This window comes from Parus major, chromosome 5, assembly GCF_001522545.3.
Source record: "Parus major isolate Abel chromosome 5, Parus_major1.1, whole genome shotgun sequence".
Taxonomy (NCBI): Eukaryota; Metazoa; Chordata; class Aves; order Passeriformes; family Paridae; genus Parus; species Parus major.
In genome coordinates, this window is record NC_031774.1 from 44,424,062 (window position 1) to 44,568,240 (window position 144,179).

The 144,179-nt window shown below is 38.0% G+C and overlaps 4 protein-coding genes across 13 annotated transcripts in view; 2 read left to right on the forward strand and 2 right to left on the reverse strand.

Annotated features, from left to right (window-relative positions):
* The first annotated feature begins 14,073 nt into the window (after window positions 1–14,073).
* On the forward strand, window positions 14,074–49,630 carry SPATA7 (spermatogenesis associated 7). Of its 2 annotated transcripts, XM_015631999.2 has the most exons (12): window positions 14,074–14,234; window positions 24,471–24,551; window positions 25,228–25,320; window positions 26,193–26,240; window positions 34,518–34,651; window positions 40,934–41,406; window positions 42,420–42,486; window positions 42,940–43,010; window positions 43,827–43,880; window positions 45,167–45,244; window positions 46,630–46,687; window positions 47,042–49,630. In XM_015631999.2, exons 1-12 carry the CDS (start codon window positions 14,195–14,197, stop codon window positions 47,534–47,536), a joined length of 1,692 nt encoding a protein of 563 aa, XP_015487485.1. In that variant the 5' UTR covers window positions 14,074–14,194; the 3' UTR covers window positions 47,537–49,630. The 2 variants fall into 2 exon arrangements, with proteins under 2 accessions (XP_015487485.1, XP_015487483.1); XM_015631997.3 differs by lacking the exons at window positions 14,074–14,234; window positions 24,471–24,551; window positions 25,228–25,320 and adding an exon at window positions 32,089–32,128 and having other exon boundaries at window positions 26,219–26,240.
* Window positions 49,631–54,758: 5,128 nt separating this feature from the next.
* PTPN21 (protein tyrosine phosphatase non-receptor type 21) lies at window positions 54,759–99,731 on the reverse strand. 3 transcript variants are annotated; one of them, XM_015631639.3, is made up of 20 exons: window positions 99,291–99,731; window positions 95,521–95,891; window positions 85,208–85,377; window positions 82,651–82,748; window positions 80,938–81,005; window positions 80,430–80,500; window positions 79,035–79,122; window positions 78,759–78,847; window positions 76,276–76,363; window positions 75,492–75,571; window positions 74,278–74,379; window positions 73,751–73,811; window positions 73,053–73,137; window positions 69,444–70,909; window positions 67,036–67,173; window positions 64,539–64,760; window positions 63,238–63,366; window positions 62,689–62,923; window positions 61,988–62,148; window positions 54,759–61,274 (listed from the first exon to the last, which is right to left on the reverse strand). In XM_015631639.3, the coding sequence occupies exons 2-20, from the start codon at window positions 95,698–95,700 to the stop codon at window positions 61,146–61,148; spliced, it is 3,660 nt and encodes a 1,219-aa protein (XP_015487125.1). In that variant the 5' UTR covers window positions 95,701–95,891; window positions 99,291–99,731; the 3' UTR covers window positions 54,759–61,145. The 3 variants fall into 3 exon arrangements, with proteins under 3 accessions (XP_015487125.1, XP_015487126.1, XP_015487127.1); XM_015631640.3 differs by lacking the exon at window positions 99,291–99,731 and adding an exon at window positions 96,734–96,831; XM_015631641.1 differs by lacking the exon at window positions 74,278–74,379 and having other exon boundaries at window positions 99,291–99,730.
* Window positions 99,732–103,805: 4,074 nt separating this feature from the next.
* Window positions 103,806–128,313, forward strand: ZC3H14 (zinc finger CCCH-type containing 14). 5 transcript variants are annotated; one of them, XM_033514893.1, is made up of 17 exons: window positions 103,811–103,912; window positions 105,529–105,571; window positions 108,798–108,912; window positions 111,818–111,858; window positions 112,206–112,401; window positions 112,740–113,160; window positions 114,581–114,741; window positions 115,842–115,942; window positions 118,068–118,223; window positions 119,670–119,744; window positions 120,211–120,367; window positions 121,913–122,136; window positions 124,146–124,266; window positions 125,194–125,330; window positions 126,359–126,453; window positions 127,314–127,420; window positions 128,029–128,310. In XM_033514893.1, the coding sequence occupies exons 1-17, from the start codon at window positions 103,844–103,846 to the stop codon at window positions 128,033–128,035; spliced, it is 2,226 nt and encodes a 741-aa protein (XP_033370784.1). In that variant the 5' UTR covers window positions 103,811–103,843; the 3' UTR covers window positions 128,036–128,310. The 5 variants fall into 5 exon arrangements, 4 of the variants coding, with proteins under 4 accessions (XP_033370784.1, XP_015487382.1, XP_015487383.1 ...); XM_015631897.2 differs by lacking the exon at window positions 103,811–103,912 and adding an exon at window positions 104,641–104,768 and having other exon boundaries at window positions 128,029–128,308; XR_004497738.1 differs by lacking the exon at window positions 125,194–125,330 and having other exon boundaries at window positions 103,806–103,912; window positions 128,029–128,313.
* A 578-nt stretch (window positions 128,314–128,891) lies between these two features.
* Window positions 128,892–144,179, reverse strand: part of EML5 (EMAP like 5) — a 102,463-nt gene continuing 87,175 nt past the window's right edge. For 2 of the 3 annotated variants that reach the window (XM_015631713.1, XM_015631710.1), the window contains 8 exons: window positions 143,723–143,837; window positions 143,059–143,247; window positions 142,687–142,859; window positions 141,362–141,524; window positions 140,362–140,465; window positions 138,561–138,714; window positions 137,630–137,730; window positions 128,892–137,314 (listed from right to left, as the gene is read on the reverse strand). In XM_015631713.1, coding sequence (XP_015487199.1) covers window positions 137,278–137,314; window positions 137,630–137,730; window positions 138,561–138,714; window positions 140,362–140,465; window positions 141,362–141,524; window positions 142,687–142,859; window positions 143,059–143,247; window positions 143,723–143,837 — 1,036 coding nt within the window. In that variant the 3' untranslated portion in view covers window positions 128,892–137,277. The remainder of the gene's footprint in view (window positions 137,315–137,629; window positions 137,731–138,560; window positions 138,715–140,361; window positions 140,466–141,361; window positions 141,525–142,686; window positions 142,860–143,058; window positions 143,248–143,722; window positions 143,838–144,179) is intronic. The other variant, XM_015631711.1, reaches the window with a different exon arrangement.

Genomic DNA, 144,179 nt, shown 5'->3' on the forward strand with positions numbered 1-144,179 from the left:
GTTATAGCCTGTGGTGCCATGTTTTCCTTATTTCATGGATTAATCCATTAAATAGAAAATTTACTGATTGGCAGAAATGGTTTCAGTGAATCTGCCTGAGGCAAGTACACATCAGCAAAAAACTATGCTGGGATAGTACCACAGCCTATCTGCAGTTCCTTCGGCCAGTGACACTAAACAAAATACACTCTGATCCCGCCTCTCACATCCTAACACATCAGTCATCTAAGTGCCAGAAGAGGAAAGGGGATACCTGGCTCACAATCTGTAATCATCTTCACCATTCTTGGCTCTTCTCCGGTATCCATTCCTCATTAGCCAGACTCCAGCTTTCAGATACCTTTTGTATGAGCCCCTTTGTATGGCCAGCAGGGACTCTAGTGTAGTTCCCTCACTTTTTTTGTTCTATTAGCAAAAGCACATGCACATTATTAGTGTATTAGTAGGTTGTATTTTTTTTTTGCCATGTAAGAAAATATTAAGTAAAGCTGCAGAATGCTGAGCCTGTCTGAACCCACTTACATCTGTTTCACATTAGTTTAATTTGACTTCAGTTCAATTACTCCTGCATCATACTCATGAGAGAATTACAATCTGGCTCTCAGTTTTTCCATGATGTCCCTGAAGAATGCTCATAAGATCAAAGGCTGATATCTGACAAAAACAGCAAGCTTGATTAATAAAAACAAGACACCAAGTTCATTTTAAGCAGTACTATTCTCTTCCCTCATGTCATTTTTCTAAGATTTCTTACTTGATAGATACATGAAACTGTATCTTAGCCAGTTTATAACTTTATTCCATATTAAACAGGAAATTTGGAAGTCAGCTTTCGAAGATACCTCCGTTTCTTTGCCATTACCACCAGTAGCAGAGCCAGTAAAGGAAGGGCGGCGGCAGGTGCCAGCCCAGGCAGCGTTCAGGACCCTGGACAGGGACATCCTCTGTCACCCCGGCCGTCTGTTACCCGCGGGTCCCGCGGCAGCGGGGCTGGGACAGCTCGGGGCTGCCTGGGGAGGGGAAAGGGCTGTGAGCCCCGCCGGGCAGGAGCGTCCGTGCCCCGTGTGAGAGTCCCGCCCGACAAGGCAATGCTGTGCCACTGCAGTGACACTGTGTGAAAGAACACAGCAGCAGGCACGGAGGAAGAGTAGCACACAAAATACCCAGAAAGGGAATATGAGAGGCAGCAGATGAAGGGCGATCAGTATCAGGAGCATAGGACAACCATGTCAGTGATGAGGTCAGAAGGGAACAGGAAAACCCCAACTCTTGAAATATAAACAAAAGATTGGATAGGTGGCTTTGACATGAGAAGGGTAAGGATAAAAAGGTGAAACAGACTCCCTAGCTCACATTACAGGATGAGGGATAAATGAGTGGAAGGGATAAATGAGTGGAAGAAATATATTGAACCACACATGCAAGGTACAAAATTGCACTGCTTGAGTAGAAATGAAAGGAAAATAGGGCCAAACTCCCTACAGTTTTATGTATATCCTTGTTGCACTAATGTTCCCTTGTTTAAATCCTCCAGATATAAAAAAATAACCTACAAAACTTTGCACTTAGAAGACATAGAGATCTCGGGCAAGAGTTCAGATTATTTTCTGTGTTGCTGCCTAGCCTGCATATTTCCTTGTTACTCAGCAGGACCAGTAGAACTAATGCAGCTACGTGGAAGAATGCTCATCCTGCACTCTGACCTTACCTCCCACAGACATGTCAGTGGCCTCATCAGCCAGTGGGGCAGCATCAGGGGCCACAGACACCAAATACATTAATGCTGGTTTCAGAAGCATTGTCTTACCACCCATTTTGACTGAGAACTTCCACATTTCTTAGAATCAATTATTCCACTAACAGCAGCTGTTCATTTCAGTGTTTTGCAATGCAGAATATTGTATCAGCAGCCTATTAAATGTGGGGATTAATGCAGCTATAGAACAGTTAAAGTAGGGAGGAACAGTCTGCACAACCATTCATTGTGACCAGTTCTCCTAGAGCTTTCAGCCATCCCTATTTCTTTTCTACTCTGAACAGCAAAGGAAGAAAGAAGCTATACTGAGCATTTGAAGGGCTGACTACAACTCTTGCATTAATCATCATCACTTTTACAGTACTCAGAAGAGCTTTACTACTTTCTAAATTCAGTAACGTATTTCTCACACGGCTTCAGTAGTAAGAAGCTGTTCCCAAAATGTGAAAGCAATGGAATTTAGGAATCGAGTGAAAGGAATGGAATTGAGGTTGGAGCTGTGGAATAAGGAATGAAATAAAGCTTTCTCTTGAGTTTCACTCCCAGCACTGTCCCACATTTTCCTGAACCTTGTAGTCCAGGACATGCATTTTTTTCAGCCAGATGTAGAATTTCTGCAATCACCAGTTTAGCCATTATTTGGAAGGTTAACACTGGGAATTTCCTGTGTCCCTTTAACTGCACACCATTGCCACCTTCAGTGCAGGAGCTCTCAGGGGAAAATTCCTTTGAAACAGGATGATATTTCAAGCAAAATCAAATCAATAAATTATTATTCCATTGTAGGAAGAACGAGGGCTCTGTTCTGAGTGTAAGTTAAAAATCATCAATATTAATAGTAGGAACAGTGTGTCAGGCAGTATAACAATCATGAAAACAGCTCATGACTGTCTTAATATACTCACAAGGAAAAAGCTATTTCTGCAATTCTGAAGACGTGTAGCCTAACAGTAGGTGCATCCCAGTTTAAGTTTCTACACAAATTGTGCATACATATGCATCTAGGGTCACAAAAAGGCCCCAAAACCAGCAAAACAAAAACCCCCCAATATAAACCCATGAGGGGAATCTAGTGAATTTGGCAAAACGAGAACACTTAAAAGATGTTATGTGATTAGATTCATACTAATGCATAATATCACCTTATAGAACAACTACCATTCTCCACTTCATTAACTGCTTCATAGTATTTTGTGGGAGAGGATGTAGTGGAATTGCAACAGTTTAGATGCAACATGGCAAGAGAATGCAGTGTTATTCACACATGGCATATTCTCAGCAAAGTGAGAACCTCACTGTGAATCAACCCATCGGCAGTGACTTCTCCCAGTTAGCAGATCTTCTACAGCCTACAGACCAAGAGGTGACATGCATTTCATTCAGCTACCTATCAAAAGAAATATGGCACAGTATGTAATTATAATAAGGTTCTGGGCCATTTGAATTCTGGTAATATAAAGTTAAAAAAGAGTTTACATGATTTGGGAACTATAATATATCTTTGAAGATAACATATTTTCATGCCGAAGAATGGAAAAATGTAATGTATATTAATTTCCTAAGCTAACATTTGCAGGTTGTCTTCAGGTAGCCTTCTTTATGCATTTACATTTTGAATGAACACTTCCTTTAAGCCTCTTATGGAGTAATTCAGGAATGCACCCCTACAGTTCTAAACCAGCTGCAGTTACATAGAAAAGCCTTGAGATCTGTTTAAAAGGAGCAATATAAACCACTATGTATTTTTACATCTTTACATTGTATTTGTCTTTATAGATCCCATTTAGTAATTCTAATCTTCCTTTTCACTATATAAAATAATGTGATGTAGGCAATATCTAGATCCCAGAGACGAAATGTTATTGAACATTTGGATCAAAATTGCTTGTATTACAAAAGGCATGTACAACTCAGATAAGCAGTCTGAAAGCACTCTGGATATTTTCTTTTTCCTTCTTCTAGCGTTATCTCAAATTAAAAAAATCACAAGTTCCCAAAGGTATTTAGGCAAGCAGCTCTGAGTCAATTTTAGGCAGGCATCTAAAAATCATGCAGATCTCTTAAGCACACATCACCTAATGTATCAGTACTGTAACCATGCTAATGGAAGTAAAGAAGGAAAGAATTTAGCACAGCTCTATTGACCAGCATTTTGAGTAAAGAAAGGTGATGGAATGAAGGCTCCGCCACCATCATAATTCTCTATCTGCACAAAGTTGGAATGGTGGACTCCTCCGTCAAGGAGTTCAGAAGTAGTGCACAGGTGTACACTTATGGCACAAGATTTTTTTTAATGCTGAGTTGGAACTCACAGCAGCTGTGGTTATAAAACTGTTTGCATAAATTGGACTCAACTAACATTAGATGCTGCTAAATACATAAAGAGCCATGGAAGTTTGCTATTACAGGTCTTTGCTAGATAGATCAATAATTTCCCATTGCCAGTGCCTGTACATGATATTTCAAGGAGAAAAATAATACAACTAATTTTATTTTCTTTAGCATCATCCAGCTCAGTATCTGAAAACAGTCCATTAGTTAAAGTGAATCATGAAAACCCTTTAGAATAAGTATTATTATAGCCATTAAAAGATTATTTAATTGCTATATGGAATGGTCTAGCACCTCATCTAATTTCATGAGAATTCTCAATACAGTGAAAAGTGAAAATTTATTTTTACAAAACCCAACCACTTAATCAGAAGAAAAAAGGGTAATTTTATGACCTAAGAACCTAGACCGGTATACTGAAAAACCACTCTTGTTAAAGAAATTGTGTAAGAATCGAGACATACACATAATTGTAACTACCATTTTGCTTGATAATGTTATACCTATTATTCCAGCAGTTTAATTCAATACTAAATCTTTGCATAAAACCACCCTCTCCCTCAATTACCACAAACCTCTATAAATTATACATGCTGGCAATTACATATCACTTTCTGGCAGTATAGCATCAACTTTTAATTATAATAAATATCTCATTCTTGATTTTTTAACAGTCGAAAAAGAATAAATCACAAAGGCTCTTTAATTTTTCAGTTTATGTAAGAACAGAAATTTATACCTGTCAATTTAACCTCATGCCTCAACATCCTTTTTCTGACTCCCATAATGCTCTTTGTCTTTTTGATTTTGATTCCACTGTCTTGAGAATCAGTGGTCAAAACTGAATTAAACACAGGTGTGTTCATTAAAGACCTATTTCAACTTTATCTGTGAACTTTTTTTAGATTATGATCAGTGATTTAAATATCAAAATGCTCTTTGCTTCCTTCATAACTGGGTAAAGGCATTCACTCAAGGTAAACTACAGAATGCTGGGAACCTACTGTTTGCCCATTTCTTGTAGGAATTTGTCGGAAACACTGAAAAGAGTAATCACTTAAGTTGTGACAAGCTCTAAAACAAATGAGGTGATATTTAGTATTTATCTTTTAAACATATTATTTTCTTCTTCAGAGTTTTAGCATATTCATGGCACATAGGACCTCATTTTGCTTCATGACTTGGGATGGATATTTAAACAAGTGAAATTTATGCAATTGTTTATGCAATGAACACAAACTAACAGATTTTGAAGTACAGGGACTAGGACTTTGTGCATGAATATTCTCTAAGATTGTTGCTCTTTCTCATGAATTTTTCCAAAATGAGTAATATTTCAGTTTTGGTTTTAAGGATGATGTCATTAAAACAAACACATAGTGGTAGGAGGAAATCCAGCTTTTGCAACCATTGGATACATAACAGTCTGCCAGCTGATACCATCTTTAGAGCTGGAGAGGCTGCCATGGGAACTGTAAACCAATATAGCTATACATTTTATTATATGACAAATGAGTTTTCAAATCAGTAGCACTGCAGCAGTCATAACAGAAAATGTGAGTTAGTTACCAGTAATGTATTCCTCAAAATCTTTTGGAATTCAACAGTAATGGCCAGTGAAATCTTCCAATGAAAATTACCAGTACTGCCCACTCCCAACCCCCCCCCCCAAAAAAAAAAGCAATCTTATTTTATTTTAGCTTTAGTTTAATTGAAAATTAAATATTTTTATAGGCTCTAAAGTCTTACAAGGAGTCTTGCATCCACTTCCACTTTATTTTAATCATGAGTGCTTTGTTTTATATGTTATCTTCCTTCTCAGACACTTTATTCCACCTCCAAAAATTTCCAGTTTCACTAAGACCATGAACAACTAGGGCTAATTAAAACTTGCATTAAGTTTTAATCCCTCAAGCAACTTTTGTTTTAAATTGCTATCTCTTAATCCCCTTTACATATGAGACGTGATTAGAACACATTGTTAAGAATGAAATTACTACACCTTCAGTAAAGTGAACAGAGATTCTTTCCCCATAACTTTCACTGAGGTGGAAAGAACTTCCTAATATTTTCTAATCCATGGTGTTGGTGTATAATTCATCAGGTACATACTGAAGAGTGTGTTGCCATATGGTTGTCAGGTGTTTTAGGCCTTCACAGATTGTTGGAGTCTGAGATATAGAGTGTGTGCCCTTGTTTCTGATACTTAGTTCTAAGATCCAGAAAAACACTGAATTTCATATAATATGAAATTCATGAGCATGTTTTCATGGTGATACATGAGAGCAACTGTTGAAGTTAGGCAGAAAAAGCTAAAAGTGTAAGTGTGTAGATTAGAGGGTTTTCTTAAGTCACTGGGTGAAAAAGTTAGTTTAGAGAACAGGAGACAAGATGGAGGATTTAGGGTGTTGTCTCTTGTCCTTCTTTCTTCTTCACGTTCTTCTCCTAGATGTATTTGGGTAATAGTAAGTGATTGGTTAGAAAATGCCACAGTGCAGCACACAGGTTATGGGTCATTGGGTCATTAAGAAAAATAATATACGTGTCTATTGTTAATTGGGTAAGAATAAGTATAAAGATAAAAGAACGACGTAGTTCGGAGCCATTTTGTATTTTCAAGCACAAAGTGAGACACAAGGCCTTGTACCATCAGAAGAAAGAAATGTACCAGATTGCAAAGAATTAACCTTGTGCAGCTAGTCTGGAGAGACCTGCCAAGTTTTGTAATGACCTTCTAATAAACATGAGAAACAAGATTCTAATGAAATGAGCTTGGGAGTTTTCTTCAAACCTAAAGAACTGAGATAAGGAGGGCTCCCCACAAGGGAGGATCCCAAAAGAATTCAGCCCAAAGGAGACTGAGAAATCCAGGAAGAGAAAGAAAATTACAGAAGAGGTGCACCAGAATAAGAGAAAGAGAAAAAGAATTTTTTAGAGAAGAGTTACACAGATGAAGGTCCTTATCTATCAGGCATAGCAAAATTATGAAGTTTCATAACACATTGAAGATTCTCCAGAAATCCTTCCTTAGTTCTGAGCAAACTGATAAAAGAAAAGATGGGAGAGAAACATGGCTTGCCCAAACGAAGCAACCAACTTCAAGGGGACACTAAATAGCTGGAAAACTGAACACAGAATGGTTTAGAAAGGAGAAAACTTACCCAGGTAGCAAGAGGCCTGTTGGTTTGACCTCAGCACTCTTCAAGGATATGTTCTAAAGAAAGCAAAAACAAAGGACTTGCAGAAGTAATCAGTAAATGCAATAAAACCCAATAGGTTTATTAATCAAATAGAACCTGAGGGGGTTTTAGATGCACTTAGCTAAAAGGGAGACAAAATATCTTTTCTAGATAGGTAAACTACAAGGATTGAAGCTATTAGTGATGATCCTGGAAAACCAATATTGAAAACTTTTGATACCATCATTGTACTTTCTGTAAAACAGCTAGTTGTGCAAATGTATGGAGTGAGAATGACAGAAACTGAAAGGTATTGCCAGTATATATTATAATTTGAAGAGTATTTACTAATACTGCAGATTTGTGTGGTACAGATTAGAAAACAATTGGTATTAGCAGCACCAAGTGCAGAGGCATGCCTTGGAAGAGAAAGAAGAATTGTCGCTATGAAAAGCAGATGACATAGGAAGAATGAGACATAGGAATATTGAACGTGCATGGAAATTCTTAGAAAATAAAATTAATATTAACCATGTTGAATTTTCTAGCACAGATCTTACCAGAACATATGAAGGAAATTATCAACTAGGGGGAAGGGGAATGCTAACTTCCAAAAAGTGAACAGAAGAGCATGAGACTAATTCCACCTGAGACTAATACACAACATTAATTGCATGTAAACTGATCATGAATGTAATGGCTTTGTATTCCTCTATGGAACTGATTTTTCGAGCAAACTTTTAAAGAGGGCTGCAAGAAGAAATACATGTAACTTTTATGACAGAGATTAAACAGCTTATGAAAGACATTTATACGATGATACTGTCTTTTATTAAATAAACCACTGTAACACATAAGACTTTCCATCCTAATCATATTTTTCTTTCTTTCTACATTGTATTGCCGATTTGCTTACTCAGAGCAAATTCAGCTTCTAGTCTTGTGTGGAATTGCTAGATTCCATTACAGATATTCATGTTTAATATTTAAATTCACAGGCCCTACTGGCTTCCGTGACATTATCTTAGGGATAAATATTATTCTACATTTAGGTCTCATCCATATAATGTAATCTGCAGTTCTGATATTTATTGTTCAAAGGATAGATGTAATTTCTGTTCCTATTCATCATAAGCACAGTGTAAAAACACGCATCTCAAAAATGCAGAAGAATTCACTGACTCTAAATGCCTCCATTTTTACTACCATCTATGAATTAAGGTGATTCAGACTGCAGCCTACCGAGACACCCAAATTGCTGTACACAAGATCACACGTGTCACTGACAAAGCTATAAATAGAAGCTGAGCATCCTGGCCCTTGGGCCTGTGAAACATCCATCAAACTGAAGCTCCTTTCTTTTCTGATACATTTAAATGTAATGGATGGGCGGGGGGGAAGGCTGTATGTCACATTTTAAACCAGTAAATTTCAAGTTCTGTCTAAATCAGAACATTGGATATTCCTGAAATTTTATGATGTCAGTAAAAACATGGAAGTTTAGTGTGTAGTAGATGTTTTCCTTGGAACTCCATTTTGATTCTGGCCATTTTCTTGGCTATTGCTTTCTTTCACACATACTTAAAAGTGGTTAATGTGACTGAAATTGCTATTACTTATGAAATCTTGCATGCCAGCTATTGTCTTTGTCTGTTTCCTTCATCTTCCAGTTTGTATAAACACACAGGCTTTTATGAAGTTAATGTATAAACATTACAGTACATTTCTAAAGATAAATAATACCCCCACACTCTCCTAAACAGGAATTTAAGCCCATTTCTAGTAAAACCATTTCTCACATTCATGCAGATACTGAAAGTATAACAAACTGGTTTGGAAAATCATAGTATATCTGTGTCTCCTTTTGTAGGCAATTCTAAAGACACCCTTGAGAATTTCTCTTTTTGACCTTGACAGAGCTGGAAGAACTCTCTTTAGCATTTATTCAAGCATGTGTATGGATTAATTCATTGCCAGGTAAGGCTGAGCATGCTTAGTAACTGAGCATGAGTAGCTGCATAGGAAGTGGATGGGCCAAACAAAATGCCTCAATAACATTCTTCTGTCTGCCTGACATGGGCTAGGTAGGCATAGATGATCCATCCAGCCTAAGCAGGAATAGCTTCACTGAATTTACTAGAGTTGTATCATTTACATATGTCTCACCTGTGTCATAAGTTTCTGATCTTCATTGAAATATTAAAAAAAAATCATCCTTTTGATTTTCATCTGTTTCTCATTAATTAGTATGAGTAAGCATTTCTATGTTTCACAGCAGATAAATCAGTTAGAAAATGAAGAATTTCTTATGGTCTAGACAACTAAGTTATGACATTTACATAGGCTTTTTTCCCTTTAAAATTCCAATATATTTCATTAGTTATTCCAGTCTACATTCTTTAATACCTAATAGCTCAGTTAAAGTAATGAGAAAAGAACAGCCCTCAGCAGTCAGCCCTACTAAAGGAGAGCTTTTCACCTACAAGCCTTCTGTCTGCAAACTTGCATGGGAACAGTAGATTAACAGAAAATGACTTGATATAAGGAGAAATATAAGCAGATCTTGAGTCACTCCAGCTACGAAATATTACATTAAGTCTGAGAATAACATCTCATACAATTTATACAGCTTTCTTCCTTGACACATATAAAAATAGTCTTTTATCACAGTATAGATGCATTATAAAACTCTGTATAGATCTAAAGAGAAAAAATAGTTGTATAGAGTAAGCCACAACAGTGTAGATCTGCACAGCAGCTTCCTAAAGGGGTTTTTGTAGCAGTTATTCTATATATGCTGCAGGGGAGACTTTTTATTCTAAGCTGATAAATTTTATGGAATTTTAATATTACGTATATAGAAACTTTATATCATTATATATTGCTATAGTTGCCCTCATCTTCCTTATCATATTCCCTCCTTTAGGTTAGCTCCCTTATTGCATTCTAAATTACAAGGTATTAAAAACCACAGTTTTTAAGATATTAATCACCTCCTCTGGAGTTTTTTTGTATCATCTTTCCCACTGGAGCCCTAGCTTTACAACAATCTGTGACTACTGCTGCCACACAGACAATAACAGAACGACTAAATGCATTGCCACGAAGAAAGCGAAGGAGACTGCAGCCCTGCCAAAACACATAACTCTCCATCATTTAGAAAGCTGCAATGATATTTGAAGACTGCTCATGATTTTAAGTAACTTGAAGAACCATATGACCAAAGAACATGCAGCAAACACAAGGCAGAAAAAAAACCTACCATCCCTCCTGGAAAAGTAATCCTTTAAAAAAATCCAAAATTAACCAAAACAAGCAAATACTGTATTTCAGTAGCTATTAAAGCTTTTTTTTTCCCCTCACACCCACTATCTGAAACCTACTTCAGTTGTTTCAACAAAAGAATTTCCTAACTAGGTAGCAAAAGAAAACTGCTTGGCCAGTCTTTAAATGCATTTAGAAGTTACCATGTCCTCAAACCTTTCAGGTAAATGTTTTTAGTTCCACATAGTTGTAGGGGAACAGACTGCAAGGTGGATGGTCTGAACGTGCCAGGTGGGAATTGCTGCAACTCAATGAAAGTCCTCTGAGAGCTGCAACGAGGGATTTGGAACACTGACACACAGACCACAGGCAGGTGACAATCTGCAGAGATAGGGCACTTATGCCAAATAAATACTCAAGAAAACCCATGAGATTTATTTCCATGATCAAGTACCTATTGTGATGAATTTAAGACTTTTCTTAGAATACTCTGTGAATAGAGTGTGAAGATCTGGTTGTTGGTCTATCTCCTGCCTGCATCTGTATACTCACTTGACTGCTGTAAGGAAAAGCAAGCATGAATGAAAATCAGTGGCTTAAAAGAGAAGACTCTCCAAAGAACTGCAGATTTTAATTTTCCAGGGTACACACAAACTATTTCTCCAAGAAAGCCAAATCTACAAAAGCAAATTTCTGATGTTATGAACAGATCTCTGTCCCAAGTGAGCAGGTAACTGAGGTCCTGCCAGACAGCTTTTTCAGAGGATTTGAAACTTGTCTGGGCTAAGCACACGAAAGAAAGTGGACATCTTATGGGATATTTTGGGGGTTTTGGGCATATTTCTCTCTGTGTTGGTTTGTCGCTGAATACTATGAACTGTGTATTTTCACAACAGTTAGGTGTCTACATTGGATGATACAGAGGGCAAAAGTAATAGACAAGAAGGCAATTGTTCCCTAAGTCCATGCCAGGGTGGGGACAGATGCCCACCTACACTTGCAAATGTGACTCTCATATTCCTGCTGCTTTCCTTCCCTCCCAGTGAAAGCACATTTTAAAACCATGTTCTACTGTAGTGCATTCTAATAGGAAAATGCCTGCTGAAATGGACAGACAGCAACAGTGATTGCAGTTTCTTCTTTTCAGATTGGGAAAGGACGTATCTTACAGTTTTTGACATGTTTTTGCTTCTTCTGCAACGGTAAGATCCCTGCAGTGATCTGTGGAACTTATTTCTGTACTTCTTTGAGTGGATCAAAATCCAGAACTGATTCAATTTTTGTTAAGGCTTTTTTTTTCTTTTTTTTCTTTTTTTTTTTTTTATGCATGTTATAGGACCTAATGTGCACATCGTTATGAAACTGCATTACTTCTTAATTACACTCAAAATATATATACTGTCACAGAACAAAGGGGGCCAAAAGCCACCAAAGACCTAAGGCCCATTAATGAAATAGTATTAGAAATATATAAATCTTTGGTATGTGTTGCCAAAATTTCAGACACAGGACATCTCTATGATGCTGTGACTGCTGACTGAGAGGGAACAAATGGAAATCACTACACTCCCTCAGCGTTGCCTAGAAACTAGGGGAATATTTCTAAAAATGCTTACTTACATTTATGTGGTTTTAATTATCAACATGGTGGAAAAAAACATAGGGACAATAAGGAAGAGACTATGAGAAATCCGTCATATGGGTTTGTATAGAACAGCCTAACACCATATGTTTCGTACTACAAACTGAGTTTTTGGGAACCTGATATTCAGAATTCAGAAAAAGAGACAAATAGAAAAAAAGTCTTTTAAAAATAAAAAAAAGTAACTATGAGCAGCATTTTTTTTAAAAAGAAAGCAAACAGAGACAAGTGTTTTCTGTGATATGATCTCTGTCGTAGAGAGTATTATAGCCAACCGTATAGAATCCTGTATACTTATTTTCATTCTCTCCAGTGTCTTCAGGTATCTGAAATGAAAACTGTTTAAAGACTATCTCTACCTTTAAAATCCACAGATTTAATGATCTGAATTGTATCAAAGCATAAACCAGAGACCCTGAAACACAAGAACAATGATAACTAATTTCCTGAAGCCCTTCCCACTAATCTCTAATTTCACCCACAATCTGCTTCAAAGAAAAATACAACAAAAACAAATAAAATAAAACAAAAACATTAAAATAAAAAAAGAACGAAAACAAACAAACAAAACCCACACACCAACTCATGGATTGTGTTTTTTCAGTTTTGTAGATTTTTCCTGGCAGATATTTTCTAAGACATTCATTGACCTCAAATCCAAGAGATATAAAGGAAAATGACAAAATGCTATCAAATTATTTTGATTTGACAAGACGGTAAGGTGTTTGTGACCTTATGGTTGACAGAAGCTGAAATGCCACGACAACTGATGGTTTTATATAAAAAGCAGTCAGAATGACAGAGGACCACCAGAAGATGGAGGACTGATGAGTTTCCAAGGCATATATTCCCTCCCATGACCTCTCCCAGACAAATTTGACACCAACTACATTTAAGGATGATTTTACAGAAAACAGACTGCTAAAATGATCACTACAACATGAAGCACAGAAATTGAGGCCACATGGAAGGAGTACTTCATATAGTTAATTGGTATGTCTAAAATTAAAAGGGACATCACACATTACATTCAGATTATGACTGAAAAGCATTTGAACTATTTAGTAGAGTCTACACAAAGTACTGGGGTAGATAAACTACTGGTTTCATCCAGCATGTATATTTGTGTAACCAAGTGGGAGCATTGATTGAGACAGAAGTAAGGAAAAAAAGTTGTTTTCAAGCAACTTCCCCTTGATTTTGCTTTGATTTTGAACTACATTCAAATTCATTTTTCTAGTATGTAAGAAAGTGTAGCAAATCACACAAAACGCTGTATTTAGCTTGTAATTAATACTCATTTCTAGATAGTGAAGGGGAATGTCCCTCCATCTGGGACATGTGCCTTTTTTTGACGTGTCAGGCTGTGGAGGGGACTGCAGTACCCCCGGCCGGTCAGTGTGAAAAATCTGTACACAAGAAGTACAAAAGCCCTCAGAGACTTCACATTAGGTAAAACAGCAACCTGTCAAACTGTAAATACCACCCTGTTGCTTCTTCAGAAAGTTCAAATCCAGCACATCGGCATGCACCCATTAATCAGTGATGGGATTAAAGGCTCCTTTCCCAAAGGTTATTTTGTGGTTCATTTTTAAGGTGCTGTTCGTTTACAAAGACATTGAGATTAATTTATTCAGCGTAATGCGAACGCTCTAGGCTCTCGTTTTGTCACTCGTTCCCTGAAATATCAGCAATTTGCCGCAAAATTTCTCCCGGCCATTCATTATTCTTCAACTTCCCGTCAAATCACAAGAAAAAAGGCCTAGGTAATGAGAGCCCGTTCACCGACGGCGACAAAACCTTTCCTGGGCTGCACCGCCCCGCTGCAGGGGGTTTGGGGCCCGAGGCCCCGCGGCCCCTCCCCTCCGCCGGGCGAGGCAGGGACGGTGAGGGCCCCGCGCTCCCGTCGCGCTCCCACCGCCATGGCAACGCCGAGGCGGGGCCCGGCGGGCGCGGGACGAACCGCCGCAGCCGCTGAGCCCAGCCCTGGCCGGCGCCGCCCCTTCGCGCCCCGCCGGGAGCATGGGACTGAGGAAGGAGGGCGGCTGCAGGCGGTGCCAAGGTGCGGGGGGCTCGGTGGCGGCTGCGGGAGGAGCGGGGAGCGCGGGCCGCGGCAGGGCGGGGGCTGCAGCCCGGAGGACGCGTTGCCTTCCGGTCTCCCCCGTCCCTGCAGGCCGTGGGGGTGCGGGGCGCAGCTCGTCTCGCCTGGGGCTGGTGGCAGGCGGCGCCTCCGCCTTCCCCGCTGGCTTGTGGGGGCGGGCACGGAGCCCGCACGGAGCCCGCGGGGCGGGGGGCCGCCCGAGCCGCCGTGGCTCCTGCAGCGGGGCTCGGGGTCGCGCCTCGCTCCTGTTCACGAGGCCGTCCCGAGCTGGGCCGGCCCGTCCGTCCCGCGTGAGGAGCGGGTGGGACGGTAGCACGGCGGGGGAAAAAGCCGAATGCCGCGGCTCTGGAAGGGGAGACACGTACAGCCCGTGACGGGCTGTAATCCTCCGAGAGTCTGGGCCTGGAACTGTGCGCCCTACAGCCGTCATCGCACGGCGCCTCCTTAGTACCGGCATCGAGTGCTGCTGTGGGCTGCGCTTCAGGCTGCCGGCATCGGCCGCGTTTGCGAGGCCGATTTCTGTGCCCACTTCTTTTATTAGTCAACTTTCGTCTTCTCCAAAGTTGTTATTTATGGGTTGTTATAATACATTGTGCCCTGTGTGTATAACGTCCCACGGCGTTTGGCTGTAGATCCAAATGTTTTGGTTTGGCGGGATTCTGATGCAAGTGTAGTTGAAGAATAAAAGACTCAAAAGTCTTAAAGATTTTATAAAGTAATTCCTTACCCGCATTTAACCATCCGTGGGCTGCCCTGGTGCCCTGTTCCTATGAATAATCCTAGGGACCCTTGTCATCCATGATAAAAAAAGGCACAAACATGCAAAAATACTTGAGTGAGCCAACTCTGGCTCTTGGAAAATGCCTAAAATATTTTTAGATAAGAACTGGATTACATGCATAATGTAAAACAATGGTAGGAATTATTCAGTGCTGCACTGTAATGTCAAGATCTTGCATCACTGCATAAAATCAGAGCCTTTTGAGATAACGTTAGGCTGTTGTGTTGCAACTCAGTGTCAGTTCCAATCTTTGGAGACAGTGACAGATGCCACTTCAGAGGATGTCTGATACCGAAGTATAGTTTGAAAATAAATTCTAATACTATATGGGAATATGAAATTCACAGCAAAAACTAGGATCTTGTGCACCCAATTTTTATGCTCTCTTATGTAGTGTGAAGGCAGTTCTAAGACAAATACATCCTTTTTCTGACTATTCTTAAGTTTGTCATAATACTTTTATAGACAATTAGAAAGCTTGCGGATTGTCTGTTGACCATAAAAAGGGAATAAATAAGATACAGTATCTAAATTTCATTCAGGTTGCAGCAAGCTTTGCTTGAATGACTTCTGTTTAACAAAGTTCAAAAGTAGGGAAGAATTACTGTGTGTCTGTTAAATTTGGAATCCATTGCTTGTCTGCATAGGAGGTTACAATGGAGGCAGAAATGTGTGACGGAACAGTCCAGTGTGGGGGTTCTCAGGCACAGAGGAAGGATCCTTACAGATAGCAAGGATTAGTACAGGCAGAGAGACTAATGCACTGAGCTGAGCTGGAAATCTGTGTGCCTGAGCAAACTTGGCAGAACAGCCACTGGGTTGCTTGCAGTTCATGAAGCGGGGAGAACACATCATTTTTATGGTCTCTCAAAAGAGTTGTATCTGAAACGTTAACACAGAAAAGGTGGGGTACACTATTCCATGTCCTGGTTGTATGCCATGCAAAGTCTCTTGTTCAGACTTAACCTCATCATTTTAAAGAAAGAACAAAAATTTTACACTATAAGGCCTTGTTTTGTCTAGTAAGAATACTGAAAAAAAATTATTTTTTTTAATATATGGGAGTATATAGGATTTGTGTGTAGGTCTTGTCAAAGTTCAAATAAGGTTGAGATTTTTTTTAACCTCCTAGAAATGTAAAAAAATTAATCCTCTATGTTTTTCCCTAATTCCAGATATAAATCTTGAAGTCATTTGCTGTAGTAATTTCAGCAGTCAGTTAATATACTCACAGATTTATAGTATGACCTCAAATAATCTGAATACTGTACTTTTAAACCAGCTTTAAGTCCGGTCTTCCACACTGCCAGTGGGAGCACATACTTGAAGAGCAATACCTAACAGCATCGTGCACTTACTGTTAATCAATGACACACATTTGTGCCACTTCTATCTTACAGTAGTGGGGAACTCACTGTTACTGCTGCATGGAGGCTGCTATTAAGTTAAGGCAATTTGCATAGGCTTCCAGGGTTTTAAGACAGAATTTAAATGCTTCACATGTTTATAGACAGCACCATATTATTCTGCACTGTAGGAAGACATCCTTGCATTAATGTTACTAGACCAGAAAGGGTGTTAACACAGAGACTTGTGAACTTTTTTTTTATTATTATTCCTTCATTTGACACTTGAACAAACAGCTTATTAAACTTAGTAAATTATTCGTTTGATAGCACTAGTTTTTAGAAGCTGGAGTTTTCTTTGACCAACAAGAAAGATCAAAAATAATCTAGTTATGTCTTCAAAGAAGGAAGGACATTTAGAAGTTTTATTTGAGTCATAATAATTTTAACTAAAATTGGGAAATGTTAATCACTGTTCTTAACTTTTTACCAAATTAAAGTCATTACTCAGTAAATTTCTTGAAATCTATCTTTACTTTAACCATTAGTCAAATAATCTATTAAGTGAGTTTAGGCACTTAATCTGCTTAAAATCCTTACTTAATTCAGCAAATGACTTAAATTTTTATAATTACTTGAATGCCTAATTGGCCCAATTTTATTGAGGATTTCTTTCATACTTCAGGTGAAATACCTGTTAAAGTGAACAGTGTTCAAGCCATTAACCCTAGTAGATTCTTTGCTCCAGATGATATCCTGAAGCTTTCTCTGAAGCACAGTGGATCAGGGTTTCTCTGCTCTCCATTCTGGGTGAGGCTGGCTGTGCATTAGAGTTTTGGTAATGTATTTTCAGGTAGAAATCGGCACTCGTGGATGAGGGAAGGAGCATCCTTGTACATGCAGATTATACTAGCAAAATTTATTATTTTCCTCATTGTAGAAGAATCTGTATATAGTGTGTCTATACATTTAGGTATTAAATATGTTTTCTCTATTGGCCTGTTTCACAGTAGACATTGAAACAAATTCAAACTTCATGGGATGACATAATGTAGAGTTTCATGTAGCAGTAGAAGCCAGCACACACTTTGGTTGTGTAGGGTGTGCTCATGAGCCAGTGTTCTACCACCCTTGATTAACAGCACCATTCCCACCCAGGAGTTGTTACAGCCCCTGGCTGCTCCTGGATTACCATGATTGTCTTGTGCTGGCACAGCTATTCAGGGAACTCAGATTAGTAGCCTTTTAAGACAGAAGTTTCTAAACTGTGGTATGAATATTGACTGTTGTTCACATATTAGTGAGTAGCAGCATACAGTCTCTTCTGGAATACCACCCCTCACACACCCTCCTAGAAAATCAAAAGCTGCTGGTGCCACTGCTGATTCTAGAGGTGCTGCCCAAGTCAGTGATCACAGAATTGTTAAGGCTGGAAAACATCTGTAAGTACATGAAGTCCAGCTGTCAACCTAGCATCACCATGTTCACCATTAAAGCATGCCCTCCAGAGCCATACCCACACATTTTTTGAAACCTTCAGCAATGGTGACTCTCCAACTTCCTCAGGCAGTCAGTTCCAGTCTTTTGCAATTCTTTCTGTGAAAAAAAAAAATAAATCCAAATATGTAATCCAAACTTCCCCTGGCAAAACTTGAGGCTATTTCCTCTCATCCTGTCACTTGCTACCTGGAAGAAGAGTCTGATACCCACCTCATCACAGCCTTCTTTCAGGTAGCTGCAGCAAACTGACATAAATTCATTTGCTTTTGCCTGCAGTTCACATCACAAAATGTGCTGCTGACACACACAGCTAGCTGTTTATTTCTGCTTTTGGAGTGTGAATAGAGCAATAGCTTGCACCCAAAACTTCCCTTGCTGAAGCCTATAGCTAGAAAAATTTTAACAAATATTTTTCAAGAGTTATTTAATCAGATGCGACTCAAGGCAATTGTACTATTTCATTAGATTCCTTAATTTTTTCAGAGGAGGGTTTGACTCGTGAAACTGTTTTTTTTTTTTCATTTTGGTTGCATTGTTTTCATTTCTACAGAATACTGTAAGATTATTAATTCTAAAGGTCTGAGAGACCTAACGCTTAGGCATTGAGAGTACGTGTAAAGAAAAGCTTTTGTGTAATCCAGCATAGTAAGTGTATAAATAGCACCCATCTAATTAATGGCTTAGGAGGTTATGTATAGTGTATGGTAGGGGGTGTATCATTTTCACCATATTTTGCTTCTGACACAAGTGATCCCATGCAGAATTCAGATGGAACATATGTGACTTCATTTCAAAATTAGAGTGGTGTGATTTCCTGGGTGGAAATTCATTGAGGTTTGCTTCAGGAAATTTAGATATTTCAGGGAATTTAGATAAATAATGACTATTCTTTCTTCTGCTGAATTCTGCTGTTTATTAACAAATCTTAAATGTGATTCATTTAAACATGGCTTCACATGTGAAACTTTATACTCCCAGGATTGATAAGAGTTTTGTTATCAGTGAAACCAGAAAGGGGGTCCAAGAGGCTTCTGTTTCACATGCATGAGCAGGAGAGAAAATACAGGTGTGATTATGACGTGCTGGTTTTGCCTCACTATAATTTTCAGATAAAATGGAGTAATATCTGCATTCAGTAAGTGGCTAAATCTAAAGCCCTGATTGAAGGTCTCTCATGATTGCAGAAAAGTAGTGGGGACTTGCCGTGTTTACAGTTACGTTCTTAGCCTAAAGAAGGAGTGTGTGGGTGGGTCATCTCTCTGCTGACCTTTTAATGTATCCAGTTCTGCATCTATTTGCCACCGTCACCCATCTGTGAGGAGGAGCTAGGAGAATTAATATTACCTAGTGGCTGGGTAGCAGAAAACCCAACAAATTAATACTCGTTTTTTAGAGAAACTCATTCTGTTCTGTGTTTGTTCCCAGATACATAAGTAGAGGGTAAGAAGTAGGCAGCCAAAGATAAGCAATCAGAGAAGCTTAAACTAGATGAGCAATTGGAGTTCCTATAGCAGCTGGTCAGCCACAGCTGAGCAAGTAGGGGATGTTTGAGGGGAGGAATGACCACAGGTAAGGAACAGGCAGCAAACTGGGGACATTGAGAGGAGTTTAGGGGGGATGGAACAAGGATGTGAGTTGCATGAGTAGGAGAGCTGGCCTCATTAGTTGTACTACTAATAGAATATGGGTTTTTTAAGTATATCATGCTAATGTGAAGGGAAAAGAGTTAAAAATAGTAAAAAATCGTTTCTTATTTACATAAAATTTAAATCCAAAGTGGATTTTTCTAACTAGGTTAATCTTTTAATGTACTCTGAGCTGTCAGTCTTTGCGCTGTGTATTTCTGTGCTGTATTCATATATACAACAATTTTTGTAGCATAAAATTAATGGATACTCTGGTTTGAAAATTCTCCTAGTACCAAAAGGAGAGGAAGATGTATTTCGGGTCTTAATTAATTCCTTTAAGTATGACCTTGTCAGACATATCAGATAAGATGCTTAAAGGAGCATCACTGTTCAAACTCATTTGGGATTTCACAGAGATGGTTTAAACCAGTTTTGTTCTTTCCTCGGCATGTGTACATTTAGTGCTGTACTGTTACTTGTATAGAGTTTGAAGAGTTAATTCATAGCAGGAAGCCCACTGAAAAGATGATAAAACTGGTTGGTAGAATAAGGGTGGTAGTGATAGACATCATGGACTTGTATAAAATTCGCAGCACAAGCCTTCTGCACGTTGTTGCCTGAATTACCCACTTGTACAAAGGCATCTCTTTAACCATTTCTTGTTTAGAGCACTGAGATATTAGGGAAGAAAAAAAGCAAGAAAAAGAATTGGCAGTGAAAGAAGCAATACCAAACCTTTAAAAATCACTGTAGTGGCTAAAGTGTTTGCAAAGCAAAGCATTTGTCAGCTTGCGTCCTTATCAGGCTCAGACGGATTAAAATGCCCAAATCTCATGCAAATTATGCAATTCTAGTCTGTTAGAGGTGCTTTCTGCATTGCCAGCTGGGAGGAGGCCACTAGAGAGTTAGGAGTGTGAGAGTCCTGGAGCCACCAAGAAGCCAAACCGCTGCACAGAAGGGTGAATATTGATGGTGATAAGTATATTCTTCTGGAACAGCTGGGGGGACCTGAGGTCTAAATGCACCTGGGGCTGAGGGTTGTTTGAACCCAGGCTAAGATGTGGGAGCTGCCCTTTGGAAATTACAGTGTTTGCAGGTCTCTATACAGAGTAGGTTTCATGACTTGTAGTGCTAGATTTAGATGCCTACATCCAATATCCCACCTGTATTTTTATGGATTATCTTTTAAGTAGCAAGTCTTGATGGGTAAGGATAGCATGATAGATTGATTTATTTATTTAATTTTTATTTGCTATGACTAAAGTACATGCTTGTTGTAAAAATAGTAAGTCTAATACTTGTGTTTAAAATCTTTTCTGGGAGACTGTGGTAATGAAAGACTGGGCTTCTTTCCAGTACATATTCACGTTCCAAATCTGAAATGGCTTTGTGGAAAAATCATTTCCATAAATTCTGCACATCCACTAACAACCAGGAAACAAAATAAACCACCAATTTCTACAATTTTTAATACTGTAAAACCAGAAATTAAGATAGAATGCATTTTAAATAAAAATAAAAATACAGTTTAAACAAAATGTCTTTCAGTTCTCTTTGGAATAATGTAGTTATTACTTACATTCAATAGCAGCTGGAAAAAAAATTAGAGAAAGCTCTTTTTTTGTCTTCATTGTTGCTTAGTATCGTAGGAGGAACCAAAAGATCAAATAAATTTTAAGACGTATTTAATTTGCTTGCTCTCTGTACTTTAGGAGACTACTCAGTGTGAAAATCCTGATTTTATATTCAGTATGAACAATCCACTTAGATCTATAAGGAAATTTAGATTTAGATCAGATAGTTACATGTGTCATATATCAAAGGTATTTTTGTAGTTTTCCTCCCATTGTTTGGTTTATATCTGATTAACTGTAAATTACCGAAAATGCCATCTTCTCTGTAAAAATTCTCTTCACATATCTAAGCCTTCAGTTTGTTTCTGCTGTTGTGCAAATAACTGTGAAAACATAGCCTGAATTGGAATAAATACCCATTCAAGTCAAAAGACAAACTGAAATTATAGTTGTGAAACTTTTGGCCATTAGCACTTCCTACCTTCAGTAAGGTAGAAGTAGCCTGCACATATCAAATTCTCCAGTTTCTTCTCTGACATTAGCAACCTGCTTCTTCATTGTAAGAGTCATTTTTGTGCTGTCTATATATGTCCATAATCAAAACAGAGGGCACAGGAATATTTTTTATTTCTCTCAACTCATGCTTTTTGACAGCTTTTCTTGCCAGTGAAATACTGATGCCGACTTATTTCTCCCTCCCTTCTCCTTTCCCGCAAGCTGGATACAAATTCATTGTAAAGGGCAAAACCAGCTGATGGTAATTTTTCCAGTAGAATTTCCACTGTGCCATCTTGTGGTGATGCAAAGCAAGAGAACATTGTAAAGTTTGGTCTTCCTGCAGTGCTGAATAGGCGCGTCTCCAGCTGAAGACAGTAAAGGCAACAGGTTTCTGAGGGTCCCTGGTGGTGTTTAACGCAGGACAAAGTCGTTTAGCTAACTTGAAGAGAATCAATTGTAGAGAGAACAATGTATTTTTATTTTTTTTTTAATGATCATGCTTGCCCTTTTAGGATTCTGTCACATAGGGCTGAGTTAGAGGAGGTATTGTAAGCGTTTACCTAACAGTACCACACGTGCTTCCTTCTGGAATTATAGCCTAGCTCTGAAGCACAGAAAACAGTGGAATAATATTTAGGTTATTTGAACAATTATGAATGAAACACTTCTGATTCTCAGTTGTCTGCTGTAATCCAGATTGAAGATATATATACATGCAGGTTTTTATCATTAGAGGAGATTCTATCAACTGAAATTTATGATCTAACATTCTCCCAAAGACTTGCATTCTTCCAACACCTGCATATTGTTAAGTGCTCAAAGTCATGGGTTTCAAGGTGAATCCAGCTAGACTGTGAATACCACTTGTATGTAGTAGTGGAAGGTAGAGAAATAAAATATTTTAGCAGGAAAGAAAGGCCGTATTGGCAAAGGTTTGCAGTCATTGTAGAAATGTTCTGAATCTAACAAATTCTTGCTTTATGTTTAGAATTTTAATATTTGAAAAATAATTTCTCATTTGTCCCAATCTGTGTTTAAATCACAGAGATAAGGAAGAATTGTACCATGAGCGGAATGAGCAATTTGAAATTGATACAGATGAGCGGGAATGTTGTCCTTTGGCTTTGAAAATAACAGTATAAAGTTAAAATAATTACAGGATAGTGTTGAAAAAATCTGCAGTAGCATTTTCTTTTTTGTTGCTTTATCCCTTTTCAACTGTTCATCTGGCAATTCGCAGCAAAAGGAGTGGAAGCACAATTATTGCAGACACCACAGCTAATACTGTCATGTCAATCCACAGAAGCCTGTACAGTATAAAGGCTGGCTTTTCAAAGTATGAAAATAATTCAAGATTGCCCTGGTATTTTTGTGCTTTGTAAGAAAGGAGTTTGAATCTATTGATCCAGATTTAGTGTCATTTCACAACAGGGTAAAATTATTTTAATTTTCTTTTTTTTTTCATAAGCTACTTAAGATACTACTATACTAGTCCTAGTCATTCAAAATTAAGCACAGTATGGCTTTTTTATAAGGCCTATAGAGAAATATTGTTAAAACATTGTTAAATGAGTGATTTTTTTTTGCTGCAATCTCTACGAATTAATATTTAAGACATCATATTAACCATCTTGCACAGCATGCTATTGTGTTGCGGCTGGGTCTGGGGGTCTGTGTGACCTCCTGGACTTCCTCCGCACTGTTGGACTTAAAAACAGCTATATACTACACTAGTTAGATATGTAATTGCAATAGTACTTTAACAGTCATTATATAACAGTGGGAACTGAAAAAGAAGCCCCAGACAGCCAGGTGCTGGGCATGCAGGAGGTAAGCTATGAGAGGCAGGATTAAGAGCTTTTACCATGTGTGGCATGGCTGTCATCAGGGCTTCCTGCATCCCCTGATCAGTTGTAGTGGTGTCAGCCTTTATCACCCCAGCTAAGGTCACTGGGAAGAGATTCCCACTCATACTGGGTTGGTCCAGTGTGCTTCTTCATGATGAAAGGGGGAAAGCCAGGGGTCAACAGGAGCAGTAGAGTTACCCACTTCACCTGCATGGTGGTTGCAGACTCTTGAACTGACAGCTGAGAAGTATGATGGGAATGGGAAGACCATGTGGACCTTGATAGTTAATAGTAATAAATCTGTAGAACTCGTCTGTACAGTTTCAGAATTAATGTTAAGTAAGTGTGGTTGGTATATTTACCTGTTTAAAAAAATCTTGTTTGTTTTGGTTTACATTTTATACACCATAGATGACTTAAAACAGTGCTCTGTATACACTAGTATTTGTAGTCCTAGCATATCTCCTGCTCAAATTTGTTCTAAAAGTGCTGCAGATTCTTAATTAGTTCCTGTGCCAATTTTTAAATCTTAGGTTGCACAACAGCCAATGGTTTTCAAAGAGGAGATGCAGATCTTTTAGTCTACATTTTTCATTCTTCAGAACAACTGGTGGTTTAAGTTTTGTTGGCATCTCCACTTGACTATAGAGTTCCCAGTCTACCAAAGTGCCATGAATGGGACTTTGAAACAAATTGGAGGTTAGCACAGAAACATAATCATGGCCACATATCTGTACAGTTTAATGATCAGTGTAAAGTTCAGACTAAAGTGTTCTGATGGTCTGTTCTGCTGCTTAGCACCTTGAACCACTGAAAGCACTATCGTTGTATCTTGGTGTTTAGATTTAGTTAAACTACTACTGAATTTCTAGTTCAGTGATTGTAAAATGATTGAATGAGATTTTGGAAAAGATCCATTAGAACTATATGTGCATACTTTGGAGAAAGACTTTATCTTGTCTGTGAAAATATGTGTGGGGATTTTTCTCTAACTTTTGGTTTTTCTTTGATGTTTTGTTAAAGCAATTGTAAACTCAGGCGTTGGCATGCCCAGATGTGGTCCAGCAAGTCCATGTAGAGGACACTTAAGTACTAAGAGTAATGGTAAGTGACATGTACTTTCATCAGAAGGTCGACCTGGTTCCTTTTATGTGAATTCATTGATTTTAAGCTTATAATGTTTTTATTAAAACTTTTGCATTGAGCTTATTTGGAGAAGTTTAATTGTACTTACATTTAGTATGCATTACTGAAAATACCTTCAAGGAGTAAGTTTTGCCTTGACTGTACTGCTGGCTGCAAATTGCTAGCAAGATGAACAGATATATAAAGATGTCCCATCTTTATTAGCTGTAATATACATACATACATCTATTTGTCTACTGTATTTAAAAAACCCTGAGGTTAAACATGTTCCTTTAGAGTCAGTATTTTACATGGCTAGTGTATGTTTCTGTGCTGTACTGACACCTCAAATGCTTTTTTTTTTTTTTTCCAAAAGAACAGAGTAAAGAAACAGGAAGTTTCCATGTTAACATTTTCATAGTACAGTTTCGGCCACTTTTGTAGCTATTTATTGAATTAATGGCTCATTGTGGAAAGAAAAAGGAGACAGGATGATTTCATGTGATAGTAACTGGTAATAAAAAATACTGCCTTTGAGCAAAGAAGTTAAACAGTGTTTTGAAGTTTGTGACTTTAAATTGCAGTTAATAACTGTTTAAAATTTCAGTATTTTTTGATTGCCTTTCTAATGTTCAAATGTATTTTAATCTTACAGCTTTGTGCCTTGACTCCTCTCGAAATCTAGGTAGTCAATATCTGATCAGAGATCACATGGTGTTTCATTATAACAGAATTCTTTCAGCCAAAGGTAAAAATGTGCATGTATGAATGAACTGTCTCCCCCTATATTTAGCTCAGTCTCTCAGAATAGGCTCGTACCAAGAAGAAATGAACTGGATTGTAGGAAGTTTACTATTCTTCCTGTTTCTTACACCTGTCAGCAAAGAGATGTGGCTGCTACTTAGTAATACTTTTGTATTATTGAGATGGGAAATTTTGTATGAAAACATTTTCTTTAAGTGTTACCAAAGATCCTGTCTTAATTTTAGAACACTTTGTGCTGTGTTGGCTTCATTCTGCTTTTGATGAAATAATGAATTATGAAATAATATACTGAAGAGAAAGTCATAGTGATAGGCATAACAGCAAATATACAGAAATTATTTTAGGAATGAAGGCAGAACATTTCTAGATAAACTCAGATCACTATGTCTCTATTTTTTTTTAATTCTAAAACTTCGTAATCTTTTTTTCATCTTCCAGTGAATAATAATAGCAGGTTCTAAGGACTGCGAAAATTGCCCTGTGTGTTTGCAAATGAGAAAATCATGTTACTGGCAGAGTCCACACTCACAAATACAGTACTCACAATGTTATCTCTCATGTAACACTCAGTATCCTCAGGTATGCAGGTAAATGCCATCAGAGGAAAATGTCGTCATTTAAGTGATGGTTCTTCCTTTAAATATGTGTTTTACCCAGGCAGCTTTATCTCTCAAATCCTGTGACCATAATAGTATCAACCTAATACTTTAAGTACACAGTAACTAGCATGTTTTAAAATAGACAATAATTAAATTAGTCTTTGTTCTGTGTTGGTTTATTACTACATTTTTCTAGCTTTCACATATACTAAGTAAATACTGAATCACTCACATTTGGTATTTTTCTTATTTTCAGCAGCTGTAGACTCTTCAGCACCCAAAAGTCGGTCGACCAGCATCAAACGTAAGTATTTGTTATATGTTGATTCTGAAAATGGTTCTGTAAAACTAACTCAGCAAAAGAGCCAGCAGAAGAGTAACAATAGCATATAACCCTTAATTGAGTGTTGATGAGTCTGCTTCTTTATTCAGCTTTCACATCCTTCTTCAGCTACCAGTAGATGCATTCAATCTCCATCGAGTGGAATGTTGGATAGATGGATCTGGACTGTTGGTGATTAGTTGTGCTTAGCATGACAATTCATTTGTCAATGGCAAAAGGGTCTCAACTGCAAGTGATAGGATAATCTTAAGTATCTGGTACAAAAATCCTGGACCTTTCTTAATAAAAAAAGCCTTTGAGGATTTCTCTCACTTCTCAATGTGTGCATGTAACTGATACTTTTTTTTCTAACCCTCTTTCCTTTATATGCCCTTTCATCTGACTGAGGTTCCTTTACAAACAGATAAGAAACTGTTGTTTAGGCTGAAAGTTTTGCAGTTATCATAGAGGTAATTTCATGGGAAACACCTGCTTTCAAATTCATCATTATTTGTCTCACTGACTTCAAGGTATTTAAAGTTAAGTTACCCAGGCATATCTTGTTCAGTTTCTGCACTATCCTTACAAATTCTAGTTTTTTAGAATGAAATTTAAAAATTATTTCAATTTCATTTTGGACCTAAAATTAGAGTGTTTTTTTCCTTCAGTTCTATGCATTGTTCATCAAGAAATACAGATTTCTGTACTGTGATAACCATGCAACCAAACGTGACATGTTCAGGTGTTAAGCTCAGTGCAAGGTACCATTTGTGGAGTCTCTGGTAAACCACTGGAGAATCATTTTTCTTTCTCTCTTGTTTTGTGAAACAGATTATGTGCAGATGACAGCCAATAGCTCAGACATTAATAATGTTGAAAATGTGCTGAGGAAGAAAAGTAATGGAAGAGGGATTTTAGAATACTTTCAAAACAATTTCTTCTTTCTTGCTCAAGATGAGACACATGACTTACCCAGGCACAATTTCAACTTCAATATAATTGAATATCAGAGTATCCTTATAGTGTCACTGAGGATGAGGGGTTTGAACCTTTATTCTCACAGTATTTCTCTGCCTGTCATTGCTTCAACTGAAGCATATTATTACTTTTTTCTCTTTGTGTTTGTCTTACTAGTTGTTGCTTTCCAAATAAAGTTTCTGTTTCCCCTCTATTTTGAGATTTGGGCAGGGGGGTAAATTGAGTTTTAAATTATAAGATTTATTAATAGCATAGAGTTACAAAACAGAATTCCTGCAGATAGTGTTAAAAAAGTCTCCTGAAAATGTGCTTCCTGTACTGCTAGAATAGCAGGTGAGTATTTCCCTTTGGGGTTGTTGCCATGAATCAGTCATTAGTGTTTAAGAATTAAACATGATACTGTAGTTGGCTTTCTCTCTGGCCAACTGAATGTGTTCTGTCCTTAAAGTGGATTTAGTTTCCACTGTTCTTTCCTGGTATCTTAGCTGGCAGCAAAGCAGGCAAGGTGCCATGCCCCTGGGGTAGCAGTGAGCATGTTCCTATGTATTAGATCAGGCTTACTGACTTAAAATAGTTGTTAAAATGTGAAACTTCTTGAAATGTGAAACTTCTATGTTCAGAATTAGTCCAAGCATGTTGATTGATACCAGTGGCCATTAGAAGTCTGTGGTTGTGAAACTTGTGCCAGAAAACTTGACAAAGGCTATGCCAAGTAAGACAGCTGCTGCTACACATGCCTGATTTCTAACAGTACTAACTTTTCAACCCGTATGTTTAGAGGTTTTTCCACAAGGCATATTGATAGTACAGCCTGAACCCAGTGATTAGTGTGCTCAGGAATGCAGGTCTCTTTGATACTGGGGCAGGGAGAGAAGAAGGAAAATGAATATTCTGAGAAGTTACCCACCATAGATCTATTTTAGCCTGGTGGAACTTGAATTCTTGGAGTAAGAGATGAGGAGAGGCAGCAATTCAGACTGATAGTAATGTTGGTTTTCTACCCTTTAAAGGGGTTAAGTTCAAGCAAAAATATCAAGAAATACATATTGTTACATCATTCTATGTTTAAATCTTAATTTTTCCTGTGAACACATATATCTATCTACACTTTACATAATGAAAAAGCAGAGATCTATGAAAAACTTACATATTTTGTTGTTGCTGCCATTTTAAAGGAAGTTTTCACAGAATCATCCTAGCCTTTTTTTTCTGTTAAATCTTGTCCTTAAGTATGCATTTCTGAAAATTAAAGTTATAAGCAACTAATATAAGCTCTTTAAATTCAGACACTCAGGTAATTCTTATGCCTGTGTTATGTCTTTGGAAAGGTGTTCTAATATATTTTTCAAGTCCAAAATTTGGTGAGCAGGAAAAGTTATAGGTAAAAAAATCTTCATGAATCTTTACTTTTAAATGTGATGGTCTTACTTCTTTTTTCTCAGAAGTTATTTACTGTAAAGTTTCTTCTATAATAAAAAGTCTTGGGTTTTTTTGAGCGATAATTAATTTTAGATATCCACATCAAAAATACGTTTTTCACAACTTGTAGTTTGAAAAGACTTTAGATCATTTAGTCTGACATCATGAGTTAAGCATACCAAAAGTTCAATCCAGTTGTGCTAATGTGGAACTTAACAGCCATATTGGATGTGGTAAATAAATCACAAAAACAAGAAAAGCCTGTAGTCTTGAGTTGTAAAGGTCAAGAAATAGAGAAAACAAAGTTTCATTTTGTGGTTGTTTCAGTAGTTATTCATCATTATTACTGAAAATGTGTCCCTTATTTTTAATCTAATTTACCCAGCTTTACCATCTGTCTACTTGTTCTTATACAATTGTCCACCATTACTCAGGATTACAAAATAGCAATAGCATACCAGAGAACAAGAATAAAATTATGAATTCCACTTATTTTCAGCATTATCTCAGTACAGTGTGTCTAAATTGGCCTTGAGGGCTGCCCCAGTGGTACCTTAAAAAAAAAATCGCAGTCAAAGGCCACCTAGAAGCCCAATGGTCATCTCTCTAGGGTGCACAAATGGGGTTTTACCTGGGCAGGCTTAGATGTTTCCTTCAGGGCTAGTGCAGCATTCCACAGGTTCTGTGCAGTCACTGCTGGCAGGCTGCTGTGTTCTTCATATGGCTGACTGAAGTATATAAGAGACATCTGCTGGATGAGGACCCCATAGGAGCATCAGGGCTGGATGGATTTGGGATAACCCAGTGCTTCTAGCCTCTTCTGAAATGCCTTTGAAGGATTCATATCTCACTGTTAGGCATTTTAGCAACAACCAAATTTTGCCATTACTTTGTCAAGTAATATCAGATTTTTGAGGTACATACCCTTATATAGTTGTTACTTGGATACAAGCAAGGCTTTACTATCTAGCCCTTAGTAAATACTTTGTCACCCTTTTTTATGGTGATTCCTCCCTTATTTGATGGAACAGTGCCACTGATATCAGATGTGAAGACGGGTTGCAAAATCATCTGTTTGAGTTACGAAAATTAAAATTTCTAGTGTTAATGAGTTTAGATTTAGACTTGTAAGAAACCTGAACTTCATGGCTAATGGCAAAATTAAGTTTGCATTTGATGAGATCTCACCCAGGTGCTTAAATCATGGTGTATTGGAAATTCATGTAAAGCTAGGAAACTGATAGTAAAAGTTCCTTGAGACAGAAGAGCTTACAGAAGTAATACCACTGACTGATATGCTGGACAGTTTAGTTATGGCCACTAGGCATTTCAAGCTCAGCCAAGATGATGTTTGTATGATTTATCTTAAAAATTTTAAAGGGAAATAGTAACTCAAACCATGTTATTGCAAAAATAGCTTATATAAAAACACAGTAGAGAAATTGAGTGTTGGATAATTCCTTTAAGATATATTGTTCTGCAAGCTGAACTAAATTTAAATCCAACATTATATTTCATTGTCTGCCATCGATTATTCACATCAAAAATGAAATAATTTGAAGTTTGTCTGCCAACTGTTTTGTGATGTGACATGATAAATTTAGCAATTGGAAATTCAGAGCAAAGGACAACCACTGGCATTCCAGATCACACTGTCCTTCTATGTGCAGAGCTTTCGAGCTGACCAGGGCTGTGATATATATGATTAGTTTGTTTCTTCCAGATTTATGACATCTGTTTTATAACTAAGTATGTCTTGAAATGCTGCTGCAGTCTAGACTTACAGAAAAAATAATTCAGCCTATAGAGGGAGTATTCTAAAAGGGAAATAAGATGATGTGATCACTGCTTTGAAGTGTGGCGTACTCTGCGAAGAGTATTTGCCTAGGCAAAAGTGACAGATTGATCAGTGTTTTATAGGTTTCTCTTTATGAGGAGTGCTACAGTTTAACATCTGAAATTCATAGTCTTGTGCTTCCTTTCACTGACAACAAAATTAAGAAAATGGATTAATGGAGTTGATTCAATTAGTTATGGAATCAAGGTTCACAGACTGAATTTATCTGATCTACAGAATCACTAAATTGTTTATATTTTAGTACATTTTCTGTACTATGAATCTGTGGGGTTTTGAGCATAGTAATTAATGAGATACAGTTAATCTTTAAAGGTATAATAAAAATTTTAAAGGGACTCATTATTTGCATCTCCAGACTATTATTTTATTCCTAAACATTTTGTTTTCCCCTCTTTAAAAGATGAAAAGTAATCCAGTGGTTTCATTTTATTTTTTTAATTTATTTGTCACAAGATACTTACCATTATGGACTTTCCCCATATTCAACTCTACCTAATTGATGTGTTCCTGGAGCCAATGTTCAAATAAAAGCTACTTGCAGTGAAACTGTTTCAAGTATCTGTTAACAAATGCAGTTTATATTTACTTCCCACTAGTCTATGACAGTTTGCCAGGGGCACTTCTTTCAAATTTAGTTTATGAGCCTCACTGAAAGCTAAAGAAGCTTTGTATTTGTAATGGATTTGAAGCAGAAGAGTGAACAATGTTTTCAATTAAAAGCTAAATCTCCCTTCTGAAATTCATTGTCTCTTGAATGCTGGTCTCTTTCTTTCTGTGTTTAATACATTCACACTGCAACACAAGTGGTTATGTATGACAGCCTTAAGTATCTTCAGCTCCTCTCAGTTGTAATATTGTAATTAGTGCCCCAAAGTTGCAGGCAAGTTTTCTATCTGGCTGAAGTCAAAGCATAAGACTGGATTCTCCATTCCTTGCATGGGTAAAGGACGTGTGAACTAAGGAGAGGTTGGGCAACGTGCCTGTTTCCACGTTTGTCTGCGTTACTTGCTGACTGCCTAGAGCTGTCCTAACTTATCTCCAGCTGTCTGTTTACATCTACATTAACTCTTTTTAAGAAGGATTTCTCTGTCTTTTACTTTGCTGGTTTCAAAATTCCTAGCTTCTACCACAGATCTAGCCTAAAAATTCCTGATTTGGAAATAAGATGTGTATGTTACTGGAATTTTGACATTCTGTTCTGCATTTCTGTGCTGCCTTTCAGTACATAAGTGACTATGGCTTTTGAAGCACACTTAATGGGTTAGCTGAGCGAAGCTCACTCTATGATAGGTGTGAGGCAAAGACTCCACATTTCCAATGCCAGGTGATGGTAGTCCCAGTGGGTTGCTCTGATATCTCAAGATAGCCTTAGCTAGAGTACTTACTGTTCTTTTGTTCTTTATTCTTGGGCATGAGCCATGAATGAATTCGGGTGAAAAGTCATAGCACAAAGTCCTGGAGGAGGTTTTTTTAACAGCTTTGAATGCCAGTAGTAAAGGCATTAATGTATGTCAAATTTCAGAGTTTCTCCTATAAAGAGCAGAATAAGGATAACGTGGGAATTCTGTTTTGCAGTAATATTCACACTGCTTTGCGCTTTGCCCCAGCACTCCAGGTAAGCCATGTGCGCGGGTAGAACATGCAGTGAGGTGTTAAAGCTTGTGTTGTCTTAGACAAACCCACTTTTCACCTAAGCACCTGAGTATGAGGAATTTGCTGTTTCAGACACCTACTCACCCTTACCCATACTTCTGTATGATTTGCATTTTTGCTCTGTAGGGCTCTCATTCACACATTGTTTCTCTAGATATGTGTTCAATCAGCCATCACCATTTTACCTGAGCAGTAGGCAACATGGGAGTTTTTATAGCTTCCATGCATGTGCACACACAGACACGCTGTATTGGCCCAGAATAAGTAATTATTTGTCTCAAACATATAAAATGTCTAACCTGTAGCTAATTTTTGAGTACTTCTCAGTAACTCTCTCTAACAAACACAATTAGAAATAACAGTCATTTAGAACAGATGCAATAACTCAGTGTAGAAAGAAAAACATTCAGTTTTAATTATTTAATGGTATTTTATTGTGTTACGATGTATATTTTTAATTCAGAGTTGTATAATGTAGCATTTGTTAACTTCAGCTAATATTTTTTCAGTAATTTAAGCAGTCTCATATTGGAAGTGCTCTAATAGCATATGATGGATAAATCAGCAGCCATAAAAGAAATGACTCTGTATTTTACATATCAATTATAAGAATTAAAAGATAAAGAGGTATTTTCCTGAGCAATGAGAGCAGAGATTTCACATCTGAAAGATTAAATTCTATCTTAAAAGGGGACTAAAATGTTTAATGCAATGAATACACTTACTTAAGTATTTCCTGGAGATTAACTTGTATGTTGGGTACATGTGCACAGATGAATGCATTTTAAAGGTTGATTAAATGTCCTCAGATTGCTATAGGTCTCAGCTGTGTAGAAGAATGTACCACACCAATCCCTGAAGTTTTTTACATTTCCATGCATTAAATATAGTAGTGCATGTGCTGATTGGGGTCTCCCAGAGTATGATATAAATATATTATGAAACCAGAGAAGAAATCCTCAAAGGCCTTTGTGTATCTCTATCAAATAAATGATTCATACACTTGGATATGTGTTAAGTGAATGAGAATATTTTCATTTGGTATACAGACTGTTTGCTTATTTTTTCCCTATTTGGAAATGAAATTACTGTGTCATCAGCCTCATTTGGATTTTTCAACTTTGTGAACTTTGAGTATTGTGTCCTCTTCTGGGCCCTTACTTCAAGGAAGATTTTGAGGTGCTGGAGTGTATCCAGACAAGGGCAACAAGGCTGGTGAGGGGTCTGGAGCTCAAGTTCTCTGAGGAGTGTCTGGGGGAGCTGGGGTTGTTTAGCCTGGATAAAAGGAGGCTCGGGGGACACCTTATCACTCTCTACAACTGCCTGAAAGGAGGGTGTAGCCAGGTGATGGTCATCCTCTTCCACCAGGCCACCAGCGACAGGACAAGAGGACAAAGTCTTAAGCTGTGCCAGGGGAGATTTAGGTTGGACATCACAAAGAATTTCTTCATGGAGAAGGTTATCAAGCATAGGAATGGCCTGGCCAGAAAGGTGGTGGAGTCACCACCTCTGGAAGTGTTTAAGAAACAACTCAATATGGCACTTCATGCTGTGATTTAGTTGGTGAGGTGGTGATTGATCAAAGGTTGGACTCGCTCTTGAAGGTTTTTTCCAGCCTAAATGATTTTGTGTTTCATCTGTGAAACATGGCTGCTCACAATATGCAGCAACTTTGGTCTGTATTATGTAAGATTAAGGTGAATGTTGGCAAACTCATACACAGAAAATTTACCCATCTTTTGGGCTTCTTTATCTGAAGACATAGATATCTGGCTCAGCTTCTCACACTGCAGATGAGGTCTTGAACTGCAGACCAGTGTGGACTGATAAAAATCCTCCACTCCTGATCTGAAAGTAGCCCTCTTTTTGTGTTCTTGACAAAAACTTGTTTGTTCTGCCCTGGATTTCTCTATTTAGGAAACTCCATATTTTAGGCATGGATTTTTTTACCTGTCAGATTTGCTAACAATAAACACGGGGTTTATTCTGAAATACTGGATGAAAGTACAGTCAAAGGAGTTCTAGCTGTAAAAAAACTGATAGAGAGTTTGTAACTTTTTGAGCAAAATGCTCTGTTAGCAAATCTTGGAAGTCCTGTATGCTGGTGTTTGTTGTGAGGTAAGAAAATTTCAGGAAAGTTAAGACATAACTTCAGCTACCAGCATATTCTATTAAAAATTTTTCTTCCAAGAATAGACACAAATTTTATAACTGCTGTGTATTGGTAGTGAAATTTATCTCAGTAGTCTGACTTTGCTGAGCAGTTGGAAACTACTATAATGTTTGCGAATCACTTAGGGAAGCAAAGAATATTTCAGTTTGGATCTGACCAACTTTGTCTCTTCCCTAAGTTGCTGACCAGCAAAGAAGAGAGAAACTGAGAAAGAGGATGGGCAAGTGTGAACAGAAAATGTGTATGTGTGAAGCTGCCTCTCAGTCCTGTTCAAAAGACAATGGAAGGCCATTGCCATCCTCTTTTAAAAAGGTATGTATTTTAATTCTGTTTAGTAGATACTATCATATACTGGCTCCCAAAGTAACAGCTGATCACTGCTGTGCAGCAGTGAGGGAATCTTTGAAGTAGCAGAAAGTAGATAGGGGTCTTCCTGGCATGTGCCCAACACTGAATGCATGTCTTGACCTTCTGACAGAGATGTTAGGTATTTGGATGAGGAGTGCTTGCAAATACAAGCTCTAATTACCCCTTGAATTCTCTTGCTTTCACCTCAGCTGAAATTCCAGTCCTCTTGTCACTCCAGAGCTTTGTACCATTTCCTAAAGCAGAACTCTGTTACCTCTACCCATCCAAGCAGAAGAATCAGGAATCTCACATTTTTTTCTTAATGAAAAGTCCTAGTTGGTAATACATTTTTTATCTACCAGTATACTAAATCATTCAGTTGCATTTCTTAAAAGCAGAAGTAGAGCTTAGACCAAAACACACCATTCTGTATATATATATATTCTGCTTATATGCATAGGTTCACTTAGTTTGGCTAGCATTTCATCAAGATATATGGTGTGTATTTCTAACTAATAAATGCGTAAATAATCCAAGAAATTACATTCTTGTTCATCGCTGTAAATGAGCAATTGCAGCTTAAAACAGAATAATGATTTAACTCTGTGATTCTAACAGCATAAGCTTCATACATTGTTTAAATATCTGTAAAGCTAGAGGACATTTCCAAGTAGTACAGCAAACTGTCAGTTTCTGTGTGACTGATTTTTGTAGCAGGCAGCCTGAGTGACCTTATTGCAGTGCAGAGAAATAGTGCTTTGAAATTCAATACATGGCTCTCAGTTATGGTTGAAAGCACAGGCATGAAGAAAAGGGAGGACATGTGATATTTAAAATCTAAATTTTATTTCTGACTAATACCATTTTTGTCCTTCCATGTTATTTTCTTGCACATTTGGGGCAGGCAAAGTTCTTTAAATTGTTTCATTGCAAAACCAAGTAACAGTCTTTAATCTGAGTCTTTAATCACTGCATGAACTCCCAGTTTTAAAAGAAAAGGATGCACTGTAACAAAGTGTGGCTTTTTACCTTTGCTTTTCAAAATAAGATTTTCTAAAATTCTACCTGAATTGAGCTGGCCCTGAGTAAGGTTTCTGATTTGAACAGCACTTGGTATTTCATATCTTATGTTCAAGTAATCCTGTTAAGCAATTCTGTCTGCTAATGAATTTTTTAAAACTAATTAATCCATGCCAAAAGTCAGTTGAAGGAGGGCTGCTTCATAGGAGGTTAAATTTCTCTTTTAATGGTTTGATGTATGCTATTGCCTGACATTTCAAGATCCCTTTCAGCCTGTTTTTTGAGATTTCTTTTTTCTGAAGAATGAAAGTTGTGGCCATCTGCTTGTGCATACGAAATACAGATTGGGAAACACCATTAACTGCTTCTACTCTCTTGTTAATTTTGAATGCAACACACGTGTGGCTGTGTGAAATGCCTACTCAAATGCTTTATATTTAAATATTTATTATGCTCTTATGATACCAGCAGTCTGAACATGTATTGTGCTTAAATTAGTTCTGTCATAATGGGAGATGTCAGTGACTAAACAAGGCAGAAGAACCTTCTGAGCATCAAAGAAAGCTATTTTCATTAGGAATGTTCAGGTTTCCTTTTGGGCTTCATAGTGCCAATCACCTCTTGTGCTGGTTGTTTGAATTAATGCACACTCAGTAATAACCCTAATTAATAACATCACAGATAAAAGGAGGAATTATAGAATTATATACCACATTATAGAACTGATACCCACACACACATGCACAAAATGAAAGAGTGTACCAGGAACATAGTTTTGAAAAATAGTGATACCAGGCTAGAAACTGAATATATTCATAGAAGGTCCAATTTGTTCACATATTTGTATGAATTTTCTCTAAAAGGCAGATTGTCACTTCCTATAGGAGAATTTTGCTCTGTCCAGACAGCAGTGAGCAAGTGCTCAGCTGACTTAGAGCAATATTTAAATGGATTTCTCAAGTTAAAAGAATCATACACTCATTTATTGCAAATTTGCAGCTTCTGTATCTTGACAGTGCAGTTCATAAAGCATCTTTTTGAACTCATTTTGATGATGGTAGATGAACTATTTTACTGGAAGACCTTTTCATACAAAAACAAGTTAATTTCAAGATTAAATTAATCTTACTGTAGTTTCAGCAACCCCAGTGAGAGCTGCCTTGGACCTTTTATGTGAAAAACTATTTAGCAACCCTTCTTTTCAAAGTTTGTTTTTTATGAGGCAGGTGATACTTTAGTGGCTTTTGAGCTGGGAAACTTAACTTGTAGAAAGAGAAGGTAACTTATAGAGAAGTCTGGATTCTCTCTCTGTGTTACTACTTTTGCCCATCAGATGACAGCAGTATGCTTTGATCTCTTTTTACTGAATTTTGTCTTCCACAGAGTCCATGAAAATTCATTTCAATTCAATTCCGAGGTCATCTCTCTACATGCTTGCTGCAAAGTACTGTTCAGATTACCCCAATTTGTGACCAAAAAAATTGAAGCATAAGTGCATACTTTATGAAACTTCTTAAAGGAGTTGCTGAAATGTATCAAGTAGATTTGTATCTTCCAAAACAGATTATACTTGGTTGAATCAACAGAATAGATATAAGCAAGATATAAGTCAAGATTTTTTACTCCAAATTACATTAGTTATAGTTCTTGATAGTTCTAATAGCTGAAGCTCAGATACTATAATGGATTTTTTTTAAGAAGAATAGAACTAAATATATTTTAGTAAGTATGCTATTTGTAGGCATGTTTTTGTCTTTTTTGTTTGTTTGTTTCCTACTTAAACATCTGATGTTTTTATAGACAACAGACTAAAACAGAAAGTGAGCATACTTGCTTACAGTTTACTTGCAACAAAGGATAATTTTCTGAAAGTTCAAAAGAGACAAACTGCAGACAAACAGCATTCTCTGACACTCCTTAGAATCCTTTGAAGTGACATAGTTCCTTGTTCATGATATTATTTCTTTGTCTACTTGGAGTGCACTTCTCCCTGTTTGAGTAGTAAAGTTTTGCCACAGGATAAAGGCTTTGAAAGACATTCTTTTCTCAGCATTTGAATGAGTACATCTCACAGCTGACACGGATGCAGCTTTGGGTTGCAATTCTCCCTAGTCACTAGCGAGCTACTTGGTCTGTTCCACTGAGGAAATATTTGAGAAGGAGAAGATAAGTGCCCTATATATAAGGACTGCTTAAATTTAGGATATTGCCATGTCAACCTTGTGCCTTTGTCTTGTTTTCCTCAACTGCTTCTGAGGAACAGAACATGTCATTTTCATGAGGTATAGATAAATTGGCTAATATAACTTCATATCTTTTCTTAATAATTATTTTGCAGGTAATAATTAATTATGCAGGGAACCAGTCCTCATATGCTCACAAATGCTTCTACAATCCAATTTATATTGCAATTTAATGAACTGATTTAGTCACTGAGAATAAAGCATTTATAAGAATTAAGCTCTTTATAATATACACTGAAGGGTGTGGAATTAGCTTTTATCTACATAGGTGGATGCTGAAACTTTCCAGTCTTATCTGTTTTCTATAGTGCTGAGCTACCACTGCAGCTACTTTATATGCAAACAATCACACTGGTAAGCCTCACTATTCTGCTTGCTAACACAGGCATTTGTTTGGCATTTTAACGGCATGTTATCAGTTCAGCATTTAATTATGCTGTAGTAGTAAAATACAATTGACTCACATGAGACACCATCAAGAAGAGCTTACTTTGCCTCAGCTAACTAAAAAAAAAACCACCTCTTTGCATTAGGCACCAGCAACTCTGTATATTTTGGGGTACTGCAATAGTTTAGATCGGTCTTACTGATGTGAGAGAAAATTGTTGTGAAGGAAATATATGGTATGACAGCAGTGTGATCTGTGACTTGATTCTCATGAAAAAATACCTGCATTTTTTATATTCCTCTAAACAGCATTTACTGCATGCTACAAAATGTATATTCATCATAATTGAACTTTAATTTAAAGTATTTTTAGAAAGGAAAAAGAATAAAATAGTGTAGATACTAACCAATAACAGTAGCAGTGTTATGAGAAAATGGACAATTTATAAAGTAAGAGTCTATTGCTTAGAATTTTTAAGAACAATTTTTAGGGTTGAATGGTACAATAGAAAATCTGTGTATTTTACAAGCCATACTACCAATTATATAGGTTAATATACTACACTGTATCCTACTGGTTTACTAGTAATATATTACTATTTTGTACTATCTATTTGTAGGTTAGAATGTCATGAATTTTCAATAAATGTATAAAGATTTCCAGTTTTGGTCATTGGGGTTTTTTTGTCTCCATGCCCATCCAGTAGAAGACTTCAGAAGTCTCAGGACAAATATTGATTATCTTACAGAATCCCCACAGGCACTTCCTTTTAGAGATGTTTTTGTGACTTTCATTGGCATTCAGTCTGTTGTCACTGCCCGGTGAGGAAAATCACACATCCAGCCTTCAATTCACATCTTAATCAGCTGATTCTTTTCAAAAAGTGTTCTTGAGGATTTTCTCGAGGTTTATATTTGTGCTCAGGCAATGAAGCCCCATTGGAAATGCACTGGATCTGTGTTTCAGTGTTATTCTTTCAAACTAGTTTCCAGATAGCTTAATTGTGAGCTCAGGATAGGCTGCTTGGTGAATCTTCTCAACTGCCATTATGGTTGTAGGTCATAAATAAATGCAGGTCACAGCATATGTGTAAGTCATACCATACTGCATCCACTCTTTCTCAGGCTTCTCTTAGGGCACATGTAGCTTCAGTTCATGTAATGCTTCTGCTTAATAGTTTCTACTTGTTTGATAGAAGTATAATAGAGGTGAATGAAACACATACAGAAATCATCTTCCTTTTCTTCCTTTGTACTGGTGTCTCCTTATCTTCCTAGTCTTTGTTCAGGTGGTGGAGGTGTATGGACAAGTTAATTTCTGTGTTAGCCTATCTGAACTATAAGTTTGTTAAAAACCTCAAATGGCCTTAGAAACTGAATTTGCTTCTTTGGAAACGCCTCTACTTGTATACATTCTCTTAAAATCTTGCAGCACTTTGTTGCTGATGATGTGGACCTATATGAACTGGAAAGTATGATAGTAATTTTAGAAAGTTAGCTGTTGGTTTTGGATTAGGTTTTCTCAGTTGTTATAATTCAGCTGTTATTTTGCCCTGCTGATTGCATGGTACAGCAGTGAGATTTTCCAGAATAACACTATCCTCACTTGTCTCCCTCAGTGTTGCACTGTAAGCACTGTCTCTGGGAGCTGTGGTGCTGGATAGTTTGAATACACTCAGTGGAAGTCATCTCTTCTCCATTATACAGTTGTGTGTAACAGAACTTGAATTTCATAAATAGCTACATGCATGGATGCAATAAATTGGGTTATACAAAATTTTGTTTGCTGATAGGCTTCTGGTTTAATCTTCCAGTTCTGCAGTATGCCTTCCCATGGAGGTTGTAACATGTCATACATAATTTCACTGATTGACAGAATATTCAGTGGGTGGCTACATCCTAGGTAGGAAAATAACATTCAACAGCTGTTTTTGTAAGGTGTTTCAGACACATCATAAAGCAAATTTACAAGTATGCATACCTTGTCCAGGTATTTATACTTTGATACTGCAAATTTTTCAAAACTCTCTCTATGACTGAAATAAAATTTTTACTCAATTGTTCTTTCTAATTTAACAAAACAAACAAACAAACAACCAAGAGAACCAAAAGCTCCACATTAAAATGCCACTTGAGTTTATTTGTGTTTCTGTCTTACTTGTCTTTGCCACAGTGTCATAATACAATTGAGGAGTAATCTTGAATCTTTAAGCGTGGGATAATTACAGATAATATCTACCTCAGTTTGCCCAGGTGATTTGAACAGAGCATATCCAGATAATTTGCCTCAGTGCAATGATTTATTGACTTCTAAAAATTTATTGATTAAACTCTTGGTTTGATGTAGCCATAAATATTCTGTAACAGCACCGGTGTTCTGTTACTGAAGCAAACTGTTTGCTTATTACTCTCTTATTTCCAATGGTTAGATTTTAAAATCTCTTAGCACTGAGACTGGTGTGAAACCAGTTTGATTTTACAAAAATAGAAAGTTTTTACACAGAAAATACCTCCAAGTTGGTAACAATAGTAGCTGGGAGCACCATCATAAGCAAAGCAGGTAACTTGGAATGCTGTTGTTTTATTTTTTTTCTAGACTTTCATGGAAGTAGAAGACAATCTCTTCCCCTGTTCTGGGCAGGCACAGTGCCTATCAAAAGCAACATCTCCTTGTGCCGAGCATTGCTTGGTTCACTGCAGTCCCATAAAAATCACCAGGAAATGTTCTCGGAATACAACCAGGGCACCTTACTCAAACTCAAGCATCTGTGTGTCAAGGCCACCAGTTAAACACACTGTAGTGTCACGCAGTCGCTCCACCGAGAGTTTGGTGAGCATCGGCTGTTCCCACAAGTGTCGAGGACACCACCACAGAGCGAGGAGCGGGGATATCCTAGAGACACACTCTGAATACTTTACTAGGAGCCGGAAACCTTTTACTCCACGCACCTTAATATCAGATGCTAAACCTTTCCTGTCAGACTACAGGTTTTACACTCCTGCTCAAAGGAGGAAGAAAAATCACCACAAGCTGCGTGTGGAAGCTCAAACACAGACTGATATGATCAGGTACAGAGATTGAAACTTTATTTTGAAACTCTGGAATTTAGATGTTGTCATAATGCCTTCATAAAAACAAGATGTTTTGCTCTCACTACATTTGTATAAAACCAGAATAATTATTCTGATGTTATTCTAGATCTGCCTTAGCAGAAGCTAGGACTGCATGTGATTTTACTTTTTTCACTGGTCCATTTTGCTGTTTTCTTTCTGGAACAACTGATTTAATCTATACAAAGTGGATATGAAGTGCCACTAAATTCAAACAGTGGAATCTCACATGTGTTGGTGATAATCATTCCCTCTCTCTCCCTGTGCTCTCTGATGTATATGTTCTGTGAAGAATTAACCAATATAAGCATGCAAGTAGTTCCACCCTATTGCCCCTGTAGTCTCATACTTTCCAGTCTGTTAATTAATACATCATGCAAATATCCTTTTTTAACTCTTGAATGCAGCTCTTCATTGGTTTTTTTTGTCACTTGAATTTAAATATCTTCAGATAAACCTCATATAAAATATTTTAAACAAAATTAATGTCTTTCTCTTGCATTGAACTTCTTAGCAAATTGAACAGTTCTGATTTAGTTTTGTTTCTACTGATACTGCCTTGTAAAGAGAAATATTTTCCCTTTTGTGTCCTCCACACCTGTCCAACTCCAGTTTTGTCATAGAATAAATTGGGGATTTCCTAAGACTGGAGTTACGATAGCTTTGGCTCTGTATTGCAGCTGCTGATTTTCTGGCTCTGGGTCATCTATTTTCCTGATGTACTTTTAATTTTAGGATAATCTCCATTCTTAAGTCTGAACAATCATGTTGAATAATTTATTATCCCCTGCTAATATGCAGCTAAATAATTAATTTGAATCACCTGTGTATCTGGCAGAGATTTTCTGAACTGTTCAGTACTACATTCTGTTCAGGCCAATGAGACATTTCCACTGTGGCACTGGTATTCTCATTCTGCATATTTTGAAAGCAGTCTACTTGGGAATCTAATACCTCTCTAAATTTTGTAGCTTTCCAGCTGCAGACAAAACGTGTGTGAGAAAAGTTATGAGTAAACACCAGAAGATCACATCAAAGGTAATAATGCATCTGTCTATCGGTCATCTGGGTACTCTTCCCATACCTGCCACCACCAGTGTGGGGTAATTCACTTCATCACTGCCACAGCAGTGAACAGCTGATCCAGGTGTTCTCTCTATTGCCATGACATGAATTAGTTCCACAGAGGAAACAGAATTTCAAAACATTGAGTATAAACTATAAGAAAAAACACTGAGGCACATGAAGAGATCTCAAATTTATTTTTTTTAATTGTTTCTATAAGTGCAATATCAGATGTCTGCTAAGGTCACAGATAATTGACTTTCCTGCAGGAGAAGGTATCCCTTTTGTATGTTTACTCAGAGTTTCTCAGAAAAGACATGGAATTTCTAGGGCTGCTTAATCACAGAGAGTTATTAGATTCATTTTAATGGTAAAATTTACTGTGTATTTGCACTGATTAAATAAAGATTTTTATTTCTGTTGTAGGCTGAAGATAAAAGACATACTTTGGATGAGCATGGGAGAGGAGTAGGTTGCTGTCAAGCCTCCATCCTAAGGTGCCTGATTTACAGGAGACAATATTTGAAATGTTACTTTCTATACAGCTGGTCCTTAGGCCATAAATCTTCACTGGCATTTCTCTTTATAAGTCTTCTTCTCACAGGACTTTTGTTGGGTTTTTAATATCAATGGCCTTTCTCAACTTCAAAATTCATTATTTTCTTGTGATAAGTTCCACTGGGAAGCCAGTTAAGGAAGACAGCTCTGAAATATATGAGTATTTTCATAAGAATTGAGTCAGAATTGAGACACATTAATACAGGTGTTAGTTCTGTACATCTGAGCTCACAGACTATACAGTACTATGACTAAACACTGCATTGCAGAGCATTTCCCACATCTTTTTCTGGACACTTAACACTGGGATTGCTACAACACAAGAGCAGTGTTGGAAATCAGACCAGAACCCAAGGCTCCAAGCTGATTCTCCTGATTGCTGACCTAAGTGTCATGCATGACTCGCTGATTTGCTCTCTGGCCTTTTCATATAAAGGCATTTTTGTCTGAGGGAAAAAAAAATGTACTGTGAGTTCAAAAAGCATACTTATGGATAACTGAAATTGAACAGCATCTGAAGTAGTACCGAGGTCTTCTGAGCACTGCATCACGTGAGGTGGTGAAATACTCTTGAACCACACTCTTTTGAGTTTCAGTGCCAGCAGGGGATTTTGCTAATGGAGCAGAGTTTAGGGGTGTTATGGTGGGTGTTTATGCAAAAGGAAATCGTATAATGGCACTCCATGACTCCAGAAGAAATGTACATGCCAGGTAGTTAGAATGTTCTTTTTCTTGACCTCTGATTTTCTGATTAGGGAGACAGCATGCTGTCCTCATAAGTCTTCACTGAAGAGGACTGTCGATACTGAGTAAGTACACTTAAACCATTTTTCTGCTCATAATAACATCAAACTAGAAAGCTTTCCTCAAAACTGATGAATTTGAAATATACAATACTTAAAAAAAATTAAGTGAATCTAAAAACAAAGAAAATTCATTATAACTTCAGAAGATTGTATAGTGCCTATAGTTTGTTTCCATTTGTTTTTAGGTCTGTAATTTCTGAAGCAAATATTGGCAAATGAAACACCAAACTGAAAGGCAATCTTACCACATTTCTGCACCAAAATTAGATGAAAATTAGAAGAGTTTTGACTTACATTCAGAAACACTACTAATGCTTCACCAAGTGGACTTGCAAAAGTCATTTAATTCTTTGTGCTTCAACACAGGCTTATGTTTGCCTAACTTTAGGCTTATAATAGAGGTCTCAAATACCAGCTTTAGGTAACTTTCTTGACTATAGAGGGAACCAAAATTAGAATATTTAGGCATGATAACAATTTTTATGTAATTAAAATCATGCATGATGTATTCCATTTTTTATTTTCTGTTTATTAATACTGAAGAATGACTCAATGGAGTTTGATTGGATGCTTTGGGAGACTTAGAAAGATGCTATGAAAAAGAAACAAGCACTGAAATATTTTCTTTTGGGGGTTTTCTTTCCTATTGTCTTTAAAGCAGAACTCCAGATTTTTGGAGAGTGTCTGATTTAAGATAATTGGCATCAACAGCTCTTTTAGAGGAATTAAAATAGACGTAAGAGGTGAAAGTCACCTCTCACACTAACAAGATTTTGTACATCAAGGAGATATGTTAAAATTAGTGGATTCTGACAAACAAGCAGTTTAATCATTCTCAGTTTCCATTTAGGACCAGAAATTTTCAGCTGCAGTCATATTCTCTAGAAGCTCCTTTGGAAGCTTTTACCCAGAGCATCAAAGTGCAATTGTACACTTTCTTCCCAATTAGCTCCCCTTTCTTGAGTTTTGAACGCTTGCCAAGATCCACTGATTCCCTCACTTGGGATCTCTGTGCTAATTTATACTACAACAGAAAGTTAGCATAAAGACAAAGCACCATGACTGCCTTTCTAACAGTCTCAGATTTTGCAGTTTTTTTATTATTATCCAGATTGAACAAAAGGTTTAGTTTGTCATGATAGCCTTACCTTTTATTAAAAAAACCTGCTGATACAAGAACTATGAAATCTTAATGGCCTTTCCTGTGAAGGTGATTAAACTGACTAAAATATGTCATACGTGTTTCTGTGGTGAAGTATTTAACATTGGGCTTTCTATTCTCCCTGCAGAGAAGAGGAGCTTTTATATTTAACTTTCATTGAAGATGTAACAAATGAAATTCTTAGACTCGGCGTATTTTCTAACAGGTAGGTTCCAGTTGTTTTCAATTTTGTAATACTATATCAGAAATCCATAAGTAAGGGAAGTAGTGATTAGTAATAGTTTCTTTATATGCACAAACGCACAGTTAGCCTTGCTTTTGTTTTGTTTCCTATATTTTTTTGCTTTATGTAAGAAAGGGGAGCTAGGAGATACCCTTAGGTCATCGACTTTGATCTGCTGCTATATACCATGAGATAAAAGCTTCTGTTAAAAACTGACCTGGAACCCTAGGTGGAATAATATTAAGAACTCATTTTAGTGTGCAACATCTGTTTTTCTAAATAAACTGAGTTACTAATCTTTTACACAACAGGTCCTTTATCCCCGTTTTGTCTTTCTTCCTGTTCCAGTATGAATTCAGTCTTCAACATGGGTTGCAAGGGTTACATTCTCTTTCAGATAAAGTTCACCAGCTGCTAAATCGGATTTTTTTTTCAATGTGTATTGGTTATTTCTAATAAAGAACTCTCAATTTATGCAAAAAAATTTGCAGTATTTCTATACATATACAGAATATATATACAAAATCTTAACCTATTTTTGAAATTCTGCATTCAAGGCAGTCTAATTTCATAGTACTCCAATCTTGCTCTGGACTGATAATGTTCCCAGCTGATTTTTCCTATTCTGTGCATTCTTACTTTTTTTCTTCTAACATCAAGGTTGTCAATGAGAATACTAAATACACCAAGTAAAAAAATCAATGTTCAAGAAATTTTGACAGCAGTCTCCCTCTGGCTCTTTTACAGTAGTTTTCTTTCATTTGAACTCTTCTTGCACTTTTTTTTTTTTTTTTTAAATAATTTCTCATGTAAGCTAGGTTAAATTCACTTGACATTCTGGAATTGTGTTCCAGTGACTCTTTACTTAAGTTGTCAGAGAACACTTTTTTTACAGAATTTTTTTTCTCATTCAGCCTAAGAAATGGAAGAGAGCTCTCAGGACTGAGGACTTTTCTCTGGATTTTTTTACTGAGGCTGGATTTTATTCCTTCTCTTTATTTATTCTTGTGTACAGCAGCCACTATGGTGCATTCAAGAGATTTTGGATACTTCAGCATGCCAGTAGAATCACCACTGGATTGTTGATTCCTCCCAGCACATAGGCCCAACAGATCAAACACACACATAGTTGTGCTACGAGTCACCCCACAATTGTCGTGTGCTTCCCAGAACCAGGTCTGCCTGCTGAGCATGTGTCCAGTGGGTTGCTGACTACAGGTAGCCCTCTTTGTGAGAGTGGAATTGAAACAGTCTTAGAGGTGCCATTCAGCTAAGAAAGAAAAATAAAAACCTATAGTCATTAGGTTATGTACATCTGGTAAAAGTTGTTTTTCCTCCTATGAAGTAATTTGATTTTTTATTTGTAGAGTCCTGGATGAACTGTTTGAGTGCTATATAGAAGAAAATAAGAACCGCCTCAATGAGGTATGTGCTGCCCTATAACAGTCTCTGCATATTACTTAGGTGACATTTATTTCCAAAGAGCATGGCAAATGCACTGGTGTTTGAGGGTAAAGGTAACCAGAATACTCAGTGGGGAGCTGCTCTCTCTCTCCATAAATGAGATTTGCTCACTCATGGATCATAGCAGATCAGGAGTCACAGGTGCAGTGACAAAGGATGGACAACAGTCAATTCAGTTTGGTGACTGTTTAATTTAGTCACTTGATTGCAAGCAGCCTTCCTTTCCTTCTGTCAGAGTTAAGCCTTGAGTCTGAGCAGTGCTCAGGTGCCATGGGCTGGAGAAATGTGTCACCCTTTTCTCCCTTCACCCCTTAGGGCAAAATGCGCCAGATGTTGGAAGTGCTGAAATCAGACCTCGGCTGTGGCCAGGACAGCGAGACAGAGCTGATGCATGCAGGCCAGGAAGCCTTGGACCCCCTGCATGTGCAGGAGTTTGATGTGCAAGAACAGCTTGAGTTTACCAGTAAAGGTCACAGGGTGAGGAAAGCTACAAAAAGTGAAGAATTCAGTGAGACCACGGAGATGTCGTCAAAGGAACCACACAAATGTGAATCAATGTCATGGAGCGAAAGGTCAAGGGAGACACAGATCAGGGAGGAGTTTTCAGAAGATACCACAGAAACTGTGGATGCTGGGACAGAGTCCGATTCCTGTGGTGCGGAATTTGAAGAACACCCAGGCACTTCACACACCTGTAAGGGAGCTTTAAACTTGATGGCTTGTGACAGTGATTCAGAAGTCAATAAGGAAATTGATGAACTTAAGGAAAACTTTGCAGGGACCCTTCACATTTCACATAAGTATTCATAACAGTAACCAAAACATACCTGTTGAACAGGGATTGAGCTCCTTCTGTGGTGAATTGCCATTTGTCAACCAGGAGTAAACTGTTCGGCTTACTTTCAGTTATTTCTGTTTAAATCCCACTAGGATCTCTCTAGCAGGATACTATTAATTGGGAATTGATCTCTATGTAAATTAGACCTTAAAGGATAAAGGGTTGGTTATCAGTAGAATTTTGTATATTTTGCCTATAATTGTATTACTCAAAACAAACTTTAGAATATTAAAGTCAGAGTTATATTTTTAGAGCTGTAACAATAAGTTAGGAAATATTTCTTATTTTAAATAAATTAATTGATAGTATAGTGTGATTGATACGGTCCTGCTATAAAGATCTGAGATTTTGTCGTTTACAAGAATTCATAAATTTAACGTAATTTGCCATAAATTTAACATAAATTTAATATCAAACAATGTCCTCTTCTAGAATGGACAAACAGTTCCACCATGTAGTGTACTATGTTACCACTCACAGAAGCCCACAAGTGAAAAATCAAATTATTTCACAAGAAAATCCAACTTGTAACAGATCTGTGTAGATTAATGACTGTAGTTTTTTATTTTCAGTTCTTAACTAAATGAGACTGCTAAGTTCAATTTCTTGTACGAATGACAGCCATGGCATACCATTATGCATCAAGCTTTAGTTTTGGAAAAGGACTGAATTGCTTACTGTTATGATGACTAGGACTATCTAGAAGACGCATCAGGCACCTTGTACAGCAAATGAAAAAGAGGTGCTATATTTTCTGGTTAAAGTTTAAATTGAAGTTAGCACACACATTGCATGAAATCAACCCAGATGTCACTGTTTAATCAGAATACAGCTATTGCCTGACATTCCCGTTGCTGACCTCAACAGGTTCGGAGGAAATGCTGGCAAGTTACATTGTCTTCTGTAGGTGAGGAAATAGGAGAAGTCTTAGGAACCTGGATAAAGCTTGTCCTCTAAACTTTCCTAGGGTCAGTTTTTAACCTTCCTCCTCCAGGAAGCCCAAGTTGTACCAGTTCTTACATAACTGCCAGCACCTGCCTCCCCTGTGCCTCGTGAGCATCGACCCAAGTCTGTGACTCCGTCGGCCAGAGGACCCATTGCAGCTTTGGGTAGCTCCTATAGACAGAGACCTCTGCTTCACTAAACTTTCAGACAAAAAAGAAATGTCGAAAAACAGCTAGAGGAGACCAGTCAGAGAAAAACATGTGTGGCACAATCACAGCATTGCAGTGCAGAACACAATTCCCAAAGAAAGCAACAGGCACTTTCCTGGGTGCCTTGTCCGCAGTAATAAATTGCTCTTGCCGACAATGACAGGAGACCAGAGTATTTCAGCCATGTACATGTGGCTGGGCAGATGGGCACCAGCCTTTCATTTGCCACACAGCTGGGCTGCCTTGTAAATCTGGCCTGCAGCATGAGTGCTCTGCCTCACTGAAAAGCATGTGAGATAATGTGAGGACTTCTTCATTCCCATCAGAGCCTGTCTTGTTGAAAAGGAGTGGCCACTGGGCTAAGTCAGTACAGTACAGGGAGGGCTTGTCCTCAATCCCAAGTGATCAGAGACCTTCTCCCAACTTGAAGGAAACTCCCCCTCTATTCCTTGCCCCAGAGAGCTGAACAGAAGGGATGCCCTAGGAAACTGTTGTTTCTACTTTACGAAGAATTCTGATGCACAGGGACTGGTTTGAAAACTAAAGTGTTGTTAGATGTATCCAAGTATAGAGCCTCTTTGCTCCTCTGACAGAACTTCAGCCGCTCTTGGGGCCCTCCATTCCAAGTTCTCCGTTCTTGGTCAATAATGGGAATTGAGTTGGTTCTTCTTCCCTGCATGTCTCCACACTTGTGACTTGTACATCATAAAAGATGTCATTCAGCAAACTTTGGCTTCTTGTCAACATGAGTCTGATTAAAGATGAGTAAGAATTTCACCTTCATGTTCTGTAAATGAAAAAATATTGTAAGAAAACACCACAGCAGTGAACCTCACAGAAAGGCACAAGTAATGACATACCCATTTCCTGTAATGCAACACAAAAATAAATAAAAACAGTTCCTTGACCATATTTGTTGTTGATGAACTGTCTTAACATCAATGGCATTTTTTTCTGGGTAGATGCAACTTAAAAGAGGAAATAAATTGATTAAAACAGACAAAGAAAGCACCTGTCTGCCTAAACCGTAAGTGTGAACATTTATTGGATGCACAGTGAAATGTCTGGTAAAGAACCAGAGAATCACATACCCCAGTATCCAGCATCTGGAGCAGTCAGTCCAATCCTGAACTGGTTTCTCTCATTGTACAGGCACTCCCTATCAGATTGTGGGGAAAAAAACATTCTAGGTAAATGTTACTTACATAAAATCAGTTTATCTGCAGATCCAAGAGCAAATTTGGATGCCTTGGAATTAAGACTTTCTTTTATTCACATATACTTTAAGGTGGTGTTTAAAACCTAAGTTGCTTAAAGACCTTAATATGCAAGCCTGACCCACATCACTGATAACATTAATCAACACTGGAGTTTGGGGATTTTTTTCTGAGGGTTTTCATTGGTTGGGTGTGAATTCTTTTTCTCTCACATTTTACTTTGTGTTATCCTCGAGTTTTAGCACAAGCAGTATAAGGCAGTCACACACCATTACAAATCCAAGTCCTTCAGATGTAACAAGCTTAGGGGTGCTTGGCAGTGGGGGTCTGCAATGAAAATACTTTCTTCTGCCCAGATTCATGTGGGCCATGAGTACATACATCATAACATCAATGTTTTTTTCAAATAGACAAAAGGCTGCTAGTGTTACTTTGCTCTTAAAAAAAACAGCCTCTTACCTTTAAAGCTACAGTTTTGTCATTACTGCTTTTTTTTTCAAATGTAGGATTCTGTTTATTTACAAAAAAGCGAAGTAGGGCTTTGCTTAGGGCTGATCAGAAGACGACAATGTTCAAGCCATCCTTTGATGCTTGTTCCACCCAGTGTCTAAAGCTCCTACAGAGTTTTCACTTAGGTGTAGCTGCAGAATGAATTCACAATCTCGTTTCTCTGCATTTCTGTACACTTCATCATTTATAGCTATGAAAGGGTGGTTGTAATAATGATGCAGCCCAACTGACAGCATTTCATGATTCACCTACAAATGGCTCCATCAGACAGTGGGGAAAAAAGGGCTACTTCTTTCCTCAGCAATGTTTTGTGCAACATTTATGAGTAAGAGAACTCCAACATCAGCATAAATAAAATTGGGCCCTGGAGTTTCATTTGTAGCCCCTAAGGCAGGCAGTTCCATCGTGGTGACAGCGCAGTTTCTAACCAATGAGACATTGCAGTAATGCCCTTTGGTGCATGACTGCTGCTCCTGTGTCTGCCTACCTGGGAGAGGCAGCAGCCCCAGGCCACAGACTAGGATAAGTACAAATAGCAATGCAAAAGGAATGTTAAAGAGAATATAGTAAGAAAGGACTGGCAAAAGGGAAACTGTTACTGATTCTATATTTTTTAAAACAGTGAGACCTTTTATTAGGTAGAGCACAGGTGCAGAGTAGAGATTTAGGTGCCACTTGTTAACATTTGCCTTCAAACGTATTTTAGAGCTCACTCAATTTTTCCACCTTTGTATCATAGCACTTGTATTTGAGACCTAAAAATTTATGCAAAGGCGAAAAAACCACAAAATTTGAATTCAAGTCTACTTCAGAAAGCCATGGGAAAACCCAGTATCTCACTTCAATTTTTGGGACCACCCAGGACCCAAGATACACAAGTGTAGAGCACTGCAGCTGTGTGATGTCTCCAAAGCCATCAACCTTTTTTCTCTGGCACTTCACCTGCTGTTCTCAAAGCTGACACCTGGTGTATACACAGATTACAAGGAAGAGAAGAGCAACCAGCGATTTTAACAAAAATAATTTCTCACTCTTTGAATACAAGCAGTCTTGTTTCCTTTAGTGAAATCTGCTTCATCCTGAAACAACCACCTTTAGTTTGTATTCCAGTAGTAAAGCAAGTGATATGCAAACAGGTGAGCAGTAGATTAGTGTGCCCCAGCCACTGCCCCAGCCCGGGTCACCGCCAGTCAAGGGATCCAGTTTTAAAACCTGTAGCAGGTTGTGGGCCAGCAGAAGTTGAGCACGTCACGGGGATAAAGCATCACTGGGAAGGGAAAAGAAGAATCAGCAGTTACCATTGGCAGTGACCAATCAACTGAACTGCAGAGCACCCATAGCTCATCTCCATTTCAGCCACCTTAAAGAAAGCCTAGGAGGACTCCAGGGTGTAGGGCAGTTGAGGAGTAGCGAAAAGAATTGTTAATTTAAGTGAAGGGTACCAGAATTAAGGATGAAATTTCTACTGTGCATGGGACTTTGTTCTCTGTAGAAAGTCTCCAGAGTAGCTGGGTTCCTAATGGTGCCTTTTAGCTCACCCACTAAGCTAATTCTAGCTGGCAGCAAAGGGCAGGAGGTGTTCCTGACAGCCAGGTGACAAAACTTCACTTGCATTCATCTCTGAAACCACAACACTGGCCTGCAAAAAGCATAGGCTCTCAACCCAACAGCACCCTTTGGGCTGGAGGAATGCCAGACATGCCCACAAGGCACCAACACAGGCAGCTGCTCTTGCAGATCCCAGGCTTCAGCACACACAGGTTCCCCTGCAATCCTCCCAGCCCTACAGCATGGGGGGGAATGAAATCAGACCTTGAGAAGGATAAGGAAAGGCTACATAAATGGAGTAGGGAGGCCTCTGAAACCTGAGAAACTTAAGCAGAGCCTCAGGCTGGCAGGCAACAGAGCTGTGCTGTCCCATTCTCGTAGAGCACAGGCAGCGTGATCTGTAGCACGAGGTGCTGAGCACTCTGCAGTTATCCCAAGAATTCAGCAAGCCTGTAGGACTCCCCTTACAGTATCTGTGCGAGGGCTGCAGCATACCTTACATCTCACAGCAGCCAGAGACTGGTTCCAGATGAGTAACACAACTATGAGGTGACCCCAGCTCTTCCCAGTATCCATTTCTCTCACTCCTAAGCACACTCACATGCTAAAGAAGTGAAACAACGTGTTAAAGGCCATCAGCTCTCCTGTCAACCTGAGAATTCCTTGCAGGACCTCAGAGGTGCAGCCTCTCCAATCAGAAATTCAGCTCAGAGGCATTTGGCACCTTACTTTTCCCCAATGTTTGACACAAGTGAAACCAGAGATGACAGAGAGCACAGCATTGAAAGCTGGCTATGAGGCTTCCCGAAAGCTGCGCCCAGCCATCAAAAATAACAGTGGGTTGTAAGAGAAAGATAAAGGAGCTCCTGCAGCTTTCATCTCGGTTTTCCTCTCCCCAAACACAAGCTTCCATAATGGCTACTCCCATCCCACCCTGACAGTTTTTAGTCTTTATACAAGGAGTTTCAGCCTAAACATCTGTCTGTAAAGGCACTTGCTATGGCTTTCCTTAGGGTGTTTTCTCCATGGCTCCTCCTCACTATTTGAACACCTTAGAGTCTCTGTTCAATTCACTCTATGGTGTAATCAGATCTCCCCAAAGGATTCTTGGGCACATCCCCCCAGCCAACTCCTTATTCCTGCCTTTACCTGAGGAAGCAGCTGGCAGGTGAGAGCACAGCCCTGCCATAAAAGACCCATGGTGCAGTCTCAGGCATGCTCCAGTAACAAAGCTGAGGTGCAGGTGAGTGGTAGCATGGGCCAGCCTGTGGCCAAAGTTACCTTCCCAAATACCAGGAAATTCAACCTGTAGTATTTGTGCAGCATTTCCACAATGTCCATTACCCTCAGTTCTACTTATTTGTCATTATTTAAACACTGGCACTGTGCAGAGGGATAAGGCTGACCTTTTGTCCTGAAAACAGGCTCAAATGGAGTATTTTACTTCCAGCTTGATGGCATATATGCACTGAAAATGCTAAACTCACCATGGCAGCCCTCCTAACACCATGTCACTAAGGATAAATTTGCTCTGACTGCAGGGAGTACATACACTCAGCAATGCTCCTTATTTTGGGTACACAGGTTTTTTACAGTGAATCAAAGCTCCTGCATCTGATACCTGTCATTTGGGTTCCTACTGCTGTTCTGCTTGAGCTAAAAACTTCTCTCATCAGCTCCCGTAAGTTTCTCGCATACAAAGTCCTGGAGCTCTTGGCCAAGAAAGCTTCTGGCCAGATGTGCCAAATCCAAACATCAAGTCACATCCCTGTCAGCCAACTCTGGCTACCAGAAGTCTCTGATGGGAATTTTACAGTGGCTGGAATAACACCTGCAGTTTAAAACCATTTGGATTTAGAGGAAATTTAGGGTTTTGAAAGATACCTTTTTGCAAATGTCCAAAACCAATAAAGATGGTGTGATCCAAACTGCTGAATGCTTTACCATGAGCCCTGGGTCTCTGGAAGTCACATTTTACTCTTCTGATTCTGAATCCATGTCAAATAAAAGATCTTCTTCTGATGAAGAATGAACATTGCACAGGACATTCCCCAGGACCTGGGAACTGATCAGACACATACAGACATATCTATGGTATGCAACTCTCTTACCTTAATCTGATTAATGCCTTCAAACTGAGTGCACCTTTACTCAAAAGCCTGATTGTTTCAGATGTATCTAGGTGGACAATGCTGTAGACATTTAGCAAAGACAAGGGAAATGCAATTGTCCAGTATGAAACTATAGTGTCCAGTGTGCAATTCTTGTATTCACCTCAGAAAGCCTCACGCTGTACCAGGTGTGTAGAGCAAGCTGTTGCATCACCTCCCTTTTTAACTCAATGCCAGTTCTAGAATGAAAATAACTTCAGTGCTAGTTGTTGGCAGCAGCTCCAATGATAGTAAGCATACAGTCAACTGCTCCTTCTCTCACATGCTTTTGGAAAGAGTTTTCCAACTTTCAAAAGTTTTTCATCCCTCCTACACTTTAATGTTAGAGGGAAACTGGAAGTTCAGTACCATAAACAGCTTTAGAAAATGCAAAAACATTGTGAAAAATTATGACAGTGCAGCAGGCACAAGATTTTCCTCCTACAAAGATGACACCAATTAGTACTTGAAAGCACAAGTTTTATACCCAACACTTGCAGTACATTAGAAGAGGGATCACACCTTTGTGACCTGAAGCCAAAGTCCCAGCCTAGGACTATACATGAACAGTAAGTTTTCAGATTTTTCCTTTAATAATGGAACAATAAAAACTCATAATTGCTTCAAATATTTATTTCCATGGCAAAAATAGACTATAATATATTCATTTCACATATATTACATTCAGTAATACAAGCTTTTCTGTCTATGAAACACAATTTATACATTGTTTTACAAACCAATTTCAGTTTTACAAGAATTAAAGCTGGTTTGATTATACATTTTTACAGTATTGGTGGCAAGAGAGCAAAAAATAGACATGTTAACCACTAGCTTAGTACTACAAAATAATACTTCATGTTTGCTACTTTTAAACAAAGTCCCATTTAAATCCTTGCATACTGGCTCAAGTGAGAACTGAGGAAAATGGAGCCAGATCCTGTGTTCCTCTGACACTAAGGACTCAATCCTACAAATCTGCTGATAGGATTTCAAACGCCCATTTGCTTTTAATGAATGAAGAGATTTCAGCAGTGTGCAGGAGTGTACATACTTGCTGATCTGCCAGGTAAAGCCTCTTAAATTTCCACCCAAGTGCTCCCAGAAAAGCCACGAAGGGGACAGACAAGTTGAGTATTTCAGAGCAATTTAAGCAAGTATCTTTGTAAAGAGCATACACACCTTGTCTGTCAGAGTTATCCAGGATTAGCAAGGTAACAGACTGGAGGAGTTTACAGGGGTTTTCTCCATCAAATTTCCTACCATTCTAAAAATTAATGGCATTTGCAATGTCTTTAAAGTATATTAAAAGAAAGTCTCCTAATTTTACATAAATATTTCCAGATGGAAAAACAGCATTTAATTCCCTTTATAAAAGTTAGGCACCTTCTGAAACTGTGCTCATAAAATTAATGATTTGGTAGTTTTGATTGCTGCATATTTGAACCAAAAGAGCATTACAATATCTACAGACGTGCTCTTTGACTTGCCACAGGCTGGATCTGTCGTAAACTCTGTTCATTAGATTCTTTACATTTGATTTCTATCTTCATTCCCTAAGTAGAGCTGAAGAACAGACTTCAACAAAACAAACACACTGGAGGTTATTCTTCACCACTGAACGCAGCATGATGTGGAAAATAGCAGAGAATAGAACCAAAGACTATTTAGCGACAGTTTTTTGAAATGCTCATTTAAGTAAACAAATTCTTTTTTTTCCAGCCCATTTAGACCTTAAAGTAAGATGTGATGCCAACAGAGTGCACCAAGTTAGCTGGTCCCAAGCAAGATCATACTAAGAATTCTTTTTCCTTCAACTTCTATTTTTACAGACACATTTGCAACAGCAGTTTAAGATTTTTTTTTCCCTTACCTTAGCCCAGTATTCGACTGTTTTAATGTTACCGTGTTACAAATGCTGCACTGTCACTGAACTTTTAAGTACATGGTAAGTTCCACATTTCAAGAGTATCATTGTTAGCCCAGCCTTAACTTGGTGCAACTCACACCAACTGTAAACACCTGGCTTCATCCAAAACATAGTTAGACTTTTGAAACTTCTCACCTGCATCCATTAGAAAGTATCACTGCAAAATTGCAAGTATGCCTATTCCTCCTGCATTTTGTATCTGCAAAACCAGAGACTGTGGTTTGAAAAATCTGACCTTCAATAAGTAAACAGAAATTGAGCTGACAGATTGCATTCAATACATTTGGAAAGGAAGATATGTAAAAATAACAGAGCCTCTGAAAAAATATTTGGAGTTTAAAAAATCACATTTTAAAAAGCCAGTAAAAATAACACCTATGACTACATATTCACTTACCCTACCATGCCATGAAAAACATACCACATGACTCAAACCCTACTAGCAGCTCTACTTTGGATACAAAACATTCCAAATCCTCCTCCAAATGCCTTCTGCCATTCCTCAAATCCTCACTCCCTATGTCCAAAATTTTGTACTTGCACAAGAGAATTTCTTTTGAACTCTCATCTACTTTTCCTTTGAATGCTGTACTTTCCTGTACACACATTCCTGCTGCATTCTTTTGGTTAATTCTTGTAATCTTTATTTAAATTTAAAGTAGATGTGCGTGTTCATGCTTCAAGGGCTCAAGTTTTCATTGGCAGTAAGCCCATTTTAGTTCCTACATTATTATGAAGAACTGTAGGAATTTTGCATCTTGCAGGGCTGGAATCTGACTTACCGCGACTTTGCACTATCAGAAAAAAACCCAACCCTAAACACTTCAGCACTAAGTTTTTAGCAACTGAAGCACTGGTTCTTTTAAACTGATAATCTGAACTATTGAAATAGAGTAATGGGTTCCACTGTTTTTAAGTCTAGGGATTTGGTAATGCTATTGATATTAAAACTGAGGTCTCATTACACAGCTATGATAACCCTGCAGTTTCCAAGTTTGGTCCAGAAGCCATTGAAATCTACGAGCCACTCAACTTTAACAGCTGCTCCATCACAAAATATGCTGCAGCCATATTATATATGCTGCTAGCCACGAGCACTAGCCTCAGTCTTATTAAATTTAAAGGAGCCATTCTGGAGAAAATTGCTCCAAGTGTTGCCTGCTTCAAAAGGGATACATACACAGGATTACAAGAGGAGCCAAACATAAAATGTCAAGAATCTTTTCCACTTCAATAAAAATTTATTTTACTTTTATTTGTTATTACTGTTCTTTATTTCTTAATGTTGGCGATAACTTGGAGCAGCTTTTTTCCTCCATAGAAATACAGGAACACTGCCCTGGTCACCTGCTTTGAATTAAATGCATTTCTACATATAAACCATAGCGTCCTGCACTTTTATTGTTCACTTGTGTGAAAGGTATTCCAAGGAGAGAAATACTAAGGCATAAAACCTTTCCTGCTCTTCCTGGGGGACAGCAGAAAAGGAAGCACTGCTGTGCAGGCTGCAGAGGCTGTGCAAAACTCCCCTGTGCACCTCAGAACTTCTCCCTCACCAAACAGAGCCAGGAGGAAGCTGCAGCCTAAGGCTCACCCAGCTAAGTCAGTGACATCTTTGTAATGGAAAGGACTCTGGCTTAGCTTCTTGGAGAAGAGGTGTTAGCCCAAGACTACGAAGATTCACTGGCCAAAAGAATCTCTCATCAGAGCAACCAAGAAAGAAATCAAATATGCAGAAGTCCTTACTACAGTTTGCATGTTCATCTCCTGTCTCTTCATATAATTTGATCCTAGAAAGCATCTTCTACCTAGTCAACAAAAGACCACCAAATCTGTCTCTTGACAGTATATAGCACCTTTATTTGTCCCTGAGAGCTCTGACATCCCTAGAGATCACCATCATCTTTGCCATCTGCTGCAAGAATTCTTCATACAACTTTTCTTACTAAACAAACTGTTCAAATCTTGCATAATCATCTGATTTCATCCCCATAAAAACAGATGCATATTTGGCAAAATTGGACAGGCTTTTAGAGAAATTTTAAGTTTTTTGACAAATAAATCCACCTCCGACTCACACTGTGACTGGATTTGGACAGTGGATATTCTTACAACACCCAAAACTTCATGAAGCATACAGCACAACTACATGTAAAAATGCATCCCTTTTCAAGGCTCAGAACAAAAGTGCTAAAAACTGAATTGTCTTTTTTAAGTTAACTTAAAATCTAAACAATGGTTTAAAAAATATTTTTTTAGAGAAGGTTGTGACATTTAATTTCATTTGGTATCTAGAAGAGAAACTGCTCATTTTCAATGCTCACTCGGAGCCATATGCTTACAAACAAAAGCAATCCTATAGTGTTCAGTAGAAAAACTCACATGAAGTCAAGTTTAACAAGATCAAGTGTATTACTGCAAAAACAGACTGCTGCTGGACAGAACTGGAAGCTGAAGGGGAGGAGGTAGCAGTGTTATGCTAAAAAACACCCAAGACTGTGACTACCAGATTTGAGCACAACCACCTCTAGAAGTGAACAGAACTTATTTTAGCTGAACAGAAAAATAAGCTAAAAGACACACATTTCCTCGCCCACCTCAGATAATCCCATGAATACTGGATTAAATTGCCTGTTACAACTGCTCCTTTTAATGCCTCACAGCTGATGTTCTGTCTCAGAAACTGCTGCTGGAAGTTCTGGTTGTCCATCGTGTCATTGAAACTGCATCTATCACATTATGAAGATGACAGTGCAAAGTTCAGAAATGGAAAAGGTGCAAACTACATATTAGAGCCTGCCCTCCCATTCAAAAAGATTTCTGTAGATAGAAGCGATCTGTGGCAAAAATTAACAAAACTTCTTGTTTTTAAAACACAGCATGATACAAACAGCTAAGTATGTTTTCTTTCTTCAATACTTCTGTCAAAATAGGTATGTCGAATTGGTATGTTTGCAAGGTTTATATATAAAGAATCAGTCTTCAGTAACTGGTTTCCTCTGGACTTCCAGTTTAATATTTGGCAATTAATAATTCCCAGGCATTTTATATAAGAACAACATTTCTTTTCCCTAGTCCAAAATATTCAATCTAACTTATACTGAGAGTACAACAAATCAGACTGCTTCCAAGCAGACCTGAAAGCACCAGATCAATATCATGTACCTAAAAGTAATATATTTTGTATAGAATGACATATTAGCACAATGTCATTTGGATCATGTGTTTAACTTCATGAAAGCAGCTTATTACAGAGGAAAAGTGAGGCAACCTATTTATAATTCTTAATTGGTGTTTTGGGACACAATTATTGTTTTGAAGGGGGTTTAATAGTTTCCAAACCCTTGTAAGAGCTCAGAAAAATAATTTCAGCACTAATAAACCTGACTTTTAGTTTTATTTTGTTTCACTATGCAGGTGTCAAGGGAAATGTACACTTAACCATGCCTGCAGACTGGTCTACCAGAGGTTTTTTTAAAAAAAACTAAACCAGATATCTAAAAACTATAGCTCAATAGGGATTTTCAACTCAGCATCTCAAAACACTTGGAAAGGCAGCTAAAACCATGCTGTTCCCACTGAAAACCACAGATTATTTAGGGATATTGTCATTTGAGCAGCCTCAGGGGACAAAATGGAAACTGCAGTAGGCTGTACCTGCCTACTTCAGGTCCGTGCCACAGCCACTGACTCAGCCACCTACACGCTACTAAATTACCCACATCTCCAGTGTTTCCCCTAAGAGCTCTTCTTCTGCAAGTTCTCAAATGTTCTTCATTGCAACACTGCACAGCATTAGCAAAATCTGCTCTAGCACTAACAAAATATTCTGGAGGGTTCTACAGAAACTTGCAGTGCTTTGCTGGCTTTCTTGGCTGGGAACATTAACATTTTTTAAGGTCATCTTTGCACTGTGTAAACCAGCAATCATAGCTGCCACACCTCCTCCATTACACTTCATACAATCATTTCCACTTCACCACTCTGCACCTTCCTACTCCCATTTTGGTTCTCTCACTTCATCAACTCAAAATGCTCTTCTTAAAATAACAGGTTAGTAATGAAACAATGCATGATTATAGTCTCTATATTTAGCTACATAAATAACAGAGCAAAAAAAAAGTGCTTAAAACATTTGCATCCACTTTGATTTCAGCCAGTAAAATCAAACTGTCCTCTAAATATATGAATAATACTGAATATGTACTTTCTCTCATCCATTTGTTTCCAATAACCTTGTAGATACTTACAGTATTTTTCCCTTGCCCATTACAGGTAAATATGCCTCCTCTCAAATGAAAGTTATCAGCAGTTACCATTATCTTTCACTTGTCTGTTCTATTACAAGGCACTACAACTAACTGCCAACAGCTTCCCTAGGAATTTCTACATGATTTCTGAAAAGTTGATTCAAATATTGTCAGTCTTCTCCTCTGAAAATATTGTTATGTTTAAAAAGTTTTCTGTCGTGGTGGTTCGTTTTCTTTTTAATTTAAAAATCCCAATTATAAAAATAACAGTCCTTCAAGCAACAGCTTAAAATATCTAAGAGCTGCTAATTTTGCTAAGTAAACCAGAGGAAACCAAATGTTCATTTTAAAAAAATACAGATGTATTGTTCTAAATATAAAATTGAAAGCAGAATCAAATTGCATAAGACCTTGACATTCCCAAGGGGAAGGTTTCTGACCCCATGTGCACCTACAGATTTTAGCTTTTGCACAGTCAGTAATGATGTTTCAAAACATAATGTTAGTAAAATTGTACTATATACCTCCATTCCAAAAGATACTTATTTTGCTCAGAGTAACACCACTCTAAAGAACGTGTGCAAGTACTATGGAGCAGTACAATTAAAATCATTCCTTAATGTGACTGTGGCTGAACATGGGAAGAATTCAGTCCAGCGAAGATCCTGCTGTGCAGGGACTGTTACACGGACTCGAATTTAAGTCACATGGCAGCCCTAAATGGTAACTGTGATTCATCACGTGAACATCAGTGACAGCAGGTCTGGACAACTCTGATTTTCTTTCTGCAAAATCCTGTAGTCTCTTAGGAAGTGGCAGGGGTTAGATAAGTCTAGAACTTTTGAGAAACTGAATGAGAACTCCATAGACAAAAGTGTACTGCGAAAGAGTTTGCACCATCATCATTCTCTGCTGCCTCAACATATCCAGCACTCGTGGGATGTCCAGCATCTGGAAGAAGGGAACAAAACATTAAAAGTGACTGGTGAGCAAGGAAACTGGCTTGCACTTTCAGAACAAGACATCACTGATCATCCGGGAAATATGCATAATGGTAAAGTTACCTATCTCATGGGGTATTGGTCTGCACAAATCTAGCAGCTGAAAAAGTCTGTCACAGGAGACGGATGCACAATGAAACCATATGTCTGTTGAGTTTCAGTTGACATATTATATTATTAATAATCATTTTACAGCTATCCACTTCTGGCTAGAAGTTGATAGGATCGATTTTATTGTGTTAAGCTACCACTTTGTCCTCTGCTGAGACTGATACTGCAAATATACCACACTTAGGAACAAAATAATAACAAGTACAGAGACTGGCTACAAAGCATGTGCTTGAATATTAGCCATTCTAATTAAGGCAAGGAGAGGTAAAGTCAGGATGAAATCCTGAAATATGCTCTGTGGCCTAGGGCATACCTTGCTCCACTCAATGACTCAACATCTTAGGGAGTCAAGAGTCCAAACGAGCATTCCAGTGCCTGATGTGAATGTGGGCAGCTCTAGGAGATTATTAAGTTCTGCTGAATTCCCAAGAGCCAGCTGTAAGGCCTCTCCCAGCGGCTGCTCAGATGAACAGCCATAAGATATTTTAGGCAGGTTATTCACTCCTCTATTACCTAACATTATGTAAAGCACAAGAAAGCCAAAGAGCTCACCTCATTGTGTTCCAAGCACGCGATCATGATCTCTGCCAGTATGACCACTCCCGTCCGGCCCACGCCCGCGCTGCAGTGCACCAGGAGGGGAGGATTGGAGCTTTTAGGGTCTGCTGTGCTGTTCGTGTGGCGCCGCACCGACTGTATCTCCTCCAGGTACGCTGTAAAGTTCAACAAGGTAAGAATAATTAACCTGGGAGATAAAGCCCCTTAATAACTGACATGCCACAGAAAAATGATACGTTGTATAAATCACAACTCATACCCCAACCACAGCAATACAGATCTATAAGGATCTTCTAACCTTTGCAAGGATTTCCTTGCCTTGTTCCTCTGTTCCTACTAAACACAGTTTTTGGCCATCTTGCTGCTGCTGCAACATACTCAAATGTGTAGTATGGGGTGCAATTATGTTTCATTCTATATTGACTTCTGGTAAATTATTCGCTTTAGACAGGAGGGGTCACTTTAATAAACTGTCAGGTATATTCCTACAATATATATATTCCTATTGCATAATATATTGCAGTATATTCCTGCAAAATTCAATTCAGTATCTCTTGCTGGTGTGAAGAAACCTTTTACAATGGAATGCTTGGCATACTTGTCAAAAGTTACTTCATATATAGCAGCCATTTTAACAGGTATTAAAAAACCACCACAAACCACCCCCCATAACAAAACTATTAAATACAACTTACATAAAAATCCCTTTAAATCTTCTGGACAGCCATGCTCTGGCCAGTCAGTATACTGCAGATGCCAAACTGTCCTCTCCTGTCCTGTGAGAAGATGTTTAATCTTCAAACCTGTAGTTGCATAGCAGCCTGAGTCGGTACGGAACCGTGTGGTAATCTTAAATCTTCCATACGTCACAGTGTTGTGTCTTGAACCAAGGCGTGGCCAGTATCTGAAGCTTTTCTCTCTCCCACTTTCCTTAAAAGTAGAACACTCACTTAACAAGAAACCAAAGAACATTCATACAACTAATGTTCCTGTAATAACAACTCCATCTCTCCTCTACTTAGTACTAGCGAGTTATGGCCTCTTACTGAGAAAAACAACTTTACAGCAAGAAGAGTTTGTAAATTCATTTTTCTGCCAAAGAAATCAAGACAGAGAGGGGTCACTAGAAACTTATCTATGATCAGTCTATTCATTGGAGCAAAGATCCCCTTACTCTAACAGATTATTTAAAAAAAAAAAAAATCATTGCAGAATTTCTGGGAGAAACCTAAATTTATACTCACTTCCTCTGCCGTCACCATAGCTATGATCGCAATCCCTTGCTCCCAGATCATCTGCCAGAAATCCTGACATGTATTTTGCAAAGGGCCCTGCGTGGCAATGTAATCCCACTCTATGCCACCAACAGAGATCTGTAAAAAGAAAGATATTAGATTAGAAATTACTGAAAATCCTCTCCCCAGTTCTAACATTAGCCATTTGAAGATGCACAAAATGAAAAAGAACTGCAACTCCACAGAAGTAGGAACCCATTGTGAACTATATCTGCCCCATTTTCTAGCTGCATCTTGTCACCTTGGATGCAGAAGGGACACAGTTTTGTAAATACATAGGAAATATATGTATTTTATACCAAAATCATCATGTAAAATTGAGAAAACTAAATTGTATTTCTCTTTTGTGAATTTAAGGTATTTTAGCAAATTCTGGTTTAGAGAAACTTCCATACGCTGGTGCTTTAAATATTATTACAGTACTAGTTGTTATTTCCTGCAAAAATATTATCTAGCTTGAGAAGGATCAACATCTGTGAATGAAGAAGAGAAACCATGATGCTATGTTGGTATACAAACAGATTTATTAAAAAAAGACAGCAATGCAACTACAAGTGCTACTTTGACAATTTCAACTCTTTTCAGAAAAAGCATGAAGCCAACTGTGGCTGCATTTAGTGCAGATAAATGTAATGAAAAATGAATGAACTTCCTTCCAGGTTCTTGAAGTCACACTTTTAATTCCTTTAAACTGAACTTAGAGAGTTAAGGATGAGGAAAAAGGGCACCTGAAGATTTTGAAAAAGCCCATTTCCCCCTAGCTCTGGAAGTTCCTCTAACCATCCAAAAAAGCTTAAGATAGGAGCTAGCTTACTGCTCACTATGTATACAGTCTGAGAGTACAGAAAAAGAAGAAACAATGATTATCAATGCAGCTCAAAAATATCATAGTCATTGCAGAAGATCCCAATTTGTTTTAAACATATTTGCCTCCTTAGCTCTGGGAAGAATGGACATGCCATCTGTTAACGGCAATCCCCAGAGAGGGAACACAGAAAGGAGACAGTAGCTCAAATCAACACAGAAGCAAAATGCAGAAGATCCCTCCAATAATTAACCTTCCATTATTCTAGATGATTAGGATAACAGGTTCCTGCTTTCCCCAGAGAAACCTCTGGAGAAGAAAAGAAAGAGAGAAGGGGAGAGATGGAGGTATTGTCACTCATTTTACCAAACCAAAATTGATGGCCAAACGCATTTTTAGTTACCACATGAACTGTGAAATTTTTCTCCAAGAGTATTTCTCTCACCTTGATATGAGATGCATTGATGTAACCCGTGTTATTTTCTTTGGTTGGGACCAGCTCTACCCTGGTATCATCATAAGGAAGGACATCCTGGAACCGGTTTCTCTCGGCATTTTCAGGCAGCCGAGCAATTGAGCACTCGCCATCTATCAGCCTTTTCTTCTGAATGCGCTCGTATTCAGTGAACACCATCCCCTGCTCCAGCCGCTGCTCCAGAATTCTACACTGCAAGGCAGAACAGACAACCATACAGAGTCACATCCTGAGGTGAGTCTATTTTTAAACAGAGAGTTCATGAAGGATAAAACACACTTACTTTCTTCTTCTACATATTTCTCCAATGCTTTTCCAGCTATTAATGTTTCCACAAACATACCAGAATAAATTAGAGGCAATCCTAACCAGCAGGAATTTTGCTCAAGTGAAAACTAAGCAGCCTTCTCTACGTCACAAAGACTTACGTGGACACTGCTGGTAAAGGAGAAATTACTTCACAGTTTCTGTAAAGACAGCCCAGCTGGGGAGAAAAAAACTGGCCAACCAGACAGTTATGCCATACTGCATACTTCTTCAAATACCTTTGATCCACCTACTCAATATAGCAGCTAGATGACATCATTTGAAAGGCCTCCATTAACCTTATAATAAAAAAAAAAACCATAAACTTAGTTGTTTGGATGGAGAAAAACTAAATTTTGCTTACAGCAGGAAAGCTGCCTTAGAAACTTGCTGCAGTTAAAGTATAAACCCAGAATTTTTTCTAATAATATAATTCAGTCTTTTTTATTTAATAAACTGCTCCCTCCTCCCCTTTATTCTTTTGAAACCAAGTTGCTTTTAAATCAAAAGACACTTCTGGAATGTCCACATCTCTTTGCCAACAATAAGGAGGAATAATATGTAAGATTTCAGCCAGAAAATTTCATCTATGTCACATGTCCCCAGATTCTTACAGCAACTGCTCTGTGGTATCAGGTCATAGAAGTGTCTTATATCAAGTAAGTATGCCAAAAGTGGCAGAGGAAGGTGTAAACTCCCATCATATGCAATTTGCACAACAATAAATCAACTGTACAAACTCTTTCATTATCTTTAGGATAAATTCACATATTTCAACTGATAATAACATGAAGCTGAGCAATGAAACAGGCACTGAATCAACACTAAACTTATCTTCTGAAATACCTGCACTCTGGACTTCCTTTTATGTCACATGCCTACTTTGCATTGCCTATTCTCAACTGTTTTAGGAATTACTCCCATTTCACGGTATTCATTCTACCTCTATGTGACTGCCTGAAGAGAAAGAGTAGTGACATGACTATGTCATGACTTTATGGTTTCTTCCTTGCCACAATGCTTTGGGCAGAGCTAGCTGAATACCAGTGCAGCTGAATCCAGTAAAGATCAACCCAGAGAGAGGTGATGGCTCTAGGTAAGAGGAAATAACCAGCACAGGTACTAAACCTGTATCTCAGTAACACAATTTTGTCCCTTAGCATCTTAAGCTATGTATATGTAGTTTAACACAATTTTTACTAAGTGATTTGCAATTAATTTTCTCGGTCTGTTCATTTAAAGTGCAGCTGGTGAGAGCAGGACTATTCCTTTATGTTCCAATCCCTAGATTAGATCCCTAGTGACTAGAAAAAAATTGAGCCAGAGAGGACCTGCCACTGAGGATGCTCAGAATTGGATTCTATAGAGACCACTGGCTGCAGAATGGGAAATCACTGTAGAATTTGGTGCATCTAGCTGCTACCTGGTCAGATGTGTGATGGCAGCACTGTTCTTCATAGCCTATCACAGCCTGAATATTGTATTTCACTTTCCTGCACTCCTTTAATGATACATGAGACAGGCTGAAGCAGATTTACTGATGTTTTTTATCCTGACACAAGCTGATGGAGTCTTATATTTCTCAAAGAATGATCCTCAAATTCTAGAATCTGATGTCCTCTCATTGATCTGACATCTTTTACTGAGTTTAAAATTTCAGCAGATCAAACAAGTTTCATCTACATTTTATGGGTTCTACCTGAAGAAAAAAGATAAATACAATCTGCACAAGTTGTATTCTAGGGATACAATTTAACTGCAAAACTTACTTTGATTTTATTTGCAATTATTAGTAATTCATATGGTGTTCAATCTTACACTCAGAATTCTAAGTTTCACATTTTTTCACTCTGGAAAACCCAAAATGAAGAAAGAAAACAAGATGGCTTGCACAAAAATGTATCAGTAAGTACTAGTTAATTTGCTTCCTGTATGTTCACAGGGGAAGCAACAACTGAATCACTGTCATCTTGAAGAAAAATCTGAGTTACCCAATACTTCTAGCAATGACTTTTCAATCAGGAATCTCTTTATTTTGTTTCTATTCTCAGCATTTGAGTTGCCTTAATATGAAGCATTTTACAATAAAATGTACCATTGATAATCATGTAATTTTGAAAAATTGCTAGTGTAAATCAAGCATTAAAAAACTTCAACATACTCGTTCATCATTAGTTGCTCTTGTTGATTCTTCCTTCCCCTCATCTGGCAGAGGCATTCTCGTCAATGCCAGTCCATTTAGGGCTGCTAGCTTCAGAGGCCCCATTTTTTTTGCATCGTTTTTATTCTTTTTCATACCCTGCAAAAGAAAAGCTAAAACTTGTAAATATTCTTAAATATCTGATGCAGTTATAAAGCAGAAACCAGCTGAGTTCAGCTAAGCAAAAGATACTTCTCTGGCCCCTTCTGTGGACAGCTCTGACCTTTTTCTTTGATAAGCACTGAGAGATTAGGGTGGTGGGACTACATTCCTACAAGGACACAACACAAGTCTGTCTTCATTCCAAACAGGTTAATGAAACTGCATGAGAATGACAAATATTGTTCTCTACAAAGCTCATGACTGAGAGTGTGAGGTGGCAACTTTGGATAATTAACATTCTTGAACAGACCTGGGATCACTTCCCAAACCCAAAAATACATAAAAATTATTCCTTACTAGACTATTTAGTTTGCAGGCACTTTTATTCCCTACAGTCAGGCAATGACCATATACCTTTAAGATACTTGGATATATTTAAGTGTTTTACTAAGTTTGCAACAAACTTGACACACAAAACACAAATACAAAACTGCAGACAGATTTGAGTCCTGGACTGGGCCATGAATCTGAATTATGGAATTACCATCCATTATTTGAGGAAAAATATCAAAGGGGGATTTATATGAAATAATAAATTCAAATTATTCTTTTACAAAGGGTAAGAGGAAACTTCATAATTCCTGCCATTGCTTAGCTTAATTGTTAACAAAAATACACTGAAAATATGAGCGCATATACTGCCTGATGATAATCAATGCTTTCAAAAGTTAAATGCAGATAAGAAATAGGAAAACAAAGCTAAGAGGATGAGACTGCTTTCAAAAGTGAAGTGAACACAAACACAACAATAAAAGTTCATTGAAAAGCAAAATGTGCAAGCATTGGTAGGGGCCAGCTTTGTAACTAGGATATTCATCTCAACTATGAATACAGGAAAGTAATGTTCTGTCTTACGCAACAACACTCTTAAAATGTTTCTGAACTAGAAACTATGTTACAAATACTTTCAATGAAAAAGTTTAAATATTAATTTAATTTAAGGGTTGATGGGAACATGTCATAACTACATAACTGTCAGAAGGAAAAGCAGGGTATGATTTTGCTAGACACACTACTGTCTGAAAATGTACCTTTTAGAGAATAAATACTAAGTAACTATCTAAATGTGAACACAAGGAGGAAGGTATCCCGTTTTTTCCCCTATATCCACATTAAGAAAACAGGAGAAAGAAGATGTAGAAAAACATACACAATTATAAAATGAATTTGAGCTGATGGAGGTTGATTTCATTCATTCAGCTCCATATATAGCACATCTGACAGACAAAAACTTGTGAGAATAGTAACTATTTCAATACATAGCTTTTGCATAGGTTAGTTTTTTTTGCAGTATCTGCTGCTAACATAGCAGTACAAGTTGTATAGCATCTTCCCTGCAGTCCAATTTGTGCAGAAAACTATTGGACACTATCTCAGGTATCAGTTGATTTTAAAAGGCAAAATAATAAAACATGGCACTATTAGCACCTGAAATCTGCCACAAACTACATAAAACTGAACAAAAGTTTAAAGCAAAGTGGGCACTGAAGAGTGCCAGTGGAATTGTGCAGTCCACATAGACCTTGGTGTTTCTGTGAGGTGGGAATTACGGGAAAGGTGAAACTTGCAGTTTTTCACTATTTACGGTGTCCTAAGATTGGAGGAGGAGAAAGAGATACGTCAAGCAAGAAGTACCTTCAGTGAGATAAAAACTGCTTGAAGAGAAGGCAAAAGGGAAAGGATATGAAAAAGGGAAGGCATGAAGTAAAGAAGAGAATGCAAGGAAAGAATTTATTCCTTAAGGTGTCAGGTTCCTTCTTAGGTCAGAAGAAGCAGGCAATTTTTTTAAAAAGTAAACATTTTGTCTACATATCATTTTTCAGCAAGAGGAAGATGAGACAGATGAATGGAAAGAGTTGCTTCTGCTTCAGATAAGAAGTAGGGCAGAATGGGGATCTAGAACTGATTTTAAATTCACTCCTTCTAAAGTTTCTGGCCAGGTCAGGTTTTCTGATGGAGACTGTACAGCTGGATTTGTGTGGGTAGACTAAGCAAACAGAATTCAGACATGGCAGAGAACGAGATAAAAGACAGCTAAGCAAAGTTAACCAGGGCAACATAGAAATGTAAAGGTCAAGCTTAAGGTAGCTTTTAATTCATACATTTTAAAAGCATCTCAGGCTGATTAAAAGAACTCCAAACCTCAAACAAAAACAACAATCAACTGCTACAGACAACCCGAAACAAGACAAATAGTATCCACTTACACCTAGAGGGGGAAGGCCTTCCACAATATTCTTCTTCCCAGACAAAAGATCGGACACGGGTCTCTTCTTCACTGAATCTTTCCTTACTCTGTATCTCCCTGATGTTGTAAGATCAGATTCTGACATAGATGGAGTAAGCAGTCCTTCCCCTCTTCTCTGTGCCTGGCTTTCTACTAGTAAATGAACAGGGCTCATATCTTTCATTCTCTTTTCTGCCTCTGTGATATGTAATTTAGGCTCAAGAATGTGCAAAGGGCCAGCAGATGAAGCAACAGAGCTGTAAGGGTAGTTTAGTACTGAATCATGAGAATAACTTCCCATAACAGATGAAAGTCGGGTTTGATCTTCAGGGAGAGGAGAAAGACTTGTACTGGCCTTATTCTCTTCTTCAAATTCTTCTTCTTCCTCACTACTGTGAATCAGCATAGTGGCATCTGAAAGGGTTTTCTTGTGATCACAGTTCATACTTTCTTCTTGCTCACCTTCCTTTTGCTTCGTTCTCTCCATCAGAATGTTGGGCTGCGACCCTTCTGAGATAACTCTTGGAAGAGCCACATCTGCTGCAGAAGCTGACATGGTCCTCTCTTTAATTCTTATTCCTTCAAAGCTGGGAGTCAAGCCTGCTATTTCAATACTGTTCCTTTTCTGCAGCTGAGCATGGCGTGCCGATGTTAGAGGTTCACTGACCTCCTGAAGAGAATGTGCCACAGGCAGGCTGTCTTCCTGAAATGTCTGGACAGAATGGTGCACACGCCTTGTGATAAGATCTGGGTTGCTGCTGCTGATGTAGATGTGTCGTGAAAGGTCTGGAGTACTATTTGCAGGTCTTGGGTACGGGTATGGGGGAGGTGGGCGATAGACTTGAGTCTTCATTATGTTCGGTGCCGGGTAATCCTGAGACTGGAGCTGCACATTTGTCAACTCAGGCACACTGACTGCCCCAACAACTGGGCGCTTTTCAGCAGGATAGGGATAGGGGCATTGGCTGTGGAAGCTGTAGTTCAGGTTAAATGGATAATGGTTAGACTGCGGGGCAGCAAAGTGGGCGTGCTCTCGAATTTCAGGCTGACTGTAAACTAAGGCATCAGGCCTGCTGTAAGCATATGAGTTGCTGATGTTAAGATTTCTCATTGAATGACTCTGCCTGTCTGTGTGCACCATGCCCCTGTTGAGCTGTCTCATCACAGTCTCATAGTCTGGCGTGGGACGATAAGAAGGTGGTATCAGTGCACTATGTCTGTGTGATGGGACATAATCAGTTCTGAGGACATCACTTCCAGTAATGCTCGGGTTAGAGGACATGGGGGATGGCTGCAAGTAATGCTGTGGATTGTTCAAGGAGTTTGTGCTGTGCGCACTATAGACACTCCCATTGCGGATCCGACCACTGTAGTCATGAGGGGTTCTATCCAAGCTAGTCTGAGAGTGACAGTAGTATCCATTCTGATTGCTCACAAAGAGGTTATCTGAAAGTAAAGTTTAAGAACAGTCTTTATGGCCAGGACATCAAACAAAGTTATCCTCTATTAAGATGTAGCTAAGGCAATGTTTGAGATTTTCAAAACCTGTTATTCTTAGCTATGTATTGAAATGGGAAGGAAAAAAACCCCAAACCAAAACCCAGCTTTTCTGTTGTTGCTGATACCCAAGGTATATACACCAGAATAAAGTATTACATTTATTTCAGCCATGCAAATCCCCATGGGAAAACACCATTCTGTTTAGGATAGGTTTCCTAAGTTTCAGTCCAAGATAAACAAAATTCATATCAGTCTTAAATCACGCTGCTGAAAAAATTAATGTCTACACTAGGGTTTGCACTAATGTAATCAATTTGAACAGCAAAAAAAGAAAGAAAAAAAACTCAATTAAAAAAGAATACCAACAGAAACCTAAAAAACAGCTTCATAACAAGCAAACAAAAACCCTTGCTCTTCTCTCTTCTACTCCTTCAGGATGTATGTATATATAGTACCATAAGACCTCAAAAAAAAATCAAATTAATTTTTCTCCAGAAATTTTGGAGGCAGTTTAAGCTACCACCATATATTATTCACACACATATATATACCTACAGTGTAAAGAAAATGATCTAACAGTTTATCCAAGACAAATTTAATCATTTTAATTACTACTTCATTGGATGTACAAATTGCTAGCTTCCAGAGGAGAACAATTCAGTCATTACTGTAAATGCCTTCATGATTTAACTGTTCGGGTTTGCCAAAATAATTGCCACATTTATGTAAACGAATTTGCTGACAATCAAAAATTGTTTTATGAAAAACATGTTCAAAAACAGGACACATGTAACAGCAAATACCTAGCAATATTTGCCATGCTTAACTGCAAAGAACTGACTTACATTCTTAATGTAGCTGAACACCTGTAGTTCATTCAGACCTGTGTAACTGTTTTGATAGAAAATGTGCTTATTCCCTTCCCAGTGAGCTGGATTTTTAGAGTACTATTTATCCAGCAGATTTTTAGGTCTGGAAAGGTCCTATAAAATTTGAGGAGACTTCTCAAAAGATTAGATTCAGCCCTTCAGGGCAGCAACTTTGTTAATTAAAGACACAAAGTGTAACAATCAAAATATTGAGAGTAAGCAGCCATGACTCTGCTGTAAACTGCTAAGATGAGTAGTCTACATTGCTTGAGAATATTAGTTAGGGTTTGCTTGGGTTTTTTTCTTTCTTTGTTTCAAACAAATATATACTAAGTCCACAACCTGCAAACTTCTTTAGCCTTTGAATTCCTCAACACCTTGTTGTCTAGCAAACTTAGACAAAGATCTCTCTTCCTGCATTCTGGGTTTAATTTTTTTTTAATATTTGAGTTGTGTGAATTGTCTTGGGGCAATCTCTTTGCAGCTATTAAGACCAACGTTGACAAGGATCTCACAGTGCCGTAACATGCCAGTTTGATACATGAACCAAAAAAAGTGGTACCCTAAACTCACACAAGACACCTCAGTCTGCAATTGCTGTACATGCTACCCTAACTTGAACTGCTCATCTCCCATAGGAGAGGATATGGAGGAAGAAAACAGTGGAGGAAACTGGGGTTGTTTAGGTTGGAGAAAAAGAGGCTCAGGGAGAACCTTACTCCTCTCTCCAGCTATCTGAAGGAAGGTTGCAGTGAGGTGTGTTTGTGTCATCCCAGGCAGGACAAGAGGGAATGGCCTCAAGTTGCACCAAGGGAGGTCTAGGTTGGCAGTTAGGAAATTTCTTCTTGGAAAGAATGATGAACATTGGAATGGGCTTATCCAGGGAAGTGGTGGAGTCACCATCCCTGGAGGCATTTAACAGACATGTAGATGTGGCACCTGGGGACATGGTTTAAGTGATGCATTTGACAGTGCTTGACAGTGTTGATGGTTGGACTTGATAATCCTAAAGGTCTTTTCCAACCTAAACAATTTTGTGATTCCATGACTGTAATTCACATTAGCCTACGTGTCTTGAGGAGCATCAAGCACTTCAATGACTGTTCTAGTATAAACCTACCCCATGTTCACCTATTAATTTATTCAGCTATAGCTAAATTAACTACAAATTATAGTTTTTACCTTCTAAAATGGTGTGGCCATGGATTTAATGAACTTACCTTGGGAAGATGCATATGGTTCATTATAATGACCATTGTAATGCAGCTGAGGTGGCGGAGGCATCATATAAGGCTGAGGCTTGGGCTAAGAAAGCAAACATCTTACTGTTACTTAAAAACTGATTATTCATTTTAAAAATAATTATTGAAGTTTTTTTTAATACATAATGTATACCATTATATATATAAATATGTGTGTGTATATATATATGTACAATATTATACATATTCTATATAATTCTATACACATAGTAATAATATGCATTATATATTAGAATGTGTATAATATTACAAATAAATACATACAAAGACTTAGTCTAAAACCATTTCTCTAAATCTGCAATGTAAGTTTCTCCTTTGAGGTCGTACAAAAAATAATTAAAAAAACAGGGAAAAAACTTGAAATCACACTCCACTAACCCAAGACTGTATCTCATCATCTGACAGCTAGGAGAGTCTCCTAGAGACAGCGTTCAAACTGAAAACAGACATGTTTAAAATATTTTTCACTGCTATTGTTTTAATTCCACTATTTAGATATTACATAGCAGCTCATCCTACAAGTCAGAAACAGTTCCTCACATACTAAACTCATCTCTTTCACTGCTCATTTCATTTCACTGAAGGGAAATAATATTTGATTCAAAGTCAAATTAATTCCATAAAAATGCAAACATAAATCTATTTGCTTTCCTTACCATGGACATCCTGGATGAAGATCGTCTTCTAACAGGATTCACTGTAACAGGCTGAGTTTGTCTACAGAAGAAGTTTAATGGTAAGAAATTATTCTTAACAAGAGCAAGACCTATTTCAAACATCAGAAAGCACTTTCAAGTTCAATTAAAAATCAGTTTACATTTCCAGGAGCCAGACCTGTGTTAGTCCTCCACAAGAGTCTCAAAAGCAAAGAGCTCTGTGCATTAGGCACTGCCACAAAGCAAAAAGCAAAAACCCAAGATCAAAATACCTCAGTTAATATCCTGTTCTACAAATTTCCTGTTCAGACATAAAACTGTATGCGGACTAACGTTACAGATGTTGAATTTTCATAATTTGTTGGATTTGCTCCAAGACATAAAGTTCAGAAGTCTTAAGGTCCTTTTTCCCCCCCACCCTACACTGCACCCGTGCTCTGCATCTCATAGCAAGACAGGTCAAAAGACAGTATGATACAAATGCAGGAACTGCTATTTTTTAGTGAGAAAGATCTTTTTAAGCTCACCCTTTGGGAAGTGAAGGACGAGAAAGGATTGGAAAGCGTGGAAGGGAAAGAATGAGGGAAGATTTCTGAGAGCCCTCCTCAGGTGGAGAGTCCAAGGAGTCTCTAAAGACAAGGTATGTACAGATTTAGAAAAAAAAAAAAACCTGAAGTTGATACAGGCATGCATAAGATGGTTTTCAGCTGCAGGACCAGATGACAAGAAATCTTAAGAGTAGAGACAATCCGTAAAGTTTTTTTGAGTACTTAACCTCATGTAAAACCATGCTGTGGTGAAACAATTACAGTAAGTAATCCTAGAGACTGACAATTAAATAAAACTACAGATCTGATATTATTCAGAGAGAAATGCTCAATTCCCATAAATGCACTACTTCTACCAATGCTTCTTATCACTCTCCAAAGACAGACAAGTTTACAAGCTTAGAGGTATGAGGTTTACTCTATTTCAAATTTATCTTATTTCTCAAATAATCTAGCAAAAACTGGCCTCAGCAGATATCAAACATCTATCGTCCCATGTATGAAGAGAAATTAAACACATGGGCATCATGCTTTTCCAATGATAGATTATTCACTGTGTCTAATTCTTTGTTCTTTGGCTGAAGAAACTTAACTGAAGGAAAACTGTTCCAGTAAAGTACCACAAATTCCAGCCACTGATTTACAAGTTGGAGACCAGCCCATTTAAATTTAATTTGATGAATTGTATTAAATTTACTTTGCACTGGTGCTACTTGAGCTATACAGATTCCATGGATATCTGAAGAACCACATACCTCTTAGCTGTCAATCCAGCACATTTCAGGAGTGCTTCACATACACTGCCCGCCCTTTTAAAGCCTCTAGTGTCCTTTGAGAGCAGTTCACCCAAACACAGGCCAAAACCCTGGTGCTTCCAGGAGCTTACAAGCACTAGCAATATTAGACCCCAAAACAACTGAAGTCTCTCACAGAACTGTGATTCAGAAATGAAGGCCAAACATTATTACTTATGGTAAGATTACAGCACTTAATATTGTCCTCTGTTATAAAGCAGGGTGTATTTAAAAAACTGGTGGTAAGTATTTTCTCAAAATGATTAAGAAAATGAGCCCAAGTCATTAATTATAACCATCTAAAAAGGACAGTAAAGACTTTACAGAGGAAGTGCAAGATTTCACTTCCCAATTGAAGCTGCAAGGGCACCAAGAGCTCTGCTACTGTATTCTACTTACAGGCTGCATTTATTTAGTCTGTAAAATTTGTGTCTAGCCACACACATCCTCCACACATATTTTGCTGTTTCCATATCTTCCTGCCAAAAAAAAAAAACAAACCAACATTTGCATAAAGTCAAACATTCATACCCTTCACTTGCTTTCAGACAAGCCACTGAAAATTTAAGATTAAATTACCATTGACCGATTAAATTTTAAAGTAACTTCATTAATGTCACCGGGTTTTCCCTAAAACTCTACTTTGCAGACCCAAATATACACTCTAGCCTAACAATTTTCTTACTCTTCTGAAATTTGAAAGTAGAAGCCTTTTGCTCAAGACACTTATGAGCTGTAATACTAACACAATTTATAGTCAAGATTGCCATAAGATTGCCAACAGCTGCCTTTTGACAAAAGCAAGTGGTAGATGCTGAATAAAATTAATTCTACAAGGAATGCCGTGGCCCATTCCAGCAAAGCTCTAAGGCTATATTTATCTTTAATTCTGATTCTGATCTGCCACTGATTCAAGTCAAAAAAAAAGCTAGAAATTTTACTGGAATGGATAAAATCATGACCACATAACCAAACAGTTCAATCTACTCAACATAAAAGGTCCAATTTTTAATGCCTTCCCATAGAAAGCTGGCTAAAGACAATGTTGCTACATTTTACCCACTCATACAGTTCAAAGCTGCTAAATATATAGATAGTAAGCTTTAACCTTTGAGTTAAATTATCAGTTTTAATTTGTTTTTATTTACAGATGAACTAGTGAAAAAAATTAAAATTTACTCACAGTTTGGAACTGAATTGTCTCTTCTTTGTTTGCCAATTCTAATGCAAAAAAGGATTTATTGTGGGACATGTTGGCAATATCATGCCACCTGCAGACAAAAGGGACAGGATGTGACTGGACAAGCTCTGATTTTCGAACCACAAAAAATGCGGCTGCAAACCAGAAGCACCATCAAGAATGTGGATAAAGAACATCCTCATGAGGGGAAGAGGAGGGGCAGACACCGATCTCTTCTGTCCCGTGACCAGTGACAGGATTCAAGGAAATGGCCTGGAACTGAGTCAGGCAAGGTTTAGGTTGGATATCAAAAAAAGTGTTTCACCCAGAGGGTGGTTGGGCACTGGAACAGGATCCCCAGGGCAGTGGTCACAGCCCCAAGCCTGACAGAGTTCAACAAGTGTTTGGACAATGCTCTCAGGCACGTGGTGTGACTCTTGGGGTGTCCTGTGCAGGGCCAGGACTTGGACTCAATAGTTGTGATGGGTCCCTCTCAAGACAGTATATGCTATAAGTCTACGATCCTATGAAAAAACATTTTATGGTTCTGTGAAAAAGTTCATTAATCTATCTGAACAAGTTGTAGACCATCACATCCATACCATTAACGGCCACTGAAAGGAAAACACGTATGAGACTAACTCCTGGGAAGACGTACAGCATGTAGAGTAAGATTATTACTTGTCTTCCATTTGAAATTCTTTGAAGTGCTCTTTAAAAAAAAATAATCAAATTTAGACAAATTTAGCCATCAATAAATTATAACGTCCCAGCTGCTTGAAAGCAAGCAATACATTCCAGAAGAAGAAAATTAAACCTACAATAAACAAAGCCTTTAAGGCATTATTATGCATATTTACTAGAACGCTTGCACACTGACAGAAGAAAAAAATTTTAGATTGCATAAAATACATTTATTCATATTTTTAAATGCAAATTTAGCTTGAACCCCTAGTAGTATGTTAGTGTGAGTATCATAGATTTATTAAAAGAATACATTAAAACAATGCAGTACACAAACAATTGGAAAAAGCATGACCTGCATACAGGACTCCCTCTAAAGGTGTTTTTATGACTTCCATTTTCATTACACAGAGGTGTCTGTTAGTATTTTCCATAGCTATTGCCTCATGTATATGAGGTAGAGAAATATCAATGTCTCCATTCTGAGGCAGAACAAAAATCCCTCAAATTTAAGGCCTTGGTTCATAAGCCTTTGTGGGCACAACTATGAAATTACCTGAACCAATCTCAAGCATAACCCAGTCTTTGTAAATTATACCAATGTGTCATTTGTCTACACTTTATTGCCACCCAAATAACATGATATTGTTATTCATGCTGGAATTTCCCATAGTCATACAACAAACAAGCAAAAGAGCAGAAAACTGGATCCTGAAATTGGAATATAAATACTTTCTGATGCTTCCTGATGTGCAAACCTTTCCCTGTGTTTACAGACACTGCATCTACAGTTCTTTGATAATTTATGTGAAATGCGTGGACAAAACTTTATTCCTCTCCTTGTGTGTTTGGTAAGTACAGCTGCTGTTTAATGCTGTAGGAAAGCAGAGCAGGGCACTTTGATGACCCCAGACAATTAAAAAGAGTTCAGCATCAGCTCTACTATGACAGCAAAGACAGACATTTTTCTGAAGGACATTTAACAGTAGTGAATTTCTAAACTCTGTTAAACAAAAATACTAACAGGAAGAAGTATAGTTGGCAACTTTCTCTAATCTCGGAAATTCAGTAGTGAAGTTATAGTAACTGTTGGATCACAGGATGTCAAGATTTCTGTTCATATTCAGTTAAAAATTCAGTTCTAGAAGATTAAAGTTCATGAAGAATAAACTCTTTCTTGCTTTAGTAAAAAATAAATTGCCAACACTCATTTTATAAAAAATCTCAAAATGTTTTTTAAAAATTTATTCTGAATTCTGCCCAAAGATGCCCAAGCAACCCTTCTTAAAGTCAGTGGGAAGCCATTTCATGTGAAGACTGATTTTTAAGTGTTTAGATGTTAGAGCTCTGTCTACAATTTATAAGAACATTCAATAATAAACTAAAACAACGTATGAACCCAAAATAATAAAACAAATGTTATCATGTAACTCTCCACATATATTTATAGTATATGAAAGGAATTCCTGGACAATTTCGCAAGTGAATATTTCTATATGAATTGATATGACAATCTCAGGACTTAAAATGCTCTATGTGTAGAGAATTGCTCATTTTTGATTCAATAAATGTTTCACAATGCAACTGTATATTAAATATTCATGTCTTAAAATTAATATGTCCTAAAGAGATTCATTTTGCAGTTAATACATTGAGAAATTCCCACTGGATTCAGTATTCACTGTAGCATGATGACTATGAAACTATGTTCAGGCTGTATCTAAGAGACACTTATTGTTTGTGAGGAACACACTTAAAATGTTAATGTTCACTAAGATATTTTATGAAAGAACAATACTAACCTAAATACAACAGGAGGACGACCATTTTTATGTTTCACAAAGATACCATCAAGACATGCTCCAATGAATATGTCACTTCCTTGGCTGTCCTGTAAGAAATACAGAAAAAATTGTGCTAGTACAGAAAAAAGTAACATAAGAAACAACTGTTTTTATAATTCTGGAGGAGAAAATTCTGGGTGGTTTGGCATTTAGGTTTTATTTACTTTTGGCAAGAAGTAATCACTCTAAACAGGGAGAAAAGGGCAATTAGACAAAGACCAAAACCCCATTTACCTTTGCAGGATAGGTCTCTTCACCATAGCCCTCCATTCTTTCTACTTCTTGCATATATAACATTTCTGCATCAGGAGGAGTAAGGCCTCTACAAAAAAAAAAAACAACAATCACCTAATACTGCCAATAAGAAAAAAATCATCTTTGTTTTACTCTGAACGACAGTCAAGTCAAAGCTTGAAAAAAATCCCCAGGACACCCAAGCAACCATCAAATCATGCTGTTTCTATCTGCACCAATGATACATTTGGCTCAGCCTTTACACTTTCATTATAATAACTCCCTCCTCTTTACATCTTTGGGCGTAAATGGCAACAAAGACCAGTTAAAACTGCCATCTCTACTAATGTCATACAGTTATCACATTCTTGATCAAATCCAGCACTGGCTCCACATTTCCTCACTTTATCAGAGGCACACGTGTTCAAGACATGAATATCCTCTAAACTGCTATAGGAGAAATACAAAGTCTGGCATTTTACATTTCAGAAAACACAGTTTCATCTTCTAAATGTTGACTATTTTACTGTAATACTTTGAAAACATGAGGACAAGATCTGTAGGTAAAGATAGAATTCTTTATAATTAGTCCAACTGACAAAGAATTTTCTCACAGACTTGCAGTAGCATCATAGGGCTTCAAAGCTCGTGTTTACCCACCAACATAGCTCAGTTACCTCATAGACATATTTCTACCTGAAAAATCCTGACATGCTCATTGTTATGTCTCTCAATACTTTTTCAATCACAAATGTCTCAATTTCTTCACTCTTTCCTAATGTCATGAAGATTAAGTTTTCTTTGCTGAACCTGAACCATGCAATCTTGTTACAGGTGCATTTTAAACAGAAGTAAAACTGCAATTTTCATAGTGTTGTCTTAAAATAATAGAGGAAAATAGTCAATATTATTCACATAGTCACAAACATTTTTCACTAATGAACTGATAAAGACAACCTTACTTTTCTTTGTCCTAGACTACTGAAACTTAGCTCCCTTCTACCTAAGATCATAAGCATTCAGGCACAGTTACTGTCTCTGCATTTCTCCTGCCCTTAATACCTCCCAATGTTGTTTATCATGAAACATCCTTACAGGGTCAGAACTTCATATGAACAAGTCAGAAACATTATACAGGTGAAGTCTCAGTCTTTAATTATGTCCTGTATTCTTTTCAAGCTGAATCCTCTAATTTATTTTACTAAATATTCTGTTCTCTTTTTCATTTTAATTCAGCAAAAACTCTTGTAACTTTAATACAGATGTACTAGAGAAAAAAACTCATTTAAATGGGAAGTGAAATTAGTCCAACTGCATTTCAAGATTCACAACTTTCTGAGCTACAGAAGCTACTGAAGACTAAAATTAAGCATTGAAGAGCTTTAGACATGTTACCTGTACTTCTGATGTAGCAAGGCAACTTTCTGTGTTGCTTCTTCCAGTATTTTTTCTTCTTGTAGCCAACCCTTAAGGTAAAATAGCATTTGTGGAATGATATTCAAAAAAATTCTACAAAATCAAATGGTTATAGTTTCTTTACATGTGCAGATCCACCCTTGATTCTAGTCTTGGAGCTCAGATGCTGTAATATGCACAAATAAACCCCAAAAGCACAAACACTGGTTAGAAGTGGTTTTACTCACTTTCCCATCTGTACCTCAACCTTCTTTTCAGTGTAATATACAATAAAATTGAAAAGATCTTACTAGATCTTTGGTTCTCCATAATGTATATCTCACTCCAATCCCAAAGAAAACCTTCACTAAATTTGACATCCTAGGGAGCAGTAAAATAGATGGATCGTGAAAGCTTCCTAAAAATTATTTGCATTTACCAAATTTAAGAAGGATTGAAATTTGCTAATTTAATAATTTCAATGCATCAGTTTAAAGAAAGTACTTACCACTGGAAACAAAGCAAATCTTTGTAGAAACTCCTGAGATTCATACCGATCATAGTCTCCAAAATCCGCTGAAAAATAAAAAAAATATTGGATTCAAACACTTTTAACAAAATTATTCAAAACCCAATTAATTGCAGCAGGATCTCCAAGTAGCAAACTTCCATCCTATTGTACTACAATCTGAAAGCAAAACAAGAGAGCAAACTAATCAATTATATTTATAAAGAGAAAAGGTAAAAAAATCCCATCTTTACACCTTGTTCAGAAAAATTGGTAACACTCCTTGTGGATTGAGAAGACGAAATGACAAAACATCTATAATGGAAGTTATCTATCTTAAAGGGGAGCACCTCTGACACATTAGACCATTACAGCTCTTGAGATAAAGCAGTGTTTAGAATTAACCTATTGTACTGATTTTAAATGCAGATCATTCTTGAAACCAGTTGACTTGAAACAGCAAGCACTGCTTCTGTTCGTTCACCAGATAAAATTACTAACCTACCTGGTACAAGCTACTTCAGTCAATGGAGCACATTAATTTAGAACCTGTGCTTTTTTTTGAGTTCTTTTTTTCACTGTGTTATCAATACAGTTAATCTGTTACACAAGAATACAAAAAGGAAGGTAAAAGCTAAAAGGATGAATATTTTCCACCTGGAAAGAAGATTATATTAAAAGATTTCTATAAACAATTCAGTGAGCAGAGAGACATTTACACTGTCCAAATACATGGAAGTAACACAGCAAGATTTTTTCAGTTAACGACCATTAAAATCTAGCCTAGATTAAACAGATTCACTGTTATATAAACAAGGCATTAATACAATTTATCCTACTCCAGTGGTAACCACATTTTCAAAATAAGATAATCATCAATAAAGATGATGATTATCATGATACAACCAATGCATATAACAAACATCTAATCTTTGGTTGTACATACTGCCAGTGATTTTAGGTGCTGTTCAATTTTGGCAGTTTTACAATTGCTGTTAGATGTACTGAAGTGGCATTCACTGTGAATGATATACAAACAATATACAAACACACTAAACACAGCTGTTGCCATTACAAACTTTTGAGAGACTTAATACCAAACAAGCACGTTGCTAGGAACACCAAACATGATCAGTGCAGACAGACTCAGGACTGGTATATACTCCATCTGACCCTAACTAGGAAAAATAAAGCTACCGTTTTCATATAGATATCACAGAACAGTGTTTTCAGGAGTGATTTGAACCCAAGAACTGTTAACAGTCTTGCATACTAACTTGAAAAAATCTTATATGATAGGAAATTTTGGATAAAAAGTGGAAATACAAGTACATTCAAAGATGCTTATTTAGGAAGATACATGAGAAAAAAGATTATTCATTCAGAGAAAGAGAGGAAGGGTTTGTTGATGTACGTCAACAACTGAAGCCTTTTTCCCCAAAGGAACTCCAGTGTTCAAATAATTCAAATCCAGCTCCTGAAACTACATGTTAGATGCCCAGGTACATCTTTGAGGACTGCACAGAAGCAAGCTCAGTGCCACTGATCCAACTGTTCCTCTCATCAGCCCATATGACAAAGTCCTAAGGAGCAAGACCTTTCATAACTTACTGAATTTGGTCTCTTAAGTGACAATTAGAAAACAGGCAATAGAAAACATATCACCGAAGTTTCTAAAGCAACATTAGCTAGTTGGCACAATCTCTTACTTACCCTGAACTGCCAAACCAGCCAGATGTATTGCTTGTTCCAGTGTGCAAGGAATGCTGCCCTCCAAGATATCTTTCTTTAATTGCAAGTAATACTGATACCTACAGGGGGGAAAATGAAAAGAAAAAGCTAATGGGCTTCTTAATTTTAAGAGATAATAGAAGACTATGCCTCCATTTCCTATTCCTCTCTACATTCCCCAGTTTGTCTTCCTCATCATTTGGACCCACTACTTCAAGGCCTTTTAAAACTCCTGCCTCCCTTTCGCACATTCTAGAATCAGTGATCTTAAAGAACCTCCACAATTTCTACTACCAAACCCTCTTTTTTTTTCCCCCTCTTCCTTCCTCAAAATTGTTGTTATTGTCCATTTGCAACATTCAGTAAACTGCTGCTGGATTGCTGCATTTTCTTCCAATAGATCTAACAATGCACATTCCCACAATCCCAGTAGTGATGTTCAGTCTGAGCCACTATTTGCCTGAATTTTTGAGCCTCCCACAGAATTTTCTATCTGGAGCCCAAAACACCTCAAAATTGCCATTACAGCTATACAGACTTGGCCAAGGAGGACATTTATCTTCTATAAGCCTAGTTTTAAAAAGTTCTTCCTCATATTGTATGTTAACTCTAGTGAAGTAAGGTATTAATAGTGAGAACATGGAAATACATGCTATAATTCATTTAGTGATTAGAAAGGTCAGGTGAACACCACATAAATTTTATTCATGTTAATGGACAGCTCTCTTCCCTCACTGTTTACTGCCCTTTTAAATACAGTGATAATTTATAAATATTGTTTAGACTCTTGGAGATCCTACTACAAAAACACAGTGTATAATATGACAGTACATAACATCCCTATACAACACACAAAAGAACAGCTGGGAGTAGACCCAGGCCTTAAAAAGAGAAAAGAAAAAGTCCAAGGCATTTTGGGAATGAGTCTTCCCAGTCAAGAAGAAGAAGGCAAGCACTTTCCACAGAACTGCTATTAAAAGTAAACATATAAAGAATCTTAACATTACCTCAACAAAGCATGTCTCTTTATCTATAGCACTTCCACTTCCTGGTGTGCATTAAACATATAATTTGCTTGAACATGCTCAATCTCACTTATATCAAACAGGCATGAAAAAACCCACAGATTTCTGAAACTAACCCAGACTCTTACTATCAAAGTAAGTACCATCCCCTAGGACACAAGCATAAAGCTGGCACATAAATTCCTGCTTTCTACCAGGCAGTACACTGCCAATTTTTTCTTAAATCTACAGAATAAACACCATATTCTTTAAATAAATGCCAGAGAAGACTATTCAAGGTTTTTGAGGCAATTTAGCTTTCTAATGCAACACCACAGTATTTATCTTACTCTAATGTATTCTAGTACACCAACACAGAATCTGAACCAGAGATTTTTAAGCCACTAAAATTGCCAAGAAATGGCACAAAATTTTAGTTTTAGAAAAAAAAAATCGTTCAGAAATTTCCAATAAGCACAAAAACTAAAGCTGCCAAACATTAAGCAGTACACAACAGCACCAGTGCCTGCACCAACAGGTGACCTGGTACCCTTGGTGACCCTAAAAAGCTTTCATATCACAATTAGCAGGAAAGGTATCTGGCAGGGTATTATAGGAACAGACACGGTTTCATGTAAACACAGAATAAATTAAGATGAACAGCACCTCTTATCATCTGCTTCAACTCCCCACCCAAAGAAGGGCCAACTTAAAGCTTTTAGCTTAAATGGGTTATTTAATACAAACAAATATTTTTGAAATAATGTCTTTGTAATCCAGGTATAGGTTTTGTACTCAATTGCCAATTAAAAATAATCATTAAATCAGAACTATACCCATCAAGCCATTCAAAGCCAATGTACAGGTCCATAGGAATAACTGGCTAGTATGCATGCTCAAGTTTATTTTCCCCACTGCAGTCAGCAACAATTATGAGATGTTCTCCAGTTTCACAGTAGAAACGTACACGTAATACCAGAACTAACATCCATATTTATGGCTCAATGATACACAAAAAAAAAATCAAACTCTGAAGTCTAGTCTGTAGCTTGCCAATGTACTGTACTAAAAGAACAGAAAGTACTGAAAGCAAAATTTATTAAGCATAGCTTAATAAAAAAATCTGCAAGTGCTTTGTCCAGCACTTTATCCATGGGATAGATGCCCATGAAAGCAACATATGCATCTTCAAAACAAACAAAAAAAAACAACAAACAAACAACCAAATTAAAAAGTCAAACATGAAGGGACTAAAACAATTAAAGGTCTGACCATGCAGGTATGCCTGTTACTTAAAACAGGTTTGAGCAGATTCCTGAGATCACAAAAAGTTAGTTGCTTGCTTAGTTTATCACATATTTTAATTATTACAAAGATAAATTAGCATACAGTTTGAATATAAATTCTGCCTAAAATAGTTTTCATTTCTATAAAGTTAGGGGAGTGGAAAGCAGAGAACTTTTAAATAAACTATATATTTCAGAATGCTGAGAACAAATTCGTAAACACGTAGAAGTTTATACTAAGAGATTTACCTGGTAATCTCCTGCTGAAGCTGAGAAACAGTAGGTACATAGAACACTACTCCAAAATACACAGTTGGCTCCAAGGCATATTTGTCCAGCTGCTTTTTCAGAGGCTTGTCCAAATCTACCCATCTGCGTTGATTCTGCTTATTATAATACCAGAGACTGAAATATGTAATCTGAAAAAGAGGCATTTCAATGATGAAAAAAGTTCATATTGTGATATTATAAAATGTATGAAAGTCCTGCTACTTAGAATTAAATGTTTTAAAACACTGAGTAAGGCTACGGGTTATTGAAAACTTCAGGGAACTGCAGAGACATTTACCATAAAAAGCAGACGTTACACCCAGATAACCAACTCAGGTACATAAGCTCCCCCACCTAAAACTGTACCAGAACCACTCTTTATTTGGAAACAGTTCACAACTCATAACTCCGTTGTGGCAATTCACAGATGCTAGTAGAAGGCATTCTTGTGTGACAGGAAATCTAAGGAAAAGTGGGGAAGGCAAATGGAAAATGACATGGTACAGCAGTAGAGCCAAGCATGGCTTCTCTGGGGACCTGGCAGGCAGGCTCACATGGGATGCTGAAGGACAAAAGAGCACAGGACAGCTGCTCAGTTAGAGCTGAGCTCATTAAAGCATATGCATGGCTCACTGCATGGGCAGGAAAAGTCCAGATACAGCAGAGCAGGAAGGTATCTTGCCTGAGTGGGCATTTCCTGACCAAGACAAAACACAACACACAGTATGCACTGGAACAGACCACCTGGAGAGGCTGAGGTGTGTCACCCTTGGAAGGTCAAAATCCCACTGGACAGCATCTTCAGAAGCACAATCTAATTGTTATCAGAACTTTTCCCAGGAGTCTGGATTAGAGTATTTTTTTCCCTTGCTCCACAGTACAGTTCTATATCCATACTACAGAGTCATCTACTAAAATCGAATTTTCTCCACTATGCTTAAACTGGCTAAAATCTGCTCCCACAGTACTTATTTCACTCAGATCTGGACTGGAAAATATTCATGTCATTATCATAGCAAAACTAGATATCATAATTAGAAGTGTTTTAACTGAGGGAGAGAGTTAAGTGAGTGTTATGAATTACCAATTAGGTCTGTAGGTATTTACATGAAAATTCTCCAATTCCTACATAAACTTTAATGTATGGAAAAATGGTAGAAATGCCAACACCTTTAATCCAATATTTTTCCTTCCACATTTTCACATATTTTTAAATTACACAAAATAAAGCTTTTAAGGATGAAGTTTTCTAAAGCAGAGGGAATATTTATGGTGATTTCTCTAAATCAATCATTTCTGTGAACTAACCATTGTCTCCCCAGTAAAAAAGAAAATATTTACTGTTGTTTTCTCAAAAGCTCTAGTATTTTGATATTGTGGGGCAGAGATTTGAAATTCATTAAGGAGCAACAGCTCTTAGTAGAAAAAGGCTACTTCAGTACATTCCTGCAAAAACTCGCCCATATACATATCTGAAAATTCTTATACGTACATCTTCTTAATTTACAGTCTAAACAGAATGAAGAGTCCACCCTCATGAGATTCCAGATTTTCCTTACAGCTCTGACAGGCTGTGTGTGCAACAACCACAGCACGGGCATATATATCCCATCCCAAATAGACAGAAACTGAATCAGTGCTCTGTATCAGTACAGACCATCAAGTAATTTGAGGGACAAGAGCCAAGGTGTAGCATTAAATTAATAAAACTATCTATTCCATAAAACCATTTTGTTTGGGATATTAGCAAAAGTAGGAAATTAGAGCCAGTTCTAAGGCATAATTTTCCTTTGGCATTACATACTGGCAAACTGTACTTCTTTGCTCCTCTCTAAATTAACATAAACCCGGTTCTAAGTGATTGTTGGTGGATTTTGGTGTTTGGGGGCTTTTTTCCCCCAAGGTTTTAAAAAATCCTTTAAGTTAAAATTAGTGCTAGCTACCATGTAATTGCAAAATTAGTATTCATACGATAAAAAATAAAGATGTTAAGACAAAATCTGCCTATTTAACCTTGAGATGCTTTCTATAAAGTCTAAAACAACTCTAGCCCTCTGATAAAAAGACAGCCTATAATATAGAAAATCAATTGAATTAGAACTGTTCATAGAAGAAAAAAAGCAGGTTTTTTCTGTATAGAAGAAGATATCTAGAGAAAGTGCAGAATGAGAAAGTTTAAAAATTACAATAGAGAACCAGACTATTCCCAAATCAGAAACAGACTTCTCTGTAAGCAAATCCTACAAACCAAATTTTTCTCAGGTGGATACTGTGTGCTGATGACTTCCAAATGCTGAAAGCCAAGAGTCAAAATTAGGAAGTCATAAATACTTAGAGTTTCAAAAGGACAAAAGAAATATAGCTCTGAATATAAACAATACATTTCTCATTTCCCAGTCCAGGCACACAAAGTTTGCTGATACCTGAAACAACATTTTATTTCTATTCTTCAACACCTCAATCATTAGGTCACCACCAGCATCCCACAAGGATATTGTGAAGACAGCATTTTAAATTCAGTAAGATGTTAGGGTAAAAAAATCCAAACGGTAGTACCACAGAAACTCTATTAGGAAAGAAATACCATGTTCACTGCAACATCACATGTTAAAAAGGACAAAATGTACTGAATGACTGACTACTCCTTAATCCTTCCTGCAGACTGAGTAAGGAAAGGAATGCGTGTAAAAAGGTGCATTTCTCTTTCATCACAAGTCCGTTAACACCATGCATGCAGTCACAGGAGCCAAAGCCAAACCATGATGCTGACATTCTGCTCTGACCGACCCAGCCCACTTCTCTGACAGGACAAACACATCAGCCTTGGGCTGAGCACTACCTAAAATGTGGAACCACAACATTCTGGATGAGGGCAATGGCCATGGCAGAGACTGAAAGTAAAGAGGAAGAGCTACAGCTGAAAGACTTCTATAGATGAAACAAACACATTTGTAAACCAACTAAAAATACACCCCCAAAAAATACAGCAATTGCTTGAATAAACTCACTTGCAGCCTTGGTGTACTTAAACCTCATAGAAGCACAGATGTATAACAAAGGTGAGGAGAAAGAGACCACAAACATTGCCACTGTTTCAAACTCTCTGATGTAAAACACTCCTGAGCCTACACCCTGAATTTAAACTGAATAGACTGTATGTATTTATAAGGCACGATGATCACTTGAGCCGTTCTATTTCTTTGAAACACTGACTGCTTTTTCTTGCCTGCACACAGAACTGAGCAGTTACCGGCATAACAGGCTAAGAAAAATATTTCCGCATTTTAAAATATCCTCTGGAATCCAGCATATCTTTAAACAAGCCATGCAAAATACTACAGACCAAAGCTGGTCTTCTGACTTCTATGCAAACCTTTCACTTCACTTCAAGGGCAGAATTTGATCCTGCAAGTTTTCAGAGGAGCTTATGCACCCTGGAATATTCGCACTGATTAAAATAGAACCCACTTTTATTCATTGCTAAAACATTTTATTATTAGCAGCTCAGGACAGCATTCAGTGCTAAAAAGAATGGCATGACATAATTCTTAAAATATGTTAAGCTGTTAAGATTAACACTACTTTGAGGTTCTTTTATTTTAGTGACTTATTCAGGACCCAACCCTTCTGAAGAAAATCAAATAGAAATAAAAAGAACATAAAATTTCTGCACAGTTAATTTCTATCTATTTGCTTTCTGACACTAGCGACAGAAAAAATTTTTGCATAAAATTTTAAGAGCCATCAAAAACACAAAAGTACCAAAACTCCCACACAGTATTCAGAGCTCACAAGTTGGTGGGAGTGAGTCCATCATTGAAGTCACCCAGACTAAGCTAAGCAGAGCAGTCTCACCAGGTGTGAGTGTCACAAAACTGCTTTTCTGCAGGTGACTATATTAGATCTTTTGGCATGATGTACACTGAAAGTCAGAGAAGTGGGGCTGATCAGCCTTAAGAAGAGACAAAGTAAAACCTTACTGTGGACTTCTATTGCCTAAGAGCAGGTGACAGATAGAGGAGACAGAGCCAGACTCTTCTTGGAAGTAATCACTGCAAGTATGAGAAGCACTGGGGACAAACTGCAATGTGGGAAATTCCAGTTAGATCAGGAAAAAAATTTCACAAGAAGACTAGCCAAACACTGGAACAGATAGCCCAAAGAGGTGTCAATCTCTATCCTTGGAGGCACCTGGCTGGTAAACTCACCCAGGCAACCTCTGAACCACCTGATCCTCCTGAGTAGAGGGTAGAACCATGCAACCCTTGGAGGTCCCCTGAGGCATAGCATTGTTCAAAATTTACTTCAATCTTATATATTTAATAATGTATTTTCCAGTTAACTTCCATATTCTGTACTATAAATCTTACAAAATATGTCATAGATTACAGATAGGCTGGAGAGTTGTTTTCTAATGGTCAACACTGTGCTTTCCAATTAATGCATATGGCTACCTGCCTCAAGGGTACCTGAGGAATCATCATCCTAAGATCTGGGGCAAAAAATCAGAAAATTGAAAACAATAGCAGAAGATGGCAGCTGAAATATATTTTCAGGCTTTTCCTCCTTTACACTGAACATACAAATAAAACAAACCATGAGACTTCCCTGATCAGAATGCTGAAAACACCTTGTCATTATTGAAGTTAGGCTAAGCACTGCAGTCAAACTCATAAAATCCCAGTTAACCCAAGGGCTCCATCACGTCTACTGTTATTACATGCTTGGAAACAAAACAGCTCCTGCTATCAGGATAGTACAGTTTAAATAAACCACATGCAGGAGAACTGGGTCAATAATCCTCTACTAGTGCAACTGGCAGATACCAACTGAAAGCTTTTCCCTACGCCCAATGTTAAGAGCTACAGAAGGAGAAAACAGGCCTTAAAATTCTCCAGAAACTCCACTCTTATCACAGCAGACAACCTCCTCCACAAAACTTCCCAATCTCTAGCTGAGACAGCACTTGGAGCTGCCTGTGTGGACTGGCCAGTGTACAATATCCAAGACTTCCTGGAAGTGGTAGGCACAAAAAACTCTGTGACTCTCATCATGTACCAGCCACCAAGTAGAAAGTTGTACTTTTCTATATATTACCATGACCAGTTCTTGCAGAATTAGGAGGATCAATGCAAAAGTCCCTCCCTTTTCTCCCATATTGAAGCTATTTACTGTAAGGTATTTTTGCCTATTCTGTTTTTGTTGTTCTATTACTGAGAAGCTCTTCAAAGGTAGCTGTAGGAGAGAATATTTAGCAGAGTAGCTAGATGAACAGAGACAGTTTATTCTTAAATCTTAGTTCTTTCATAATGGAAATGTTTTTTCCAACGCTCACACACACAATTACTTTCTCCTAACTATTCCAATATGGATTTCACAAATGCCGTTTAAAGAAAGTAATTGCCAACTACAGTTTAAAGCAAAACAGAGGGATAAGAAATAAATAAGCAAATCAATATGTTGCAAGGTAATCTGATGTATTCTAGTTTATTCAAATGAAACATTGTACAAATCACAATACACTGTGTTTCACACCCTTCAAATATCTTGAATAAACAAACTTCTAACAGGCAAGGAAGATTGTACTCATCAGGACATTTGACAAGGGTAAGCTGACTAATTTACAAGCTAGAGCCATATTTTCATAGTGCACAGAAAACATTATATCCAAGACATATCTTAACCTCTGGCAGAGATAGGTCAGTTATCAACATGACCTAGAAATGTAGAAATATACTTATTTTGAAAAAAAACATGTTACTTTTTCCCACCACTCTTCAAGGCTCTGAGAAGGATGAACTCACATAACTGCTTTTGACTTCCACCTTTCACATCACTGACATCAGAAGTATCATGTTCCCATTCATCAGAGGCTTAAGTTCTGATTGCTTTACTAAAGGGAAAAGACAAATTTCAAAGTAAAAATACTAAATGATTTTGAAAACAAAAGCTAATGCTTTTGCTTCAGAAGTAAAGAAAACTTCCTCCAAAATTGGTATAAAACTCTACAGCAATTCACTGACATGATGGTAAACAAAATGCAATTAAGTGGTATATCCAAATTCTGACTTAACTTTATAAAAATGCTAAAGAAATCAGGAGCAAGGCTTCCTAATTGCCGCTATTGTTTTCATGGAAGAACCTTAATTTTTTCCTGCTCAATATAATAAGACTGAGTGCAAACCCTTTACCTGAATGTATAACCTTTTTTCTTCAGGAAAAGGAAGAACTACAATAATTGAACTGAGGCAGTTACATATTTTTGCCTAACTGCTCTGTGCTTCAATTTATCTTGGTTCCTAAATTACAATTATCACACTCTTATAAATAGTATTTGTTTTAGATGGATTCAAATTTGCTTTGTAATAAAGCAGCATTTTTAAAACTAATCAAATTACACATGGAAGATCTGCTTTGTTATATACATTCCTCAATTTTTCCTTCCCTAATTATAGGAAAAATCTGGTTTAGGGAGGCAACCACAGCAGTTCAACTATGAGCACTGCTTTTCTTCTTATTTCTGCAAGCATCGGCTAAAATGTTGTCAGACTTTGATACAAGACATAAACCTAATTGTGATATTAATTATAATGTCATAATTATGACATTAATTATAATGATCCCTCTGTCATTATGTGGCCCAACTCTTATTTGTCAGACAATACGGCTACTGATATATACAAACATAAGAAAATTTTTGGTTGCATTTGGTCTGATTTTAAAAACACTCTTTCCATAAGCAAAACACATTTAAGAAACCACCAAAATAAATTAAAAGTATTTTTGATGTTTTCTCCAAAAGAGAACTGATGTTTTAGAATTCAGAGCAAAGTTTTACAGCATAGTTCAAGAATTTCCGAAACACTGTTTCAGAACTTTGAAGTTATTCCGGATCCAGATAACCTTGGCTCCTTTTCCTCTGCATGTCCAAAACAAACACAGGAACTTCCATATGCACAACACATACACTCCACAGAAGTTCCCTGCCACTGGTTCTTATATTTGTACTCTATCACATATCTGCAGTTAAGTCAGACTCTGCTTGTACACAGTAGCAGAATTTTCCCCTTATCTCTGGTTTAGAAGCGATATTAGAAAACAACAACAACCCAACCATGATTGAAAAGAGAAAGGCACTAGTTATAACATCTTCTGCCAAACCTAGCTAGCTAATATACGTAGCCATATCACAATTTTTTAAGAATCTTTATATTTTCAAGGATTTCATTTGCACACTCATGCCCTAGATGCAAGATTAGCACTGTTGTACATACTTTTTAAGGCAGTTAACCAGCCGAGCTCTCAGCAGTTTTTCAAAACTTGTGATTCCAGAATGGTTTTCTGTAACAGCTTTTTGCATAAATCATGTTTAGTTATAGTTCTCTCACAGGATAAAAGACAGACTATGTTACAAAGGCTAAGTAACTTATGTTCAGTGTTCCCTTTGGCTCCTTTCCCCAGTTCCTCAGTTTAAGAGAGCTGGATTACATACTCATTCCTGATGAGTCACATTCTAGGAATACCAGAAGATACTCAGTTTGAGGAATTCATTTCGCTTTTCTAAAAAGTTTACCATTCAGTAAAAAAAATAAAATTGTCAACATATGTAAATCTTCCTAAATGCTAACTATGTGTCCATACTAGTATACAACTTGGAAATTGAGCAGTACTAATTGGAAAATCAGAAGAAAAACAGTGTTTAGCCATGCAATGCATACTTTGAAGATTACTTACTTACATAAAGATCTGTTAAAATAAACATCTAAAAAGATGGCACACCATTAAAAATAGTTCAGTTCACTGTCCAAATTCAGTAATTCCCAGACTACACCAGAAAGAGGTACTTTCAAATGTTACCACTGAATGTGTAAAGAATGATAGAGATTCCCCTAATGCCTCTTGCAATATACTGTTTTAAAGATGCTTTGGAACTGCTTGTCCTAGCTGCGTAGGCCATATACAGTAATCTGAAACTGATACCTTGGATTTCAGAATGGTCCCAAGTCTCAGTATCCAAATAAACAGTCATACTTTCATGTTTAACACTTGAATTCAACTTCATGCTTTAAGGCTGCTATGTGCACTAAAAATATGCAACTTCTTACAGAAATACTTTGTATTTTACTGTATGAAAGACTAAAGTTGTTTTTGTAGATTTAAAAGTGCTGAACACATTTTTCTTTCTGAAAACTTTCTACTAAGCAAGCCGTCAGGAATGATCAGTATCTGCTTGGCAAATCTGACTATTTAAAGGCAGAACAACTTTTCTTGAATGCAAGCTCTGGAAAGTAATTTATATCCCTATTTTCCATTCCCTTTTATTGCAACACATTTTCCTGCCAAAATAATCCATGCAAGAATGCATGACTGAAGGAATCTGCTCAGAGTTCAATGGTGTACTGTCAACTCCCTTAATCTGATATATGGCTCTTAATTGAGGGAATTGCATCTCTTGCTCTCTTTTTTTTTGTTTTTAAAAAAGATTTTTAGGAGTGGTTCCAAAGAAAGAGATAATGAAGAATAGCTGAAAAAAACTGCATCTCCAGCACTCTGACTAGTTCAATAGAAGCTAGTAGTCATCATTCAGAAAGACAAAGCCTTTACATTTTGCAAACAGTAAAAATTCTATACTTTCTGTGTCTTAGAAGTTACATCTGAAAGTGGACAGATAAAACTGACAAACTCCATTCACACAACAATAATTGAATTCTAAATATATGAGATCTGATGTGTTCTAAGTAAACACTAAGGCTACAAGTGTAGCTAGATTCTCCTTTTGCTCCTTTTGAAGGAGAAAGATTTAAAACAAAAATAAAAGGCACACCCTTGCAAAGAGTTGCATTTTACAAAGTAAGTGTACACTAAAAAATACTTGGACGCTCTGCAAGAATGCATATTGCAATTGAAAACAACCACAATAAACAAACCCTTATAGATTAATGGCTTCACACCTATTTCATTTTTTATTATTCTTTAAACAGAAAGAACAAAAGGCATTTCTGAGAACAAATGACTATATGTAACATTTCTCACTGAGGAATCCTACAGTAATGCATGCTCTCCAAAAAATGTTTTCAGGATTGAGTTCCAAATATATTTGCTCAGTATTTGAGCAAAGTTACCAACAGTTGCCATTGCTTGACAATAAAAAGATAATATTTTAAAATATCACAGTTATAAATGCACATATTTATTATTAATTATTTTCACAATTACTGTATTTTGGTTACCTAAGTCCAGAGTTTTCATCCTGTATTTGAATCCCATAATCAAAAGGTCATTCTACGGCAGACCACACAACAGAACAAAAGCATATTTTTCAGAACAATATTAGCAACACTAAACTTGTATCACTGGTTTTCTCTCTCCTGCACCCCAGAAGTGCACATGCTGTCACAGTTCAATGCCTCCAAAATGAACTAAACTAAACCTTTCAGACTCTAAGGAGAAATGTCAGTTCACCCAGGACTGAGAGCATTCAAATACTGCATTCAAACCACCTGTGCTCAACAATTTTACAAAATAATGACATTGGTTCATATGTTGGTCACGTATGTAGATTTCTATTAACATTTCATAAAAAAATCACTCAACACACTAAAACTGTGGAAGAGTAAATTGCAGTTCCAAAAGAATCCTTCAAAATACCAAGTAGGGAGATTCTGGGGGGAAAAAGGATGAACAGATATTTACATATTCAACTAGCACAAACCAAGTCTCATCATAATGCCAGCACTCAATCTATATGACTATATATGAGCTCCAAGACAGTGCCTGCAAATATATTTGTGGTATTTAAACAAACAAGACAAACAGTTGGTAACTGGTACGCTTATCACATTTGGTGTTTTAGATTCCTTTCACAGAACTAATCCATCAGAAAAAAAAAATATACATGCACACAAATAACACACTGTCTTATGACTCGAGCCTTTCTGTAGCTTTTAACTGTGTTGCTTAGGTAGAAATTATTTTCTTCCTTTGTGGGTTTTTTTTAAGCAGAATTTTCAGCACTGTAATGTTTACAAAACCGTTGCATTGTTTAACATTCTAAGCTTTTATTCACCGACACTTCTCACATTTCCTCCCCTTGGACATTCCCTAAACTCTGTAACAACTTTTGCAACTGTTTAGGAGCAATCCAAGTCCCCATAAAGACCAGAAGGTGTAGAAATGATGCAAACACGGGATAGCTGCTCCAGTAGCTGATTACCCTACATGGCAAGGATTTACCACATCGGTCATCTAGCACCAAAAACTAAAGCTATGCCTTCACTTGACAACTCACTTACCTCCCGCAATTCAAGCCTCTGAGCCACGGCTTCCAGACTTTCCTGGCCTGTGCTTTCCACCGACAGCGTGAACTCCACAAATTCATTGTTGAGCAGCTGGATACGAGCCACCAAGCAACTCTTGCTGGATACTGTGTAACGTCGAGTTCGTTTCAATTTTAACCCAAAAGGTAGAGGCATCTTCTTTTTCCCCCAGAGATGGTTAGTGATAAAGAGCTACTACCACTGAGACCTTGAGAGGTGACTAGAAGTCACCTCCTCTCAAAAGGTAAGGAGCTGTAAAGTCTCCAGAGATCAACCAGCAGCAGCAGTATCCATTAAAGCCAAGCAAGTCTTCCACCAGGAGACAAGAAGATACATCCACTGGAGTTCTAGTAAGGAGCAAAAGGGAAAGAAAAGAAATACAGGAATCAGAAATACTTTCACTGAAAGGGGAATGATAACATGGGAAAAAGAACATGTATATTTTTTCTAAATCTAAATAATCAGTTTACCTTTCCAAAATGCAGGGCTGTTACGTATTCAAATAATGAAGTAAGTACCAGAGTTTCTGGTTTTTCCACAGATGACATTGGGTTTTGGCAAGTTGACCTCTTTTCTTTTTAAATTCACAAGTGAATAATGAGTCTTAATCAGGTGTGACTACAATGTCTTAAAATAAGTATTTATAAACTGAATAGGTATTTAAATGAAATATGTCTATGAAATCTGAGTTGGCTAAGGTATTTGTAATACTGAACAAACACATTTTCTTTAAGAGCAAATCCAGCAACCTGGCTTGTTTTTCAGAGCGTCGTGCAGCCTCAGCCACTATCTACTGTTGGATTAAACACAAAACCAAGCCCCATAAATGCTAAAGGGGGGAAAAAAAGAAAGGCAGGAGGGGCATTTGAATTCACACTGGAGCCATTTCCTACCAGACAATTGAAGTGCAATTCCTCTAATCTTGCATGGATTACAGCAAATCATACCCTATTCCTTATGCTCAACTGCTGTGTGGTGCTTCAGGTTGTGCTTTGCCTCACCAATAGAGTATGTGAATTCTGAGAACCATTTATTTTCTAATTTTTCCTTGAAAAACATACTCTTACCCAGACCACAGGTAGCCACCCATCTCCCCACCTTTTGCAAACACCCTCACGCCTCCTTTCCCGACAACTCCATTCCATGCTTTGCCTTTCTCCTTTTCCAAGTGTTTTCTTAGCGCACGCACCCCAGTCTGTGAAATTCGTCACAGCGTCACGGAAGGCTCTGGGCTGGAAGGCGCTTTAGAGATGCCCGCGGTGCCCCGGGCAGGGGATGCCATTCCCCCGCTGAGGCGGCTCGGGCCGGGCCGGGCCGGGCCGTGAGGGGCGGGAGCGCGCCCGGAGCCGCGCCCGCGCCGGGCAGCAGCTCTGCCTCTGCTCCTCTAGTGGCAGCGACGCCCCGACGGAAAGGAGGGAAAGAAAACAAACGCCTACTTCCCTTTTCTAAGTTGTTTCCCCCCCCCCCCCCCCCCCCAGGTATTAGTAGCACATATTAAAAAGCACAATTTGATTTCTGAGGACTCTCAGGATGACCAGACAGGAGGAACGTGAGGACACGAGATTCTTTGGAACGGAGGAACCGGAAGAAGCAGTCTTCCTAGTACACCTGCTTTTAAACCCGAAGGTACAGCTGTAAACAGATACCACATTCTCCTTGGACAGTGATATACCCACCTAGAAACTTATCCAACATAACCACCAACTCTTTAGGCTAAAAACCCCCTATCAGACTCCCTACTGCCCAGCCAGCAGCACGGCAAAGAAGAAAGGAAGGTGGAAAACCATTAAAGGCCTACAATGGGGAGAAAGAGGAGGCGGCGTGGCATTTTTTCTCAATGACATCTTTGCAGCCCTACTCCAAAGAATGACCAGAAGCATATTTCATGACCTCGTTTGTGATAATCTTGAAGCCGTTCTACCATTCTACATAATCCCCATCATCAACAGATACCATCTAAAATCTTAGCTGAATAAAAAAACAATCCTCACCCAAACACTAACATTTATTTTTGGGTGTAGCTGTAGAATAGATAACAACAGGTTTCCCTGAAAAATTTAGGGATACAGAGGGAATCCTCACTTTATTACTCCCTCTGCACTTTGATCCTCCAAATCCAGCCCTGCTTGAACAGCATGCAGGGAATGCTCTACAGACAGAAGCTTTTAGTCCCCTGTCCACTGCCAGCAAAATCTTGCCCTGGGTTTATTCCTGACAGGGTAACTTTTAGCTGGCTGACCTTAGCTCATGTCCCCGAGGCCCAATTTCCAATACATTCTTTGCACAGTTAGGTGTCTTCTTTGGTGCTACAGCAATGAGAGAAATCAATTTACTCCTCTCTGAAAGCTACAGTCAGAAATGCAGAAGTGTTTTAATCTCAGGTTTTATGGAGTGCCACTGAGTATGAAAGAATTTCAATATTTTATACCCATATCAAGGGTTAGAAAAGTATTCTAAGACCACAGAAGGAAAAAAAAAAACCAACAAAACTAAAAATCACTAACCACAGACTAACCTGGCAGGTGAAATTTCCAAACCATCGAATGCTGACATGAGGCAGCCTCAGACTTTCAGTTATTTCTCTATGCAAACAGGTAGCAATGCAAACATAAGAAGGATGTTTAGAGCAGAATTTTCAGAATGTGCCAGCCAGGAACATTCTCCAGGTTATGATCTGTTGTTTTCATTAAATGCTCCTGAGCATTTACCCTAAATTATTTCATTTTTGTATGCCTGACATAACCTTCATGACTTCTGAAAGCCATGTATAACAAGAAAAACTAAAGTAATTAAGTTCTAGAACATGTCACAAAAGACCAACTAAAAAAAGATTCCAAACATATAATATTGTCGAATTAAGGCAAGTTTGCTGAATAACACCAGGGTATTATTCAGTATCTTCTACTGCTAGCCATGTGTATTTATTGAAAACATAGCTGTGCTGGTTTTACTCAGCAGCTGTGCATTCTGCAGTCCTAGGTGCTCTCAAATTTGCCTGCTGCATTACTTTAAATTCAGACCTACCTGCATTGTTTTAAGCTACTTTAGCCAAAACTCATGGTTACATACTGCCAGGAGTTACAAATCCAGCTGATGACCTTTACAATAACAAGCCTTTATTTGCCAAGCCTGGAACTTTCATGCAACACCTAAAAATGTTTTTTAGTGGCCAAACTTTGTACCTTTATATTTCAACAGAAACCTGTCGTTTCAAAAATGCTGTATTAGAATTTCAGCTACATGGCCGCGACTAATGTGTGACTACTGAGCACTGTGGTATCTTTCTTCTTTACTTTCACCTCCCACTCCCCCGTCAATTATTAGCATTTTACTATACACATATTTTTAAATAGCCAGCATAAATTACAGTAATCAAAATAAAATTGCAATATATCATGGTGAAAAAGGGTTCCTATTACTTCAAATTCTTGAAATACATATATTTTTATTTCAGAGATATTTGGGCAGCCAAAAAAGTAATCAAAATACTCCACCCTCTCCTTGTTTTACCAGTTAATCTTTGACAGGACTCTTGGACTGAGCAGCAATAAGTGCCTATCTCAAACTTTGCCCACCTCCAGAAGCACAGTCCCATGACCATTTCAACCATTTACTTTTCAAAAACTAAGTGGTTGAAACTCTTCAGCCTTACGGTACACACCAGAGAAGATCACCCGCTATTTTTTTTTTATTATTATTATTATTTTTTTATTTTTTTTTTGCTGTGTCCGCTGTTTTCCCCTTACCGTGCACAGCGATCCAAAGACACCGGGTCTCCTTTCACATATGTGCAGCCGAAAAAAAGCCCCAGCGCTCCGAGACTTCTTCTCCCGGAGCCATCTCATCTGTGTTCCCCGGGAACTGAGTTACTGTGTTCCTCTTGTCCGAAACAGCTGCTATCTCGGCTAACCCACCTTCTTCTCAGATCACTCATAGTGAAAACATTCCTCACTTCCTGTCTCAAAAAACTCGCTCTGGATATCATTCCACTGGGTAAAGAGCTGGGGGGTGGAAGAAAATACTACAACAAAATAAACCTGTGCCAGCCAGCTCTTCAGGCGGCCTCTTTCATGTGACGCTGTGCCGCATGAGCGCAAATTGCGTTCTCAGGAATATTTTCAAATCGGCCGTCCCTGTGTGCCTCTGTGTGTGTGCATTTAATTTCTTTTCCTGGAGGCGTTCCCCTCGCTCTATCCATGCGGAAGGATACGCTGAAAGAATTAAAGCGAAGGCCCGTATGCTTGTAGCCCATTACCTCAGAGAGTTGGAATGCCTGGCAGGGAGAATGTCAGCAATGAACAGCTGCTTCTCTGGCTACAGGGGCACTACAGAAATAGGGGTTACAACAAATAGCAGGCAATCCTTGCTTTTTTTAATCATATGATCATTTATTTTAAGCCTTTCCAGTTAAGGCAAATATCTTACCAAAATTCTGTTGGTCTTCTTTTCATGCAGCTTGGAAATAATTTCAAGGTTTAATCTCTATGTGTTTTATCAAATGACCTATGCACATACATTTAGGTCCTTGCAAAGTTTCAGCTGTTGGTGAGATACACAGCAAAAAAAATGCAGACTAAAGGCTGATCTTTCAGCCTGTCTGGACTTAAAAACTCCCAAAGGTGTCAGTAGAAATGATACCCTTACTAACAACTATCTTAGCAAGTTTTAGATGCATATAAATTCAGTAATATTTAGAGTGTTTAACTAATGCAAACACCATAAGAGAGGGTGCTTCAGTCTCACAAGTATATGAAGACCTCCGTGTGTTTGCATGCACTTGAAATCAACAGCTGTTGAGTGCAATTTGGAATATTGGGTCTCCACACTGAGTGAACCAAGCAAAAGTATATACAAACATAGAACCAGTCAAGGATGAGGAAAAAGGTAAAGTGAGTATGTGAACGCTGACTAATAACTTTAAAACCTAGAAAGTGTTTTGGTGATGTGAAGTGCACAAACATGCTACTGTCTGAGCAGGTATAACCTGCAGGTCAACTATGCAAATAGCAAGTTGCTCACGAGGACACTAATCTCAGCTGAAATATGTAGGTAATTTTGTACTATAATGAATTCTTCAGAGTTATTTCTCTTAGACACAATCATCTTCCCTGAGATCAGAGGAATCTTTTTTTTTTTTTCCTTCCATACATCAGCCTTAATTATAATGAGCAGTCCATAAGCAATATATAAAACATTAGTTAGGGGAATCGTATGTTGAGTAAAATAAATTAACTTTGAACTAGCCTAAATTGTACCCTTTCTAAAGGTGACTGCTAGAGGATAAAACTGCACTTACTTGCTGGAGAAAACTGACTGATACAATGTATGAAAAATCCAAACCATGAAAATTTGGGGTTACTGAGGCAACCCCTCCTATTTCTAAACAATTCATACTGGAAACAAAGTCTGAATTCTCTTATCTGTCACATTTCCTGCTCTAATTTTTCATCACACCCTTTTCCTCTCTCATTCCCTGCCTAGAACTTGCATTTATTAGACTTTCCTTGCTTTCCAGTTAGTTCTTGCTGCATTTTTCTTCTGTTCATTTACATTAAAGACAACACCTCATCTTAAAAGAGACAGCTGGGACATTATCAATATGGTCCTCTGCAAATTACATTTTCTTTTGAAGCTCATCACATTTGAATTCACAAATAATATTTTTCTTCTGCTTTTTCCTTCTTATAATCCCAGTTTGTGTCCAAACTTTGTGTCTTTCTGCACTTTCTCCATATTCCACCACCTAATTTTTTTTTCATCTCACCACCTCTATATTACCTGCTTTGCTCCAACTATCAACTCTAATAAAAGGGACAAAGAGACAATGGCAGCCATGAACATGTGATGGACTCTGGTAAAGACACATCAATAAAATGTAGAGAGATTACCTGAGGGCACTATATTGAGCTTCTGCTTTCCCATTTAAGTCCCAGTCAACACTCAAAACATTCATAGTTCTTGACCTCATGTTTGCTATAATCTTTCTTCTGTTGTTGAAGTTTATGTGAAGAAACTTGTAATATCCCAGAGCTGAATTTTTCACCCCTTGTTCTATAGGCACAGAGGAAAGTTCCTGCCCACTGGGTTGAATTTGGCCTGCCCATAGTGGAACAGGGATAAGCCTATGTTTTTTTAAGAAAAAGAGAGACATCCTCCCTTCTGAGACAGGTTTTTGGAGGGTTGTTTGGTTGGTTTTTTTTTTTTCATCTTAGTCTAAATGCGTGATTGCAGTTTGAGTGTATCAGGCAATGGTAGAAGTTGATGCAAATATTCACCTTATTTCAATTCCAGAGGAACTCTCCAGCATCTAGACTTTGTATTGACTAAAGGTAAAACAGAAAGTTGGAAGTAAGCCAAACAGGAAGCAAAATCAGGCACCCTCCAGGCAGAAAATTTATATGCAAGCATATATTCCTCAGCCTAATGGAGAGTTACCTGTTTGTGATAAAAACACAGGCAGGGTAACCCGGAAACGGCTAGTTAAAGGGGCTTTCCCACAGTTCTGAGACAATGAAGAAGTCATGTGGAAAAATATCTTAATTTACACCATGCAAAATAGTAACTTCATGAACTGAAAAGTCAGAATATCTCTCATTCTAAATCTGAAAGCTGTTCTCTAAACAAATTTACTTTATTCATCATGTTTTTGTTCTGAAGCCTTCCTGTTTTTCATCATTCTATTTCTTATTTGTGAGAGAGCAAGAGATGGCTGGGTCTATATGCATCATTATGTATTTCTGATGGTAGTAGAGAGGAGTGCTAGAAAATGACCATACCATATGTCTATTACATGCTTGAAGCCTGCAATTTCATGTGTGCAAGATTCATTTTTACTTATGGGGTGCTGTAAAGTGTTGAACATGTTCAACTAAGTAACTAATTAAGGTTATAGAATTTTCCTATTAGAAGAAAACAGGCAGTTTTCCTACACAGAATGTAGTGCTGAACTTGAAGCAATGAGCTCCTGCTGTTCTTTGCAAAGGAGCATTTTCTCAAACACAGTATCTTTTTCTAAAGTAAATCCTTTACTTATGAAATAAACTCAGTTCTTGTCTCTGTACTGCAGTAATTCTTTTTCCAATAATACAACATAGTACAACATAATTGAAATCTTAAGAAAGCAAAATGTGTCTCTTAAATGTTAAAATGGAATGGTGTAATTGAACTAATTTGTTATTGGTTGCCTCTCACTGTAACATCAATATATTCTAAGTGGAATCAGGCTAACAGCTCAGATCATTAGCAATAATTAGTCTAAACTATCTCTGTATGATGTTTGATTTATATTAGGAACAATGATGCAGAAAGGGATTAATACAGCTGTTAACTACAATGCCTGGAGTTTATTTTAATCAGTGGCATTACTTGTAAAAGACCCTTTATCTGTAGGCTGGGCTTTGTATAATATTACTACTCATTAAATCAGCTGAAGTGAATCTGGGGTATTGGTGCAAAAGATAAATTGTTTGCCTCAAGCATTAGTTCTTTTTAGTTTCCTATTATGCTTACCTTGTAGGCTTTTCTCCACATTGTTTTTCCCCCCTTGCAACTGATCCCCTGTAGCAGTAATACCCGTGGATGCTTGTACGGTGTGTGTGTGTGTGTGTGTGGCCAGTTTTGGTAGTGCAGGAGCTACAGGGGTGACTTCTGTGGGAAGCTGTTGAGGGCTTCCTCTATGTCTGAAAAAGAAAATGCCAGCCAGCTCCAGGATGGACCCTCCACTGGCCAAAACCGGCCACACACACCCAGTACGGTTCCATCAGTGGAACTCTGGGATGACATTTTTAAGAAGGGTAGAAAAGTTATTGTGCACAAGCAAATTTCAGCCAGAGAGAGGAATGAAAACATGTGATAGGAGCAGCTCTGCAGGAGCCAAGGTCAGTGCAGAAGGAGGGGCAGGAGGTGCTCCAGACACCAAAGCTGAGGTTCCCCTGCAGCCCTTGGTGCAGCCCATGGTGAGGCAGCTGTGCCCCTGCAGCCCACGGAGGTCAGTGGGGGAGCAGAGATCCACCTGCAGCCCACGGAGGTCAGTGGGGGAGCAGAGATCCACCTGCAGCCCACGGAGGTCAGTGGGGGAGCGGAGATCGACCTGCAGCCCACAGAGCAGCCCCATGCTAGAACACATGGATGCCTGGAGGCTGTGAACCTGCGGGAAGCCCGTGCTGGAGCTGGCTCCTGGCAGGACCCGTGGCCTTGTGAAGAGACGAGCCCATGCTGGAGCAGGTTTGCTGTCAGGACTTGGGACCCTCTGGGGGATCCACAGTGGAGCACCCTGTTCCCGAAGGACTGACTGTACCTCATGGAAGGGACCCATGGCAGGGCAGTTTGTGAGGAACTGCAACCCATGAAAAGGATTCACATTGCAGCAGTGAGTGTGCAGTCTTTGTGGCAGGCTGCTTCTCCTGGGAGCAGGAGAGAAGGAAGCAGTGTCAGAAAAAACAGATGATGAATTGATCATAACCCCACTCCCATTCCCCTGTTTTGGGGGGAGATGGGTAGGGAATCAGGAGTAAAATTAAACCCAGGAAGAAGGAAGGGGTGCAGGGAAGGTATTTTACGGTTTGGGTTTATTTCTTATTATCCTACTCTGATTTGATTGTTAATTAATTCAACTAATTTCCCCAAGTATGTTTTGTCCATGACAGTAATCAGTGAGTGAGGTCTCCTGATCTTGTTCTCAACACATGAGCCTTTTTGTTATATTTTCTCTCTAGCCCTGCTGAGAAAAGGAGGTGATGAAGAGGCTGTGGTGGGCACCAGGAAACCTATATAGCCGTAGTGTGGCATTAAAAGTTACTTGAATACTTTGTGTACGGTTATACCATAATTTATTTGTTTTTTAACGGATAACTGAATATTGAGTGTGTGTAGTTCTCGAGAAAGAGCATGAATATTGAAATGACCGCGGAGCTGTTGTTCCGGCATTCAGAGTTCCGCTGGCTCCCCGCTCGGGCAGTCGGCAGCAGGCCCCTGGGCCGTGGCTCCGCTCCACGCCGCTGCTTCCCGAGCCCCGCGCTGCGGCCGTGGAGGGGGCGGGCGGTGCGGCCGCCGCCCGGCAGGGGGCGGTGCCGGCGGAGGCCGCGCGCTGTGCCCGAGCGGCGCTCGGTACCCGCGCGGGTGGCGGTGGGAGCCGGGCCCGGGGCCACAGGGGACGGGGCGGGCCGGGCCGGGGACGGCTCGGTGCGGCCATGGAGATCGGCACCGAGATCAGCCGCAAGATCCGGGTGAGACAGAAGCAGCCGGGTCTCTCCCTCCGCCCGCGGCAGGAGGCCAGGCCCGCTTTTGGGGGCAGGCCCAGCCGGCGGCTGAGGCACCGGGCCCCTCCGTCAGAGGGGTCGGCGGCGGGGTCCTCGGGACTCCCCGGGGAGGGCGGGAGCAGGAGAGACGATTTTGTGGGAAGCGGCGCCGGGGCACCCCTGTCCCCCGACGGGCAGCTGCCAGGTGCCATCCCTGTCCCGGGGATGCGGCTCTCGCCCTGCAGAGCCCGTCCGGCCCCGGGGCTGCCCGGGGGACGCGCAGCTTGGCCGGGTGTGAGCCTCCGGTACCGGCAGGGCCTGTCAGCGGCTCCCACTCGGCAGTCACAGTCTGGAAATCCCGGCAGGGTTCTGTTTCCCTGCTGAGCCGGGAATGACCTTTTATCAAACCATCTTAGTTTAGTTTTCTTTGCACCTTGTGAGTCCGGGTGGTCTCTGCTTAAAAAAGGACAGCTGGGACTTGCAGGTTGAACGGTAGCGTCAGGATCGGCACTACCATTTGTGTGGTCTATCGGATATAGGGTAGAGAGAGTGAGATTCCGTTGCTCTGCTGTCAGTCCCTCGCTGTTAGTACGTTCCTATCCTGAGCAGTAGAAGTAGGAAAAGTTTAACATGTTAAACCATTGTGTGCAAACAGTAAATGAAATAAACTTTTCTAAGCCTCCCACTTCTTTGCAGACAGAAATACTTTGTTGATCCATCCCTTAAATAATATTTCATTATTTTTTAGGGTGCTATAAAAGGAAAGTTACAGGAGCTGGGGGCTTATGTTGGTAAGTTTTGTCATGTGTTCAGCAATCTTCTCTAGATCATTTTTGTTATGTAGGAAAAAAACTAGCTTAGCTAATGGAACTTACTATTACCTCTGTTAATGCATACAGAAGCCTTAAGCATGAGAAGAATTACCTGAAGTGCTGGACTAGTACTTCACAAAATACTATATTCTAAGAATAAGAGGAAGCAGTATGTGAATATCAGTACGTGAAGAACTGAAGAAAATAACTAAGAAGTTAATAGTCTTTCCCTTTAGAAATGGTGGCAAGGGGTTTGAAAGAAAAACAACCCATGATGTGAATATCTAAGGAAATTTCTTTGAAGCATTAGGAGAAGCATTATACAAAGCAAGAGCCTTGGAAATACATCAGCAGTTAGCTGTGACCACTCTGAGGTGGAATCAGTCTCTCTTAGGCATATTTTTAACAGCTCTTGAATTCAGGGTGAGGAGTCTGTTGACATTAGGAGACAGGATAAAGATGAGTGAGTGGCTTAGGAAATTAAAAGGCCACATCAGAAACATTATGTGGGACAAACCCTTAAAATGCGAGAGCTTGACTGTTAAGGAGAAGACTGAGAGCTATTATGAGCTAATGATGATGAAATACATGCTATCTGAATCTTAGAGGCAGAGGGAGATTTTATTTGGTTTGTGACAGGAGGGGTGAGCAGTATGAACATCTGTGGTCTTCTGGGTTTGTTTGTTGTTTCTGAATCCAGGAAGAAATGAATATTGCACTTCAGAGCAATTGTTTTCTGCAGCAGTAAAAGTTGGTAACTTAACACAGCATTCCATTGGAAACAAAATACCTCAGTCCTGAAACTGCATTGTTGTTGTCTATGATTATTCTTGGATTTCAGGTGAAGAAAAGGAATTGAGAGCATAATTTAGAGATCCTGTCAGTTGCAGGACCAAGTTCAGAGTTTGTAGTTTGATGATGAATTAATCTTTTTTTCCTATTTCAAGGGTGCAATTGTATTTATGGAAAAATGTATTGGCTTCATAGAGGGGAGTTACCTAGGAGCTGACATTCTGAACTCAGCTGGTGCCTAGGAACCGTGTTTAGAACTTTTTAATTGTAAAATCGCCTTTTGCACCGTCTCAAAGCTTGTCTTTTTAAGTAACTCTTTGTTTTTTGTTTGGTTGGGATTTTTTGCCATCACTCCAGGTTTCAGTTTCTTAGTCCTTGATTCTTCGCTTTCTCCTGTATTTCTGAAATAAGTCTTTCTTGTCTCTAATACTAAGATGCTGGTAGAATACTGGCCATCTCTGATTGCAGCTATGACTGATTATTCTTTCTTTGTTTTCCTTCTGTCTCTTGTATTCAGAGGACAGGTTTCCTGTATTCCCAGGATCAGCAGACAAAGTCTGCAGTTTCTTCTCAGTCAGCTTCTGAACTTTATATAACTTTGTATTCTTTATTGCTAAGTCCGTCTTGCCTTGGCCTCTTCTTTATTTTTATACCAATGTTTCCAAAATCCTGTGATTTTTCAGATTTCTTTTCTTGATTAGAGTATTTTGGACAACTCTTCCAGTACTGTTTTTCAAAAACTCCATTTCTTCTTTCAGGTAACTAGTAAAATGTTGGTTCTCCTTCCTTCTAGCCTCTGCACAAGAACCATGCTTTTGTTTCTTTCTGACACTGCTAGTTCTTTTCTCTTGAAAAGCCCTATATATCAAGATATGTTGAAACTTACTTGTTGTGTAGTGCTTACAAAGGAAATATTCATATATTTGAAGCAGTTAATTATTCATCAGTTAGGAAATTTTTCAAAAGGCTGTAGTTCCACATGCAGATTAAGTTGGCATAAGCCAACACAGATACCGAGAAGTTTCTTTCCTTTGTCTGTCATACTGTTACACAAACTGTTATACTGGTAATTGTGCTAACTTATGTTTTGATCTGTACTTAAAATATCCTTTTTACTTTATCATGCATTGAACCACCTGAAGAGCTTATTATGTTTAAAAGTAGCGTGGCCAATGAATAAAAATCATACCTAAATTCCTAAGTCTGAGCATCTGTCCATCTTGTGCAACTTGTAGTTTGCAGTAGAAAAAAAAAAAAAAACAAGCACAAATCAGCAACAAAAAAAACCCCTGAAACAAACAAAAAGTCACCAAAAAAACTGAGGGATTAAGCTAGTAATGGGTTATGTTGGTACAAATGAGTAGTGGTAGTGCAGGTACAATGTTATTTTTGTGGTCTAAGGTAGAGATAAGTTATTTACAGTGTACATATACATGGAAGAAAGACAATTCCTTTCATTTGGATTTTGATTTCTATTTTTAATTTTTTAGGTTTTTTTAGTTTTGTGTACTGTCGTAGCTTGATTAAATAAGCACAGCTGTATTAGTGCCTTGATTCAAATTCGTAATTTGGATAGTATTTCCCAGCTGTTCATGCTTACTGTTGTTATGTTCATGTCATGCCATGGAGTAGAATTGGAGAGCATGAGATGCTTGATTAAACTAAATTGAAGTCTGTGCTCAAGAAGCACAACTAATGCCTTTGAGCAACAATTGTGCCAGTCAGTCCTTCAGCAGAGGCCAGAGCTAGGCCAAAGTGAAATGGCAAACACCAAACTCCCCAAACCCTTAGTGTGGTAATGTTGAGCTCTAAGCACCTTCCTATGCATTCTGATGAGTCGAGTACCCTGTGTGCAAGGGAATGGGTTTCTCACTGTGTATGAAATTGCATACATTACAGAATAAAAATTCATTCTTGAGGTTGCTGGGATTTGTTTTTATTTTTGTAGGTAAAAAATCTGGAAGTTAATACAGTTTTGATTTGTTTAATGCACATATCAGAAATGGATATTTATTTGTTTAGTTTTGTAACTACAGGAAATTTGACAAGGATGAGGTGATGAATATTTGCTAGATGTTTATAGGTATTTGCTAGTATTCAAGAAAAAGTATATAGGCAGCAGAGTGGCTTTCTTTTATCTTGTTCTTCTTTCCGTTCTGTTTACTCATTTTTTAAATACATTGATCTTCATTTTACGCTCTTGTGAAGTTGATGATCTTTTATTCGTTGCTCGTAGATGAGACTTGTATTGAAACTCAGAGAAAATGGAAGTCTTGTTACTTTGCTTACCTAATCCTCTGCCTGCACAGTCTTTATAGTAAACCAGAAAAAGTTTGGTTACGTGTTTAAAAATGTTTTCTATGTCTTCCATGATTTATTATACTTTAAAACAACATATTTCTCTTTCTATTAGATGAAGAACTCCCTGATTATATTATGGTTATGGTGGCCAATAAGAAGAGTCAAGAGCAGATGACAGAAGACCTTTCCCTTTTCCTTGGAAACAATACTGTCAGGTTTACTGTCTGGTATGTTTGCAAGTTACTTGTCACACTTCTTATCAGTAGTGCAGGACTGCTTTCTACAAGTGACACTTGACATTTTAAAAAGTTATTTATCTTCCCATTATGTAATTTGCTTTAATAAAAGCTCCTACCTTGCAGGTCTAATAAGTAAATTAGTTTTAGTCTAACCCTAGTTAGGCTTTTGAGGTGATAGTTAGATGGCAAAGGACTGGAGGACTCATTTGTTTATAAGCCAGTCAGATTTGTAAATGAAGTGCTCAGGTAGTATGTGGACTTACAATTATTCCTGCAAAGCCCACTGTGAGCATGAGTGCCTTGTTCACTGTAGTTAGATGTAAAGGACCAATCTGTTTGCTTTTATGCTAACAGTGATTCAGATTGCTGTGCATGGGAATTACTATATCAGGGCAGATGAGCAGTGGATCTAATTCTGTGTACTGTCTTTGACAAGGCTTAGCACCAAATGCTTAGGTATTTCCACCTCTCAGGCTGTTTATTTATTACCACCACCCAACTCTAAAAACCAAAAGTAGAACCTCAGAATTACTGTGAACAGGACAAGTTAGCAACACTTCAGCTCTACTGTCAGCTTCTGACAATGTAGGTTCATTCATTCTATGCTGCATGACAAACTTAGCCATTATATTTCACATGCATTTTCTAATACTGAATTTGTTTTACAGTAGAAGCCTGTAAGTAAATCCACATTTCAGACATTTGACTCTAGAGATTTTGTTGCTTTCAGAGTTGTGTATTTTTTCAAGTTAATCTTATTTCTGAATCTCCTATCTGATAGAATTTCAAGGAGCGTTATTTTGTTTTGTACAGATGAGAGAAGTACTATAATTTTTATTCTTTTTCAGTTATGCTTTCTTTGACATTTTCATACTGACAGTTTAAATTCACTTCCAATATTTCTTCTATGTAATTAGTTCTTAGGAACTTTTCTGTTACTGAATAGCAGAGAGAAACATTTTAGAAGTTGGTTATGTTATGAAATCATAAACGTTGACAAAAAATGGAAAATAGTTCCAGCTATTACAAATCATTGTATTAGCTATTTAAACAAATGGATTTCTAGGTGATAGTGTAACTTGTGTGGATATAGTTTGATTTTACTAACACAGGTTTCATTTTTCTCCTGGCACTTGTCAAAAATATAATAAAGGAGTACTATTAAGCATGGCTCTTTTTTTTTAAAAACCTCACACGTATTTCTTTGCTGCCTTTTGTGGCCTGAGTAGGCAAAACTTTTGGGTTTCAGTGTATCAGGAAGTCATGCAGTTGTCTTTCTCTCATAGTAGTTTTGAGAACCAGACAAATCAGTGAAGTTTACAAGTGGATGAGGATATATCTCCTGTACTACAGTTTTGACTGAATCCTGATATACAGTCAGAAATTGTAGCAGAAACACTTTCATGGCTTTGTAAATGAAACTAAAACTTTATTAAAAAATAATAAATATGTAGAGAAAGCAAATTTCAGCAAATAAATCAAGATAATTTTATATATTTATATTCTATATGGTGTATTGACTATATGCAGATATTATACCAACAGCTGGTTTTGACACCTGCTTAAATTTTAAACATAGTGACTATTTTAACCCTAAGTCAGTATTCTCATTCCATATATATTTATATAGATAGATACAGATTTAAAAATATAAACTTAATGTTGGAGTACTTTATCAGGTACCAAAGTACATATTGGTTAAAAGAAGGACAGATGATAAGATGAAACCTATGAATAAGCTGTAAGGGGACTGGTGAACAAGTGTTACATAACATTGTAGCTGGCAGTTTTGTATACTTTTTACTTATTCTAAATACAGTCTAGAATGTTTCTGTTCTTAAACGTTGGTTAATTACAGTACTCGGCAAGATCTGCCTTCCTTGGTTTGTCTCTGTAGCTGGTAATTTGGGCCTTTTGGCATAAGTTTTGCAGCAATTATGACAGACCTGGTAATCCTGCTGGTTGGCCACCACTTCTTACTCTGAACCAAGTGTCAGATCAGTTAGCCTGAGGTCAGTGTGAAAATTGATCTGCGTCACCAGAGCTCAGCTGACAAGTGTTCTAGTGAAAGCTCACAAGGAGAATGAGTATAAGCCTTCATTATACCCACATGCAGTCTTTTCAATATGTTCTTGTTCCTTAGCTCCTTTCTAATATTCAGCCTAAATTATGGACTTGCCCATTATCACATTTGAATTCCAAGTAAGATATGAATCTAAGTGTTCAGGTTTTTTTTCTTTCTTCTCACTGCAATATGTGTTTATTTTTAAGCAGCCTTATTGTATTAAAGCCCTGTAATTTTACGTGTTACTTCAGCTTAGTAACTTTTTCACAGGCAAAGGGTAAGTTTGGTACTTCACTGAAATATTTCTGCTCACCAGCACATCTCTGAAAGTATTGTTGGTATATACAAAGCATGCTGGAAGAATCCTGAGAATGCTATGAGTTATATACTGTTTGAGTTTGTACTTAGAATTATGTTTAACTCTGCTGTGTAACTAAAGTTTCATATACAAAGTAAAATTTTAGGCTATGCTTTAGGCTTCTAACTTAGGTTTTTTGAATCAATCTTTTTGATACTTCATTGATTGTAGTGAAAGGTGGGTAGTATTTGCTTTGATTATGTAAACTGAATAAATGCCAAAAGTAGATGATGTGATGAATACTCTGCTTGCATGTACAAGACATACAGGAGGTACGATACTTTAAGCCTCCCTTTTGAGGTCAAACATACTTTGGTTGATGGAAAATGAAGTCTTAGATAAAAGAGGTGCTTGTCATAAGGATGGAAAGGCAGTGGGTCTCTGAAAAGTGGTTAGTCTGAATGTAAGTTAAGGTTTTTTATTTCTCCTGTTTCTCTTTTGCTTCCTTAAATGTCCACTGTCTATTTCAGGCTCCATGGCGTTTTGGATAAGCTGCGATCTGTGACTACTGGTAAGTAAGAAAAGTAATTATGAGTGAAGGTAGGCTTATTTTTCCTGTGTAGCATTATACGTCTAATGAGTTGCAAAAATATCTTGTCTATTTTGTTAATTTTTTGTTTATGTGGTCTTCTGGATGCAGATTGTTAAGAAAATTTCTTTTTATTTTGAGATAAAAAATTTATTTTTGAGTCTAGTGTCTGTGTGTTTTCTCTGTTTCTTGCTGATGTATTCCAAGCTTTCAGCTTGTTGTATTTTCAGGCATGTGCAACATCTTGTTTGCAGTTTCGTAGCTACATTTACTGTAAAATCTGTATTGCTGTGCTTTAATGTAAAAGTGAAAGGTACCTGTCTCCACAGAACCAACCAGTGTAAAATCTTCAGAATCTAATATCTTTGAGAGCAACCTGCCTTCCAGCAAAAGCAGTTCATGTGTGAGTGATGAGAGGAGGCGTGAGGATATCTTGCCACCTCTTGCAGTGTCAAGCACTCGGAGTGAAAGAAATGACTCCAGAGTTTCAACCAGCTCACAGGAGCAGAGGAACGCTGCTTCCAGGTAAGGCTGCTGGCTACTTCCTAGCACACCTTCAGACATCAGTAGTTGTATGAGTGTAGTAGCCATTCTGAAGAGTGCAGACACTTGGAAAGATAAAAGTACTTTTGAAGAGTAAAGCATTGCTACAATTTGTTGTATGAAAAACATTAAATCAGAGCTCAGTTCTTTAAGCCACACATGGGCTTAGATTAATTAACCAACCTGAAAATACCAGTGTGTTAAATTCATATAAACAGTAATACTGTAATGATTCTTCCCTCCTGGCTTTGATTAAAAGACAGTTCTTATTTTCTGGCACTTGACTTGTGGATAACAGTTGGCAATTTCTTTTTTATCAGGCAGTCTTGTGAAGATGGTTCTGCATCCCGCTTAACATCTACTGTCAAGCCTTTGAGGGAATTGTCACCTTCTGAAGCTGTAATTGACATTAAACCTGAACCAGATGATCTAATTGATGAAGACCTAAACTTTGTGCAGGAGAATCCTTTGTCACGGAAGAAACCTATTGTGACTGTAACTTATGGTTCGTCTCGTCCCTCAGCCGAGATCTACCGGCCACCAGCTGTCAGGAGTGCAGATGGCAACGCGCACGTGCCCAGATTGTCACAACAGGGCAGCTTGCAGGAGAGCCGGCAGTCAGACACACAAGGCTGCAGGTCTTTGGAAACAGGCCAGCTGTGCAATCCAGAAGCATTTGGCAGCTTAGCAGAAGGTCACAGACCCACCTCCAAACTCGGTGCTGATAAAGTGGGCAGTGAGGTTAGTACAACCTAAATTATTGCAAAAGTTTATTCTTGTTAGGAAACTAAATTGCTATATACACTTCAGTAAAATCTTGACCTCAGAGAAATCAAAAGACTTCTGTCACTGGTACCAGTAGGTTTGAGATTTCATCCTTTGTGTCCACTGGTAAAAACAGATTGCATAATTTGACATCATTATCTGAGAGCTTGCTGCATCTCTGAGTTAATTACCATGTACATCTTCTTATCGTATTGACTTGGACAAGTAGCACATTATTGAGCTCCATATGATGAATCAGAAATTATAATTCTAATCTTAAGATCATTGAATCATCATGATCTTCCCTAAGTGCTGTGTATACCCCCAGCTTTACACAGTCCAGTAAATCAGAATTTTTGGTATGCTGTTTATTAACCCAGATACATTGATGATGATTCTATTTAGAACTTTGTCAGTTTAGAATTCTTTAGGATGTATGTTGCACAAGGCCATACTAAAAGATGACTGCTGCCCTAAGTACCTTGGAAGCCAAGCTAAGCCAGGCAGGGTGGTCATCCTAGCTGATAGACTATGCACTTGAATGAAGAGCTTTTTTGAGAGGAATGAAGATAGTTATGGCTCCTAATGTTGTAATGAAGCAAGTATTTTACATACCTTGTATTGAAAGTGCATCTGTGTTTGTTGCAGTTCATAAAGTTCTCTGTCTTTGCCACTACTTCATTCTGTATAAAGGATAATTAATATTATTTGGAAATCTAGAATGCTCTACAAAGATACATCCTGGTGTCTTAGTTTTTGAGAATGGAGAAGTGCAAATGAGAATATAGTGATTTATTTAATGTTGTACATAAATCACTGATGAATGTCTCTCCTTGGAAATATTTGAAAAAGGTCTTGTGAAACTTTTCTTCTATTACTGTTTCATGAATAATGTCCAGAAGAGACAATAGGGACCTTGAATTGTCTAAAATGGACCATCCTGACTATATGTAACAATTAATATCCTTTGGAATATATAATTTCCTTGCTAGAAATGAATCCTTAAATTTACCTGAAATCAGAGTTGATACAGGGGAAAAAAGTAATTTATACTGATTTTACTTTCCTCTCTCACACTTTTAACATACTTATCTTGAAGAATACTATGAATGTCTTTGGAAAACCCTGGTTTTCTCTAGGTGTTGGAGAATTTTTCTATACTTGAGATGTTTTTTTGAGTTTGGTTTTTTTTTTTTCCTAAATTTTGTTTACAGTTGTGTTTCCAATGAGATGTTTCAGTGTCTGATTTTCATATTATCCAGTGCAGTCACTTGTACAACTGGAATGGAAGCTCTCCATCTCCTGGCTCCAAGTGGAATTGCAGTACTTTCTTTGCTGGTTTACTGATTCGTGGTTTATGCTAAATGAGCTGTTTTGCCTACTCTGTATGTTGTAGGAGGAAAGCTCCAGGAAGAGGCGGCTGCCTGTTGTAAGCTCGGTAGTCAAAGTGAAAAAGTTCTGTAATGATGGAGACGATGAAGAGGAAGAGGAAGACTACGGATTGCGAACAGGAAGCATCTCCAGCAGCGTGTCTGTACCTGCAAAGCCAGAAAGAAGGTACGGAAGATCTCCATGATTCTGGGTTTTCAAGAATTAATATAATGCATGAAAACTTCGGAAGTGGGGAAAATCAGTTTTCACTTTGGAAAATTGACAGACAAAATTTAGTAAATAATTTTAATATTTTTTGTACTTTCTCACAACTCTGTGGATGAGGTGCCTGTTGATGCCATCCTTTGCCTTTAGTTCAGTAACCTGTTTTCATTATTGCATGTAAGATGCAATAGAGTGTGAATTTTTACATTATTTGGGTAAAGTTTACTGGCAAAAGAACAATAATGTTGGCATGTTTCAGACCAGGTATCTATTTTGTTAAATTAATTTTTCAGTAATTTGATTTATTTTCAGGAATTGTTTTCAAACCAGTTTTCATTTGTTCTTTAAGGTGATTTTAACTTTTCAGACAGTCTTCAGAGGTTTTTTCTTTTCTGCTCCCTAATTCTAACTGTCAGGCATTAGTAAAAATACAAGTCTTTTGGATCTTATTTTTAACAATTGAGGAAGAACATTTAAACTAGAGAGGAGATGTTAGCTTTAATAAGTGTTTACAGTGTTAGCTTTTATAAGATTTATTTTAAGCTAATACACTGTACTGAATTTATCTTCAGCACCATAGCACATTTATCTGATTTAAGCTTTCTTATTGTTGATATTAAAGACAAGCAGAAAGCCTTTTTTTACAAATAATATGTTTTTGATAGAGTCAAATTATGCAGCTGGACCATATTTCTCAGGATGGCTGCATAATTATTGGTGCCAGCACAAACATAGCAATAGATAAGTGCTGGGTAGAGGTGGGAAGAAATTAATGGCAGAGGGCCTTTCACATGTTTTTACACTGCTTTTCATCATGGTTTTGCACCAGCTTAAGTTGAGAGGTGAAATCACACATCTGGACTTCCATTTTTTAGAGAATTTTGTGGATCTCCATCCACTGAGAGAATAGATTAACTGAAAACTATTTTGGATAAAATAATTGTAGAGGATAATTTCTGTTAATATTATTCCTATGTTAACCTGTTGAAACAACTGTCTTTAGCATGGATACTGTTGCTGTGCAATCTATGCACAATTAATTTTTTGTTTATTTCCTTTAGACCTTCATTGCCACCTTCAAAACAGGCCAATAAGAATTTAATACTGAAAGCAATCTCTGAAGCACAGGAATCAGTTACAAAAACAACCAATTATTCGACTGGTAATTAACATTGATTTTGCTTGTGTAATCTAAAATATTTTCCAACTCTTTTGTGTAAGTCCAAGCCAAAGAAAGTGCTTAGAAATAAGACAGAATACTAAATAGCAAGTCAGTTACACGAGGGATTTACCACATCTTGTTTCATTACACTGAAATGTTCAGTGATGAACTGTGAAAACAAGGGAGAAAAGTGGTATTTAAAACACATTAATCAAGACAGCAAGTCTGTGAAGTGTATAGATACAGAATGGAAGGGCCAGAGTATTCTGAAGTCAATAGTCACCAAGGGGAAATGAATCAGAATTACTTGATCTTTTTTCCCTTTCTTCATTCTCCTTCTTACTTCTGAGAGGGGAGGAGAAAAAAGGAAACGAGAAAAAAAAAATGAAAATGCACTGGATATAGGTAATAGAAGTGCAGAATATTGAGTAACAAAGACTGATGTACATCAGGATATGTTGATAAGTATCTGGATGTGTATGATGATGTGTATTGGCCTTTAACAAGGCTGCAAATTCAGTTCAGTGGTTTTAGTTGCAGTTAGACACAGCAGTTGAACAGCTGTCTGTGTGTATACGCATTCAGTTCTCATAGATAGGAGAGACTTCCGAAGAAGGGCAAATCCAGCTGTCGTCTTGTGCTTTCATTTCATTGGGCATTCATAAATCCACATGTTGTCAGCAGGACAAATTGCACCTTGCCAGGGAAGGAGCATTCACTAAACTATTTAAGCCATGGCTTTTATACCATCAGAAGTAGAGCTTTGATACCATTTGAAGTCTCTTGCCTGCTCTTTCAAATTCTGCAAATTGTAAGAAACAGTAGTTTGAGGTGATGTAGGAAGTTCTTCCTGTGTACAAATTAGTATGGTAGGAAATGAGACATAGCTAAAAAAGTCTAAATTAGTTAAAACTGTTGATCTTTTTAATAGTGGTGATCTTGTAGTTTGACTTACCAACATGAGGATATTTCAGTGGAAAAACCAGACCACTTTGTTGTTTAATACAGATGTGATTTGTGAATTTCATCTGAAATACCATGCAAGTTCTTCCACTTCTTCAGAAGTAAATTTAACTTATTTTTTTAAGCATTTTGGATGGAATATGGAAGTAAATGAATTTAAAACACACAGGTAAAACAAAACAGTAAATTCATAAATGTATCTAGTTCTTGAGCGGTACCTTTTAGTTGCTTGTGTCAGAAACTAAATGCTGATCTGGTACTCAGCCAAGGGAAGAGTTTAGCTTCTCACAATCAGGTCTGACAGTTTTAGCAGAAGCCAAGTAAAGAGGTCAGCCTGTTGTCTTGCCACCCCCAAATTCCAAGCCACAAGTATCTTTACAGAGAATTAGAACTATCTGAAAGGAGGCTGTAGTTTGGTCAAGGTCAGTCTCTTCCCAAATAACAAGTGATAAGATCAGGGGAAATGGCCTCAGGTGGTGCTGGTGGAGATTAAGATTGGATATTAGGAAAAAAATCTTCATGGAGAAGGTGTTCAGGCATTGGACCAGGCTGTCCAGAGAAGTGGTGGAGTCACCATCCCTGAAGGTATTTAAAAGAGGTGTAGGTGTGGCACGTAGGGACATGGCTTAGTGGTGCACTTGGCAGTGGTGGTCTTAGGTTTGCACTTGGATTTAGTGATCTAAAGCATCTAAGTGATGCTACAATTCTGCTATTAAGTTTTATATTCTGTTTGTAAGCACTTTAGCAAAGGGTAGCTAGTAGCATCATATGAAGATGCAGTTTGATCATCCATGATTATATATATGAAAGATGGAATGAAAAGTGATTTCAAAACTATCAGAAAATACCACTTTAATTATGTGTAGAAGTGGATGAATGAGTACTTGGCTATTGTCACTCTAATCCTTCTTACGCTGTTTTGTCTTAGAAGTAAGTGTTCTGAGGTGCTCTATGCACATGCACAAATATGCTTGCACACTAAGAATTTTACAGGTAGCTTAAAGATGCTTACTGTGGAGACAGATGCTTGGGATTTTTGTTTTTCTTTGTGTGTGTGTTGTAGGAATTTGTGAGAGTTTTTTTAGCACAATATATCTGAAAACAGTACTATTGTGTGATTGGGTAGTGTTTAAATTATTTTCTGTTGTTTCTCTATTTAAAGTTCCACAGAAACAGACTGTTCCAGTTGCACCAAGAACTCGAATTAGCCCAGAAGAATCACAGTTAGAAGTAATTCATGTGCAAAGCAGACTGCCTATTCTGAGTTCTCATCTTCAAGTAGAAGAGTCAAAGGAGCAGACAGTTGAAGAAATTCAAGGTCATCTGATAATATTCTTTAAGAATTTATACTAGGGGATGTCATTTTACAGACTGAGCAGAGAAAAGGAAAAGAATGGTTTTAAGTCTGCATTAAAAGTTGCTTGCAGAACTGCCCGGAAGACCATGCAGCTTTCTAAAGCAGGGCTGTCAGATAGATACATGTATCCAAACACACACACAGACAGCCTCAGAGGAATTAATCTATAAGCAGAGAATGTTATACCATTGTGGCATGTCACTGAAGAATAGTTTTGCATAAGCACTTTTATTTGGATAGCTTCTCTTTTCCCCATCCTTTGCATATTTTTCTTAGTATGTTGTAGGAGTAATTCTGTCACAAAGCTTAAGTAAGAGTGAATATACTCTAGAATGTTTGCAACACTTTTCCAGCCTATGAAATAGTAAAAGATTCTTTCCAACACATGGTTTCCACATAGATGGTTCTAGTGTTTAATTTTTCAGTTTAAAAATAATACCCTATTTGGTCTTACAGGACAGCTGATACCAGGCTTTGGTTTTTACTTCTGTTTTGAATCTTCTAAAGTGCATAACATTTAAAGGCAGTCAAACTGCCTTTTCAACATGGTTTTCTTCTAGAGGATGGGGTGTTGTCTTTGTTAGTCACAAGGACTCATAGAAATTAGGCAGGGAAAAAATATTTCTATAAATATTTACTTTATACTTGCTAAGTGTTTAGATATTTAGATAATTAATAGAATTTGGTTTTGCGTAAATATTTTGTTACATCATCCCATGGTCATTGTTAAGGAGTGGTAAATATTCATTATTTTAAAAAAGTTTTTTGCAGTTTCTTATACCTCACATAGGTGTATTTGGAATCTTTCTGCCTCCCTTAAGTAGTTGAAATTGTAACTGTAAAGTATGTGAGAAAAAGTTTTATCCGCCTTTGAATTAATGCACAGAAAATAATTATGCTAAATATTTTCACTCATTTGCCATTGAAATGGAAATGACAGCTAGCTTAGGAAATTTACAGAAAGCAAAAATAATTTTTTTAAACCATATCTCAAGTGTAGAACAGTGCTGCTCTGATTCGCTTCAGCTCTTTTAAGAAGACTGTAAAGTAGTTCCTTGTTAGTTGCTTTCCTCTGTGTGTGTTCTCTGGATGGCCAGCTCCTCTACAAATGAGGAGGAGGAACTTGGCCTTCATCAGTTGCTGTGCCCACAGACCTCATTTGTGCTGAGCAGCGATTATGGGAATGAATAATGTCCTACAGTACTTAGCTTTTGCCTTGTTGCTGTTCCTTAACCAATGAGAAAAGGGTTTGTAGTAATGAGAATGGCTTTTGTTGTTGTTTTTGTTAAAATTGTGAATGTTTTTGTTGTTGATTTTTTATCGAAAGAATTGGAGAGTATGCCTCAATTCTCTATAGTATCATGTTGACATGCTATAAAATATGCTTCTTATTGCTGGTCTTTTTAGGAATTGAACAAAAGGAGCTCTCTTGTCGGCTTCAGATTGATCCTATGATTGAAGATGCCTTGCAAGTGACTCAAGGTTAAGTCTTGTGATCTTTTATTTTCAAATCTAATATTACTGGCCAGTGAATGTTAAGAGACTTCTTTTCAATTAATTATACTGATTTCTACAATTTTCTGATTTCTACATCTGTAAGGAATGAATGCATTACATTAGTAGCTGTTCAGAGGATGAGAGATTTGGGGGGAGGGTGGATGGACCCCCTTCAGTGCTGTTTCAGCATAGCCATTCCATTTATAAAATTTTCTGATCTGGCCTAATATGGCTTATGGCTTCTGTTGATCCACCTCTGTGGAATTAACTGGGAAGTAAAAATGTTTTCTGGAAACTACTAGGAAGAAATTAAAGCAAGATTAGCTCATTGACCATTTAAATTGATACTGTAAATAATTATAATACTGTAATAATTACTGTAAATAATAAATACATAATTAAATGTGTACCTTATTTTACTCTTTTCTCTGTAATTTTTCTCCCAATGCAGATTACTGTGACCCAGAATCTATGGTCCACTCAGATACTCGGTGTTTTATCCTGAAGAAGCCCAAGTTATCAGAGGAAATGGCACCACAAAATCAGCAATTGGGAAAGAAGGGTACAGAGGCAGTGCGAGTTCACTCAGGACGTCTAATACAGACACGGTAAAAAGCTTCTTCTTTTAGGACAGTTACTAGTGAAATTGCTTGTTTGTGGTTTAGATGGAGCCATTTGGTCAGACTTGTGCTTTGTCAGTTCAGTTAGGAGGTGTGAAATCATGCAAAATGGACTGACTATGAAAAGCAGAAGAAAAAGCAGGGGCATTAAGCTTCCCAGAAATCCTTCTAAATGGAAAATAATCCTAGGGTCAACTGTTCCTTGAGCATGTCTTTGATTTGCAAGAGAGAAGAAGGAACTGAAAAGTACTGCTCTTTTTTCTGATTTTTGAAATCTTACTAAAGTAATCATTTTGCTTAGATTGCCATTAATTTTATACTTATTTCACCCTTTGATTACATTTCTTAAGAGACATTTTTAATACAGTATCGAGTGTGTTGAATCCTGGGCAGTGAGTTAAGGCTCCTTACAGGAGAGCTTGACCAGGAGAAGCTTAAAGTTCATATCAGCTTCAAATAAAATTCCAGTTAACAAATAGTCCTACCTGTTACAAGTTAAAACCACTCTGAACAGCGTGATTAACTTCATCATGTGGGCTGCTGTGATTGAGAACTTCTGGTGTTTCCTTTCTGTGGGTGGCTTTTAGAAGCCTATGTTAATGGAAAACAAAACCAACACAGAGCAAATTATTCCAAAATAACCTGGCAATATCACAGTAGAAAGCTGTGACTGCTATAGGAGAGAGATTAATTTTTGTATGTGAATAGGTCAGTTTCTGTCTGACTGCTTCAGTCTGAAAGTTCTAGCTTGTGATGTTTTCAATGTTCTGGTTTCTATCTTCTTAAAGGCATTCTACAGTGTAGTTGCTTTTAGCCTCATTTCATAGAGAAGCAAAGTTTATCCCATTGCTGTTTGTCCAAGATGAGAACTCCACAGTTCTCCAAATACATAGAATCACCTCTCATTCAGGAAGCCCCTCAGGTGAAATGGATGGGATGTTGAAAGACATGAGAATATGTACGTGTCCCCTGTTTTAATGCTCCCCCTTATCCATGCTGGCTACTGTCAGATACAGGACCCTAGGCTAGACTGACCTTTTAGTCAGGCTGAGTGTCAAAGTTAGTATCAGTATTGACATGACTGTCAATACTTAGTATCAGTATTTCAATTCACTCATCCTAGTTCTAAAAACTTTTACACCACTGTTTCATAATGTGCTTTTCAGTAATTTTGTGGAGACATGTTTTGTGTGTTAAAAGGCTTGTAATTCCAAGAATGGTATTTGCTCTCTTTTTCTGCCTCAAAATTGCAACTTCCACAGAATTGACTGTAAATGAGCTTTTGAAACTGTCTGTTGAGCAGAATGCAACAAACTGAATTTGTACTTGAGAGCTGTAGTTCTTATTATTGCCTCATGGGGACCTGAAGGCTGTTAACTGGTGTGCATTACCAGTAATTACTAAAAGAAGGTCTGCTACTGCTTGACTCCCCACTGATAAACTTGTACTACTTTCACTCACTAGCACAGCTCACATTCACTCAAACCTCTTGAGTCAGAAAATCTAAATTTACTACATTTCTTTTTTTGATAGAGATCAGTTTGCACAGCCAGAGAAACCTGCTAGTCCCAAGTTCATTGTGACACTGGATGGTGTGCCCAGTCCACCAGGATACCTTTCTGATCAGGAGGAGGAAGATATGTGTATAATGGAAGGATTAAAGCCAGTTACCCATCACATGTGTGCTGGCAAAGGATTAAAAGGTCTTCGAGCACAGCAGATGCAAATTGTAACAAGGCAGCTGGAGAACTGTGATGGTAATTATACTGACCAACAGGATCTAACCTTGGTGTGGTGCTTTGATCATGGTTACACCTCCTGGATGTATCATTCTTAAGAAACCAAAGTGATGGTGTTTATTCTTCAAATTAGAACATTCTTTAGGCAAATGAAATGTGGGAGTTCAGTGGGACCGTCTTCTCAGAAGCTTTTGTCGTGGTGTACTCCACCAGTATGGCATGTGGTAGTTCTCCATACATCTCAATATTGGTAAAATTGGCTGGTTGGTTTTCGGGGTTTTTTTTTTTTGCAAATGCAGTTGATCTTCATTGCCAGAAATCTGCCCTTCTGGTTGATCTGTTATGATTTGTCGCTATGCTGATGGACAGGAGATGTTACAGTTAACATATTAACATGCCTTGAACTTATAAAAATATGTCAGACAGTATTAATGTTTCTTTTGAGGGTTGTGACATCTAAAGGAGCCTGTTAAATGTAAGGCATTGGTAGAGTCCAGTGGATAGCACCTGAAAGCAGAACTTTTGAATAAAATGGGAAATTGCATTCTGAACCAGATTTGAATTGTTCAGAATGCTGACATAGTGATAAAAAACACAGAGGCTACTGTTTTGTCATAGACCTGTTGAATACTTGCCTGAGAGCTGTGCTTGGATCCATGTTTTTTACTTAGCTTTCTTAAGAAAATAAAGATCTTTATTTTCTGTTGTAGCAGTGTATCCAAATTTCTGAACTAAATAAAGAATACTATTTGATGCTGTACTGTGAACCCTTAAATTTCATGGCTCCAGCTGTAAACGTGTAATGCAATTATGGGAGCGCCATAGAAAAAGATCTTTTAAGTCCATATCCTTTCAGTCCCCTGGCTGCAGACATACTGCATTTATCAGGCAGCCTTAAAGATTAAGGAAATGTTGTATATTCATACACTTTACCAGTGCAGAGAAACTGTCATTGGAGTACTTCCTTGTGAATCCATGCTTTCCTGTTTGTAGCCTCATACTCCTCACCAAAGCTGTTTGGTAGAGGAGAATGTTGCCAGTACAGTCCTAGCTCTGTTAATGATTCCTGTGAAGTAGCAGGGATCAGACTGAAGGTGATACACAATCAGATCCATGTGGAAGTGATCTGTAAGAGCCAGTGTGGTCCTACAACAGGATTTGTTGTAGAAAGCATTATTTGGCTTTGGTATGTTGCAAGGAGAAGGCATAAATGAGGCTAAGGAAGGAATAAATAAATTTGTGTCATTAGTAGGATCAGAGAGGGAAGTCTAGACAGTGCTGGAAAGCTTTGAAAAGCCAAAGGTTTAGGCAGATTTGGGAAAATAAGACAACAGCAACATTTGTCTCAACAATTGTCTGAATTTTGAAAATAAGGTTTTCCAAGCAATGTTAAATGGGGGAAAGTCGAAGTCCCATGTTCCTGTAAGAGTAGTGAAAGTACGGAATGTTTCAGCTTAGAATTTCTTAAAATACTTTTTGGATGAGAGTCTGGGTTCAGGTAACTGAAATGTCTGAAGAAATTCCATAAAAGTGGTTCTTTTTCAGTATATGGCCCCATAATAATAAATCTTATTAGTGTAAAAATTGATTTTTTAACTTTCATCTCTTGAAATAATTTTCTAGAGCAAAAAATATCTTGGAAAAAGGAAACATGGCTATAATTAACTCATGGCTCATCAGAATAGTCATAACTCGGGTTCAGTCAGAGTCACTGTCTTGTCCAAGTCTTTAAATCAATTCAGATTTGCAAAGAAAACGGATTTATTTTGCTTGTAAACAGTGCAGATTTGATCCTCTGGCACCAAAAGGCAGCTGTCAGTCCAGTATTACAACTTTACACTTTATGGTTTTGAAAATTTTCTTCAGAAAATATGATTGTACATAAACTTTTACTATCATGACTTTTTTAATTGAGAAAGAAGTACAGTGAATTTTGATTATGCTAGATGGCTTACAACAAATTGTATATAGAATCTTAAAGGTCCAACTTGAGGTTGTTTTTTTTCTTCTTCTTTCTTACCATCCAGTGGAAATGGAAGACTTAAATATGCTGCAAAAGCAGGAGAAGGTGCTGGAGCGCTGCAAGTACTGGCCTGCCTGTAAGAATGGAGATGAATGTGTGTACCATCACCCCACACAGCCTTGCAAGTGAGTGGTACAGAGCTCATCCATTTGAAATGCTATTTTGATTTTTATTCCAGCACTGTAAACTTCTGCTCTGTGTCAATAATATTCCAAGGCAGCACAAACCTGTCAGGGCAGGATCAGAGCTAGATTATCACACTGTAATTCCTTCTGTTTTCCACCCCTCTCCCAAGTGTCTGAACACAGGGGTGGCAGCTGCACACTTGCAGAAGAAAGCTTTAGTTTAAAGTACAGGCTGGTGTTCCGGAGTTGCTTAAAGATGCAGGAGTTAGTGTCTTAAAAGAGTAGGCCCTCTTCTGGCAGCTGTCACAATGCTTTTGAGGGTTGGGTTGTTGTTACATAGTAATACAGAGATCATGGGTTTTAAATTTGAAAGGGAAGGTGAACTCTTGAACGTGCCCTGTGCCTTTGACTTCTCTTCCATAAGCAGGAACAGTCCAGAAAAACAGTGTCTGTATTGAGGTAACTCTTACCAGATTGGGTAACTTCAGTTACTCGGACATTTTAATTATCTTATAAAATCTGGTGTAACTAAATTCAAAATAAAACTCTTCAGAGAAATCTGTGTTACTTAGGGAACACTGCAGCCCTCTCTGGGGAAGGTCTGATTTCACATTGCCTGTGCCACTCTGTGCCACACATTAAGAGTGACATGTCCTGGCTTGCACCAAGGAGTTTGGTGCCTGAGAGTGAGGTGGTTCAGTTGTTCACTTGCATGGAGGGACAGTCTGCAGGAAAGGAAGCTGAGTGCAGGTGTGTGGGTGCACAGCTCATGCTCTACACCACATGCCCCACTTGGGAAGGAATCAAGATGTGCCCCAGCCCTGCTGCACCTCTGGCTTTCTGTGATATTCTGGCTATTGTGTGCAACAGATGTTGGAGGATTTTGCTCCAAGTAGGAGCTTTTGACTCGATTTTTTTTCCCCTCAGAGTTTTTCCTAACTGCAAATTTGCTGACAAATGCCTGTTCATCCATCCAAACTGTAAATATGATGCAAAGTGCACTAAGCCAGACTGTCCTTACACTCACGCCAGTCGACGAAACCCCCATCCAGCTCCTAAACCAGGTGAGCACGTCTTGTTTTCTGAGATTTAAATGGAATTTGCTGGAGGGTCCAAAACCGGTATTTTTGGAAACAAACTGGCAGTGATGAAAAAAAATTTTACTTGAGCTGACCACATTTTGTTACAACTCTTAGTGTAAGATGAAGAATAATAATCCAGTGTTACTGCAAAAACTGTTACCAGAAAAATTCCCCAATGCTCTTATGCAAGAGTCCATACGAAAGCTGTGCAAGGCCACAGCGGTGACTTGTACAAGTTGTCCATTTCTCTGAAGGAATTAGCCAGCACTGCAGTTTTGCTCAGATTTTTTTCTTAAATTGGACACATATTGTACCAAGGGCTTGTGACACCTGCTGAAAACAGAGGCTTCTCCCTTTGAACATTTTTTTCTTTAATGCTAGTGTAGGAGTGATGGTGTAATGATGAGGTGACTTTTGGGGTGAGTTTACTTGCTGAAGGCAGTAGCTGTCTTTGATATGGGTTGGTGTTGCTGAGCCTTTGAACCATGCCAAGGTGCAGGGCCTTTACTGCATAATCTTTTGGAAGTAATTTAGCCCCTAGTCACAGTTCAGTGGAGTTTTGTCACCTTGCCAGAAACCAAGTACAATGTGTTTGTCTGCGATATCATTTCCAGCAGCTCCTCTGTGTTCCTGGAAGGTGCAATGCCTGCACTTCTCAGTCCAGTCAGTTGAAACTCTAACAGGTTTGCTGCTGCAAATTTAACATTTGAGATTCTCTGCCTACCAGAATCTCTGTGTAATTTGTTGGAAATTTTGCCTTGACCATGGTACTTCCTGTCCTGAAACGGTGAAGAACCAAGTTAAATGATTACCTGATAGCCTTGTTCTAGTCCAGGATCCACTAACTGCATTGGGAAATGCTGTCTATATTTTGTGCTGAACTTTGGTGTATTATAAAATAGAATTTTTAGCAGAAGGATTGATATATTTAAGGTTGTGTGGCGCTGTCTTAAAAAGGCAATTTGATCTGATCCAGACTCACTTCCTGTTGTTTTTGTTTTTGCTATTAGCACCCCTGCCCACCCTGTCCATATCCTCCAGTAGTCCACTGTGTAAGTTTTTTCCAGCTTGTAAGAAAATGGAGTGTCCATTCTATCACCCAAAAGTAAGATATATTTCCTATCTTCCTTTCTTTCTAGAAAGAGACTTGAAATATGCTACTTTGGGACAGGAAATGTTACTAGGATTTAACACTTTTTGCTTTTACTTTTCACATTGTAACTTTGCCTTATAAGCAGAATACACAAAAGTAGTGACTTAAGGAATTTGGAAAATTACACTTATTAGTAATCTTTCTACCAAATGCTGCTGGGGAGCTTCAAACAGGTCATATCTCTTTTCAAAATTTACTCACCCAGGATGCTGGGGGCAGAGAGGAGCCTTTTGGGAAGGAATTTGTCTCAAGACTCTTAACTCTTCCTTCAGATATGCTGCAACATACAAAAACTTCAAAGATTGCCCAGTTACCCTAAAATGTATTAATGTAATCTATATCTATATATCTGTATCTATACTACAGGAGTCTATTGCTTGGGTACTTCTATGGATCTGTGTCCCTGCATCTAATGGCAGGAAGTTTAGTGCTTTTACAAGCCCTAATAATGCTGAAATACCCGTGCTCAGATATTATTAGCCAGATACTCTGGCTTTTCTCACCCCTCAGGTAATGCTGTGTCATGCTCCCAACTTGTACACAAAGATCAATTCAAACTGAACTCTGTAAACTCTTGCAAGCAAAGGAATTTCCACCAGTCATTGCAGTGGCAGCCTGGGAGCTTGAAATTCCTAGTTGGTACTTCTTTTTAAAAAGGACTTTTTGTCACTGGGTTGAGCTGGTTGCACTGGTGGAGGGGGGTGTTGGCTCAGTTGCAGGTGAGATAGGTCAAACAGCAATTCAAGGGTCACAATGCAGCTCAGCATGTTCAGGAGTTCAGGCAGCCTCTTCTGAAATACTTTTGGTTTTAGCATTGTAGGTTTAATACACAGTGTACAAGACCAGACTGCACTTTCTACCATCCCACTGTTGCTGTACCTCCGCGCCACGCCTTGAAATGGACTCGAACTCAAACCAGGTGAGAAACATTCTAAACCTAACCAAGAAAAAAAGTATGTTGGGACATTACTAACGTAGTTTTACTCACAGAAGTAATGTGTGTGTGAGAACAACAAAGATGTATGAAGCTATCCCTTACAGGCAGCTTTCTTTTAAAGACAACTGTGCTGCTGTTTGGTAGTAGTTGTATAAACTTTAACTTATGTGATGCAACCCTGATAAACAAGTGGCCTGCAGCTGGGATAGGGCAGTCACTGGAATCCTGACCTGACAGGTGGTGTTCTCTGAGTTGTATTTGAATAAAACTGAAAATCCTTTTACTGTTGTTTTCTCTTCTGTCTAAGCTGTGTTTTCCACAATAGATTCAGCTGTTTCTTTGAGTGCTTCTGGTAGAGCAGCTCCTTCCTGTCATCCACCTGTGCTTTCATAAACCGGTAGCAAAAGTCCCAAAGCTGTAGCTATGGGCCTGCCTCAACGTTCATGTGATCTAATGATCTTTTCACTCCAGCTAATCCCCTATGCAAAGGTTTTAACCATTACATGGGTAGGGCACAAAGCAGTTCTCAAATCATTTTTACAGAGGGGTAGAATTGTTCCTTATGGAATTGTTTTTTTCTTCCTTCTCAGCGAATGAATATGGTACAAGCTGGGACTGAGCTTTGCCTCCTCTGGACAGTAGCGAACAGGAGGATTAATGACCAGGACACAGGATACTAGGGAAGATTCATACATTTTGGACTTTGAATATGCATTGTTTTCATAAAACGAGGTTGATTGCATACTTGAAATGTCTCTAATTTTCCAAGTTTGTAAGTTTGGGCAATTTTACATTTTTTTTACACTGTAAGAAGAAAACATCTGTGTAAGGAAAGTTTTACTTTAAATTCCATTAAAAACCTTCAAAGCACATTTTGTGTTCTGTGTGGGTAATGTTCCTTGTTTAAGAGCTGGTGTGTTGAAGAAGAAAGTATGGCAGCAGAAGTGCTTGGAAAGCTTATTCCTGTGTTGGGATCAGACTGGAAGTACTTTTTGTCCAGCAAGTATTTGGTACAGTGGCCAGGCTGCACTGCTGTTCCAGCACCCAGGGACTCAGCTGTCCACCCCAGCAAAGGCACAGAGCAAATGCTTTGTCTTTTGGGTGTTTTTCCAGTGCAATGGTTGTCAGTCCTTCTGCTCTCTAAAATGAGGAAAAAAAGACAAGGGAAACAAACTGCTTCAGAAGCCAGAACAATTAAAGAATTACTAATACTGTTCTCCCCTTAAGAAGCCTATGAGCTGCCACTTCACTTGGAAATAGATACTCTGAGGTATCTCCATTTATACCAAGAAGAAAGAAAGTTCAGCGGTACTTTCTTCTAAGGAATTCTTTTTTCCTACTGGACCCACTGTGGTCTTCTCAAGATGGTTCCAGTGACTTAAATGGCAAAAAAATAATGCACACATGTGCCCATAAGGATGGTTAAGTGATATTAAAATGATGAAAAGTATTGAACAGTAACATAAATACACTTTTTTATTAAATCTTTTTTATATTTTGGGGAACTACATTTTCACAAAAATATACAAAAGAATTTCTTTTTACAAATATTTACATTCAATATCAGAAAACAATGATAGCTACATATTTTGAACTTAAATTTGACAAATATAGTTTTGAATTCCGAAACTTAACACTCCAGGAAAAGTATTTTAATTTTTTTTTTAAATAAAGTACTCAAAGTTCATATTCAAATTTAAAAAAATCTTAATTAATGCAAAAATCTGACATTTAATTTATATATATTTATATATATTTATATATATATATGTACTTTAAATAAACATACATAAACATTGTTACAGGAATTAGGTGTTCATGATGGAAACCAAAATGGAGTACACTTAAACCCATGATCCTTAATACAGTAATACATGACCATACCTTTGGACTAGTTTAAAATACCTTTTTTTTTCTTTTTTTTTTTTTTCTTGTTAAAGCAAGAGGGATTATCTGACACACTCCATAATGATACAACAAATCTGAACAGACAACTGCATTTTAAGCTTAAAGAACTACAGTAAAATATTTTTGGAAGGTGACCTGACAGGGACTGGAGAGGAGAGGATGTGCTCTGGTGTTGTACAGAGCACTGCTGGAATGGGTTTCCAGACAAAAGACTGCAAAGAACATTATTTTTCTACAGAATTTCCCAATGCCTTCATTAGCTGTCCCTTGCAGAAATAGCTGCCACCATGAAGCTGTTTTCCATGTGAGATGAGGAGACAAGAATTTGTAAGGGCAGCAGAAGACCAGGACCATCTCCACTGCTGCATTTCCACTGCTGTGCTGGGCTGTCACCAACTGCACAGTGTTCAGTGTGAGAAAAGCTTTTCCTCTGCTATAAATAGTGAACAAACCAAGCTGCAAAGCTAGAAGTGCATTTTTTAAAAAAAGGAAATGGTTCTAATGCATTTATTTTGTTACATTTTCAAGTTATGATTTTAGGCTTGAGTGTATTCTAATATGGAATTTTACATTAAAAATGCCTTAACTTGCTCCATAAATCAGTAATGCAGCTTTTCCATTACTTTATGCTGTATACCCATAACTGAACTAAGAAGTAGAAATGAAGCTAATTAACAGATACTGCTCAAAAAAAAATAATCAAGCTATTTTTCACCTGAAACCACAACACCAGGGTACATAGTAGCAAGAAAAGGAAAAACAGACCAGAAGTGTATAAAGTACTACCCAACAGCACCAACATTTCACAGGAAAAGTACAGGAAACCGTTTTTATTTCATGCAATGTTTGTCTGTGTTCATGCCTGGAGTTTCTTTAGAAAGGATATTTACTGGATTCCAAAAGAATACAGTGTAGCACATGTCCTGGGTGCCACTGGTGGTTGAAAAAATCGTGGTGTTATGGCAGTACCACTTCCAGCTCCATTGCATGGAAAGATCCTCCCCTTTCTCCCCCATCTCGAGAATTTGCAATTAAGTTAATAGAAAAATTATTTTCAGCAATAGAATGCTTGGGATTGGCTTTGCATTACATATGACCACAGTAACAGCAAAGCTGTGGTTAAAGTTTGCCCTCTCAAGCAGTACATTGGAAAAATAAACTTACTTGGTGGCTGGGAGGGGAGAGCTGGGATAGGGGTTTCTGTGGGAAGGAGGAAGAGTAGTAACAGCCAAAGCTAATGAAGGAATAATGGAAGGTATTACATGACCATGTCTTTTTGTTTTCCCTAAGGGCTTACAGTCCTGCAGAGGACTGAAACTAAAATACCCCTCCACTACAGCCCTTTTTCAGAACCCACCAAAGCGTTGCAATTATTTGCTCTTTTGTCCTTATGGCCTTGTCTTCTGCCTCAGCCCCACTGAGAGCTGCTGAAGGCAGCACCACCTTTATGAGCTCTGCAGCACCACACACAATGGGACAGTGGCAATTATCCCTTCATCTCAGAAAACTGGTAAAGCACAGCTGGCCTTAATCCTCTGGTTAAAACACCCACTTTGTGAGGGCCACTTAGTAGTTAAATACCTAGAGCTTGCTTTCCTTTGCAAACAGTGCAGTCACACAGATCTTCACATCACTGGAACAAACATGACAATACTTCAGGGAATATCATTAAAAAAACAAAAAACATTTGGTGTTTGTTGGTTTCGGTTTCTTTCTGTTTTCCAACATGCTCTCACATGATATCTGTGCCCAAACTAAGTGACATACGTGGTGCTAAGGGCAAAATCACTTTGTAGGCTCTTGAAGGTATCCCACAAACAGCAACAGAAACTAAGGAAACACCTATTTTGGCTTATGGAAGAGAAATCCAAATGTCCCAAGCAATAGGAACATCCTGTCTCTCATGTCCCAAACTCAACTGCCCTCTAGCAGGTAGAGAAGGATCAGCCCAGCTATTCATGCACAAATTTTGTATTTCTTACAAAGAGTTGCTACAAGTAAAAGTCCAGTTGTCTAACTAGCACCCATAATGAGTTTGGATTGTTTTCTACATAAAGTTTACCATAATTATTTCCTTGTTAGTAATGGTTTACTATGGGACAAAATCAAGAACTTGGTACTGATTTATTTCTGCTCAGATGTATTCGTTTGGTCTAATTACATTCACCTGATTTCCTATGTATTTGAATGCTCATGGCATAGAACTGCTGAAAGAAAATTTGGCTCAAGTAGGATCTGAACCACCTTCTGCAGGTTACTCTTGCTGTCACACCTCAAGTTAAATGTAATAGAGCCTGCAGCTTTCATGTCTGTCATCTTAAATGTTGTGAATGCCTGGGAAGAGAATCAAGAACTGCTGAATAGGAAAGAAACAAGACGCAGTAATTGCAACAGCTTGGTTAAGAAGAGTTTTCTGAAGTATAATATTTCTTTGGTTTATTATTTTCTGTTTGAAGAACATTTTCAGAAGAGGCCTATTAAAACAATCCACATTTGGTTTAGTTGGAAAGATAAGTAGCCTTTTAAAATACATCCTTAAACACTTGCCTGAGCTCTCAGTACAGCAGAGCACTTCTGTCTTTACAGCACTTTCTCTGTTCCACTGCATCCACTGCAGCTGTGGGTAGCCTGCTGCTTGCTGCTGCACCTCAGCTCTAAACAAATGCCCTACAGCTATGGAAGTGGAGACAGCAGTGAGTGGGAGTGTCTGCATCTTCCCAAAAGCAGAGCAACCAAAGTTGCCTGCAGCCTTTCCTCGAGCACTGTGCTGCTCTGCAGTCCTTACACTTCCCAAGCAGCCACTGAATGTTTCCCACTTGAAACAAGATGTTTGCCACTCACCACCGCTCATGTCCGTTCTTTCATCTTTCCTTTGCTTATTTTTGAGTGTTCCTTTCTCTACTTTCCTTTCTTCTGCTTTTTCTCCGTGTTTGTTTACTGTTTTTCTGTTACTGCTTCCTCTGCCCTATGTTCCTTAATTCCAAAAAGAAGAGGCAATTATGGAAATTAGAAGAACTGCCTGCCGTCATCATGCTAAGACTTTACACCTTTTGTTGTTTTGTTTTAAACAGACGGGTGGAGAAGGGAACACATGTTCCATGCTTTTTTTTCCCTCTTCCATTCCAAAGAAGTAGTGAATGGGTTGGATTGCTGGTCTCACAGTTAAAAAAAAAAGAAGATCAAGGTATCAAGGTTTTGATTGGTTTGCTGATAGTAAACTTGAAAAGGATGGTGTTTACCTGTTCTAGCATCAAAGACTGAGAAACCACCTAGTACTTCTCAGATGTAAATTATTTTGGCAAGGAAATCTATTGTGACTTTTATGCATATTAGACACCTAAAACTATTCTATTTTTATTTCTAAAAGGAGGTATGCAGAGTTCAAGCCTGAAGTCAAAGTTAAGGGAAGAGCAGAAGCCAGGGCATACAACATAAATGGGCTTGGTATCACCCAACAATGAGTGGTATGAAGAATGACAGCAGGCTTTGGCAAGCACATGGATCTGTCCACATGAGCAGAAATCAAATGCTGCTAACAATTTTAGAAAAACAGAGCAGATTGCAAGGAAGCAAAAAAACCACAACCATTAGAACAAAACAGCACACAAATGCAATGCAACTAGGGGTGTTTACATCACTGATGTGGCAATTCATTTTGTGATTTGCAGTCTTACTTCCTTCTGCAGAGTCTATAGGATGCTCCACTTTGTCCAAGACATTGACAAGAAGACATCTGTCTAAAGCTTATTTTAAAAGAATTTTTAAAAAAAAACACTTTCAGGATTAAGGCTGGTCACATCTCTGACACTGATAATGAAACAGGGAACACGTCACCTTGCCTAATTAAATGCTGTATTTGAAGCCAAGATCCTTTGCTTGTGACACTCTTACACTTGCCCAGCCCATCCAGGCCGGGCTCTGGGCGGGATCCCGAGGCAGAGGAGGTGCAGCACGGCTGGTGCTCGGACACCTCAAGGGCCCTGGGTCTCTTGGCAAACTGGCAGCTCAGACAGCAGGGCTGAGGTGGTTCAGGCAGCAGCAGAGAGAACTGGATCATGGTTTTAAACTAAGTCACTCCTGAATGCTATTCAAGTCCTGCTCTTCATACTGAAGTCCTTTGTGTTGGTGTTGTTTTAGACTGAGAAGATGTCTCACCTGCAGGGGACCTGCTTTCTGATGGCACAATTCCAGGTCAGCATTAACCTGACTGGTAGAAAGTTCAGTTCTGCTGAAATGAATCTTGCTAACACTGAAATCCTGATACAGAGCAAAGCCAGGAGTTGCTCTGAATGTGCACTATTCCTCAGCTGTCATCAAGTGATAAAACACCCTTAATTTTCTGAAGTCCTATCCTTTAGTTTCACAGCATCTCTTGCTTTCCCTAGCAAAATAATAAGTCATATATACTGACTGCCTTCTTGAGATTAAAAAAAAAAAAAATAAATCAAGACTAAATGATTCTACATATTTGGCTAGTTTGCTCTCTCTGGCCTAATTCCCAACTGTGTTCCTCAGTTCCTGCACTATGGCAACTTTCAGTTTTAAATATGTTTATTTTTTGTATTTCCTTACTCCTAGGAGCTGGATTTTCCTTATTCTCTTTTTTCTAAGTATGCTTATTAGCTTTCAAAGGCATATTTATTTTATTAAGTGAAGTGTTATTTTATTTATACTCAGTTCTCTAGTTAATTTCTTTTATTAGCAAAAATATTGCTGACTAAAGATTCCAAAGATGTATGTTTGCTGTTAACCAAAAAGACGAGCTACAGTAAAAAATCATCCACTATGAGTGATTAAAATATACAATATTTGCCTCCCCTTCCCTGGTGATGTATAACCCCAGAAGAGGTTTTCTCCAGCTTCAGGCAAAGCCCTTCTGCTCTCAGTTCTCTCTGATGCTTCCAGATGAAAGGCTGTCACTAGTCCCTCCACATTCCAGCTTCTTCCCTGACCTATCCTACAGGGTTCTGTCATCCTCTGACTTCTCTGTGGAGCTTCCAGCCTCGAGCTCCCACTGCCTATCAGTTCCCATGTACACATGCTTCAAGCATGGGTGGCAACAATTAGCAAGTTACTACAGTAGCATTTAATGTAAACAGCAAATGAGGCACAGTAGCAAGCACCATCACAGACAAAAAGACCAAAAACACCATAAAGCTGCCAGCTCGGACCATGCTGACAGCCAGCTCTTCCCTTCAGCAGAGAATCACAGCTACATTATACTCCAAACTGCAGCTGATGTTCTGCTCACTCTTCTCCTCAACATTTGTGATCATTCCCAGCTGGCTGCCCCATTTTACCTGGCAAAACACAGAGCAGTTCCACCAGGGAAAACACTGGCTACCAATACAGGCTGCAAGAGGAGGAACAACGCTGTCAGTTTAAGCTTCCAGCTCCCATCCCAGCCCTTTACAGTAGCGGTGAGGTTTGGAAGAGAGTGCAGAAGCAGGGAGCCCTGGAGGCTGCAGCCCTCAGCCCTGTCCCTCCTGCCCCTCTTTTGCTCATCCTTCAGCTCTGGTGTGGCCTTTGGGATTCCTCAGGGGAAAAGCACCAATGGACAAATCATCAGTGGAGAGGCACAGCATTAATGAAGGGGACAGGAGGAGGGAGGGGAAGAGAAGAGGATCAATGACAGGGATTTGAGGAACAAACCCTCTTGATCCACATACCTCCTTCACTGGGTGAAGGCCTATGGAAGAGCTTGCACAGCCTAGGATTTTGTCGGGGAAACTCAGAGACAGAAAAATATGGACTTTAATCTGGCAGTCTGAGTAGGACAGACTATGAGTGAACTCTTAACAGTCATCCATCTTGATCCAATGAAAGGCAACTTTAAAATAGAGGCAGGACAAATCTTACTTCAAGTCCAAAAGTCCTGCACAGATGTGTTTAATAAGGGATTCAAATCACAGCCATAAAAGAGCACACTGCAAACCATTTCTCTGGTAAAGAGAGGATATAAACACCAGAGACTAATTTTCATGTACAGCAGACAGACAGGAAACAAGGTTATGAGACACATCAGGTCTAATCACAACTCTCATATGCAATTCCCCTAAATTCAAAAACATTACTGGCAAGATCTTCTCCCTGTACACTCACAATCAAATCCTCAGAGCTTTTACTCCAGTAGAATAGCAGCTGCATGCCTGGCAAGACTTTGCTGAGAACCATCATGCTGAGAAACCTGATAACTGTCTAGTTCATCAACTTCTTTAAAATAAATATTTGTTATACTTCGATATATAAAACGTATTACCTAGGACAGTTGCATAACTAGTTTTGTATACCACAAAACAAGGAGAGAAGGAGAGCACAAAAGTTTGGCTCTGTAACTTTTCTCGTCCTTCTCTTCTACCTGCAAGCCCTCCCATTCCCTCTGTAACCAACACGCACACAAGATGATTACAAGAAGAGATGAGGTTTATTTATTTTTCATCTAGCATAAGAAAATGCAAGAGATGAAAAATATCAAAGCCTCTTGACTGACCGACACAAGTGCCACTGTCAAAGCAATGCTGGCTTACACAGAAATAAATCTTTCTGTTCCCAGCAGAATGCCACCATGAGAGCAGTGCTGATAATTAGTGATTTTTGATCCCTGCTATATTGCATGCTATATTACAGCATTACTGTCTTTAATGCTTCTCTAGGACATGATTTAGACAAACAGCTGATGAAATCTTCCTCACTTGTACCCAAAGCACAGCTTTGTTCAGGATTTTATTATCACTGAAATGTTTTTCCAACTTAGAATCGCAGTTATGTTGCAGGATAGAATAAACGTTCGAGGTGACAGCAGGTCCATTCAAAGAAGCAGATGACTGGACATTTTTTACAATCAGAAGAGAAATCTGAATAGAGACATCTCCCAGCTAGTCCTAGCTCTATTAAAAAGTTCAAATGTATAAAATATAGTGCTCGGAAAGTTCTCTCTGAATCTCCCCTATGATGCTGAGAAAATAAAATCAATTCATATTGCTCTGAAATTCTATTTTTGCCACTGCTGACATCCCAAACTTTATCAACAAGAAGACTACAAAATCCTCACCCTGGTCCTCATTTCCAGCAGAGAGGCTCACAGTCAAGAGAGCCCAGTCAAGTAACACAGCAATAATCTCTCTTCCACTGAGAATACTTTTATTCACAAGGCAAAAATTGGAGTTAGACTTTTAAGTAGTGGGCAAGGCACTCGCAAAGTGAGCAAATCTATTTTTGCTCATAGAACTAATTTAATGTTTAAGTGCAACAAAAACACTAAATTAGCCATGAAGATCATGCATATCCAACGGCTTTCACCAGACATGACTGTGACCCAGGCCTCTAAATACAGAAATATTTCAGTCATAAGGAATCAACTCTATTATTTTCTGCTTCATCAGATATGATGTTTCCTTTTGACCAGCCATAGAAATATAATTTCCATTATAATAATTAAACATTTATTAAAATACTATCTATTTAAGACTTAATATATGGTCTCTCTCAGTAATAAAATATGGAATACTCTTTTTATCTATGCTATTTAGACCTCAAAACTTAAAGGAAAAACATTCATGCTGAAAATAGATCAATGTACAGCACTAGGTCAGAAATAGCATCCCTTGATTAAAACCCCAAGAACTTGCAGTGAAACTGTACATTGATTAACAATTCACTTTTTCCTTTCATCCACATATTTTGTTTTCAACATCTGGCAGTGAGTGGAATACAAACCCAGATTATCTGACACTGAAGCAAACCTAGCAGCCTCAGTGTGTTTGTGACAGTCCATCCTTCTGGCAGACTCCAGGTCTTTCAGAGACAGATTGCTCTGTGTCTTGGGTCATTTCTTACGCATGCAGGGCACAGTAGAATGTCACGTCGCAATCCTGGGTATTTCATGCCTGGTACTTCATGCAGTTTCCTCTTTGCAAGTCTCCATGTCTCTCTCAATGAGGCATATGCACACACTTCCAAACAAATAAGCTGTGTTTTCAAAAAAGATATTAAATATGAGCTATAGAAGACTACAAAGCTGTTAAAAGAAATGGCTAACACAGCCAAAATAAATTCCCATTGAAATTACGATGTTCTGGATATTCATGTGAATATTTTAACTTATTAAATATCAGCTGTTCACATTAACATTTGGGATATTATTTTGTCACAAACATCTTTTTCTCTATGTACGAACAGGAAAGCAAGCACACCCATAAAAGGCTGAGCTTGAGCTTTACACTGCTATGGACTGTCCATGTCCAGTGGTGTGTAGACCCTGACAGCAATGACAAGGACACCCACCTGCAGTCGTCCCCTCCGGCACTGACCACGTATCTGTCTCCACTTGTGAATCGAATATTAGTTAAGTGGGCAGAGTGACCTAAAAATCTTTTGTGTTTTGCCTGAAAAAAAACCCAAACAACAACAGAATGAGAGAGTCTAAATATTCTGTAACCTCCTAAATCAAAAAAAGCGTGCATGTTTTTTTATCTGCCTTTTTATTGCATCATATATTTATAATGCCCAAAAATTATATAGGTTATAAAATGTGAAAGATCTCATGAAGGAGAACTACAATTGAGCTGCAGTACAGATTAAATTGTCAGCCAGTAAGAGAGAACTTGCAAATTGGAAAGAATGCTCAAGCTAACACAATAATATTAAGTACATCTTGTCACATGACTAGCTTCCAAGTTTTGTGCAAAATTCCTCACTCTGAAAACAAAACATTTTCATTGCAATTGTGAGAGCTGTTTACCCTGTACAGTCTCAAATCTTGAAAATTAACAGTGAAAACAAATTAAAAAAACCATTTTAAATTAAAAGTATAAAAACCAGTAAAACAATTTAACAATGTTAATGAAAAATCTGTAAACTCTTCATCCATGAAGATGCACAGATGAGACTAAAATCACCAGCTATCTTCCTCATCTGGCAAATGGATCAGAGAAATTACTAGGGGCCTTGAGATTTTCATTAGGCAGGCACTATGCTAAAGCAGACTGGCAGACAATATCAACACCTACAAGAGGTTATAGCAAGGGCTCTTGCACACAATGGTAGGGAAACTCTGATGTGGAACATGCGTGTGAGACTACAGAGATAAGGAGCTATTAAAAAGCCACAAATTCAGAGAAGAAAATATTTCCACCATATGCCTTCTAGAGAAACAAGACAAGATCCTAATATCAACAGTGCTTGTGGTTGTAACCATGCAAAAACATGTTCTTACAAATTTTTCAGGACATGGGAAGTCAAACAGTTTGACCATGCCAAAATCATCGCCTGTTACAAGATTGATTCCCGAGTGAGAGACACAAGCACAGTTCACGTCAGCTTTTTCGGCATGCCTGGACCAGATGCCAATTACTTCATCCCCTAGAACACTGAAACAGAAGACCAAGAAATTAATTTGAAAAACACTGCAAAAACAAGAGTCAGGAAATAGGAAGCAGATCTCATATTCTAACTGCTTCTATAAAAATGCAATGTTTACATTTTATTCTCACACATGCATACCTTATATAGCTTTTATTCTGTAATTAATTTTTGAATCATTCCATAATTTCCCCTGAAACTGATTCAGTGATATAATTCCCAAAATAATGTGGCCCATGGCAATGTGAGAGTACCAGAGGTGAAATCAATAGTACTACTATTTTCTAGTGAGGCATTTGCAAAAAAAAAAAAGGAAAAAAAAAAAGAAAAAAAAGAATAAAGAAAGGACAATTAGAAATAGAACACCATGGCATAAGCCTGAGATGAATAAGCTTCAGCTTTTGGAAAATAAAAAAAATGTATATTCTCTACTGCATATAATTATGTTCTGTTGCTTCTGTAGAGTTTTCATATCAATCGAAAGAAAAGTTTCTCTGAGTCCAATGAAGATTCTTAATTATAATCAGAGAGAGAAAAATTGCCCTGCCCTGAAAACATAATTATTTTAAGAGTCCAGAAAACTGCTTTTTGCAAAGCCTTGTAAAAGGGGCTTTTACTCAGCTCTGATTGCAAGGTATATGCATACTTCCAGGAAGGGGAAAAAACAAGAAGTTTATCATTTGTTAATAAGTCAATGATTTGGGAATTTTTCTGTGATTCTTTCCCCCCAATTCAGGGCACAGTACACTACATGCAAAAAGGCATGATTTACATCAGACATACTGAATTGAATCAGGAAGGACCAATTTCTTGTTTTTGTCTCAAAAAGGTGACAAAAATTGATTACCTAAACAAAAACCAGAAATCTATCAAAATGAGCCTTGCGGAGCCCTCTAAAAGTGTATCATTTTAGTTGCATATTCCAGCAAATAGTCAGGATTCTTATTGTTTAAATTGGTTCTAATGTGGAAAAACATATTTATTCTCAATTTTTGTCTGAGGGTGATAATTAGAGGACAATAATTAAAAGCAGGCAACGGAGACTGAAAAAGGGTACAGAAAATCAGATTTTCACAGAATAGAAAACAAATTATTTAACTGCAAAATAAAAATAAAATACGGTATTATATGTCATGTAATATCTTGAAAGAAATAAGCTTTAAGGTATTTAAAAGTACTTTTTTATGCCTTCTAATATGCAAATGTTAATAGCAACTTATACCATTAGTGTGGTACTGTAAATAAACTTGAATTACCTTAGTCGTGTGTTGATCTGTTTTAACTGACCCTGTACTCTCATCACTATTCTGAAAAAAAACAGTGAACTATTCCAGGTAATTTGCAGAGTGCAATGAAACAAATAGTGAGGCTGATAGAGTTGTACCAAAGCATCCAGAGATAGCCAGTGAGCACCAGGACAGATGTGAGGGATGGGTTTTTATCAGATTCCTTACAGCTCAAACAGCCCCTGTGTACAGAGCGAATCTGCTGTGTTCTGCCTTTTGTTGTGCTGCATTTAGGGGAGCTGCTGCCAGAGCAGATGGGTGTGTTAAAAGAAAATATCTGACTGAAGGATTAAATATGCTTTTAAATGGGAGTTGCTTCTCCTGGAAGTTGCAGGTGTTTTAACAGGTGTAAATAGGTGAATCATTTACCTTGTCCAAGTAGCCCATGTTATCCTGTCAATCACAGCCTGGTCCACAAGCTGCTTTCCTGAAGGCACTTCGTACACTTGCCTTTTGTAAGACCCCGTAGAGACCTTTGAGGTGACCACAGAGAATACATTAACTTGTTTCAAAAGATGAAAGTATAATTCCAGAGGGCTTTGAAAGGCTTTTTTGTGACAGTTACTTTTTACTCCATAAAGTAACAGCTATTAAGAAAACTCAGTGAGTTGAAAATTCTCAGAAATCTATACAATCATAAAGCAATAGTGAAAAAGCATAAGAAATCTTAACATTTAAATGTCTAATTAGTAAAAAATAACTGAAACAACTCACATTCTGCACATATGTGTTAGTGAGTGAATATATACAAATAAAGCAAAATAAATTCCTGTGCTTAAAATTGACACAAATGTGTTCCTCTTGGGCTGTAAATATTGATTTGATAATGAGATAAGCTTATTTCTACTCTCAGATGCAAATAAAATATAGAAAGCATATCATATTTACTTTCTTTTTATTTTAAGAAATGTCTAAAGCCCTCCTATAGTTGGAAGTTTCAACACCATGATTTTGGTGCTGCTCCACAAAGTCTAGCACTAAAAAGACATGTAATGCCATCATGCTGATAAGAGAGATGAAGAAACCTTGGGCTCCCAGGCCCTGTAGAATGCCAGACTGTACTCCCTCCTCTTTTAAGATAGCCCATCAGCATCAGAGCTAAAAAGGCAGGGAGACACATCACAGGAGGCTTGAAATATCTCACCTTTCTTTGCTTATTTTCTGCATTTGATCTCCAGGAAAACTATTCCAAACTAAAGGCATCCACTTACAACAAAGGAAGTCTAATGACAGCAACGTAATCCAACACTTAGATACAAAACTTAGGAGTTGTCAAAGGAGAATACTGTCATGAGTATGTTTTCCATTCAGTTGGACAATTAGTTGGATTAATTAATTAAGTTGGAGTTGAACAATTAATGACTGATACCTGGAGATAAGAGCTATCAGCAGAGAAGTCCATCTGGATCACAAAACTTGGGATATCTTTGCAATAGCTGATTCGATTTAGTGTAGGACCCAAAGTCAGATCATAAAAATCCACTGCATTCTCACTGGAACCAACTGCTAGGTATCGAGAATCTGGGCTAAACCTGAACAGATAAAAGGGTTTCATGAGCACAGGTTGGCACTTAAAACAGATTGAAATATTTGAGAAGTACAGAAATTTCCATTTCAGGAATCTGCTATCCAGAACTGGAGGGAGGTAGAGTATTTAGTCTGCTAAGCAAAATAATTTTTGAAATTAATTTTTCAGGGAATGAATGTCTGGCAGAAGGTGGCAATAATTTTGATACAGGTTACAGATATAAGTGAACTGGGAACATGTCTTGAATAATTCTGTCCATTATCTGATTTCATGACCATTTCATGGTCTAACAATTTGTGACATCCCCCTGATGACACTGACTCCCTGATCCTATACTAACAAGGTTAGAAACTTGAAAACTGTGCTGTAACTGAAGAGAAGCCAGAATTCCTAGATGAAATCTACTCAATAAAAAGCAATAAATGAAACCTGACATTTGCCTAATGTATCTTTTGCACACTGGTTTCTTTCTTCTAGTTTTCCATTACAGTCTTGAAACTCAGTAGCTTCCTGAGCTGAACAAATCCCTCACAGCCACTTCTGTGTTACTAGAGAAGTTTCTTTATTTTATTCTCTCAGAGACATACCTTGGGACAGCTTCCAAACTCCAGCCACCCCCTAACTCCTAGCAGAGCTCTCCTGCAAGGTCTCTCTTTGCTCATATTTCTCTCTCATCACGCTTTGCTCTCCAAAACTTTCCTTGGCTGATTATGACCCGTTTATCTCACAGAAGAAACAGTCTGTTCCTCCACTCAGGAAACGGAAGCAAAATTTTACTTCTAACTCCTTTCTAACAAACACAACCAACGGCAAACTGACAAGCTGGCATTTCCATTATCTTTCCCAGCACACTCAGGTGTCGCTGGCAAACCCACCGAGGGCACTGCTGCCACCACTGTGTCACACAGTGCCACTCCCAGCGCCAGCCCCCGGCGAGCACCACCCGCACCGCTGCCCGCACCACCAGGTGCTCTGACCAATGCTCTCTCATCTTCATCTACCTCCTCCTTCACTCCTGGTACCACAAAACCCACAATTCACTCATTGGTTCCAGCTCTCTGAAATATCATTGCAATATTCCTCAGAACACAGAATTGTATTTTTAAAAATCAAAATATTAGAGCTTTTTAGCATACTACAATAGACAACAAATTATATTTTCTGACCTGATATCTTGAATTGCTGATCTTCTGTCCCTTTTTTTCCCCCAAATTTTTAAAGAGGTCACAAGCAGGATAATAAATTCTCCATTTTTCATGCCAATAGCTACCATATCACCTTCTGGGCTGTAACAAACTGTACGAGCTGCGTGTCCTAAGCTGACTTTGTTCAGCATCTTCTGTGAAGAAATAAAAACCCAGAACAGTAACTGTTACTATTTTATGTCTGTATTTTAAAAGCATCTTTTGCTAACATTTTGTTAACATGCTAATACCATCAGGTGGATTATTTTCAGAATACAATAAAAAACAAGTTTCAAGTCTGCAACACCATCACAAGTCTTTTTTTTTCCTAAACAAGTATTCTCCAACACCTACCTTTTCAGCAATATCCCAGAGTCTTACTGTGCCATCTTCTGCAGCAGAAAGGAAAAAATCTCTGGATGGATGCGTTGCTAGGCCCCAGATGGGTCCATCCATATGACCATTAATTAGAATGTTACATGCAGCATTTTTCTCTCCAACTTCAATTATTTCAGCATTTCTTGTTCCAACGAGAATTTTCCCCTTGAACAATAGTGAAAGAATTAGCTCTGATAGAATACATTAGCCTCTCATGATGAACAGTAATTAAAACATCATCTAGAGCTATAGTTCTGTCCAGAAAGTTTGCTTAAGTCAAGTTATTAAATTATCAAAGAGAATTTATTTTTTTAACTCCTCTGACTTATTAAAGTACAAAGCTCTGTAGATATCATGATGCTGGCTGAGTTGATACTTGATATCTGAAGTGTGAAAAGAAAATAGAAAAGAAATCCTTAATTAGTCTTTAATAAAAAGACATATGGAATATTATCCTAAGAAAGACTGAGACCTCACAAAGTAGATGTTTTTCTGCCACAATATCAGTCTAGACACTTAAAGCTTAGCCTTTAATTTAAAATACTAGCTATAAGAGAAAGCAGAAGTGATTTATCTGATATTTTGAGAGATGAACCCACAAATGATAGGCTTTATTTTACAGACCAGCAGCTTTGTTTACCTTGCCTCTGCAAACAGAGCGAACACAGTCTGTCATTTGTCCTGTCTCCAGTCTGAAGGCACGACATCGTTTCAGCTCCTGGTCCCAGAGCTTAACTGCTCCTCCTTCCTTTGAACTATGAAGACATCAGGAAAAATGAGTATAACAGCTGATGGATGAATGAATAGATGGATGAAAGAACTACATTATTTAATGCACTGCTCTGCAAATGAGGCATTTTCATATGCTTTAAATTGTAAAAGATTCAATTTGACTGAACGGTTGATGTTACCATGCTGAGCCTCACAGTGCAGCAAAAATAAAAACTGATTCCAAGTCCTCACTGTTCTGCTTTACAGAACAAGTTGAAAGATGGGTGCTGCTGAGCTTAGTCTGAATGAGTAGGTCTGAGGGAATTTGTGTAGTCAAAAGAACAGTTAAGCATGCAAACCACAATCTTAATAACCAGGCAGAGATT

Bases quoted from the DNA above. Each gene is read 5' to 3' on its own strand.
- SPATA7 (XM_015631999.2), top strand. From the start codon at position 14,195: ATGGGACTGAGGAAGGAGGGCGGCTGCAGGCGGTGCCAAG. The intron at 25,321-26,192 runs GTAAAAATGTGC...TCTTATTTTCAG, and splicing joins CAGAATTCTTTCAGCCAAAG to CAGCTGTAGACTCTTCAGCA. The intron at 34,652-40,933 runs GTATGTATTTTA...TTTTTTTTCTAG, and splicing joins TGCCATCCTCTTTTAAAAAG to ACTTTCATGGAAGTAGAAGA.
- PTPN21 (XM_015631639.3), bottom strand. From the start codon at position 95,700: ATGCCTCTACCTTTTGGGTTAAAATTGAAACGAACTCGACGTTACACA. The intron at 82,749-85,207 runs GTAAATCTCTTA...TCCCCCCTGTAG, and splicing joins CTTCAGCAGGAGATTACCAG to GTATCAGTATTACTTGCAAT. The intron at 79,123-80,429 runs GTAACATGTCTA...TTTTTTTTGTAG, and splicing joins TTGCTACATCAGAAGTACAG to AGGCCTTACTCCTCCTGATG.
- ZC3H14 (XM_033514893.1), top strand. From the start codon at position 103,844: ATGGAAGGGACCCATGGCAGGGCAGTTTGTGAGGAACTGCAACCCATG. The intron at 115,943-118,067 runs GTAATTAACATT...CTCTATTTAAAG, and splicing joins AACAACCAATTATTCGACTG to TTCCACAGAAACAGACTGTT. The intron at 124,267-125,193 runs GTGAGTGGTACA...TTTTCCCCTCAG, and splicing joins CACCCCACACAGCCTTGCAA to AGTTTTTCCTAACTGCAAAT.